The 144,179-nt window shown below is 44.1% G+C and overlaps 1 protein-coding gene and 1 pseudogene across 3 annotated transcripts; both read right to left on the bottom strand.

Moving 5' to 3' along the window:
* Nucleotides 1-26,233: 26,233 nt before the first annotated feature.
* Nucleotides 26,234-87,957, bottom strand: LOC142760408 (protein FAM171A1 pseudogene; annotated as a pseudogene).
* A 3,345-nt stretch (nucleotides 87,958-91,302) lies between these two features.
* RAD51AP2 (RAD51 associated protein 2) lies at nucleotides 91,303-130,577 on the bottom strand. 3 transcript variants are annotated; one of them, XM_075861075.1, is made up of 4 exons: nucleotides 130,526-130,577; nucleotides 109,621-112,257; nucleotides 95,527-95,613; nucleotides 91,303-94,399 (listed from the first exon to the last, which is right to left on the bottom strand). In XM_075861075.1, the coding sequence occupies exons 2-4, from the start codon at nucleotides 112,199-112,201 to the stop codon at nucleotides 94,281-94,283; spliced, it is 2,787 nt and encodes a 928-aa protein (XP_075717190.1). In that variant the 5' UTR covers nucleotides 112,202-112,257; nucleotides 130,526-130,577; the 3' UTR covers nucleotides 91,303-94,280. The 3 variants fall into 3 exon arrangements, with proteins under 3 accessions (XP_075717190.1, XP_075717189.1, XP_075717188.1); XM_075861074.1 differs by lacking the exon at nucleotides 130,526-130,577 and adding an exon at nucleotides 130,344-130,386; XM_075861073.1 differs by lacking the exon at nucleotides 130,526-130,577 and adding an exon at nucleotides 112,667-112,742.
* Nucleotides 130,578-144,179: the final 13,602 nt, after the last annotated feature.

Below are 144,179 nucleotides of genomic sequence, written 5' to 3'. Positions count from 1 at the left end.
GCTGAATTGTTCGCTATCAGCCAATTTCGTCAGTGAGTTGAACTGACAGCTGGGCTGGGTCCTGTGTGTCTCTAAGGCTGAATTCTGACAAATGTGGGGAAATTCTGACATGAAAAACAGCTGTATTTTACATCCGAGTTGTCCCATTTTAATGGATAGACTTGAGTCTATCGAGGGATCCGTGAAAACGGAACAAAATAGGGCATGTTCTAGCTTTCAACAGACCCTTCACATGGTCCGTTGAAACAGCCGTGTGAACGGCCCCATTGAAATACATGCGTCTGTGTGACGGCCGTTGTTTTAACAGCCATGACACTGACGTATACCACGGTCGTTTGAATTCGACATTCAGGATCACCATAATATCATAATAAGTTAATCAAGTTAGATGTGATATATATATTATGGTGATCCTGTATGTTAGAGACACACAGGACCTGCTCTCAGCCCAGCTGTCAGTTCAGTTTACTGACGGCATTGGCTGATAGCAAATGCTGCAGCGTTTATGTATACAGCCAGGGCCGGCCTTAGGACTGTGCGAGCTGGGCGAGCGCACAGGGCACTGCACCCTCCTAGCCTGTATGGGGCGCCACTGGGCTCTGCCTCTACTCTGTCCTCAGCTCCTCGTTTAAGTAGTAAACAGCAGCCGATAAGCAATATAAGAGGAGGAAGCTCAGCCCACAGCCTGTCCTGCAAGAAACCTGTGACCCTGTCAGCATGGAGAGATGGCGAGTGTCTGTATCTCTGTGTGTATGTGTGTATACAGTATGTGTCTCTGTGTGTATATGTGTGTGCAGAGGCGTAGCTAGGTTCTCCAGCAACCGGGCAAAGATTCAGTTTGGCGTCCCCCCCCCCCACAAACCTCTTTCCCGACATATCCTTCCCCCTCGCCATGTTTGTTTTCCCTAACAATCAGTGAGGTGTCATTTTTTTCCACATTTTTTTATGTAACTCGAGCATAAAGCCACTTGTACATTTTACAAGCAATATAGTTCTATATACAGCACCAGAACAAAGCTCATTACATATATACAACACCAGAACAAATCTGATTACATATATACAGCACCAGAACAAAGCTCAGTACATATATACAAAACCAGAACCAAGCTCACTACATATATACAGCTCCAGAAACAGGCTCAGTACATATATACAGTGCCAGAACAAAGCTCAGTAAATATATACAACACCAGAACCAAGCTCAGTACATAAATACAACACTAGCACTAATACAGCACAATTTAGTGCAACCCCTGCAGTATAGGTTTGCACTGTATACAGCTCCCAGCATGGCCCAAAGAATGGTAAGGATATGTTGGGAGTTGCTGTTTCACAAAAAAAATCATACCACCCATCATCTCGCTGCTGATCATACAGTGACTACAGTACTGATTAGAGGCAGAATAAACATTTACATTAAGTGAGTCACCGGTGACGATCTCAGATTCTAGTTGTTCTTTTTCTCTTTTTTTCTCCATCCGGTCAAGACCTCTCTGATGACTTCTCCCGGCCTCAGCCCATTTCTGCAGTTTGCAACTCAGATGTCTTCAGCTTCTCACTGTTCAAACATTTCTGCACCTATAAACAAATATAAAGTTATCATGGTGCCAGACACTTAAATATAATAGCACCATACACTGTACCTCTAATTATAATAGCACCATACACTGTCCCTGATTATAATAGCACCATACAGTGTCACACACACACACACACACACACACACACACACACACAGACACACCGTGTCCCCTGTAGATAGTGCCCCCCATAGAGCCCCATGTAGATAGTGCCCTACATAGATCCCCCTGTAGACAGTGACCCCCATAGAGCCCCTGTAGATAGTGCCCCACAGACAGTGCCCAGTAGATAGTGCCCCACATGTAGCCCCCCTGTAGATAGTACTCCACATATAGCCCATCCCTGTAGATAGTGCCCTACATATATCTCCCCCTAAAAATAACACTCCACATGTAGCCCTCCCCTGTATATAGTGCCTCACATATAGCTCCCGCTATAGTGCTCCATATATAGCCTACTCCTGTATATAGCCCCCTGCATATATAGCCCACCCCTGTATATAGTGTCCAACATATAGCCCACCCCTGTAGATAGTGCCCTACATATATCTCATCCTATAAATAGTGCTGCACATATAGCCCACCCCTGTACATAGTGCCTCATATATAGCTCCCCCTATAGTGCTCCACATATAACTCATCCATGTATATAGTCCCCCTGTAGATAGAGCCGACCTCTGTATATAGCCCCCCTGAAGATAGAGACTGCCCTCTGTAGATAGAGCCCACCCCCGTGTAGATAATGTCACTTACATTTTTATTAGGATAAAAAAAACAAAAACGTTACATACTCGCCTTAATCCCGTTCCCGCGCCATCCGGTGTCAATGCAGACCTGCTCTCTTCTGACATCCTCATGCCGCTTGCATTGTTGAAAAGCGCTGACTTACAGGGCAAGTCATTCTGCCCTGCCAATCTGCGCCTTTCATAGATGCAAGCGGCATGATGCCATTATCGCGCCGCCTGCATCTATGAAAGGCGCTGATTGGCAGGGCACTATGACTTGCCCTGTAAATCAGCGCCTTTCAACTAAGCACGAAATAATCTCGCCGCTTGAGTCATTGAAAGTCGCTGAATGGCCGGGCACGGAACGTACCCGGCCGTTCATCGCCTACAGTGCAGGAGGGGGTGCCTGCGGATGGTTTCAGTGGCTCCACCGCCCCCTCAGAGAGGCAGCAGGCCGCATCATGGACGGTGCGCTCCTGGCGCCCCCCCACCTTCCCTCTTAGTTTCGCCCGGGGGCACATGCCCCGCCTGCCCCCCCCTAGCTACGCCCCTGTGTGTGTATACATAATGTGTCTCTGTGTGTATACAGTATGTGTCTCTGTGTTTGTATGTGTACATGTTACAGTGTGTGTGTGTGTGTGTGTGTGTTTATGTCTCTTTGTAAAAGTGTGTGTACAATATTAAAGTAGAACAGATAAAACAAAGATATCTGTGCTGCCTCCTATATACCCTGCTGCCTCTATATACCTTGCTGCCCCTATATAACCTGCTGCACCCTATATATCCTTCAGCCCCTTATATAACCTGCTGCCTCCTATATACCCTTCTGCCCCTTATATACCCTGCTGCCTCCTATATACCCTGCTGCCCCTTGTATACCCTGCTGCCCCTATATATCCTGCTGCCCCATATATACCCTGCTGCCCCTATATACCTTGCTGCCCCTAATATACTCTGCTGCCCCTTATATACCCTGCTGCTCCTTATAAACCCTGCTGCCCCTTATATACCCTTCTGCCCCTTATATACCCTGCTGCTTTTTATATACTCTGCTGCACCTTATATAACATGCTGCCCCTTATATACGCTGCTGCCCCTTATAAACCCTGCTGCCCTTTATATACTCTGCTGTCCTTTTTTATATATCTATATATATATATATATATATATATATATATATATATTCCCCTGTGTGTGTTATATGTGTCTGTGGGTATAGTTGTAATCTACTACATTAATTGTACTCAGAGAGTTATTACTGTGTTATCAGCGGTGTTACATAGGACTGCAGGTAACACTACTACATTATCTGTACTCAGAGAGTTATCACTGTGTTATCAACGGTGTTATATAGGACTGCAGGTAACACTACTACATTATCTGTACTCAGAGAGTTATCACTGTGTGTTATCTGTGGTGTTACATAGGACTGCATGTGAAATCTACTACATTATCTTTACTGTATATATGTGGGTATGTATGTGAATGTGTCTTTGTGCTTGTATATATGTGCTGTAATGACCGAGGGGTAGGGAAACGGACAAGTGAGCCCTAATCTACCCGCCACTCTGTCCCTGCCTACTTGCAACGACCCGCCCTAGGCGACGGGGTACAACTGGGCGGCGGTCCCTGCACTCAGTAAGTGCACGACAAACACGACAAACATACAAGGGAATACAAGCAAGGGAAAGGGCAGTTGCCCACGGCAACACCGTGAGCAACCAGAGTGGTGAACGAGCCGAGTCAAGCCAGGAGTGTGCGAGGTACCAAACGAAGAGCAGAAGAGTAGTCAGTAAGCCAGGGTCTGTATGGAGCAGGAACAAAATAGAAGGAGCTGTAGCTGGGCCAGGAAACCACACGAAAAAGAATCACAAGCACTGGAGGAACAGGAAAGGCAGGCTTAAATAGACCGAGGGCGGGAGCTAGCTGAGTCTGGCCAGGTTGCGATAGGCTCTCCCACTCCTAAGCCTGCCAGCCTGAGTGGTGGAAGCTGGAGTCAGTCTCAGGAATGTAGATTCAGGTGCTGACTGATTAATTAAGGGAGTTAACCCCGAAGCTGTGCCTGGCAGATCCTTTACAGTACCCCCCCCCCCTTTTATGAGGCGCCACCGGACCCTTTCTAAGTGGACCTGGCTTACTGGGGAAACGCAGGTGGAACCTCCTGACCAATACCCCAGCGTGAACATCCCGGGCGGGTACCCAAGTCCTCTCCTCGGGCCCGTAACCTCTCCAATGGACCAGGTACTGGAGGGAGCCTTGGACCATCTTGCTGTCCACAATCCTGGCCACCTCGAATTCTACCCCTTCAGGGGTGAGAACAGGGACCGGAGGTTTCCTCGAGGGAGCCAAGGACGGGGAGCAGCGTTTAAGGAGGGAGGCTTGAAACACGTCGTGTATACGAAAAGACGGGGGTAACTCCAGCCGGAAGGAGACAGGATTGAGGACCTCAATGACCTTATACGGCCCAATAAACCGGGGAGCAAACTTCTTGGACGGAACCTTGAGACGCAAGTTCCTAGATGACAACCACACCAGATCCCCATAAACAGGGGGTTAGCAGAACGTTTTCTATCAGCCTGAGTTTTTTGTAGGCTCTGGGACGCCTCTAGGTTCTTCTGAACCTGGGCCCAGACTGTGCACAGTTCCCGATGAACGACCTCTACCTCGGGATTGTTGGAACTACCAGGTGAAACGGAGGAGAACCGTGGATTAAACCCAAAATTACAGAAAAAGGGAGAGACCCCTGACGAGTTACTGGCCCGGTTATTGAGGGAAAATTCGGCGAGGGGAATGAATGAGACCCAATCATATTGACAGTCAGAGACAAAACACCTTAAGTATTGTTCTAGAGATGGATTAGTCCTCTCCGTTTGGCCATTGGTTTCAGGATGGAAGGCAGAGGAGAAGGACAGATCAATCCCCAACTTCATACAGAAGGCTCTCCAAAACAATGAAACAAATTGTACCCCTCTGTCCGAAACAATATTGACAGGGACCCCATGGAGACGCAGGATGTGTTTGACAAACAAGGTAGCCAATGTCTTGGCGTTGGGTAGTTTCTTGAGGGGCACAAAGTGGCACATCTTACTGAAGCGGTCTACCACCACCCACACCACCGACTTGCCTTGGGATGGAGGCAAATCGGTGATAAAATCCATGGAGATATGTGTCCAAGGTCTCTGGGGAATGGGCAACGAAAGCAGTAAGCCCGCTGGTCGGGACATGGGAGTCTTGGACCTAGCACAAACCTCACAAGCGGCGACGTAGGCCTTAACGTCTTTAGGCAACCCAGGCCACCAATAATTTCTGGTAATGAGGTGTTTGGTACCCAGGATGCCTGGATGACCAGATAGTGCGGAGTCATGATTTTCCCTAAGTACCCTTAGCCGGAATTGCAGGGGAACAAACAGCTTGTTCTCAGGAAGGTTCCCGGGAGCTGAACCTTGATCAGCAGCAATTTCAGAGACTAAATCAGAATCGATCGAGGAAATGATTATACCTGGAGGCAAAATACAAGCAGGATCTTCCTCCGAAGGAGGGCTGGCCATGAAGCTACGCGACAGTGCATCAGCCTTAATATTTTTAGAGCCAGTCCTATAGGTAACCAAAAAATTAAATCTGGTAAAAAATAACGCCCATCGAGCTTGTCTCGGCTTTAGCCTCCGTGCAAATTCTAGGAAAACCAGATTCTTGTGGTCGGTAAGGACCGTTACCTGGTGTCTAGCCCCCTCCAGGAAGTGGCGCCACTCTTCAAATGCCCATTTAATGGCTAAGAGTTCGCGGTTGCCAATATCATAGTTACTCTCAGTTGGCGAAAACTTCCTGGAGAAGTAGGCACAGGGGCGGAGATGGGTGAGGGACCTGGTACCCTGGGACAGGACAGCCCCCACTCGCACCTCAGATGCGTCAACTTCCACGATAAATGGCTCCATTTGGTTGGGCTGAACCAGCACCGGGGCCGAGATAAAGCACTTCTTAAGGACCTCAAAAGCCTGGACAGCCTCAGGAGGACAGCGGAGGAGATCAGCACCCTTGCGAGTGAGGTCCGTAAGAGGCTTAGCGATGACCGAGAATTTAGCAATAAATCTCCTGTAATAATTAGCGAACCCCAAAAAACACTGTAACGCCTTCAGGGAGGCAGGTTGGACCCATTCCGCCACAGCCTGAACCTTGGCGTGGACCATGCGGAATTCATGAGGAGTGAGGATTTGACCCAAAAATGGTATCTCCTGTACCCTAACCACACATTTTTCGGTTTTGGCAAACAGTTTGTTTTCCCGAAGGACCTGGAGCACCTTCCTGACATGCTCAATGTGGGAGGACCAGTCCTTGGAAAACACCAGTATGTCATCAAGGTACACTACAAGAAATATCCCCAGGTAATTTCTCAAAATCTCATTTATGAAATTCTGGAAGACCGCAGGGGCATTACACAACCCAAAGGGCATGACGAGGTATTCGAAATGGCCTTCGGGCGTGTTAAACGCAGTCTTCCACTCATCCCCCTCTTTGATGCGAATAAGGTTATACGCCCCCCGTAGATCCAATTTAGAGAACCATTGGGCCCCCTGAACCTGATTAAAGAGATCAGGAATCAAAGGAAGGGGATACTGGTTCCTTACCGTGACCTCATTCAGGCTACGGTAGTCAATGCATGGCCTAAGACCACCATCCTTCTTCCCCACGAAGAAGAAGCCAGCACCTATCGGAGAAGAAGAGGGACGAATGTAACCCTTGGCCAGGGATTCCTGGATATACTCTCTCATGGCTTCACGTTCTTGACAAGAAAGATTAAATATCCTACCCTTAGGAAGCTTAGCTCCTGGTACCAATTCGATAGCGCAATCGTATTCTCTATGAGGAGGTAACACTTCGGAGGCCTCCCTAGAGAAAACATCAGCGAAGTCTTGAACAAACTCGGGTAGCGTATTCGCCTCCTCAGGGGGAGAAATAGAATTAACAGAAAAACATGACGTACAACATTCATTACCCCATTTGGTTAGCTCCCCAGTATTCCAGTCAAACGTGGCATTATGCAACTGCAACCAGGGAAGGCCTAGAACCAAATCGTACGATAATCCCTGCATCAACAGTACAGAGCATTGCTCCAAATGCATGGAGCCAACAAGGAGTTAAAAAACAGGGGTATGCTGTGTAAAATAACCATTAGCAAGAGGAGTGGAGTCGATACCCACTACCGGGACAGGTTTAGGCAAATCAATCAGAGGCATAGCAGGAGACATAGCAAATTCCACAGACATAATATTAGTAGAGGACCCTGAATCCACGAAGGCACTGCCGGTAGCAGACCTACCACCAAAAGAGACCTGAAAGGGAAGCAAGATCTTAGTACGTTTCATATTTACTGGAAATACCTGTGCGCCCAAGTGACCTCCCCGATGATCACTTAGGCGCGGAAGTTCTCTGGCTGCATTCTTACGCTTAGGACAGTTGTTCACTTGATGCTTGTCATCCCCACAGTAGAGGCAGAGACCATTCTTCCTGCGGAATTCTCTACGTTGTTGGGGGGACACGGAGGCCCCGAGTTGCATAGGTATCTCTGAGTCTTTCGGGGAGGAACGAAGCAACGGAACTTCGGGAGGCATCATGGGGGAGTCGGAGGAGAAAACACATAAACGTTCATGTTGTCGTTCCCTGAGACGTCGGTCAAGTCGTACCGCTAAAGCCATAGCCTGGTCTAGGGAGTCAGAAGAGGGATAGCTAACTAGCAGGTCTTTCAGGGCATTTGACAGACCCAACCTAAACTGGCACCTTAAGGCAGGGTCATTCCACCGAGAAGCTACGCACCACTTCCTAAAGTCAGAGCAATACTCTTCAACAGGTCTCTTACCCTGACGTAAGGTCACCAGCTGACTCTCGGCAAAGGCAGTCCTGTCAGTCTCGTCATAAATAAGTCCGAGAGCAGAAAAGAAACAATCAACGGAGGAAAGTTCAGGGGCGTCAGGAGCCAAGGAGAAGGCCCACTCTTGGGGCCCTTCCTGGAGCCGGGACATAATTATACCCACCCGCTGGCTCTCAGAACCTGAGGAATGAGGCTTTAAACTAAAGTAAAGCCTACAACTCTCCCGAAAGGAGAGAAAAGCCCTCCGGTCCCCTGAGAACCGGTCGGGCAACTTGAGGTGGGGTTCAAGAGGTGCGGTGGGGGGAACTACCAAGGTAGCATCAGGCTGGTTGACCCTCTGAGCCAGGGCCTGGACCTGTAGGGAGAGACCCTGCATTTGCTGAGCCAGGGTCTCACGGGGGTCCATAGTGGTGTCAGGGACCAGGGTAGACTAGGTATGGGCTTGTGATTATGTAATGACCGGGGGGTAGGGAAACGGACAAGTGAGCCCTAATCTACCCGCCACTCTGTCCCTGCCTACTTGCAATGACCCGCCCTAGGCGACGGGGTACAACTGGGCGGCGGTGCCTGCACTCAGTAAGTGCACGACAAACACGACAAACATACAAGGGAATACAAGCAAGGGAAAGGGCAGTTGCCCACGGCAACACCGTGAGCAACCAGAGTGGTGAACGAGCCGAGTCAAGCCAGGAGTGTGCGAGGTACCAAACGAAGAGCAGAAGAGTAGTCAGTAAGCCAGGGTCTGTATGGAGCAGGAACAAAATAGAAGGAGCTGTAGCTGGGCCAGGATACCACACGAAAAAGAATCACAAGCACTGGAGGAACAGGAAAGGCAGGCTTAAATAGACCGAGGGCGGGAGCTAGCTGAGTCTGGCCAGGTTGCGATAGGCTCTCCCACTCCTAAGCCTGCCAGCCTGAGTGGTGGAAGCTGGAGTCAGTCTCAGGGATGTAGATTCAGGTGCTGACTGATTAATTAAGGGAGTTAACCCCGAAGCTGTGCCTGGCAGATCCTTTACATGTGCCTTTTATGTATTTGTATATGTTCCTGTCTGTGTATTTATCTGCCGGTGTGTGTATATATGTGTTTGTACGTCTATATATTTACCTGTATGTATATATTCCAGATGTGTGCATGTATATTTGCCTGTATGCCTAAATATCTGTCTTTATGTATGTACAGTATATATGTTCCAGTATGTGTGTGTGTCTATATATGTGGTTGATTTTTGGTTTTTGTAGGGGGCGGAAATAGAGAGTCCCGCACAGGGCGCCATCCAAGCTAAGGCTGACCCTATATAGAGGATACATAAAAATGTAAAATTTTTAATAAAAGTAAATTTCAAAAATGTCCTAAAACATACATAAATAACAAAAATTTACCATGTCCTCTTAGGCCCTGTTCACACGGAGTTTTTTGACACGTTTTTTGAAGCGGAAAACGCGTCGGAAAACGCGCCAAAAACGACCCAAAATGACTCCCATTGATTTCAATGGGAGACGGAGGCGTTTTTTTACCGCGAGTTTTTTTATTTTTATTTTTTTAATTTTGTTATGCAGTTGTTCATGTATGTCATCTCTTTTTTTTTTTTTTTTTTAACATTTCAGGAACAGAAATGACGACAGCAGAGGTGTACCACCGAATGGACATTGATGTTGGGAAATTGATTCAAGAAGTAAGTATACTTTTTTTTTTTAATGTGGGCCTGTTCACATCAGCGTGGTTTCCGCTGAGGGGTTCCGTCGGTGCTTTCAGTCAGGGGAACCCCTCAACGGAAAGGCAAGTGTGAAGTGGTGACAGATCCGTTGCTAATGGTTTCTGTTTGTCCCCGTTGTGCAAAGGGTTCTGTCGTTTCGACTGAACCAATACCGCAGTGTAGGGAATCCCATTAGCAACGGATCCATCAGCATTGAAGTCAATGATGATGCAAACAGAAAACAATGTTTTTTTTAATGTGGGCCTGTTCACATCAGCGTGGTTTCTGCTGAGGGGTTCCGTCGGTGCTTTCAGTCAGGGGAACCCCTCAACGGAAAGGCAAGTGTGAAGTAAGTTCATGATTACAGTACGGGACAGTAGTTCCACGCAGAGGCAGGGACTCCTAGCGTCGTACATCACTATGATGCTAGGAGCCCGGCTCCCTGCACTGTCTTCGGTCCGGGTCTTCCGGCCGAAATACGTTTCGTACATTATGTACGTAACATGGTTGTGTGAACCCAGCCTCATGCGTGTGAAAACCTCGGCAAAAACAGCCTGAAAAACCACCTGGAAAACCGCCTCAAAAACCACGTCAAAAACCACGTCAAAAACCACATCAAACATGAAAACCTCCAGGGTCAGTTTTTACAGGAGGAATTTTCCTCCTGCAAAAAACTCCGTGTGAACAGGGCCTTAGACGTCTCTTCACAAGACTTACATAGTTTTATAGGGGTGAACATGTCTGTAATATGGCACCATATGGAGAAAGCATACAGTTGCGCGCAGAGTGCCTACATCTTCATAGTACAAAAGCCTCAGAGTCTCAATGCCTTTGTAGCGTTCATGGCCGCGGACCGTCTGGATTACTCACCCAACGGCGGCCGCAGCCATGGATCTGTGAGCGCTGGCTCGCATTTCCTTCCCAGGAGATGCCAGCGCTCACTTCCGCTCGGGTCCGCTGTGTCCTGCAAGGTGCGCGCCCTCACTCGTGTCCGGCTTTAAAGGGCCAGCGCGCGTACATGGGAATCATCAACATCATCATCATCAATTAGCCCATGATTCGCCTGGATTATAAGAAGGGCCCTGCCCCTTTGCTCATTGCCTGAGCGATGTTACTATTCCAATGTCAATCTTGCAAATGGTCCTTTAGTGTTATCCTGTTACCGTTGTTTCCAGTGCCCTGCTACCTGTATCCTGTATCCCGTGCTGTGTCCTTGTTCCTGAGCCTGTTAGTGTTGGAGTTGTGTCCTACTGTACCTGCTGTCATCTGTCACATCCCATGTCATCTGCCTCGTCCATTGTCATCTGCCACGTCCAGTGTCATCTACTACATCCAGTGTTATCCGCCATGTCGGGCGTAACCTGCTGCACCCACCACCATCCGTGCTAAAGCCTCGGCCACTGTCTGGACTATTCAGGTACCCTAGAGCGGGACTTTGTATTGATTGGGTGCTCTGTTGCTTGGCCAGCTGCCTCCCCGCTACGGCGGTGTGGCCTAGTGGGTCCACATACCCACAGACCGTGACAGCCTTAATCTGACTGTGCTCATTGACAATATTGTGGACTTGTGAGCTTAGAACAACTAGAGGACCAGACCACAGACCTTGATCCACCCACCCTCCCACCTTGCCACACCGCTCAATCAGACATCTTGTATTTCTTATGTATGATTCAAATACTGGATGTTGATATAAATTGCCATTTCTGCTGTAACATTTTTGACCCTGGCTCATCACCTACTTTACAAAAATTGTTCAATTTAGAAAACATCCAGCAGCTGTTTAGTCATTTACAATTTCCCGTAACTGTAATAATCATTTTACCAGCAAACATACAGTGTCCTGGACATCTAATTCACAATTTTAATATAGGTTGTTCTCCTTCATTAGCTGCTTGTTTCACAAATAATTTGTTGTAGCCTCATTTTGCAGAAATGTCAGCACTTAATTGCTTTCATCCGAATTATTTACATTTTCTAGAAACAAAGTTAATGACATCATCTTATTAGCCTCCCATTGTTCAGAGCACCTGTCCTCTAGTAATTGTTATTCTTTATGATGGACATAGGAGGCCATTTACTAAGGCCTCATGCACAGGACTGTGCACAATCCGTGATAATGGCATGGACGCCCCAACGAGTGACATTCGCGGGCCGTCCATAATCACGGACCTTGCACACACAAATTGTGCATAGACTTTAAGGAGCCCCTACCGCAAATGCAGCCTGTAAAATTACTTGTCCTCTTTTTTTGCGGTCCAGGCTCCCGGACAATGCAGGGACCGTGGAAACCTCGGTTGTGTGCAATGGCCCATAGGATAGAATGTGTCCTATACTATCCGCAATTACGGCTCCGCAATTGTGAATAGTATACGGATCGTAATTCACGGTCGTGTGCATGAGGCCTGAATTAAGTTTAAAGCAAATTCAATGTAAATTCCACCTTAAAGGAATTGTCTGGTTTAGAAAACCCATTTTCAAATACCTTATTAGGGAACTTTTAGTTAACCCCTTAAGGACTGGGCCAATTTTGGCCTTGAGGACAGAACAATTTTTTTTATTTTCTTCTCTTTTCATCCCGGCGCTCATAACTGTTTAATTTCTATTCAACTTAGGGCCCATTCACACGAACGGGATTCTCGTCCCTGTGCTGTGCATTGAAACAACGCACAGCACACGGACCCACTGATTTCAATCGGGCTATTCACACACGCATGAGTTTCACACAGCAAGAGTCCGTTGTGTGAAACTCACTGCATGTCCTATATTGGTGCGTTTTCACGCACCTACGAACCCATTAAAGTCAATGCGTGCGTGAAAACCACGCACAGCACACGGATGCGCATCCATGTGTTGTGCGTGATTTGCGCATCAATTCCATTGAAAAAAAAAAGTGCTTTGCGAGTGCGAGAAAAACGCATGCCACTCGTAAGGCACAATTATGCAATGAAGAAACGCACACGGGCAGATTTGCGTGCGTTTTTTACGCGCGGAAATCTGTCACGCTCGTTTGCATGTAGCTTTGGCTGTATGAGACTTTGTTTTTAGCGGGAAGAGTGTACTTTATGTAGGTGCCATTTTTTGGCACATTTACATCATCTTTTAATTTATAAAAAATATAATTTTCCAAAATGCAAAAAAAAGCAGTTTTGCTGCAGTTTTTATTATTTTCTTTTACAGCATACACTAATCATTATAAATGACGCAATAAATTAGTGATGCAGGTTGTTACGGTTCTGACGATATCAAATGTGTGTATTATTTTATGTTTTGCTTATGTTTTTATGCTTTATTATATTTAATAAAGTTTATTTATTGTTAAAAGTGTGCATTTGTGTGTATTTTATTTATTGTTTTTTTTTAATATAACATAATTTTTTTTTCATTTATTAAACTTTTTTTTTTTAATCCCAGATTTTTATTAATTAACTGTACTGGCATATATCTATATGCCAGTACATTAGCCTGTGTATTATTAGTACATAGACAGTTGTTTGGGCATACCTAAGTATGTAGGCAGTTGTAAATTCATTTTACGTGTAAGGGGATTTTAATTTAGATCTTTATGTTTTAACTATAATGAGCTGGCATATATCTAAATGCCAGTACATTAGCCTGTGTATTATTAGTACATAGACAGTAGTTAGGGCATACCTAAGTATGCCCTAACAACAAGAAATATAGTCCAACAGCCCTTGGGACAGTCAATGAACTCTGGGCTGTCTGTTCAAAGAAGGTATGTCAAAGAGGGTTCCCCCTTCTCATTTTCCTTTGCCTTAATCAGCTTTGATTGTGGCATTCAAGGGGTTAACAGATAATATGATTCTCTGATCTACACCATTAGAGTGCGGCTGCGGCTATGTATTGTAGTCATTGCCCCACTCCTGATCGTGCGGGCACACTTGATCAGCATGACGTCTATGCTCGTCGTGATGCGGCAACGTCAAGCCACTCATGACGAGCATAAATGTCAAGCGTCACTAACCAGTTAAAGGGGTTGTCCTGTTTCAGCAAATTAAGGATATTTTTTGTAGAATTAAAAGTTATACAATTTTCCAATATAATTTCTGTATTAATTCCTCACAGTTTTCAAGATCTCCTTGTTGTCATTCAGTAGGAACATTCAATGTTTACTTCCACGGGATAAAATTCTGTACACTGTCATGTGATGATCACACAGGTGCTTGGCTTGTTACAGTTACAGGATGTGTATCAAAGATTGAAGTAAACAATGAATGTTCCTACTGAATAAGAACAAGCAGAGATCTTGAAAATCATGAGGAATTACTGCAGAAAGTATTTTGGAAATTTAAAAATAGAATTATTAAAATTATACAAAAAATAACAATAACAAAATAACATTAATTTGCTAAAACCGGAATACCACTTCAAAAAAAAGGGGGGATATCCCATTGAGGACTCTCATCCAGAGTGGAGTGCATTTCTTACGCTGGAGAACCTGACACATTCAATGTCCCCTATAAGGTGCGCGGCTGCGCGGCCGCGCACCTTCCATGGCCCCCCGCTCACTGAACTTGAAAGCCCCCGCACTGTCAGTGCGGCGGGCGGAAGTTTCTCAATCTCTTCCCTCACTCACCTTCATGGAGCGGTGCACCCAATGAGAACTCCCGGAAGGTGAGAGAGGGAGATAATAGCCCAGAGTATCAGAGATGGCATGTAGGCCGTCCGTTGACAAGTGAAGTCGGTGTCGGGAATGGACTAATCCAGTCATCTGACTCTGTTTGCACTAAGTACATGGGAAGGGGGGAGGCTGTGTTGCGCTACTTACAAGGGAATGGGGGCGCTATCTACATGGGGGGCTGTGTGTGTGGCTATCTACAAGGGGGGCTGTGTGTGGCTATTTACAAGGGGGGGCTGTGTGTGGCTTTCTACAAGGAGGGGCTGTGTGTGGCAGTATATACAAGGGGGGCTGTGTGGCAGTATATACGGGGGTCTGTGTGGCAGTATATACAGGGGTTTGTGTGGCAGTATATACAAGGGGGTCGGTGTGGCAGTATATGCAAGGGGGGCTGTGTGGCAGCATATGCAAGGGGGGCTGTGTGGCAGAATATGTAAGGGGGGCTGTGTGGCAGTATATACAAGGGGGCTGTCTGGCAGTATATACAAGAGGGGCTGTGTGGCAGTATATACGGGGGTCTGTGTGGCAGTATATACAGGGGTCTGTGTGGCAGTATATACAAGGGGGGCTGTGTGGCAATATATACAAGTGGGGGTCTGTCTGGCAGTATATACAGTATCAACATGGGATAGTTTCAACATGGGGCTGTGTGGCACTATCTACAGGGGGGTCTGTGTGGCGCTATCTACATGGGGATCTGTGTGGCGCTATCTACATGGGGATCTGTGTGGCGCTATCTACAGGGGGGTCAGTATTACTTCTAGCAACAGTGACAACCAAGAAACTGCAATGGTTTTAAAAGTCGCTCCTTGTATCGAAACAGTCTCTTTTAATTAAACTGAAGATAATATCAGAATAGTCCAACTGGACTCACAATATAGTTTGGGAGACTGCTCCCTTTACCTCCCTTTGTATTATGCTCTCTGCACACCAGGTGTTCTTTTTGTATGGATGGCTGCCTCCATCCATTCTGCGATGCAAACGCTGTTTTGCTGGAGACCTTACTCTGGCACTGACCCCCCGCTCAGATTCTATGTCTCTGACCCCCTTATCTCTTAAGCTTTTGCTCTGGTTTCACTCTGGGTACTCACTGGCCTGCTCCTCTGCACACAGCTTCTCTGTACACAGCTTTTCTACAGACAGCTCACACAGGCCACCTCTGGAACAGTTCTCCCCTCACTTGCACTGACTGGAAACACTTCACACACCTGACACTTCCTGTCCAGGACGAATCTCCTTCCCTGGAAACAGCCTCCTTATTTACAGTGCCTTGCTCTGTAGGTTACAGATGAACAGTTATTAATTTCCTGCTTGTAGTGACAGTGGGTAACAATAGATGGTGATAAAGTGAAAAAAACAAGAGTTGTACAAGGAAAACCCCAAAACATCGCTCATCAGTCTAGTTTTCTACGACTTTAGCATATCCTCCAACTCCACCTTGTTAGGCAATATGTTGCTATATGGAGTTTCTAATGCAGCCTTCTACTTATTAGTTTTGCAGATAACAACTACTTCGTTTCAATAGGACCTGTGTAAACTGTGGTGGTTCTGCCGTGGAAATAGCCACTTGCTGCTAGGTTATATAGCACCATTATCTTCTATGGCTCTACACAATGTGGTAGAAAACGAGTCCGCAGAAAATAAAGGAATCAAACCAATCATTCAATAAACAATATCTGATGGAACATCAGGAAGAAATCCCTGCTCTTGCACTCAAAAGGTGTGATCTTTATATCTTGGTTTTCATGAACCAAGGAAAAAAGCTTTTAAAACCGGTTCCAAAGGTTGAGATTGTATAAAAAGCAGGCTGCATCATTCAAGATAATAGAGGTGGTAGTGATTGTCGAGAAGGTTATTACTACAGATTATATGTTAACGCCCTTTTACACTGGCCAATTATCGTGCAAACACTCGTTCATAGAATGCTCGTTGCCGATAATTGCCTTGTGTAAACAGGGCAGCGATCAGCAGATGAACTAGCAAACATTCAATCATCTGCTGATCGTATCGTTTTAAAAATGATCAATATTATCGTTGTCGGCAACACATCGCCTGGTGTAAAAAGGGAGACACGCTGCCGACATGATGATAATGTATGGGGACGAGCGATTGGAGTAAGGACTGCTTGTCTCCATACATAGCTCCTTGTGAAAGGAGCAAACGAGTGCCGATCAACGAGCTGTCTCGTTGATCGGCACTCATTTACACGGACCCAGGACGGGCCGTGTAAGAAGAGCTTTAGTCTGAAGACGTGAGCTTTTAGTTTGTGTTTAAAGGTTTGAAGAGTAGGGAACAACCATTTGCATATGGTAAGGAATTTGAGAGAAAGGGAGAGGCACAGGAAAAGCTCTGGAGGATGACATCACCTTTCCATGACCCTCGGGCCAGTTCCCCACCCTCTTGTTTGCTAGCAATGCAGTTTTTTTTGGAGATAGGAGTCCTTAAAATTCTTGCAGAAGCAATGGGGATGGGACCAACCAGGGCTGAGCCACCTCTCTACAAGAGCCCCATGACCTGACTCATACACCCTTGTACCTACTTCCAAGTATGAAATGAAATGGGATTGAACCCTTGGTTCCAGGTTCCACCACAAATTACAGCTGGTCGCTTATGGTCTCAGCAGCAGGATTTCCTGCTCCTAAAGAACAGCTATATGTTTCTACAAATGTTAATAACCAAAGCTGTCTAAAATGTTTACCTAATATGTATTCGCTGCAATTCCAGCCCTTGGTAATGATGACCTCAAAATGACTAAGGGCCAGTCCACACTGAGCTGTTCTACACGTTTCTTGACGCGGAAACCGCGTCGGAAAACGCATTACAAAAACAGCCGAAAATGCCTCCCATTGATTTCAATGAGAGGCGGAGGCGTTTTTTTTCCGCGAGCTGAAAAACCGTCTAGCAGGAAAAAGAAGCGACATGCCCTATTTTCGGGAGTTTACGTCTCTGACCTCCCATTGACATCAATGGGAGGCAGAGAAAGCGTATTTCACAGCGTTTTTTGCCCGCAGCGCTCAATGGTGGAAAACGCCGTGAAAATTGGCGTGCAGGCAGAGCAAAATCTGCTTCAAAATTCCAAATGGAATTTTGAGGCAGATTATTCGCCTGCAAAAAACTCTGTGTGAACCCAGCCTAAGGCAGCAAATCGCTGGCTGCAGCAGTGACATCACTATAGACGACACATAACCATTGTGACCACTAATCAGAGCAATTCTTAACTGTTTATAGGGAACATTTAAATAAAGCATTCTCTACTTGTTCGGTATAGTATAAGAAGCTTTAAGATCCCGTCTTCTTAACATTTCCAAGAAATCATTAAGACTTCTTACTATATAAGTAATATCAGGCAAGACTGTTTTATGACCCATGAAACATGAGTAATGCTGTGGAACTATTGCCACTTTGCAATCTGTCCAAGTTGTCCGGCAGACATCCCAGTGACTTGTTCTGTCGTTGAACAGCTTTGATCTCAAACTTTCGAGCCATCTTACAATTATGTGATAATAGCAGTCACTGCCCACCCCCTCTCCGTGAGCGCTGTACATTTTCATGATGGATAATGTCTTTTTATCATCATTATTATTATTGTTGTTTTTATGTATGTATGTATGTTCATAGAGGGAGTGATTCCGGCATTTACACTGTAAAACATTGCATCTCTACACACTGTATTACTATTAAAAGAATACTCCAGGAAAAAAAAAGTATACACTTTGTTATACCTAGTGCTGGGCCTGAGTGGGCAGTGCATAACTTATATTTTTGAAGTGATCCTGTAAATAAATGATGAGAGAGATCCCTGCTCTATGTCTTATATAGCTACAAAGCCAACCTAAAGAGCAGCGTCGGACTGGCCGACCGAAGTACCGGATGATCCTCCGGTTGGCCAAGGCACTGAGCTGATCCTCTCCGGCCACGGAGGAAAGAGCAATTGGCTCCCTCCTCGCCGCTTACTATTGTAGGCCACAGGCCATTTAAGGCCGTTACTGTGCCGGGCCACGACAGCATGTAGAGGACTCATCCGCTCATCGTGCGTACGGCGTTAGATGAGTTATGGTAATTTTCATTGGCGCAAATGGGAACCTATCTTTATGGGAGCACAAATGGGGCCTAGCTACTATATCGCTGGCACAAAGGGGGCCTAACTACTATAGGGGCGGCACAATGGGGCATTAAGTATTATATGGTGCAAAGGGGGCCTAATTATTATATAGGGATACAAAGGTGGCCTGACTACTGTATGGGGGACCAAAGGGGGACCTTACTACTTTATAGGTGCACAAAGGGTGCCTAATTACGATATAGGGCCACAAAGAGAGACTCACTACTATATGGGAGGCACAAAGGGACCTAACTACTATATAGGAGAAAGAGGTTGCCTAACCACTATATGAGGGCCAAAAGAAGGACCTATCTACTATATACAAGCACAAAGGGTATCTAACTACTATATGGGGGCCCAAAAAGGGACTTATCATAACTATTATATAGGGAGTACAGACTTAGACACAGGGCCCAGCAGACAGTATCGCACATGATAGGCTTAGATACAGGGCACAGAAGACAGGATCACAAATGACAGGCCCAATTAAAAGGTTAATTTGAAACATTTTTATTATGGAAGATTTCAATAAAGGTCACTTAAACTGTTGTAATTTACACATTTAACCAATGAATGGAATCATTCATCTAGATTTTACCGTGCAGCCTAATGTGCCATGCAATGTATTGAGAAATGTTAAAAATAAAATTTTGTGGGATGGAATTGAAAAAAAACAGCAATTCTGCCATTTTTGTTTGGTTTTTACAGTGTTCATCGTGCAGCCTAAATAACATGATAATTTTATTCTGAGAGTCATTACAATTACGGCAATACCAACTTTATAGAGTTTATGTTTTTCTACTTAGTTTTTTTAAATAAAATAATTCGTTTTTTGTACAGCTGCATTCAAAAGCCCATCACATTTTTATTTTTCTTTGGCCGGTCACTGATTCCGGTTGTTACAGCTCTTGCCAAGAGTCCTGTTCACCTGTACTGTGGTCGGGCCGGGAAATCCGACCGACACACGGACCGTTTTTCACGGCTTGATCTCGGTCATGTGCAAGAGCTGTTAGAGTGGGGGTGTTGGCTGTAAAATACCACTCGCACCCCCAAGTAATGGCGCTGTAGCAAACTTAGTTCCCGCAGCGTAATAACATGTCACAGGGCAGGAAGGGGTCAAAACCCATTCTCTGGATCCCTTCTTCAAGATAAATTTCAACAAATCTGGTCCCCATGGCAGGAAAATGCCTGTCCATCTGGCACCTCCAGGAGACTCCTTTTACTCTAGTTTGACTCCCTTTCCCTTTTTATTTTTTTTCTTCTTCTACTTCTTCTGTCTCCACTTTTTTCCTCTTTCCTTACAGGGGCTGTAAAGGATTTAAAAAAAGATGGCTGCTTTCTCCCAAAAACAGTGACACACTTGTCCATTGGTTGTGTCTGCTATTGCAAGTTAGCTCCATTGAATTCAATAGGACTGAGCTGCAATACCATACACGACCTATGGACAGATGTGGTGCTGCTTTTTAGTGAAAGAAGACATGCTCTTTTTATCTTGGACAAACCTTTGTCATTGATTGCTCTTGTGCAGAGATGCCCCCTGCATTATCCATTTTCCTTTATGTCCACTGATATGCTCCACTTAGCATTACTTTGCCTTTCCTATGTATTTACCCTCCTGATCATTTTTTTGTGCATGATATAGTTTTGTTACTTAAGTCATATTGAGGTTTTAATTCCATGTATGCATCTATATTCACACCTCAAAACGTGCACATGCAATCCTTAACGTCTATTTATTAGAGAATCCTATGATATGGGCTCTGTCTGGTCACAAGTGCATTTGAATTGCATCTCTAGTAAGGTACATTGCCAGTCATTATGTCACAATGAATGAGACGTGCAGTGGTCATAAACACCTGTAGTAATGATGGTGAATGTGCTGATGTCATGAATACAAATGTTTATGACCTAAAGAAGATTCCATATTAGAAGGTTTTACTGCCACGTTCAGCGCCATATTGGAAGCGAATGAGGACCTTGAGTTTGACATTCCCACCAATGCCTATGTTGATGCAGATTTGAGGTTCTAGCAGTGAAGTCCCTTCACCCAAGACCGCTTCTTCATCACAGTGATGCCATCCTTTGTATACGGGTTGTCTACTTTAGACAACCCCTTTACATATGATGTTAGATCATATTAATGTAATATAGGGGGGTCTCCAGCACGAGATCCCCCTTTTTTAGAAAGAGCAGAGACAGCTGCTACAAAAAGTAATCTGAGGGATTCCTCTAGAGGACCCGTCTCCTCCATTTATTACGTTGATCGCCCATTAATTATAATGGGTGCCAAGGGAGAAAGATGACATCCAAGTATTTTATATCGTTCTTTGTAATGTCGCTCATTGTAAATCTGGTAAAATGTACAATTTCTATTCATACTATGCTAGTATTAAGTTATATGTTGGCACCTTCTAAGCCCAGAGGAAGGGCAATCCTTCAGCCATGGGTTCCCTAGAGGTTTCCTCCACAGGGGATTTTTCCTCTCCTGAGTGCTGGAGGGTGACCCTTCTGGAGTCGGAGGTTTGCCATTTTTGGTACAGTCATGTAATTTTAAATGAAGCTTTGACCAATTAACGCCAAATTAAAATGATTTGTGCATTTGGGCTGTTTACGTAACTCTCGACCACCTGACCAGGAAGTGGCCGGGAGACAGCGGAGCCGGGTAAGGTAGAACAGGGCTTAGGGGCCCCGTTCTAGAGATAGGTGCGGGTCCCAGAGGTCCTTCATATATTCTTGCTAAAAACTGCGTCTTAGAGTCCGAAAAATACGGTACATCAACACATTACTCTCTGACCTGTAAATTGTCTAGTATTTGCTCCCACAGGATTTGGCAATAGATAAAATTATGGCTAGCTTTCAGAAAGGGTAATAGGTCTTCCTTGAGAGAAGCAATACACAAGGTTACTGGTAGCGATGTAGAATGTAGATCTGGAAATCTCACGATTGGCAGGAGGGGGTAAGGGAGGAATTTTTCCAATATGTGGTCTTTGTCGGGTGGTTTTTGCCTTCCTTTGGATCAATCATTGAATGGAAGTACAAGAGGTTGAACTAGATGGATTAAGGTAGTTTTTCAACCCACCAACTATGTAACTACATAATGTTACAGAACATTGTGGAAGAAGTTGAAGTTAACCATTTTTTTTCTCCGGTTATTTCTTGCAAGATTCTGTTTTAAATTATAATAATTAAACTAGTACAACTAGTCCACATGTGATGCAATAAAGTAGTAGTCTGCATTCTGCGGCTCACTAGTTGTTGTGGCACTAAAAATCACGCAACTGTCTGCACGGCCCCATAGACTAATAAAGGTCCGTGCGACGCGCGTGAAAATCACGCACGTCGCACGGACGTATATCCCGTTCGTCTGAATAAGCCCTAAGGCCTTATTTACACTAGCGTATTTCACGTCCGTGATACGCGCGTGAAAATCACGCACGTCGCACGGACCTATGCAAGTGAATGGGCCATTCAGACATTCCGTGTTTTTCACGCAGTGTGTGTCCGCTGCATGAAACTCACTGCATGTCCTATACTTGACCGTTTTTTGCGCATCACGCACCCATTGAAGTCAATGGGTGCGTGAAAATCACAGACAACACACGGACGCACATCCGTGTGCTGCGTGTGATTCGCGCAACAGTTGCTCAAGAAATGAGGGGAAAAAGAAAACCACCTCCTTCATTTCATTTTGTAAACGTCAAAACTGCGGGACATAAGGATGCCATATGCGCGAAAATAATGCAGACACGCACCAAACCCTGATGACACACGGACCTGTAACGCACGCAAAACGCTGCGCTTTTTACGTGCGCAAAACCTAAATGACTGAAATATCTGAAGCAGAACGCCTGCAAACATCTGCCCATTGATTTCAATGGGGAATACGGCGTTCTGTGCCGAAGGGGCGTTTTTTTTATGCCTCGTTTTCCAAAAACGGCACGTGAAAAGATGCCTGCAAAAAAGAAGTGCATGTCACTTCTTGGAACGTTTTTGGAGCCGATTTTCATTGATTCTAAACGTAAAAAACGCTGTAAAAAACGCAAGTTTCTAAAAAAAACGTCTGACAATCAGCTCCATATTTTCAGATGTTTTTTGTTAAGCGTGTGAATATACCCTTAACCAAAAACTTCTGAAAATACGAAGCTGTTTTCAAGGGAAAACAGCTCCTGATTTTCAGACGTTTTATTAGCAACTAGCGTTTTTTGCAGCGTTTTTTATGGCCATTTTTGGAGCTGGTTTTCTATAGAGTCAATGAAAAACGGCTCCAAAAACGTCCCAAGAAGTGACATGCATTTCTTTTTCGCGTGCGTCTTTTTACGTGCCGTTTTTGGAAAACGAGGCGTAAAAAAGTCCCGTCGGAACAGAACGCCGTATTTCCCATTGAGATCAATGGGCAAATGTTTGTAGGCGTTCTGCATCCGATTTTTCAGAAGTTTTTCGGGCAGTTTACGGCCTGAAAAACGGCCAAAAATAGCCCTGTGAACATACCTTTACCCGAATTGCTCTGACTCATAAAGGGTGTGATTCTGCCATTAGATATATTAGGGAACAGCTCAAAATTGTATTCCCTAGTATTTTAGTTGACTCTAAAGATTGCGCATTACTTAACATTTTGGACAAAGCCTAAAAAAATGTTTAACGATTAGCGTAACCTTAAAATGTACATTATAAATTACTTTCTGTCACTTGTCTGTTATCAGTTATAGTAGTTTGTCCCTATTTCTAGCATTCTTTCGTTTTTGACATATGACCTCTTGACCATTGGATCCTTATGTGGTTTAGTCCTGAGCCTGAAATCATTTTATCCTTTTTGTACACTAAAACCTCTTTAAGCTGACCACCCCAAATTGCACAGAAAAATGGTGTTTCATGGGGGATGCTTTGTTAAAGAAAAAAAGAACACAGAATGCAGGTTAAAGTGTGTAACGTAGTCAGCAAACATGCACAACACACAAATAAACAATTATTTGTCCCCAGAATGGTTCCAATATCATTCCTAGTCCTTAGCATGGCTCCCCTCTTATTACTGGTCCCCAGCATGGGTTCCCTTTCATTGTTAGTCACCAGCATGGCTCCCCTCTTATTCCCGGTCACCATCATGGCTCATTTATCATTCCTAGTCCCCAAGGTTTCCTTCTCATTCTTAGTCCCCAGCATGGTTCCAATATCATTCCTAGTCCTTAGCATGGCTCCCCTCTTATTACTGGTCCCCAGCATGGCTTCCCTTTCATTGTTAGTCCCCAGCATGTCTCGTCTCTTATTCCTGCCCCCCAGTATGGCCATGTGTCATTCCTAGTCCCCAGCATGGTCACTCTCTTATTCCTTGTCCCAAGCATGGCCCCGCTCTCATTACTAGTCCCCATTATGGCACCCCTCTAATTCTGGGTCCCCAGCATGGCACTCCTCTAAATCTTGTTCCTCATCATTGTTCCCCTTTTGGTCTACAGCATGGCTCCACTCTCATTCCTAGTCCCCACAGTACAGTACACCATCATAGCCCCCCTCAATCTTTGACCCCAGTCAGGCTCTGCTCTCCATATACTCCCTTACTGCTAACCTTAACAACTCAGTGGTAGTTTATTGGCTCCCTTGCTCGGCAATCCCTGGCTGTCCAGTGCAGCATGACTCTGTACCCTCCCCTTCTCTGACAGCCTCCCTCCTTTCCTATGTCACGGTCTGGATGGAGGGGGGGTCTTCTCAAAGGGGTGGTCTTTTGGTGAGGATTCACTGTATTTAATTTGACTATTCACTGCCAACTTTTGCCTAGTTTCCTGACTTCGTCCCTACCTCTCTATTCTGTTCCTGCATTGTCGCTGTCACTGACTTCCTGCCCTCTAGTACAACTCCAACTTGGCACCATCAATGACCACCACCATTGATGAATTAGCCTGCACAATTATTTTTCTCCCATAGGAAACCACTTGTTCTGGTGACTGTTCTCCTCATTGGACCACTTTATGCTCCATTCCTGGGACAGGACACAACTCAACCTCAAACTAAATTCAAGGGAATGTGAATCCTATAAATGAATTGTGTGATCTATTTGGGTTTTTATTCTGAGCATCACTTAGGAAATAAAGATTTACAACGGCTGGCATAAGCTTGAAATTCACATTAGATATCTATTGGCAGACCCCATCAATTTTGACAGTATCCGCCAACATGTCTGTGAAGGCTGAAGAGCAGTAGACAATATTGGCTTTTTACCTGTCCAATCCTATTGTCTTATCTGAAAATACGCAACATGAAATGAACAGTATCTAGCATATGGCAATCTCCCCCCTAACGAAAAATGATGCATCTTCTGAAAGCTGCCGGACATCGAATTATTTGGCTAACACAAACTAATGTCTGTGGTCAGCAATAAATAGATAGTGCCAGCCGATGAAGAGGGTTACCCTATCAAATAGAACAAACCCTTCAAATGTCCATATCTGAGAACACCAATCTCTCCCTACATTTTTTTTTTAACAATACATTTTTAAAAGGTTTTATTTCAATAATTCTTGTATAACCAACCAGTTCATTTAAGAGAATGCACAGAAAAGTCATTCCAGCAATTCAGAATGTTAGAGTAATACATACAATCTCTGCCCACCAAGTCAACAGGGAGCAGGTGAATCAACTCTCAAAATTAACAAAAAAACATATTTACATAATTATGTTTGTGACGCTAAGTGGGGTCTAGATGTCTTCTACTTTTCAGCTACGTTGATCTCTACGTTACACAATGCTATACAGAGCATACATCATACTGATATGGAAAGGGTGAGCAGAAAGAGTGAAATCTGGTGTATGCAAGAAAAAAAAAAAAACATAAAATTATCTAATTGAAGCTGGGAAGCTTTTTTTTTTAAAAAAAAAAGGCACTTGGAGAATAGGGATCAAAATTCTATGAACACAAACCGTACAATGCACTTTTTGTTAAGTTTTGTTTAGCAAAAAACCCAAAAGCTTTTAATTCCAAAAAGAGATCAGGCTCACAGCTTTGTGTAGAATTACACAACAAAATGTGGAGTATAAAGAAGATAAAAGCAGGTTAAAATGAAAAACAAAACAGAGGAATATATATATATATATATATATATATATATATATATATATATATATATATATATTTATTTTTTTTACAGCCTCATATTAACAAATTAAAAAAGCATAAAAAAAAAAAAGAAGCGCCTAGCCAAAAATGTCAGTTGGTGTAAAAGCAGCAATGCATAGCCGTTTCCGATAATGTCTACATGGTGACACTGAAGGTCATAGCCTTTGTAGAATGCAGATATACAGTAAACATTGTGATACTATTGGTTTCAAAACTACGACTTGTCATCACATGCTCCCGTCACGGGGAGATTAGTGGTCAGAACCTGGCAAGAAACAGTCAAGTTCTTGGAGTTCAATACAAAAAGAAAGGCTGGGGTAGTGCTACACTTAATTATGCATGTCTTAACTAACTGTAAAAGATTCCATAAAATCCATTCCTTTTCCTTGAAACCATCTGTGAGCATAGTCTTTATCATCGAAGACCAGGTCCAACTTCACAGAGAGACCCCCCATCCTTCTACAAAGTAAGCATTCCTGAAAAAAAGAATATTTGGCAATTTACTACTCCATTTCGTAACGCGACAACTTATTTCATATTGAAGGCCAGAAGAGGTCGCTCTTCTCGTCTTTGCCAAGGGCTTTTTTTATTCTCTCCTTGGTCATCGGAACCATCGTCATGAATGGAGTACTCGTGGTCAGGGCTGTTTAATGGCTCTGGTGAGGAGTCTGCAGTTCTTTTTAAAGTTTCTTCCTGAAGACTGGGTAGTTGGCCACAGCTCTTTTTTGCTGGTGCCTCAGAGAAAGATCTAATATCCTCAGGACTATACACAGCTGTTCCACATTCACTACCACTTTGGTCCATATCATCTAGATAAACAAGCTGTGTGTAAACCGAGTCGTCTGCCATCTTCTGTTCATGCTGCTGGTGCTCCTGTAAGGTTGGGTTTCCCTCGAGGCCAGATGATGCTGCAGCATTGAAAATTTGTCACCTCTTCCTTTTCGACCAGATTTCGGTTCATTCATGTCAACACCAGAGTCTAAACTGGCATCGTTACTGCCATTCTTTCCTGATCTTTGGAGATCAATGTATGAATGTCTAATATGTGCATTCGACCGACCACAAAGACACAAACCAGGCACGGGGATGGGGCATGGGTCTTCCTCCACTGAGCTTCATCAACGCTTTCTCGGTAAGCAACTGCACTTCACCATTAATCTGAGTAAGGGCTGCATAGTTCAAAGAAGCCAGGATCGAAACAGATTCGGACATCACAGTGTTTTGCCCGCTCCATTCCATGCCTTCTCCATCTTGTAAATGTTGCTGTGATATCGCTTGGGAGTTTAATGGTGTGGCCTGTACCTGTTGTGGATCTTGAGCATGAGATTTGGAAAGCTCGGCTTGAAGTCGTTCTAGTTCATACTGTTGTTCAGCAGACATGATGAGATGTTCTCCTGGTACCTTCATGTAGTGAGCAGGAATAACCAGTGTGGGCAAGATATTTCGGTATACGCTGTCATTCACTTGGTTGACAGAATTGTAATATATAAGCTGACCTGGATGTGGGAAAGAGGTTGGTCTTTCGAGGTGGTCTACAGACCTAGACATCATACATTCATTAGACCGTCGGTCTATGACCTGCTCTTGTTCAGGGGCAGAAGGCACGGGATGACTTTGTTCCTGAATGTTTGGCTTACTTCCTGCCGTAACATGGTTTGCAGATTGATCTTTGCTTTCAAATAAAGGCTGACAGATCACTGAGTTATAACTCCGACGATACTCGTCTTTCATGGGTGACACAAAACCATCTGAGATGTCTGCAGACTTTCTTGATTTTAATATGAACTGATCCAATGATTTATTGTACACTTGTCTTAAAGTCCCACTTGGAGTCAAGTTATCCAAAGACATTCGACTCTTCTCGTCTTGAGAAAGCAGTTCTTCTCTTGAGCTGAAGTCCCGTGAGGTATTATATGAAGGCTTTAGCATCAGAGTATGCATATCGACCTGTCCAGGACATCATCTCCATATGGATGGGACTAATTAGATTGATGTTAGACATTGATGTGGCTTGATCTTTCTTGGAAGAATCCAGATCAGACGTGAGATGAAGCTTCCGATGATGACATGGCTTCAAACATTTCCTCCTACAGTAGTACAGCAGGATACAGAGCAGGACCAGGAGAATGAACACAATCCCTCCTAATATTACTAGGAGGAACAATGTGTGGTAGCTTGTGATATCTTGTGTAACCACAGGATCTGGGTTTGAAGGAGACATGGCGGCAACCCAGTATCCCATCTGTGGAGCAATGTATGTCCAGGTCAGCTGATGTCCTTCCTGTTGGATGATTCCGATGCTACTCTTTACCCACGTTCCATGGAACTGGTCAAATCTCCACGCGGGCACATGTGCATGGTTTTTAAGGTTACTATGAGTTGGCAGAGGAACAGTCACATAGATTGGGCCTTGAACCAATATGTCAGTTTTATCACTGCCGAATAAATGGATACTGACAGCAGTGACGGGGTGAGGTCAAACCGGCTGCTGTCCCCTGAGGAGTTTCCATCAGTGCCTTGTAAGTAAGGAAAACTCTCCGGAAAACTCTCCACCTCTAAGGAAGTGCTGGCAGCAGTCAGAAATGCATTGAGATCTTTATAGGTAGAATTTCCCGGAAGTTCGAGGGCGCTTCTTGCAAAGTGGACTCAAGGCTGTAGACGTGACCCTTGAAATCCTGAGACTATCTGCATGACATCATTATAGACCATTAGGGTAACCGACCACTCAGGCAGTAAACCGAGGCTTAGAGAGGAAAACACTGGTAAGCGGACTGGTCTCCAAGGCGCGGAGTTTGGCACATAGGCGTGTTTGGTGGCTGTGACAATCAGTTGTCTTCCCAATTTGTACTGGAGTTTGATCAGCGCTGTCCCATCTGCACAAGTGGTCCCAGTAGCTGCAGAGACTTGGTTGGCAAATATCTCTATGACGGCATTACTGAGTGGCTGGTGCGTACTGACGTCACTAACCTGGACTTTCAACGTCATCTCTTGAGCTGCTGCATTCTGCTCCTGCAGGGTTTTGGTGCCCAATCTCCACACGTTGCAGCCCAGCAGACAGAGCTGGTCATGTCCCTTCCTCTATCCCGTGATGATCCTGTGAGCATCCCTGTGGGTGAGGAGCGCACAAGAGCATGCAACCGCCGCCTGCACCCGCCTGGCAGGGGTGATCACAATGCCGCATCAGGCTCAGGCACAAGCCTCCATGTTGCTTTCTGCTTCTCAGTCTCTCCCTACATTTTGATGCCCATTCAACAAATAATCTTACATTTATCCTTTGAATTTGGGTATTTTATGCAGGAGAACATTAAGTTTGCAGAAACAGAAGCTTTCTGCCAGGGGAGGTAGCCTGGGGTGGCTGGAATGGCATGTGCCCTGGGTGCTGAGTTTTGGAGTGGGGGGGGCACGACACTGTTTGCTGCATCTTTAAGTTCAGACCCAGACGGACTCCTGTGACAATTCTTTTATTTGACAGAAGTATATTTTTACAAAACAACAGTAAATTGGTTTTTGGAAAGCCAAGATTTATTAACAACCTGAATATAACCTTATCAGCACGAGGAAGCCAAAACGAGCTCTCGCCAGAAGGCTCATTGTCAATGTACCATGCAAAATAGTTTACAGAAAAGAAAAGAAAACTGTATAAATTGTGACATCTGGACTTGCAGCTGCCAGTAATATTCATCTGTCATCATTTTGTCCCTCTGCCGCTCTTTTAACACTGATTTATTTTCTTCTAGTTTACAATTTAGGATGTTTTGCATAATGTAATAAATGGCTAAAACAAAATCTAATAAATAGAAAGAAAAATATATTTGTTGTAATGGTTATTTGTAAACAGAATATATTGTTATTAAGAGGGATATATGATATTTTGTTAATCTTGTTAATGGGCTGTGTCTGGTATTGCATCTCAGGACAATTTACTTGAATGGATAATCCACTTGAAAGCCGCTAAATCGGTCAGGGGATCTCCAAAGACAGCAGCAGGAAGACCTCACTTTTGCAGTAGGGGTGGACTTTATTTCATCATGCTTAAAGATGGTTGACAAAGCAATCAAGAAATCTGGGCCAGAATATAGCACTTAACCTCCCCCTATACCAACTTCTTAAAATCATTCATCTTTGCCTTCAGCTGATCACCGCAGATCCACTGATGGAACCCCCAACTTATCACAGGGGATGCTTCGGGCAACTGCACAGAGTATTAGTATTACCTGCCAGTCACTGCAGGGAAATGTAGTGTTACCAGTAGTATTACCTGGCACCTATTCAAATAACTTGGCAACATTTAATACATGATTAAGCTAAGTCCACCAGAGTGGAGGCTACTCTTTATAGTAGCCAGAGGTGTAGATAGAAGGGGCTTGTGGGGCATGTGCCCCTAGGGCTGCATGCCCAGGAAAGTGCCAATAAGCCACTATCTCGGCCAGGGTAGTTAGATACAGGTGCATGGCAGAAAACTGGATCTTGGCAATGGGTGAAGAAAATCCAAGTTACGACTGCAGTGGATCTCTGCTCTAGACTTACTTCTATAATGTCCATATGACCTAATGGAGCATAAGTACACGGCTTGTCCAAATGGGACAATGCTTTAAAGCTGACACAATACTCACAATTTCTTCTTCTGAAATCTATAAAAACAGGAACGGGTGACATTGAGGACACACAAGCGAGCACATTGTACTTAGTGTGAAATTTTACGGAAGGGCCACAAGGTTGGGTTACCCTAGATTGGAAAATGTTACACTATTTCTTTAAATGAATCATTATAGCAGTGTCCTTTGTGTATGTACATGTATTATTTTTATCATTTTTCTTTTTAAGTGATAAACTTTTTTATTTACAATTTATAATTTGATCCTGTCCCATTAAAAAAATTATGGGAAAATGTACAAAACGTGAATTAATGTAGTGTAAAAATAAAGCGGCTCTGGATTTTACATTTAAACATTCTTTTTATTTTGATGTGCATTGGCTAAATTTGGTATGCAGGATGAATGAAAAGAACATTTTCCTAATTATCACTTCTGCTTTGTAGAGATGTATTATTCTCCGTCTTTGAACGACAGATACATTATTTATGGCAGTGAGGCATTCCAGCACTGTCTAGTCTCTCCACAGCTATCACTTTCTACCATACGACTTTTAGCTGACTTATATTTCTGCATTTATCAGATATAAATTGCTATAGGGGTTTCATGTATCCTTTTCTAGCTCTGAAGTTTACTTATACAAAGAAAAAGCTTCTCCAAAAATAATGAGAAAAAGTGGTAAAGAACGTGGGAACATTTTTACTGTAATTTAAAACTCAGGTCATGTTTCTTATGTTATTCATGTTATTTTGACCACTAGGGGCACTATTTGCTTGCAATTATTATTTTTTTACCCAGGTCTTCATTTGCCTGGTCTGCAGCTGACAGATCAGTGGGGGAGGATTCTGCTACAGCAAGCCACCTCCTAAGCAGAGACTTTGCGGTTTAAGTATCTGCCTTTTTCCCAATTGTCTCCCATGCATTAGCACTGAATATGTAGGAGAATGTAGAGGAGTTCTAATGCTTCATAGGATACATAAAGGACTTTTTTTTATGTCTCCTACACGTTTACTAATCTAGGAAGTGGTGATGTGATGTCAGGGGCGTAACTAGGAAAGACTGGGCCCCATAGCAAACTTTTGACTGGGGCCCCCCCTCCACTGGGTATTACACAACCCCCCCTTGTAGATAGTGCCCCCCTATAGATTGCACCACACAGCGCCCCCTATAGATAGCACGATACACAGCCCCCTGTAGATAGCGCCATACACAGCCCCCTGTAGATAGCGCCATACACAGCCCCCTGTAGATAGCGCCATACACAACCCCCTGTTGATAACGCCTTACAGCCCCAAATCCCCCCTGTAGATAACGCCATACAGACCCCCTGTAGATAACGCCATACAGACACCCCCTGTAGATAACGCCATACAGACCCCCCCTGTAGATAATGCCATACAGACCCCCCTGTAGATAATGCCATACAGACCCCCCCTGTGAATAACGCCATACAGACCCCCCCTGTAGATAATGCCATACAGACCCCCCTGTGGATAACGCCATACAGACCCCGCCTAAAGATAACACCATACAGAGTCCCCCTGTAGATAACGCCATACAGACCCCCCCTGTAGATAACGCAATACAGACCCCCCTGTAGATAACGCCATACATACCCCCCTGTAGATAACGCCATATAGCCCACCCCAAAAAAAAGAACGGCCTATAGTTTGTCCTACAAAAGAGATGTGTGATCGCTGGCAGCGATAAGGAGAATGGGGGACCGAAAGTCCCCCTGAAGTTCACTATGACAAACCTCGGACTTCCGGAGTCTGCGCGGTTCAATAAAAATGAAAGGAGCGCTGGTCACGCATGCGCACAAACGCGACTGGTGCTAAAGTCATTTCTATGGAGCTGCAGACAGACACCGTAAGTCCAAGGTTTGTCATGGAGAACTTCTCCTTATCGCTGAGCGTCCCAGCGATCACACATGTATCCCCTATCCTTTGGAGAGAGGATGCATGTCTTTTGTAGGAACAACCCCTTCAGTGGCGTCACGCTGTAGCAGCCATAGCAGCTGCTAGCAGAGCCTCTGGCCATGGGGGGGGGCCCGTGCCGGCGGGTGGCACATGCCCCCTCATGCTACGGCTGCTATAGCGGAAGTTACGCCACTGTGCGGTGTAGATATGGCAGATGTAATTTAACCCACTGATGCATGCTTTTTATTTTAATCTGTGATATTTCTACACGTACGCTTTCATTCAAGGGCATATATACCATAGAAGGCAAACTATGCGGCCCTTATAGAGCCTTGGTTGGTCCCATTCCCATTGTGACTGGGTGGCAAGAACCTGTGCAGAACTCCAATCTCCAGAGAAATTGTGTTGTTAACAAGCAAGATATCGGCCTAATTTACCAAGCCTGAGTGGCAAAACCTTGCACCTTGACGTTCTACGGTATCTATGCAGATCTATGTGTCTAACAGACAACAAATAAACCCTGTGTAGTCTGATCCTGAAATCATACTCACTTTAATTCCTCCTCTACCTATTACTAACATACATTCATCAATAAGGTAAGCAAAAGTAGTGGACAGTCAAAAGGGAATTTGACTGCAGGATCAGACTACACAGGTTTGTTTGTTGTCCGCTACCATGGAGATGAATAGGTCTGCATAGACTCTGTACAAACAAACGAATAGGAAATGCAGTGAAGAGGAAACGGGGTCTCGGGACCCCCAATTTCACAATTGGTGAAACCTGTGGATAGGTGATCATTGCCGATTTTGGCATAACCCTTTAAAGGGATGGAGATACATTTAAAATGAAATAGAGTCTCTTTTCTCGGCACTATATCATTGTAATACATTCTACAAACTACTTTAAAACAAAGCATGAAAAAATAATGAAAATGTTAATTTTTTTCCTATTTCTGAACATGTGTCCTAGAATAAAAAAAAACCTCAAGATTTTGGGGTAGGCTGAAATATTTATTTATTTATTTTTTTTAAAAATCGATTTTTAGAATGGAGAATTCCAAAAGGTACAATTTGGCTTTGGGCATCAAGTTCTAAAAGAACTACGATCATGAAAGAGTTAACTCTTTAGAAATAGAAAGCTGGGGAAAAGGGTTGCCATTATTGAAATATACTTATATTGGGTGTAAATTGCTGTGATGTTAGAAAGAAAGTCAGTACTGGGCTTTTTTTTTTAAATGTATTTGCAGATGATACTAAACTATATGTAGTGCAATTGACACAGAAGAAGACAATTCTTTATTACAGACGGGATACGAGAAATGGGAATATTGAGCAGAGAAATGTCAAATTAGATTCACTATGAAACCATGTGAGGTAATGTAATTAGGCTGTGTATAAAATCTGCTAATTACATATTATGTGGAATCCAGTTGGGTAAAACTGAGATGGATAAAGACTGGTAGACTGTACACTGATTGTGAGCAACCAACGCCAAGGGGCTGCTGCCAAGGCTGATACGATTACGGCATGCACAAAATCTCTTCTGTTCATTACTGTACTGAAAATTAGGCATTGTTTAACCAATGTGCGGGCTTCACAAACCTGCAATAATGTAATCATTTTGTCATAGGGATGAGGTACTTACTCTGATTTGTCTGTAATAAAGCTATATATAAATATGTTACTGAATATATCACTATAAAATATATACAGAAAAGCTTTTTGTTTATTCTGGGATAACACCTGCTATAAGCAGATGTGAGCCTCAGATCTTTTTTATCTCTCGAGATCAGGTACTAAATATTTTTAGAATCATAGAAAATGGGAGACAGAAGTAAAAGAAAAAAAAAAGGACCTCTAAGGACCATTAATCGCTGCCTATGGTCTGCAAAAACGTCTTCCAACAGAATGTCTGTATATATATATATGCAGAAATCCTAAAGAAGTATTTTAGGCTAGGTTCACACTGCATTTTTTGCATATGTTTTTTGGGTTTGGTAGGTAAATTCCCATGTCTCCCATTGGGACTTCATCAACCAATTCAAAGAAAACACATGCTAAAATCTCAACAAAAACACACAGTGTGAACCCAGACTTAATATTTTCAGTGGGTTGAAGATTTTGTGAGCAAGAGTAGGGGATTGTCTGGTTTAGAAAACCTTTTTTCAAAATAGAGGTCAGTCAATTGGGACATAAACCAGTTAATTCTCATTCTCCGGCGAAACCGGCACATCCGTGCATTACACAAATGGCTCATTGAGTTCAAAGAGCACCATGTAATGCATCATTTATCCTGTGGTGGAGCTGTAGTGAAATTCCACAGTTGCTGCCAGGTTCCCCACAGATTACAGCTGAACGATGTGAGTCCCTGCAATCTTAGGCCGTATTCACACCAGCGTGTGCGGTTTCAAAAAACGCTGCGTCTTCCAGCGAATTGCAGTTCCGTGTGTCATCAGTCAATGGTGTGTGGCTGTGTGATTTTCACCCATATGACATCCTTATGACACGCGGTTTTGCTGTTTGAGGAAAAGAAATGTAGGAAGTGCTTTTAATTTTTCCTTCATTTCTTTATCTACTGTTGCGCGAATCATGCGCGACACACGGAAGTGCTTCCGTGTGCCGTGCACAATTTTCACTCACCCATTGACTTCAATGGGTGCGTGATGCATGAAAAACGGCTAAGTATAGGACATGTTGTGAGTTTTACGCAGCGCACATATGCTGCGTGAAAATCACGGACCGTCTGAACGGCCCCATTGACTAACATAGGTCCGTGCGACGGGCGTGATTTTCACGCGCGTATCACGGATGTTAAATACGCTTGTGTAAATAAGGCCTCATGATCAGCTTATTTTCATTGGATTCTTCTAACAAAGAAAGCAATTGTAAAGAGCGGACAACCCCTTTAAAATTTACCTATTGGGAAGGCAGCCGAGCCCCACAGTAATCCTAGGGGCTGCCTCTCTACTAAAACCTCCCTTGGTTAGAATGATTGTTCACAAATTTATATATATAAGTGTAGGCAAACAACAGAAAGTTGGCGTATAAGAAAAAGCATCCTGAATATCTACTATAAAAATACCCAAAAAAGAGAACGTGAAGCAGCACTCAAATAAAGTGAATTTATTCATCCAACATGGTGGATGAATAAATTCACTTTATTTGAGTGCTGCTTCACGTTCTCTTTTTTGGATATCTAACACATAAGGAGAGGTCACTCCTTTATTTTTGAAGCTTTGCACCAGCCTAGTCAGGCATTTGTTCACAGTGCTGCTCCAATCCTCTGCTTTTTTCTACCATAAAAATACTATATTGCAGTCAGAAGGGGGTTAAAGAGACTCTGTCACCACATTATATGTGCCCTATCTTCTACATAATCTGATCGGCGCTGTAATGTAGACTACAGCAGTATTTTTTTATTTAGAAAAACGATCAATTTTGACGGTGTTATGACCTAGCTTTATCCTAATGACTTTCTTAATGCCCAACTGGGCGTGTTTTTACTTTTTGACCAAGTGGGCATTGTGGAGAGAAGTGTATGACACTGACCAATCAGCGTCATACACTTCTCTCCATTCATTTACTCAGCACATAGTGATCTTGCTAGATCATAATGTGCTGTCACTTACTCACACATTAACGTTCCTGAAGTGTCTTGAGAGTGAATAGACATCGCTGCCAGCCAGAACGTGATGTCTATTCACAATCCCGACACTTCGGTAACGTTTGTGTGGGAGTTAATGACAGCAAGCGTGATCTCGCGAGATCACGCTGTAAGCTGTCATTTACAACATGATCAGAGAAGACAGAAGCAGTGAAAGCTGCTTCTATGCTCTCGTCAGGGTCCCCGGCAGTCACTGACAGCCGGAGACCCGACATTCAGCTGCCCGATCGCTAGGGCAGCAAGTTAAAACCCGAGATGTAAAAAGTCTATGGCGCGGGTTTTAAGGACCCTGACCGCTGGCCGTAAAAACACAGCCAGCGGTCGGGAACCAGTTAATGAAAGCCTGATTCAAAGTGCTCTGGACCTCAGACTGGGCCGAAGATTCACCTTCCAACAAGACAATGACCTTAAGCACACAGCCAAGACAACACCAGAGTGGCTTAGGGACAACTCTGTGAATGTCCTTAAGTGTCCCAGGCAGAGCCCTGACTTATCCCGATCGAACATCTCTTTAGAGACCTGAGAATGGCCGTCCACCGACGGTCCTCATCCAACCTAACAGAGCTTGGGAGGATCTGCAGAGAAGAATGGAAGAAAATCCCAAAATACAGGTGTGCAAACCTTGTGGCATCATGCACAATAAGACTGGAGGCCGTTATCAACGCCAAAGGTGCTGCAACTAAGTGCTGAGTAAAGGGTCTGAATACTTATGTCAATGCAATATTTTAGTTTTTCCCTTTCAATAAATTAGCAAAGATTACTAACATTCTGTTTTTGCTCTGTCATTATGGGGTATTGAGTGCAGAATGATGGGGAAAAACTTGAATGTTTATTTTATTTTAGAACAAGGCCTCAACATAACAAAATGTGATAAAATGTAAAGGGCCTGAAGACTTTCTGAATGCATTGTACCTGAGTTGTGTCACACTAATTGGTACTTTATGATTAATACGTATGGACTATATAAACATTATATTTAGTATTTTTTACCCATATATATTTGGGTTATTCCTCAACTCTCGTATAATCATAATTAACCCCTTCCCTCTTTGGCCAATTTTGACCTTCCTGACAGAGCCTCATTTTTCAAATCTGACGTGTTTCACTTCATGTGGTAATAACTGCGGAATGCTTTGACCTATCCAAGCGATTCTGAGATAGTTTTCTCGTGACACATGGGACTTTATGTTACTGTCAAAATTTGCTCGATACATCCGTATTTAATTGTGAAAAACACCAACATTTAGCAAAAAAATTGCAAAACTCGCTAATTAACATCCCCCATATGTCTACTTTAGATTGGCATCATTTTTTTTAATATCCTTTTATTTTTCTAGGTCGTTACAAGGCTTAGAACTTTAGAAGCCATTTCTCACATTTGAAAGAAAATTTCAAAAGGCTAGTTCAGTTCTGAAGTAGCTTTTAGGGCCTTATATATTAGAAACCCCCAAAAAGTCACCCCATTTTAAAAACTTCACCCCTCAAAGTATTCAAAACGGCATTTAGCAAGTTTCTTAACCCTTTAGACGTTTCACAGGAAATTAAACCAAAGTAGAGGGGAAATTTACAAATTTCATGTTTTGTTGTTGCAGAAATTCATTTTTAATCAATTTTTTTTGTAACACAAAGTTTTACCAGAAAAACGCAACTCAATATTTATTGCCCAGGTTCTGCAGATTTAGGAAATATCCCACACATGGCCCTAGCGTGCTTATAGAATGAAGCACCAGCCTCAGAAGCAATGGAGCACCTAGAGGATTTTGGACCTCCTTTTTATTAGAATATATTTTAGGCACCATGTCGGGTTTGAAGAGGTCTTGAGGTGCCAAAACAGTGGAAATCCCCCAAAAGTGACCCCATTTGGGAAGCTACAGCCCTTAAGGAAATTATCTAGGGGTATAGTGAGCATTTTGACCCTACAGGTTTATTGCAGAAATTATTGGAAGTAGGCCGTGAAAATGGAAATCAACATTTTTTCCAAAGAAATGTAGGTTTAGCTAATTTTTTCTCATTTCCACAAGGACTAAAAGAGAAAAAGCACCACAACATTTGTAAAGCAATTTCTCCCAGGTAAAACAATACCCCATATGTGGTAATAAACGGCTGTTTGGACACACGGTAGGGCTTAGAAGGGAAAGAGCTCCATTTTTGCTTTTGGAACTCAAATTTAGCAGGAATGGTTTGCATAGGCCATGTCACATTTGCAAAGCCCCTGAGGGACCAAAACAGTGAAAATGCCCAAAAAGTGACTCCATTTAGAAAACTACACCCCTTGAGGAATTAATCTAGGGATGTAATGAGCATTTTGACCCCACAGGTGTTTCATAGAATTTATTAGAATTGGGCAGTGAAAATAAAAACAATCCTTTTTCTTCAATAAGACGTAGCTTTAGCTCAAAATTTTTCATTTTCTCAACAAATAAAGGAAAAAAAGAACCCAAACATTTGTAAAGCAACTTCTCTGGAGTACGGAAATACCACATACAGTGAAGGAAATAAGTATTTGATCCCTTGCTGATTTTGTAAGTTTGCCCACTGTCAAAGACATGAACAGTCTAGAATTTTTAGGCTAGGTTAATTTTACCAGTGAGAGATAGATTATATTTAAAAAAAAACAGAAAATCATATAGTCAAAATTATATATATTTATTTGCATTGTGCACAGAGAAATAATTATTTGATCCCCTACCAACCATTAAGAGTTCAGCCTCCTCCAGACCAGTTACATGCTCCAAATCAACTTGGTGCCTGCATTAAAGACAGCTGTCTTACATGGTCACCTGTATAAAAGACTCCTGTCCACAGACTCAATTAATCAGTCTGACTCTAACCTCTACAACATAGGAAAGACCAAAGAGCTTTCTAAGGATGTCAGGGACAAGATCATAGACCTGCACAAGGCTGGAATGGGCTACAAAGCCATAAGTAAGACGCTGGGTGAGAAGGAGACAACTGTTCGTGCAATAGTAAGAAAATGGAAGACATACAAAATCACTGTCAATCGACATCGATCTGGGGCTCAATGCAAAATCTCATCTCGTGGGGTATCCTTGATCCTGAGGAAGGTGAGAGCTCAGCCAAAAACTACACGGGGGGAACTTGTTAATGATCTCAAGGCAGCTGGGACCACAGTCACAAAGAAAACCATTGGCAACACATTATGCCGTAATGGATTAAAATCCTGCAGTGCCCGCAAGGTCCCCCTGCTCAAGAAGGTACATGTACAGGCACGTCTGAAGTTTGTAAATGAACATCTGGATGATTCTGAGAGTGATTGGGAGAAGGTGCTGTGGTCAGATGAGACTAAAATTTAGCTCTTTGGCATTAACTCCACTCGCCGTGTTTGGAGGAAGAGAAATGCTGCCTATGACCCAAAGAACATCGTCCCCACTGTCAAGCATGGAGGTGGAAACATTATGTTTTGGGGGTGTTTCTCTGCTAAGGGCACAGGACTACTTCACTGCATCAATGGGAGAATGGATGGAGCCATGTACCGTCAAATCCTGAGTGACAACCTCCTTTCCTCCACCAGGACATTAAAAATGGCTCGTGGCTGGGTCTTCCAGCACGACAATGATCCGAAACATACAGCCAAGGCAACAAAGGAGTGGCTCAAAAAGAAGCACATTAAGGTCATGGAGTGGCCTAGCCAGTCTCCAGACCTTAATCCCATCGAAAACTTATGGAGGGAGCTGAAGATCCGAGTTGCCAAGCGACAGCCTCGAAATCTTAATGATTTACAGATGATCTGCAAAGAGGAGTGGGCCAAAATTCCATCTAACATGTGTGCAAACCTCATCATCAACTACAAAAAACGTCTGACTGCTGTGCTTGCCAACAAGGGCTTTGCCACCAAGTATTAAGTCTTGTTTGCCAAAGGGATCAAATACTTATTTCTCTGTGCACAATGCAAATAAATATATATAATTTTGACAATGTGATTTTATTTTTTTTATTTTATATAATCTATCTCTCACTGGTAAAATTAACCTAGCCTAAAAATTCTAGACTGTTCATGTCTTTGACAGTGTGCAAACTTACAAAATCAGCAAGGGATCAAATACTTATTTCCTTCACTGTATGTGGTCATAAACTGCTGTTTGGGCACACGGCAAGGATCAGAAGAGAAGGAGCGCCATTTGGCTTTTGGAGCACAGATTTTGCTGGATTGGTTTCTTGACACTATGTCGCTTTTGCAAAGCCCCTAAGGTACCAGTACAGTGGAAACTACCTAAAAGGGACTCCATTTAGGATACTACACCCCTTGAGGAATTAATCTAGGGGTGTAGTGAGCATTTTGACCCCACAGGTGTTTCATCGATTTTATTTTAACTGGGCAGTGAAAATAAAAATTATTTTTTTTTTCAAAAAAGATGTAGCTTTTGCGCAAAATTTTTCATTTTCTCAAAAAATAAAGGAGAAAAAGAACCCCAACATTCTCCCAAGTACGGCAATACCCCATATGTGGTCATAAACTAATTTTTGTGCACACATCAGGGCTCAGAAAGGAAGGAGCGCCATTTGGCTTTCGGAGTACAGATTTTGCTGGAATGGTTTCTGGTCACTATGTCGCATTTGCAAAACCCCTGTGGGACCGAAACAGTGGAAAGCCCCCAAAAGTGACCACATTTTGGAAACTACACCCCTCAAGGTATTCACCTAGGGGTGTAATGAGCATGTTAACCCTGAAGGTGTTTTGCATAAATTAGTGTGCACTCGATATTGCAGAGTGAAAACGGTATTTTTCAATAGATATGCCAATATGTGGTGCCCAGCTTGTGCCACCATAACAAGACAGCTCGCTAATTATTATGCTGTTCTTCCCAGTTTTAGAAACACCCTACATGGGGCACTAATCTTTTGCTTGGACATTCGACAGGGCTCAGGAGTGAAAGAGTACCATGAGAAATTGAGACCTAATTTGGCGACATATAAAGTATTGTTTCACAATTGCAGGGCTCTGATGTGATGTAATAAAAGAAACCCCTGAGAAGTGACCCCATTTTAGAAACTACACCCCTCAAGGCATTTATTAAAGGGTGTAGTGAGCATTTTCACCCCACAGGTCTTTTCCATAAATGATTGCGCTGCTGATGGTGCAAAGTAAAAATGTACATTTTTCCCCAGATATGCCAATTCAGTGGAAAATATGTCATGCCTAGCTTATGCCACAGGAAAGACACACCTAAAAAATTGTTAAAAGGGTTCTCCCTGGTATGGCAGTGCCATATATGTGGAAGTAAACTGCTGTTTTGGCACACTGTAGGGTTCTGATGGGTGGGAGCACCATTTGGCTTTTGAAGCGTAGATTTTGCTTGGTAGTAGTTTTGTTTGAGTATTACTGGTATTTTAGTTTATAATGTGGAGGCACATGTAAGCTGTGTGGAGTACATCAGGGGCATAGTCAGGTGGTATAATAATGGGGTAAACACTAAAATAATCCATAGATGTGTGTTACGCTGTGAAGAATCCTTTCTGCACAGTCTGGGGTCGCACTGATGAATGGTGTCTTTACTTATCCCCCTTTTGGTCCACACTCCGCACCTTTGCAGTTTGGGGAATTTTGCTGGGAAGTGTTGTCCTGGTATAATACGGGCACCCTCGCTTCCAGCAGATATGTTTGGGCCCTCCTTTTCCTGGTTCACTAATTTTAGGGCCCTCGATAAATCGCTTCTTGAAACAGACGAAATGTTCCCCTCTGATATGCACAACCGCATATTTTTCTTTCCTGACTTATTGGAGCCTTAACTAATTTTATTTTTTCATAGACGTAGTGGTATGAGGCTGTTTTTTTTTTGCGGGACGCGCAGTAGTTATTATTGGTACCATTTTGGGGTACATGCGATTTTTTTGATCACTTTCTATCCTATTTTTTGAGAGGCAAGGTGACCAAAAAACAGCAATTCTGGCATCGTTTTTTAGGTTTTTTTTTATACAGCGTTCACCGCGCGTTATAAATGACATGTTGACTTTACTCTGCGGGTTAGTATGATTCCGGCAATACCAAATTTATAGAACTTTTTTATGTTTTACAACTTTTGCACAATAAAATGACTTTTGTAAAAAGAATGTATTTTTTTCTGTCGCCATGTTGTGAGAACCATAACTTTTTAATTTTAATTAGTCGACAGAACTGTATGGGGGCTTGTTTTTTGCGAGATGAGCTATAGTTTTTATAGGTACCATTTTTGGATATATGCACATTTTTGGTCACTTTTTATTTCAATTTTTGTAGGGCAAAGTGACCAATAAACAGAAATTCTGGCATTGTTTTTTAGTTTTTTTTTACGCAATTCACTGGGTGGAATAAATAACATAATATTTTTATAGTTTAGGCCGTTACGGTCGCGGCAATACCAAATATGTATGGTTTATTTATTTTTTTCAATAATAAAGGACTTGATAAGGGAAAAAGGGCGATTGTGTTTTATTTTATTACTTGAAACTTAAATTATATTTTTTACAAGTGTTTTTTTCACTTTTTTTTTACACTTTTTTTACACTTGAAGGTCCAACTGTCATGTTTTTTTTTTCTAATACATTGCACTCCTTATGTAGTGCAATGTATTAGATCTGTCAGTCATTCACTGACAGCAAGCCGATAAGGCTTTGCCTCCGGGCGGGGCCTAATCGGCATCCGTAATGGCAGACAGGAGGCCATTGTTAGGTCTCCTGTTGCCATAATAGCAGTCGTGCGATTGCAGGGCACAGCTGCCGATCTGCTAACAACCACAAAGATGCAGCGATCGCATCTGAGGGGTTAATGGCAGCGATCGGAGCTAGCTCCGGTCCTTGCCGTTACAGGTGGATGTCAGCTGTAACATACAGCTGACATCCACCACTGATGACGCTGGCTCCATCTTGCCAGCGGCTACGTAAGCCTTTCAGGCCCCGCCTCCGGGCCCCGTTTTCCGTGCTAGGCAAACCGGGAGGCCGGTATTAGGTCTCCAGCTGCCATTGCAGCCACCGACACCCCGGCGATTTCATTGCTTGGGTTTCGATGAGCTGCAAACACCTTGAACCTTGACGGTTGCATTTAAGGGCTTAATGGCGGGGATCGAAGTTAACTTCGGTCCCCACCATTACAGCAGGATGTCAGCTGTAAGATACAGCTGATATCCGGGGATGATGGCACCGACTCAGCTTCTGAGGCATACAGTCATGGAAGGCCTGGGGGCCTATTTTAGGTCCCAGCTGCAATGACAACCCGTCGGGGGCCGGCGATTGCGTTTTTGGGCCGCAGATGGATGACAATGGGAGCTACCTCCATCTGTCAAACTACTTAAATGCCGCGATCACTATAGACGAGGCTGGACGCAGCCTGCAGGGCTTAGGAGGGAAGCCTCCATGACAGCCCTAGGAGGGAAAGGGTTAACTTTGTAGGGAAAGTTAGAGGTGGAGGAGGGACAGGGAGGAGTTAGGGGGCCGTTACGGAGCTTCCCGCTGTTTTTCGGCAGTGAGCCGGAAGCAGCGGGAGAAGTAACACTCACACAAGTAAGCTCCCGTTGCCCCGCTCTGTACTGCATGTCTGAGGCTGAGATTCTTGCGCGGCTGCGTGCCGCTGCTGTGCACCACGGTCCCGGTTGGTTGGAGGAGACCGTGGCTGCACTTACAATGATCCCCGACGCCGATTCGCCACGTCAGGCACGGCATATGAGGTCTGTTGCAGTGGGGGACAGGCTCCCCTCCCCCGGCCCCCTTCCTGGCAGTAATATGGCGGCGGGGGGGGAGTCTACAACACCCGCTCCTGCTCAGAGGAGGCAGAGAGCGTCGCCGGGGGTGACGGCGACTCAGGCCGGGTCTGCCCGTCGCTCCCGGCGGTCCCGACCTCCAGAACGCCTCAGCCCTGAGGTGGTCCCGCGGACACGGCGTCGCAGGGGGAGCCCTAATATGGACGCTGCAGGCCAGGCAGCTGGGAGGACCGTCCCTTCCCAGGCCCTGCGTCCTGGCAGGAATCCCAGGCCGCGACGGGGTCCGGCGGTTCTCAGGGAGTCGCAGGCCGGGCTCCCTGTCACCCCCCCCCATCAGATGCAAGATCGGGAAGACTGGTTACGGCCGCCCCGCCTGGTGATGCTCCGGCCAGGGGGCAGGCTTCATCAGGATCGTCGAGACGGACGCCTAGACCTGTAGCGACGTCGAGGCAACAGGTCCGGTCGGAAGTTTGGATCCCAGCGGTCGGGCGGCAGGTTGCCGGCCCATCTGCCAGCGCGTCATCATCCCCGGTTCGGAGATGTCGGTGGGATGGCCAGTCGTCGGCGAGAGAGGAGCTGGAAGACGGTGAAATAGACGTGTATCGGCGAGGGCAGGATGGTCCGGCTGACGGGAACACAGCGCCTGTGCAGCCCGGTGAGTGCATAACTCCATCTTTGTCGTATCCAGCGATTTTTATGTCGGGTGTCGGCAGGGGGGCTGCTAGCGTCGCATCGGTGGCCGGTAGTGGCGCGGGCGGGCGCGACGGCGCGGGTCTAGCGGACTTGGTGGGTTGCTTGCGGGAGCTGGTCGGGCGTCTAGATAGGGCGGCGGCGCCAGTAGTTACGGAGGTGTCCCCGGCGGTAGTTTGGGAAGGCCCCAGGGAAGTGGGACTGTTACAGGCGCGTCCCGTAATGGCGGCTACGGAGGCGGTCGCGGTGTCGGTACAGACCGAGGCCCAAAAAGACGGCGATCGGGTGCGTATTGATGATCGTGCTCGCGGGGAGGTGTATGTTTGCTTTGAAGGTCCGTTGGGGGCGCACTTAAAGCAGGAGGTGCGTGAGCGTATTTGGAAGGACGAATACGTTGAGATTTTTTCTCTTCTGCCGCTTGCTAAATTCAATTTGGATAGGAGCAAGCGGGATGAGAGCAAGAAGGACGAGGAGGAGCGTCGGCGGTATAGGCTTATCCCGCAGACGTTCGTTAATTGGTCGCAGGCGTTCGCCATCTTAGCCAGTGTAATAGGAGAAAAGGCGCCGGAAAATTGTTCGGCGTTGTTTTGTTATTTTGACGCCATTGGGGAGGCTCATCGGGTGTACGGGGGGCAGGCTTGGCTCAGATACGATGAGCAATTCCGTCAGCGTAAAGCGGTTCGGCCGGCGATTCAGTGGGACCAGAAGGATATTGCTCTCTGGTTAAGGGTCACGGCTCCGGTTAGGCAGCCCTTTCCCGGGAGCGTTGGCCAAGGGGGCCAGTCCAGTCAGGTCGGACAGGGCGGTGGGGCAAAGTTGGGATTCTGCTGGCAATTCAACGATGGCCAGTGTAAGTTTGGGGCCACGTGCAAGTTCAAGCACGTGTGTTCGGAGTGTAATGGTGCATCCCATGGGGCGGCAAAATGTATGCGAAAAAAGAGGTCAGGGAACCAGTCCTCCTCGGCTGGTCAAGGGGTTGTCACCGGTGAGGGTGGAAAGGATGGCCCCCTATCTAAATGAGTATCCGGATAGGGCTGCGGCGAAGTTGCTTTACGAAGGGTTTAGTGTTGGTTTTATTATTCCTCCGCCTCCTTATGAGGTCCCGGTTACGCGGAGGAACCTTAAATCGGCCTACTTGCATGCTGAGGTCGTGTCAAAAAAGTTGTTTAAAGAAGTTTCGTTAGGCCGCATGGCGGGGCCTTTTATTGATCCGCCCATAAAGGATTTAGTCGTGTCCCCATTGGGTATTGTTCCAAAGCGCGAGCCCCAAAAATTCCGGTTGATTCAGCACTTATCGTTTCCCAAGGGTTTGTCGGTAAATGACGGGATTGATCATGAGTTGTGCTCCGTAGTGTATACCTCATTCGATAAAGCGGTGGGGTTAGTTCGTGCTGCGGGTCCAGGCGCGCTGCTCGCAAAAACCGACATCGAGGCGGCGTTCAGGTTGTTGCCAGTTCATCCAGAAAGCCAACGGCTGTTGGGTTGTTTTTGGAATGGGGCTTTTTACGTGGATCGGTGCCTTCCGATGGGGTGTTCCCTTTCTTGCGCGTACTTCGAGGCTTTTAGTAGCTTCGTGGAGTGGGTGACGAAGGGTGTAGCCGGGGTCGATTCGTTGATACATTACTTAGACGATTTCTTGTGCGTCGGCCCGGGGGGTTTGCCCGTTTGCGGTAATCTGCTTCACGCACTGCAGAAGGTTGCGAGGGATTTTGGGATCCCTTTGGCGCCAGAAAAGACTGAGGGCCCGGTAACGACTATTTGTTTTTTGGGAATTGAGATAGATTCGGTGGCTATGGAGTGTCGTCTTCCGATGGATAAGTTGGGGGCTTTGAGTCAGGAGGTACGTCGGGCTTGCAAGTTAAAGAAAATTACGCTGCGGGAGATTCAGTCGTTGCTGGGGAAGTTGAATTTCGCCTGCCGGATTATGCCAATGGGGAGGGTGTTCGGTAGACGGTTGGCGGCGGCTACGGCGGGAGTGCGTGCGGCACATCACTTCGTACGGCTCAAGGAGGAGCATCGGGCTGATTTGCAGGTATGGGATGACTTCTTGGGCCAGTATAACGGTCGGTCGCTATGGATGGCTCCAGCGCAGGATACGAGTGATTTGAATATTTTTACGGATGCAGCTGGAGCGGGCGGTTTTGGAGCTTATGGGGGGGGTCCGTGGTGCGCGGGTCAATGGCCGGCTAGCTGGGTGTCCAGTGGACTCACGCGGAATCTGGCCCTGCTCGAGCTGTTCCCCATCGTGGTTGCGGCGACCATCTGGGGGGACAGGCTCAGGGATAAGAAGGTTCGTTTTTACTGCGACAACATGGGGGTGGTGCTGGCCATTAACAACATCACGGCGTCCTCTCCTCCGGTAATTCAGTTGTTGCGACATTTAGTGTTGGTGTGCTTGTCATTGAACGCGTGGGTGGTGGCGGTGCACGTGCCGGGGGTACGGAATTGTATCGCTGATGCTCTTTCTCGCTCGCAGTGGGACCGGTTTCGGCAATTGGCACCGGGAGCGGAACGTCTCGGTTTGGTCTGCCCGGAACATCTTTGGGATCTGGTCTCGGTCCCGTAGAACGATTGGTGAAAAGGTCTTTGGCGCGCTCAACGTGGAGTGCTTATTCTGCTTGCTGGAGGCAGTGGGAGGAGTGGGTAAGAGAGTTGGGTGACGTCAACACGGATAGAGACAGGTTGGTGGCACTTTTGTACTGGTTAGGGGACGCCTGGGAGGCGGGGTTTTCATTGGCAAAGGTTAACCGTTTCATGTCGGCGGTGGCGTTTGGTTTCAAGTTACGGGGCTTTAGGGATGTGTCTAAGGAATTCTTAGTGGGGCAGGCTTTGAAGGGTTTGCGCCGAGGTAGGGTCGAGGCGGATCGTAGAAGGCCTGTGTCGTTTTCTCTGCTGAGCTCTTTGGGCGGATCATTAGCATCGGTCTGTCGTTCTTCGGCCGAGATGAGGTTGTTTCGGTTAGCTTTTTCTTTGGCGTTCTTTGGGGCATTTAGAATCGGCGAGTTGGTTTCGCCAAGTACCAAGCAAGCTGGGGGGTTGAGACTGAGAGACGTGAGCCTATATACAGATCGGTTGGAGGTATGGTTGCGTCGGTCAAAAACTGACCAATTAGGAAAGGGGAAGCTGATAGTGTTGTTCGCTCTCCCGGGTTCGGCTATGTGCCCGGTGGCGTGCAGGCAGGGTTTTAAGCCACAAGTGGGGTCTCCGGAGTTGCCATTGCTATGTCACGAGGACGGGTTATTTTTGTCTAGATTTCAATTTAGAGCTGTATTCAAAAAATGCTTGGCGGAGGTCGGTGTTGCGGCGGACGCGTACTCATCTCATTCCTTCAGGATTGGCGCAGCAACGGAAGCAGGGCGCTGGGGGTTGGATGATGAGGGGGTGCAGCGCATCGGTCGTTGGGAGTCCAACAGATTTAGGTCTTATGTCCGCCCCCATCTGTTATGAGTTTTGCCGTTTGCACTTATAAGAATGTTTTGTGTGGTGGTATTTAACTTGCTTTTCCGTTTCAGATCCGCCTCCGTGTTTGGTGTGGTTGCTGGGCCACTCTTACGTGCATTGGGGGGCTTTGAGGGCGGACGTCCGCCCGGACGGTCGCCAGTTGCGCATTCCGCGACAGGATGCGGTTTTGCATTGGCTGGGATTTAGAGGTATGTCGTGGAGTAGGGTGTTAGCGGAATTCCAGACATATGCCCGGCTTGATAGGGTCCCGGAGATCTTGGTCTTGCACGTGGGTGGGAACGATTTGGGTGTCCGCCCTTTTCGTGAGTTGGTGCGGGATATTAAACACGATATGTTGTGTTTGTGGGTTTCTTATCCCAGGTTGGTAATTGTGTGGTCGGACATTGTCCCAAGAAAACATTGGCGGCTGGCTAGGTCAGTGGAAAGAGTCAATAAGGCTCGCATTAAGGTTAATTGCGCGGTGTCCCGATTTGTAGCCAAAAACGGGGGCATTTGTGTTCGGCACAGGGACTTGGAGTCAGGAGTGGGGAACTACTGGAGGAGCGATGGGGTTCATTTGACCGAGGTTGGGATTGATCTGTGGAGCTTGGCAATAGCAGAAGGAATTGAAAGGGCGGTGGTGGTGTGGCGGAACTCACAGGCTTAAGGTGGTCAAGGCCTGTTTCGCTGTGGCGGGGGGAGTCCTTGAGGCCAGTCAGTACAAAATTGGTGGGGGGGTCGCATCGGGGGTATGCGTCCCCCAAAAAAGGTACATGGTTGAAGACTTCATCGGGTGTTATCCCTTTGAAGTGGTCTTCTGGTGGAAGGTATATCACTCGAAGGCTTCATCGGGTGTTATCCCTTTGAAGTGGACTTCTAGTGGTCGGTATAGCACTTGAAGGCTTCATCGGGTGTTATCCCCTTGAAGTGGACTTCTGGTGGTTGGAGCCATCTGCAGAGGTGAGCGGTGCCTCCGAGCTGGTTTACGGCTGGAGGTAATTGGTGGTTTGCAGATGGCTAACTCGAGGTGTGTAAAAAAGGAATATCTAAAATGGCTTCAAGGACTGCCCCTGCTCGGTCTAATGTTAACGTTAAATTGTTATTTATGATTCTGACCCATGTTGGGTCATGTGAATTATTAGGAGGAATTCTCTGGTGGATTCCTAATTAGTTATCCGAATGTTTCGGATTTAATTTGGTTTTAAAACTGTGAAATTAATAAAACGGCTGCTGTGGCCATTTCACATCCAACCTCGGTGTCACGTGTCTTTTTCCTAAAGGTGGGGGTGAAGGGATTGGTAGGGATAAGGGAAGGTGCACTAACACACGACTCTACTTAGGCAGGTCAAGACGAGGCTGGACGCAGCCTGCAGGGCTTAGGAGGGAAGCCTCCATGACAGCCCTAGGAGGGAAAGGGTTAACTTTGTAGGGAAAGTTAGAGGTGGAGGAGGGACAGGGAGGAGTTAGGGGGCCGTTACGGAGCTTCCCGCTGTTTTTCGGCAGTGAGCCGGAAGCAGCGGGAGAAGTAACACTCACACAAGTAAGCTCCCACCCTCCCTCCCATTTGGTGTTATCCCTTGTGGTCTTTATTAAGTCTGTTTATGAGTGTGGCAATTTTATTGTGTGCTTATTTAACATGTTTTTTTTTTTTTTCTTTTCGTTCGGAGTAGGTCCTGGTGTCATGGCAGCTGGCGGGGGGAGTCCTTGAGGCCAGTCAGTACAAAATTGGTGGGGGGGTCGCATCGGGGGTATGCGTCCCCCAAAAAAGGTACATGGTTGAAGACTTCATCGGGTGTTATCCCTTTGAAGTGGTCTTCTGGTGGAAGGTATATCACTCGAAGGCTTCATCGGGTGTTATCCCTTTGAAGTGGACTTCTAGTGGTCGGTATAGCACTTGAAGGCTTCATCGGGTGTTATCCCCTTGAAGTGGACTTCTGGTGGTTGGAGCCATCTGCAGAGGTGAGCGGTGCCTCCGAGCTGGTTTACGGCTGGAGGTAATTGGTGGTTTGCAGATGGCTAACTCGAGGTGTGTAAAAAAGGAATATCTAAAATGGCTTCAAGGACTGCCCCTGCTCGGTCTAATGTTAACGTTAAATTGTTATTTATGATTCTGACCCATGTTGGGTCATGTGAATTATTAGGAGGAATTCTCTGGTGGATTCCTAATTAGTTATCCGAATGTTTCGGATTTAATTTGGTTTTAAAACTGTGAAATTAATAAAACGGCTGCTGTGGCCATTTCACATCCAACCTCGGTGTCACGTGTCTTTTTCCTAAAGGTGGGGGTGAAGGGATTGGTAGGGATAAGGGAAGGTGCACTAACACACGACTCTACTTAGGCAGGTCATGACATACATGCACATCAGAATGCGGGAACGGAAGCCTTTCCATGACATGCATGTACTTGATAATGGTGGAAGGGATATGTTTTAAGGGGTGGTCTTTTCTGTGACAAATATTTAATTTGACTCCATAGCCTGCTGACAGCTGTTTGGTCAGTACTGTGACTCCTGAATCAGATATTCCCTTGGCTATCAGAAGAAGTGTCTTGCTACAGCAGTGCTACCCCTGAACTAACTACCCCTTCATCCCCCAACGTGGCAAACTTGTTGGGGTTTGCCCGATCAGGACTAGACTCCCCGAAACTCATCCCTCTACCCCGCCATCTAACTGTCATTCAGCTTGCTGCCTCATTTTCCAAAACATCTATGCTACGGTCTGTAGCGTTCATGGCCGCAGGCTGTCGGATTTACTCACCTCCTGACGCCCGCAGCCATGTATCAGTGAGCGCTGGCTCGCATCTCCTTCCTAGGAGATGCCAGCGCTCACTTCCGCTCCGGTCCGCTGTGTCCCGTAGGGTGCGCACGCACGCTCGTGCCCGGTCTTAAAGGGCCAGCGCGCGCACATGTGAACAATCATCATCATCAACTATACATGATTTCCTGGACTATAAGAAGGGCCCTGCCCTTCTGATCCTTGCCTGAGTGTTATTAGTGTATTGCATGTCAGTCTGGCAAATTGTCCCTTAGTGTTTTCCCATTCCAGTTGTTACCCATGCCCTGTTACCCGTATCCTGTATCCCGTGCTGTGTTCTCGTTTCTGAGCCTCTTAGTGTTGGAGTTGTGCCCGCCTGCGCCTGCTGTCGTTCACCATGTCCAGCTTGGTTTCCACGTCCAGTGTCTTCTGCCACGTCCAGTGTCTTCTGCCCTGTCCAGTGTCGTCTACCACGTCTAGTACTGTCCGCCACGTCTGGCACAACCTGCTGCACCTACCTCCATCCGTGCTGAAGCCACAGCCACTATCTGGACTAGTTCAGGTACCCATATGTTACGAACAGCTATAGACTTTTTTATAGACTGTGACTAGGCCAGCTGCCTCTCCACTACGTTGGAGTGGGTCCACATACCCTGTGATCGTGACAGTCACATACCCTGTGATCATGACACCATCCTCCCTTGTATCTACCCCAGTGAGTACCTGCCCAGTGAGCAGCAAACTCCTCTCCATGATATCAATGGATCTCGGTGTGGCTGTTCAAGGGCTACAAAATTGCACAGATGTACGCTGGATAACATAGCTAATCACTGAGCGTATTGCTACTAATAGGGATAGCACGGAAACCTTAAAACTGAAACATTTGTACAAGTGAATTCTATCAAATAGGTGTATTAGTACAAGTAAACTCCTCCAATCTCCCTGAATCTTAATCGCTTAATCTCGAATCGCATACTTAATGGGGTTGTCGATGACCGGACAACTGATGACCTGACCACAGGATAGGTCATCAGTATATGATCCCGGAGGCAGCCAGAGTAGCTGATCGGTGCGGGGCCCGGGTGTCGGACTTCCACTGATCATATACTGATGACCTATCCTGTGGATAGGTTATCAGCTGTCCAGTCATGGATAGCCCCTTTAAGAGCAAACACACTTTAGATTAAGACACACTCGCAAAACATATTTTGTACCCCTTAGCTGTAGTCAATGTTGCACGTGATTTCTGGTTGCAAAGCTACTTGTACTTTATTCTTTATTGTTGTCGTAACCATACATTTCTATATTAAGCTGCTACTTCCATTCTTTACATTCAGACACTAAGATTCTTGCAAATTCTCATAGTTTTAATATGAGACTAAGCCTATAGGATTACTATAGAAATGAACTGTTAAAGCCCAATCTGGGCACGAAAAGAGATCAGGACTGGATTATTTGGAGGGGAAAAGGTTTATATGCCTGAGGGTCTTTACCCTCTAGGTCCTTCATAAACCTCCACGGGACAATTCACAGCAGGATCTACTTATAAATCCCTAATTCTTGCCGTTGTATGTTACTGCTATAGTATCTATCTATCTATCTATCTATCTATCTATCTATCTATCTATCTATCTATCTATCTATCTATCTATCTATCTATCTATCTATCTATCTATCTATCTATCTATCTATCTATCATCTATCAATCATCTATCTCATATCTATCTAACTATCCATCAGTGCATGGTGTATATAGGCAGCTCATGATGGTCTTAATATTGCGCTCAATGGCATTAATTTAAGGCGTTTCGGCAATGTGGTGCACTGTATGACAGTTTGATTTGGACATTGCATGGTTCTCTTATTTTGATGTTAATGTGCTATTGTTTGTAATTTTTAAATATATTGAAGCTGAATAGTTATATAGTTACTTATTTTGAAAAAAAAACTGTGAAAAAATTCTCAGATCAATCTTATACATCATTTATTGCTGAATTATTTATAACCCTTAATGTAATTTGCCATTAGATAAGCATCTAGCCCTTTTTTCTAAGCTGTTATAGTATCTGCCATTACTACCACTTGGGTTAGGTCGTTCTTTGGTTTGACTATTCTAACCCTTTCCTAAATTGATGTCTGAATTGTTTTCCTCCTCTGGTCCGTTGTACAGTTCTTGGAATAAGTAAATAATGTGCCAGTTCTTTGTATTGACCACAGATATATTTATTACATAAAAATAACTTCACTTCTCTGGTGTCTTGTTTCCAAGCTGAACAAGCCCGATTTGTCTATGTTCTTTTACTCCCATCTCCCGTTAGCACACTAGCTCCCCGCTGGTGTCCTTGGCTCCAGCCATCGGCCACATCAGTTTGCTAGACGACCTGATTTACCTCTCCTCTGCTCCCACATTTGCTGTCGGTTCTGAGATTCCTAGCCACAACTCTCCACCTTCTTCCTGGCCTCCTGATAACTTGGGCCCTAATGGGCTATTAAAAAGGGACTCCAGCCTCACCACCTTCATGCTGTGTTTCAGCTGTCCCTAAAACTTAAAGGAATTGGCCAGCACCAACATAAGCTTTACAAGTGTTTACATAGGCACAGGGTTACGTTTTAGAAGCGAAATAAGCTGTTTCGTTCCTCACAATTCCGCTCTGTCTACATGTTTACTCACACTGGCGGGATTTTGTAGGCAGGATTTTTAGTTTCAGAAAGCATCCAGTATCTGCAATAAAAAAAACTACAAATCACACCCTGGCATGTCTCTTCACCAAGCGCAAGGCTGATACCTCAGAGTTGCGCTTCTTCGCTGTGACGTAGTGCCAACTGTTATTTGGGTGCAGTGATGGCCTCTGCCGCCTGTGATATCATAAAGCTTGTTTACAGTAGATATTAATGTGCTCCAGTGCTGACCTTTTGTGCTCCTGCCTGGCCTGTGTTGACTTATGTGCTGCTCATTAGAGCAGAAGATGTACCTACGATGTCTTTGACATTGTGGGCACATCTTCTGCCCTAATGAGCATGTGCTGAACTGAAGAACATTGCACTGCTAGAGGGCATCACCTGACATGTTTCTCTATGGACAATGTGGTTACAAGGAGCCCCTGTAGCCTCCATTTTTAACACATTTCATGGACGAAACGTCCTCTTCTGGACTGCTGGTGCCTGTTGGTCATGGGGGGAGTACGGATGTGACGGCTCTCAAAAGAGGCATAAATGGTAATGAATTTATATTGGGAAATCTATTATTTTACCATGTTCAATTTATGTAGCAGGACTTAGGCCCCATGCACATGACAGTAGAATTGATCTGTAATTACGGTCCGTAATTACGTCCCGCAAATTCGGGTGGCTGTCCGCGGCCGGCTCTGCCCGTAATCACGGTCCATGACTACGGGCACTGTTGTGTGCCAGGGGCCTTAGTTAATAGAGGCCACCCCTTTAAAGGATAAATTACTTAGAGCCAACGAGAGCTCTACTATGAAGTTACCATGACAAATGTTTCGTAGGACTTCTAGGAGTTGGGGAAATGGTTTAATAGGTTCAAGACTGCATATCACAACATGTCAAAAAAGGAATTTGTTACTCCCTAACCCCAATGGTTTCAATTAGGCAAGACATAGAGGTCCACATTTATCAAAAGTTTCATCATTTTAGCCAATGTCTAAGTTTAAGTTTAAGCACGTCTATTTTATTGACATATGTTGTGACAAATTTATGACTGCAAGTGCCTTCTTTGATAAATGTGTCACAACATTCATCACTGCCATTAACTTTCACACAGGCTAAAATTACGCCGCTTTTAGTATGCCAGGGTCTGTGTGGAATATAGATTTCTCCTCAGATCGACTTTTTTATTCAGCATAAATGTCTCTAAATCCTGGCCTAGCAAGAAGCTATGACCACTTTTCACTCCACTTTTTAAACTGACGTGCATGACTCAAATAGTCATAGATTCTGGCCCAAATGTTAAAACTATGTTGCCCAACACATAAGATACTATTTGTTAGTAAAATGCAAATACTTTGATAAATATGGGCCAAAATCCCTTAATTTATATTTGTTCCAGAATTTGAAATGTAAGTTTCTCGAAAAAGAATTAAACTTTATTAAAGATTTGTGAACCCTTTTGCTTCTACTATACAAACTTCAAAACCCCATGGCCTCAATAAAGAATATGAGCTACAGGCCTTTTGCAGTAATATTGTTTATTCTTTCTGTCTGAGATATATTGTTTTGATTGATTCTGTCTGGGTTTTCCCTTTTTTCCTCTTTTTCCTTGTAGACACATTGAATCCATCTGTTTCATTCAGTATCAGCAGGGAAAACACTAATCTTCATCCTCACCGGGTAGTCATTTAAGTGTTTGGATGTATTCACTGTGTATATTCTTATGTGTATTATTATTATTATTGCCATCTGTCCATATACCAGCCTCTTTGCATGGTTTTATCAGTATTGATTGGTTTCAGTATAACATTAGTTGACTGCATAATGTGGCAAACACATCACTTGCATGTTCCCAATAGGCTTCAGCATCTTTTCACCAGGTTTCTCTACTTTCTGCTTTGGGTATAGACCATTTCCATATTAGTATCTTGTGATAGTGCCATGCGGCCATGTTATAATGCCGCACGTGATTGTGCTTATGAGGCTGCGACTTTTCCTATATTACAGATTGCATGAATGCTGGCATAATGACACTGAACATGTGACTTCTCTCGCTGTTACACTGCAGCAGCTCGCCAAACCTATGTGACGGAGGTCGGAATTGCTGCCTCTGTATTGATCCTCTTTGTTGTATAATAAAGAGTATGCGCTTATACAGTTCAGAGCACACAGAGCTCTTAATATATTATACAATTTATTAGGCCTCCTTAGTCAGTTTACTAAAACACTTTTGTGTGTACATATTATAGGTGTTTTTTTTTTCTCCTATATCCAACTGGTGTACATAAGGTTTATTCTTTTTTTTTTGTTCTATATGTATACTGATATCAGTGTTACTTTTCTTTTTCTGTACCTAGTTTTTTGAAAAAGGTCTATTATTGGCCGAGACATCCCAAAGTGACAAAAAAAATTAACATGAGTATATGAGTTCTCTATTTTGATTTCTCTTATTCTGCTATTCCCAGTTTTATTCCATTTAATGTATATGCATTAATATTATTACTGTGGCCCAGGTGCACATTTCTCTTGTCGTCTAGTCTATTCTTCCTTCCAAAAAGAGGAGGTCACTCAATGTTTTGCCCAGGGTCCTCAACAAACCATGATCCGGCCCAGCAAGAGATTAAAGATCAAGGTATGTTTTAATGGTAATTGACAGTAATGTCGAAGACTACCCAAATCGATGGGCTAATTTTTCTTTTGCCTTAAGATACTCATACATACATAATACATACATACATACATACATACATACATACATATGCATTGCATCCTATAAAAACGTTTTTGAATCCAAGAAATCAATAGTGTTCAATAAAAAATGACCCTGAAGACAGCAGCCGGGACAGACAAAGGCCATTCTACTGCAGTGAGGCCAGACAGATTGCAGATATAAGAGAAAACTTTGTTGCAAAAGACAAGTAAATACATAGATTTAAAGACGTGTTAGTACATAGAAGGGAGCTGTCCAGTTGCTGATGTCTTAGAACCGAGACTTGAACAATAGCAGCACCGCCCCATGACGGCACTGTACTGAAGGGCTTATTAAATGAGATCTTGTAGGTATTTAGCAGATAATTGACATTGTATTAGAACGTTGGACATCACCTTGGAAATAAGAAATGCATAAAAAGCAGTTCACTGATATGGTCTTATTATCTGAATCGTCGGGGGGTTTCTGAAGTGGGACCAGTGGCTGGCCATACAGTGGAAATGTAGTAATACATGATGGTCTTTCAAATGAATGGCCCACCATGTAATATATATGGTCAAGATTCATCCTCAAAAGTGAGAGATGCTTTTCACTCTGGAGGTCCCAAACAGGGGAACCCAATTTATAATATTGATATGTCCTAATAGGGCACACGTAATGGTGTTGTCTTTATGAGACAACATCTTTAATAATAACTATTTTGTGCAGTGTTTTACGCTAAGGAAAAATAAGAAAACTATCATTTATAAAAGGAAACATTCAAACGGCATTGATTATAACGATTGATTTTAATGAGTATGCAACTATTCAAAAAATCAGTAGACTCTCGAAGTGCAGAGAGGCAGCTGTGCCCATTAGCACTTTTTCATTTCAAAATATTTTATTGGGTTTTTCAATTTAAAAAGAAGATACGATTTTTCCTACAGATTAAAGCGCAATGTGGTTCAAAGTTCCAGAACAGATGAAAGTGGAAGAATATCAATGTAAGATCTATCAGTTCACAAACAGACAGTAATAACTTAGAAGTAATCCAATGTCCATTTTACAGTATGCATTTGGTGGATTTGGTAGCCAATTTCAAAATATTTTAAGTAGATCCAGACATCTTTTGTATTTGCCTAGCAAGTAGTTAATAGAGGAAAGAAAAAAGAGAGGGAAGAAAGGTGGGATCAGAGGAAGAAATAATGAGGGAGCAAAAGTCTTAAAACCTAGTAGGGGAAAATGGGGAACATTCAGTAGAATCAGGTTCGGACTGGCCTACCATTGTACCAGAGGATCCTACGGGGGGACCCATTCCCCGACATAATAATGCGCTCCCAAGGTCCAAACTCATTTGGAGATGACACTGAAACAATTCACTTCCCACTAGGATCTATTTCTTATGGGAAGATTAAAAAATAACCTATTAGACCTCATTTATGATCTGTCCTTGTGTGCTGTATTAAAAACATATGTGACTAAAAGTGGATCTCCATATGTTCTATATAGATGGAGGATGGACCCTCAGAATCATTTCTTATGATGGACTCGAAGAACTTGAGTACAATACCGTTCTCTGCTTATGTATGCCCTATTTTGTTGATGTCGGGGGTATAGACATCAGACTACTTTATACTACTGATGTCCATAATGATACATGTTATTTGTTAATGGATAATTATTTAGATACATTTTACCTGAACTAAAATTAAGTCAACTATACATATATTGACTTAATTTACTTTGATTCTTAGGAAAGTGCCAGGTGATGTGGCTAAACTGCACTTCTTTCAGCTAATTTTATAAAGTTAACCTCTGTAACCATATATGAAAGCGATTCCAGAAGCTTTTCACTTTTGAGACAATTGCACCAGACTTGAACCATGGATACCCCAACTCCATATCCCTTAAAACAGCAATCTGAAGCTTCGAGTATTGCTATAGCTACCCTAGAAGGAACCTAATACCAATATAAAAGAACCTTGAACCCAGCTTCCACCTAGATATTACTGATGTTGTTCTATTATTTAGGTTAACACTTCTTCCACACAAGTTTGAAGGTCTCCATTTCACATTGCCGTTTGTGAGAAGAGAAGTGACAGCTCTGAAGACCATGTGTAGACCTTGTGAAAAACAGAATAGAAACCATTGTCCTCATAGAAAGGAACAAGCTAATGTGGATGGAAAAAGGCCATCATCATGCTTAGAGATGCATGCGAGAACTAGAAGTGTTGAAGCCGCAGCCCCTCAAATTACGGATACAGCAGTAGACAAACCCATTCTTACCCCAATAGAATTTAGTAGGAAAGCAATAGATTAGTACTCTACACAGGTGGTCTGCTCAAGTGAATTTATTAATAGTAGACATCCATATCACACGAGTACCCTTGAGCAAACCACCTATCTGGAATATTGTTCTATAGCTACTAAAGTAGCATGTTGTCATTACACTCAAAGACAAGGGCCCAAAAAATACTGGGAGTAATGAGGAATGTTAGACACAACAAACTAAATAAAATTGCTAAGAATTCACAAGATTCTCATCTTGGTTCTAAGCAAGGGGTATGAACTTTGATGCAAAATAAAATTGCTAAGAATTCACAAGATTCTCATCTTGGTTCTAAGCAAGGGGTATGAACTTTGATGCAAAGGGATTCCAAAGCCACAACGTCTAGAATAGTATCTAGTGGTGGCAGAGGAAGCATAAAACTAAGGAAAAGGACATAGGAACGTGGCACAAAAACAAGAGTGTATAGCACAGGAACCAGTAGTATCAGGAGAAAAGACCAGTGGTTGATGCTACTGATTTGATACAGGACCGGGTAAGAAGTGGAATTATTAACAAAAAGCTCATGAAGCAATGGGAGACAAAGGTAGATCATGTTTACATGTGTGGTCCGAGAGATTGGTCCTGGTAATTGCTTGAGCACTAACCAGAACCCATGACCATTACAAAAGAGGACGAAACTAATTGTGTACATAGAAAAAGTGCTATATAATAGACCTGGCTGTAACGCCTCAAGCCTGAGTAGACTGTCTATTTTAAGAATCTTATTTAATGCTATTTTTTTAACTTAATATAGTAAAGTAAGAAAAAGTAGCACTTACAATACTCATGCAAAAATATCTAATGTAACATAAAATACTGCCCGGAGCTGTAAAGGAAAGGTTCTGCTATGTGAAGATAAGGAAAGTGCTGACACACTGCTAGGAATATTATTGTTCCTAAGGATATCTCTACTATACACTGCTTGAAAATCTATTGGAGAACATGGATGTCCTTGACACGAAGATCAACGTACGGTGTATTTTAAAGTGGCAAAAGCTATAATGGATGCAGATAAATAGCTAAGTACTAACACAGAAACATAGAACATAGAAACAGAAAAATATTAACATAGAAGCAGAATCGTGACAGCAGAACAAAAAAACAAAAGATACACAGATTCTGCCCTTTTATGTGTGTGTTTTTTGTCTTTTTGTGTTTTTATCTGTGTTTTTTGTCAAATTCTTAGTCCTACAATATACAGTAGAGACAACATTCTGTGATGATTAATTTCTGTATATCTTTTTAGCAAATGGAGCTAAATTTTCCTCATAAAAATCTCCAAAATTATAACATTCTAGCACCTACAGCCACCACTAGAGGGAACTTAAGAACTTCCTGCATACAGCTTATACAGTGACCTTATTAATGATAATAATAATAATAATAATAATAATAATAATAATAATAATAAAAAACAGTATACCAAACGCTTCTGAGGGGCCCACTAGTGGTGACTGCAGGCAGTAAGAATTTTATCATTTAAATGGACACTAACTTTTGAAATTTTCAAACAACTTATGCTGATCTAATAGTATTCCTGATATAGATCAACTTTGTAATATACTTACTGTTAAAATTTAGTTATTTTATCCATGCAAATTCTGTGTGAAGTTACTGTCACTAGGTGTCTCCCTTCCTATAATCAGCTTCCCATCCCTTTTGTGAAGCAAAATCAATCCCTAGTTACAGACGGATTGCAGAAAGTGGGGGTATGTCTCTTCACTGCTTGCCAATAGACATCTATGAAGAGGGGAGGGGGAGCAGGAGTATGGAGCAGAGAGAGAAAGAGACACAGAAACGCTTCACATATAAGCCTGTGGAGAAGAGAGGGGGAGCAGGAGCAGAGTAAAAGAGACATAGACACATTCTGCAGCTTCCCGGTAAGTGTTACGTTTCACCCCAGTGCTGGATACTCAGCTACACTGCTCATTACTGCTGTACAATCTGTACAATCTCCTCCATGTTGCTGCTTCTATATATGTGATAGATAAAGATAGAAGAGCAGGATTCTCCTCTTCTATGTGTGCAGTGTATAGAAGATATGATAGCAGATAGGCTCTGCCCACTAGCTCAGAGACAACTGAGAAAAAGAGATAGAGTGTGCTAAGGGGAAACTGCTAAAGAATGTTATATACAAGTCATATAATAGCCAGAAAGAGTGTTATTACTAATTTAAACACATTTGACAGCTTATTCTGAAAATATGTCTATGCAGGAGATTTGGAGCTCTGTATCAGGAAAAATTGAGCTCCGACCGCTTTAAAGGTACATTAAGAAATAAGTCAGTATGGAATATTGGAACTAAAAATGCCAGGGTGGTAAAAGGTGGAGATTCACTTTAAAATCACTTAATATTACAACTGATCTTTCTGCCTTCTCTTTTTAGATTATGCCCCCTCGTTCTTGGGTCCGTGAAACATTTTAGGTGGTCAGTAAGGTTCCATGTGCACAAGATCCTCTTGTTTACCTTTTTCCATTGCCATCCTGATCCTCCCTTTACTTGTAAATCCCTTCCCTGGTGATTCATCCATAATCTAGATAACCAATCAATAATTTCAATTAAACTCCTATTAAAATCCAACAGAATCCTATTTGTTTTTTTTGCCTCTCTCATTTGCAACGTATGCCCTCTACCCACTGAAGTGGTGCATCTCTTACTGTGTGACACTCACTTAGATATGTGACATCACCATAGAAAGATTTTCCTACCTGCTTTGTACTTCTGCACATCATGAATGACCTCCTGCCTGTCTAAATCTATTTTCACCTACACAGCAGACCGCAGCCTCCAGCAGTCAGAGATTTCTGCTGAACCCTTACATAAGAAGAAAGCTTTTGTTATTGTATTTCAGATCACTTTTATGAGCATGGAGAATGACACTGTACATAAATAGAGAGAGGAGGATGTCACAGATGTCGAAGCAGATGACAGTCCTCAAATAAAAGACATGTTTTCTGGGGCTGAGAGAATTCCTAAAAGAATATGAACAGATTCTAAAAACCTGACCCGTACCTTATGACAAATTATACTTCTTGCAGCATTTCAGAATATATTGTGGAAAATAATTATCTGCAATGACAGGAGGTTAAACATTCTAAAAAAATATTTAGATGGAGATTATAACAAAATAAAGGAAATGCCCATTTGGTCGAATACGAGTTCTCATGTAGACTGAGTGCTCTCCCAGGGTGCAGAAAAACATGTAGCTATTAAATGGCAGTTGCCAAGCTCTGACTATTCCTGCCCCCAGTGATTCCTAGTGGGAAAAAAAGCTGAATTTTAGGCTCGATGCACACGACTGTGTGTCCGTAATTACGACCCGTATGGGAGCACGGTCCATATTTTATTCTGCACGTTTCTACGGCCCAAACACATTCCCGTAAATATACGGGAAGGTTTCCGTCGGCCATAGAAACATATGGGCCTGTAATTACGGACCGTAATTACGGGCGATTTTAGAGTCGTGTGCATGAGGCCCGAGGGTATGTTCACATGGCTTATTTTCGGCTGTTTTTCTGGCCGTAAGTGGCATTTTTTGATAAGCGTGTCAACATACCCTTAGTGTGTAAAACTACTGGAACCTGCACAGATAAGTGGTCAATGTATCACCAGAGCTAAAAAAAAAAAAAATATTGACCTGTACCGCACTGTAGGCTAGAAATAAAAATAATGAACTTTCTAGAAACTAAAGATTATCCCACTAAAAAAGGGATATACAGTACTGAAAATAATAACCAGGACACCAGGAATAAATATTATATATCCACTAGGTACCAGGGAGATGATCATAAACGTCCTTGATGCCATAGATAATATTAAAACACAATGGTATTATTAGGGCCTGTTCACATCTGCGTTTAAGCTTACGTTAGGGGCCTCCACCACATATCTGGCAGAGATTACCGGAAATAATAGCGTCGAATGCTGAGCTATTTATTAAGGTAAAACCACGGATACCCCAAAAAAAAGCTGATGGAGCACATTAAGGTCAATTGTTTCCGTCGGCCTCCAGTGGTGTCCATGTTGCAAAAGAACCGTTGCGTTCAGCAGTCCCTTGCTCTGACGGATCAATGTACTACTGCTCTGGCTTGTACAAAGAGTACAGCGGAGTCGATCACGTGACGAAGAGTCATATTGTCATCAAAGAAGACTGTGCAACTAGACTTCCGATCCCCCGGCAGCGCTATAAAATTCAATCAAAATCTCAGAATCAGCACACTGAGTACACTGGTAATAATTTTTCGGCCCCACATAACCCCTTTTACCCCCTAGATATAAGCGTTGTAGTACATTAGTTTCTTGCATAAGAGAGTGATAGCAAATAGGACTAATCATTTTGGCAATAGTGTCCTTTTAACACCTTCCACTAAAATAAGTAATTTCATGTAAAGTCTTTTCCAATCCTGCAGGCTTTTTGAGATTTCTAATACATGTTTAAGATACAGTTATGGGTGAAGCTTGTCAATGCAATGCATAGCAATAACTTCGTCCGCACATACAGATATAGCCGAGTTCATCTTGACTCTGATAACTTGCTGCAGCGTGATATCAAACAACTAAAGCCACTGAAAAGCCATTGAAAAAGTCAAGTTAGGGCCTGTTCACATCAGCGTTGGCTTTCTGTTTAGGGGTTCCGTCGGAGGTTTCCGTCGCGAGAACCCCTCAATGGAATAACAAACGGAAACCTTAGATTCCGCTTGCATCACCATTGATATCAATTGATATCAATTCCGTTTTTTTGACGGAATCAATAGCGCAGTCGACTGCGCTATTGATTTCATTAAAAAAACGGAAACCTGACAGAATGGTGACAAACGGAAATCATTAGCAATGTTTCCGTCACCATTGATATCAATGGTGATGCAAATGGAAGCTAAGGTTTCCATTTGCCTTTCCGTTGAGGAGTTCTCCCAATGGAAACCTCCGATGGAACCCCTCAACTGAAAGCCAACGCTGATGTGAACAGGCCCTTAAAGTTTCTTGCCACTGTGTATTTAATACGTTAAGAGTCAAGCTAAAGATGGTTACATCTGTATGCGAAAGACTGTCACAGCAGCCTGCATATGAGCAGAGGTGCGTGATTATATCACATGATGATTTCAAAACGTCACGCAAAACAGCTTTACCAGCAGCCCTATACCTTACATACTCCCACAGGTACTGTAAATATAATATGAAGCCCTTCTCAACACCCACCATAAATATACGTCAGAGGCCATGATGGAAAGTAAGGAGCGAACTATGGGCTGAGCCCACTCCATAACTGGCGTGTGTCAGTTGTATGAAACAGCCGACACTTAACTGCAACGAGCGGGATAGCGACCACGGCATCTAAGTTTTCAAAAAGTGTGGGGCAGCCCCCCTGATGTCCCATTGCCCCCACCACTATTCAAATGGTTGTCATGGCAGCCTGGGAGCCTAATGAAGGTCCCCAGTTCTGCCATCTTTGTGCTTCTACTAAGCTCTGTCAGATGCAGGGCTTAATAGGAGTCTGTAAAAATCACAATATACTGCAATACATTAGGGGGACTAATTAAAAAAAGTACAGTTAAATAAAGTTTTTTCTATATATATAAAAAATTTCAATATTAGAAGTTTAAAAAAAAAACGTTCTCCCATTATTCCTCAAAAGCAATTTTAAAAAAAAATTAACATTACTGGTATCGCAGCGTCCCTAAAAGTCTGAACTATTACAATATAACCTTATTTAACCCGCATAGAGAACACTGTAAAAAAAAAAATTAAATGCCAAAATCGCTGTTTTATTTTGTTATTTCCCACAAAAAATTGAATATAAAGTGATCAAAAAGTTATGGCTTTCAAAATGTGGCAAAACAAAGCTAATTTTAGTTTTAATAATCAGTAAAAGTTAAAGTTTTTCTACCGCTTGGTGAATGCCATAAAAACAAAATACAAAAACCAATGATAGAAACACAGTTTTTTTTCCCATTCCACCCCACAAAGAATATTTTTCTAGTTTTCCAGTACTTTATATGGTACAATAAATGGTGCCGTGAAAAACTACAACTTGTCCCGCAAAAAACAAGCCCTCATTCGGCTATATCGAAAGAAAAATAAACAAGTTATAACTTCTGGAAAATGGGGAGGAAAAAGCAAAAATGAAAAATTACCGCGGAGGGAAGTGGTTAAAGGGGTTATTCAGGAATAGAAAAAACAATTGTTAGACTCCAAACACAGAGCCATGTGCACGGAGACTACATCTCTCAGTGTGCCGCCATATGTACCATAATTCCATGTCCAATAGGCATGCCCCTATTATTTTCTATCTGATTCATATGGAATTTAAAGGGGCTTTCAAGCTTCTGACAACTGATGACCTATCCACCGAATAGGTCATCAGTACATGATCTGTGGGGGTCTGACACCCGGGCCCCGCACAGATAAGCTGGTCCGGTGCCTCAGTGCAAAAGACATACAAGCCGGAAGTAGTTAGCTCCGGCCACGGAATAGGAGCGGATCTACAGTTCTGCAGCACGGCCGCTATGCTGTGTACGGAGCCATCTGCTTCCGGGCTCCGTACATAGCATTATGTACCACAACATCCAATGCTCGGAGGCCACCGGAGCGGCTTATCGGTGCGGGTTCCAGGTGTCGGACCCGTACCGATGACATACTGATAATCTATCCGGTGGATAGGTCATCAGTTGTCAGAAGGCGGACAACTCCTTTAATAGGAAACGCTTCTTACCTCAATATGACATTCAAGGCATGTAGAGGTACGGTAGGGCTATGCGTGACTTATTATGGCTCCATCCATTAAGGAGGTTGTACTGATCCGTAATACGCCTGTGTGCCTGAGCCCTATCCCTGTTACTGTTTTACAGTCTTCACCTTCAGTCCGGGTAACAATGATGGTAATTCCTTGTGACTGCAAGTTGCTGCTTCTTAGTAACCTTTCCCCACAGAGGAGCTGATCGTATCATTGTGAGTACTACATTGTATAATGATATTCATTGCTTGAGCGTGAAACGTGTTTATTATCCACATGAATAAAAAAAAAAAAAAACATCTTCCTGACCTTTGTGGATTGCAAGAAACAAAAGAAAAAAAATTGAAGTTATTGAATATTTTATTCACAATTAATATAGGCCGGAGGCATCAAGGTAATGCATAATGTCTCTATTGGTATGCATACAAGAGGAGAGTGGCTTAGAGTTGGGAGCTCAGTGTTTTAGCGTCTTGTCAGCAGAAGTGGTGTGCTGCAATCTTCATCAAATCGCTTCATCAATCATAAACCTATTCAAACTGTATTAAATGATAAGTCTGTGAACACGGCAAAGAAGAAAGCGTTGGCCGTCTACCAAAGCGTTATTTACGATGCTGGAGGCTAAAGCAGTCTATACATTTTTTGTTGGAGAAAGCAAGCCAATATCTGTAGTCGAAACTGCATCTAAGACATTGTGTGATGTCACCTTTGCTAAAATTTAGAAGAATAGTAGAAGTCACAAAAGCGATTTTGGGACCGGTGTGGGGGTCTCTGTCCTGCCAACACTTTTATTTAAAGGGTTTTCTAGGGTTTTTAATTAATAGATTATCCTCAGAATAGGCCATCAATGTATGAGCGGTGGGAGTCTGACCACCGGGACTTCCAAAATCAGCAGATCGAAGGGGCCGTGGCAATTACTATTGTTTGTCCAGGCACAGCACTGTATGGCTGTGCGTTGCTTCATTCTACTGATCCTGGGGATGACGGGAGTTGGACTTTCCTCGATTACAGATTGATGTCCACCATTTCAAATTTCTGGAAATCCTCTTTAATGCATAAAGTGTCGAAATATCTTGCTTACCTAAGTTTGCAAATCTGGTGGGATCTGACTCTTGGGAGTCCCTGGGTCTCCAATATGGTCATCAGGTACATCAAGGTGGTGTAGTTAACTCTTTTGCTCAGCTTCAGTAAGAATTTGGCCAACCCCATTCCAACTTCTATACATTTTTATAACTGAGACATGTTGCCACAGTCCAGGCCTGTATGCTTTCTATCCAAATTTTCCCCTCAACCAATGTTTAGCTATAATAAATGACTAATATCTAATGCATCACCATTAGTGCAGTTAAAACAGAAATAGAAATTCGATTTTGGTCTCATAAAATAATGGGGTAAAATCATGAAAACGTCACATACATGCCTATTCACATCACACACCAGATTTACAGCACTCTATAGGGGATACAACTCAATGCATTATGTCCAAAATGTTATTGGGACTCTCACACATTAGCCATATGATGTGGTCCTGCCGTTGATTAACTTAGTATTGGGGGGAGGTTTATACTTTATAAATTCCTTCTTAACCCTGTTATAGCTTTACTAGGTTACGTAATGGTCATCTCCAGTGATGAACATCTTCAAATAGTCATTGTTAGAATCCTTATTTTGGCTAGAAAGCTGATAGCTGCTCCTTGGTTGGACACCACTCCGCCATCATTGAGGGACAATTAAAATGGATAAAGGTCTGCATCCTAAACAGGGTACTCATTAACTGTGTGGAAGACAATGATCTTTATGCTGAGCCGTAACATGAAGCTCCAGGAGCCCAATGCAAAATCTGTACCAGGGTCCTCGTCTACCAAGTGACATTTGTAATACTTGTCTTGTCTTGTCATGTGCTAGAGTGGTCTTTGGGTCACCTTAGGTACCAGATCTGCTACCTCTAAACGCCCTATAACTACAGCACCGTATTTATGACTGGATGTCTAAGATGCAGACCTTGGCAGATTAGGTAATGCTAGGGTTGGTAGACATTGAGATATGTTATGACCCAATGCAGGCAATGCTTCTTTATCTACACTATGACTGGGATGTTGCATGATAGTTGGTGATGATCATATTAATCCAGTACAGAGAACTATATCTCTATTCTATTGGATGACATGTACTTGTATTTTCCCTTTTGGATATGTACATGCTGAGATGTCATACCACATGTTTGTATGATTTCTGCTCAAAATGCCAATTGTATTTTTCTATGGTTGAGGTGGTGGGTGGAATGATCTGTTTTGGATCTGTTGTATAAAAATGTCTCTTAAACAATAAAAAGTTATCTAATTCATAAGCCACCAAGAAGTTCCATATCCCTGCAGCCTTGTGCTAATATACAGGTCGTGGAAGTTTACTTGTAAAATTCTTAAAGAGGCTCTGTCACCAGATTTTGCAACCCCTATCTGCTATTGCAGCAGATAGGCGCTGCAATGTAGATTACAGTAACGTTTTTATTTTTAAAAAACGAGCATTTTTGGCCAAGTTATGACCATTTTTGTAGTTATGCAAATGAGGCTTGCAAAAGTCCAAGTGGGTGTGTTTAAAAGTAAAAGTCCAAATGGGCGTGTATTATGTGCGTACATCGGGGCGTTTTTAATACTTTTACTAGCTGGGCGTTCTGATGAGAAGTATCATCCACTTCTCTTCAGAACGCCCAGCTTCTGGCAGTGCAGATCTGTGACGTCACTCACAGGTCCTGCTTCGTGTCGGCCACATCGGCACCAGAGGCTACAGTTGATTCTGCAGCAGCATCAGCTTTTGCAGGTAAGTAGCTACATCGACTTACCTGCTAACGCCGATGCTGCTGCAGAATCAACTGTAGCCTCTGGTGCCGATGTGTCCTCGCTCGTCTGACACGATGCAGAACCTGTGAGTGACGTCACAGCGTGATCTGGCAGAAGCTGGGCGTTGTGAAGAGAAGTGGATGATACTTCTCATCAGAACGCCCAGCTAGTAAAAGTATTAAAAACGCCCCGATGTACGCACATAATACACGCCCACTTGCACTTTTACTTTTAAACACACTCACTTGGACTTTTGCAAGCCTCATTTGCATAACTACAAAAATGGTCATAACTTGGCCAAAAATGCTCGTTTTTTAAAAATAAAAACGTTACTGTAATCTACATTGCAGCGCCTATCTGCTGCAATAGCAGATAGGGGTTGCAAAATCTGGTGACAGAGCCTCTTTAAAGGGTAACTAAACGTTCAACAAACTTCTGACATGTCATAGTGACATGTCAGAAGTTTTGATCGGTGGGGGTCTGAGCACTGAGACCCCCACCAATCGCTAAAATGAAGCAGCAGAAGCGCTCGTGTGAGTGCTGTTCGGCTTTTCTTGGAAAGCTGATGTAACAGTGTACGGGCTCAATAGAAAGTTTATGAGCCCATCCACCGCTACATTGGCTTTCCGAGTAAAGCCGAACAGAAACTAATCGGCTAAGCACTCACATGAGCGCTTCTGCTTCTTCGTTTTAGAGATCGCTGGGGGTCTCAGCTCACTATGACATGTCAGACGTTTGTTGAACGTATAGTTACCCTTTAAGGAGCCCCTCTAGTTCTCAGCAGAATGCAGTGAAGACACAATGTTATATGGAGGGAAGTCGCACAAGTGTAAAATACTGATGTACAGTCACTCACACACCTACTAATAAGCACAAAAGAAGTAAATTATGTTGCTAAACTAGAAAAAAAGAAAAATGGACAAAACTAGTGACTCATTTATTTGAAAAAGTAGAGATACGAAACCTAGTATTTAAACTATGTGTCCAGGGGAAGGGGAAGAACTAAGAGGAGAGGGAAAAATTATGTATTAGAATAATGACGTGTGTTATACTGTATTTATGTTCTATTACTTTAGTTTTGGTCCATTCAGATCAATGATATCATAGGATGTTTTGTCTATTTTCCAGTAACGGAAATCTCGAAACAGTGTTGAAGGAGTATACCCAAGATCACATTGGTGGCTCAGTGTGTTCTGAACCTAAAATCATAACTCTTTGCAAGTACACTTATTTATCAAAAATGTAACGGTCCTTACTTGTCACCACCCTAAATATGCCACCCCAATTGACTATTTACCTTTGATTGCTACTGGACACGTCCTCCAGTAGTGCTTTGCTCGGCGGACAAGCATGCACAGGTTTTTTTCCATAGTCTCCTATTCAATCGCTGTCTCCCCGTGCAGAGAAAACGGGCATGCACGGTTTCCCTTCTTCGGCACACGGGGTGAGAATGCTTAGAGAAGACTGTGCCTGTGTCTCTCTGCTCTGTATTTAGTAAACGTAGCTCAGCAGCTACAGCTGCAGCGTAGCGTGCGCTAAGAACATCCACCAGAACAACCAATGGAAAAAAACACTACGTGACGATCATTGGACAGAATGTAGTGACTACATTAAATCGGTGTAGCAAACAAAGGGTATCACAGCACCAGATAAATAAAATAGAGTGGGTGCCAGCCTCAACAGGAGCTGATCCAGAGTCCCTTGGTATAATCCAAACATAGACAAGGCAGCACGTCCAAAAATAAAGAGAATGCATTCACCCAAGTATTTATAGCACAAAGAGACAAAAGAGCCTTTAACGCCAATGTATCAATATATAAAAAATTATACATTTTATTTGGACAAACAACATATAAATTAAAAAATGAACCAACAAAGTATGACTCCAGAGAAGTTACGGAGACCGCACTCACAAACTGCTACACACAATGGTATATGGGCAAGCAAATATCCAACACTGTATAGACCACCCCACAGTTGAAATCAAAGACAATGCATAGCATAGGGTTGACTGGTCAAATCAAGGGACTTACCCAAGGCTTGAGGAAGCCTTTCGTGGCGAAACGCGCGTCGGGGTATACAGCGGAGCAGACACTCTCTCACCTTCTGTCTCACACATGGGTAAGTCCCTTGATTTGACCAGTCAACCCTATGCTATGCATTGTCTTTGATTTCAACTGTGGGGTGGTCTATACAGTGTTGGATATTTGCTTGCCCATATACCATTGTGTGTAGCAGTTTGTGAGTGCGGTCTCCGTAACTTCTCTGGAGTCATACTTTGTTGGTTCATTTTTTAATTTATATGTTGTTTGTCCAAATAAAATTTATAATTTTTTATATATTGATACATTGGCGTTAAAGGCTCTTTTGTCTCTTTGTGCGATAACTATCTGTGTATGGAGCTGCCTAGATGATTTTGGGGGGACAGTGGTGCTTTAAGCAGTCTCCAGCCGTTAACACAACTCTGTTTGGAGTCTATATATTTATTCACCCAAGTATGCAACGTTTCCATCCAGCAGGACCTTTCTCAAGGAGGTCCTGCTGGACTGAAACGTTGCATACTTGGGTGAATAAATTCCCTATATTTTAGGACGTGCTGCCTTGTCTCTCTTTGTTTGGATTACATTAAATCGGTCGTCACGTGGAACGCTCATGCGGACCGCCCAGTTTACTAGGTCCATGCATAGAGGTCAACGGAGGAACCGGAGGCTAAAAATATAGAAAGAGACAACAAAGCAGGTCTCTGAGGGCATAATTCTATATGTTCTATATACTTAGAAGAGTAACTGGAGTTCTGGAAATATGGGTAATTCTAAGACAACCATTTTAAAGGGGCTTGAGCTCTCATTTTCATTCTGGAAACCATGTGTGACCCAATATCACAGACTTCACCAATGTGATGTTGACTTATTAACTACAGCATAGCAAAATATCATGTTAACTGTATTTCCCCCTTTCACTTTTTTGTGTCAAGTTGATTCTATTGAACCTTTTCTTAATTATAGCCATTTCTGGTAAAGCTCTAACAGACATTGTCATCCATCTGGCTTTCCTAAACAAATGTTCAGAGCACAGAGTTCACAACTTTTATAGCTTATTTGTCTTTTTTCACAGTTCATAGGAAACTAATAAAAAACAATGTAATGTCTAGCGTCATGTTTTTCTTAATCCCATGATGTCATAAAGGGAATCCTGCCAATAGGAACAAATCTCCAGGGACACTGAGCTTAGTTTTGCTTACCACTTAAATTGGAGAATACAGGTGTAAGACCAGGACACTGGGATATAAACAATGAAAGAACATTCTGTAACAGGCCACGTGACACAGTGTCCAGCATCTAAGTTGTTTTTAGATTTTCCTGTTCATATCCCCTGCTACATACAGTAATAACTAAATATGTACAGACATCAGAGAAATGTAACAAATAAATGTGAATCACTAGAGTTATGCACATTATATGGCCAAAGTTATGTGGATACCTCTCATAATTATTGGGTCGAGGTGTTTCAGCCACATCCATTGCAAACTGGTACATAAAATCATGCATGTAATCTCCATAGACAAACATTGGTAGTAGTGTGGGTCATACTAAAGAGCTCAGTGACTACGGTCAACTGTAAATGCTATTATTGCAGCATTATTGAAGCATGAAAGTGGCTAGAAGTGACAACAGCTCAGCTACGAATCGGTAGACCATGAAAACTCTGTTGTATCACTCACTATAGAGTTTCAAACTGCCTCTGGAAGTGACATCACGGGGAGCTTCATGGTGGAGCAGCTGCATACAAGCCTAAGATCACCATAATGGCAAGCGTCAGCTAGAGTGACATAAAGCACTCCGCCACTAGACTCTGGAGCCCTAGAAATGTGTTTTTAGGAGTGATAAAGCACATTTCACTATCTGGCAGTCTAATGGAGAATTCTGAATTCGGCAAATGCCAGCAGAGCACTACCTACTGGATGCATAGTGCCTTCTGCAAAATATGGTGGTGGAAGGATAATGGTCTGGGACTTTTTTCAGAGTTTGTTGCCTTATTTCTAGTAAAGGGAAATCTTAATACTTCAGCATACAAAAACATTTTAGACAATTGTAGCTTCCAACTTTGCGGAAACAGTTTGGGGTTCGGCCCTTTCCTGTTCCAGCAAGACTGCCCAAGTGCACAAAGCAACGTCCATAAAGATATGGTGTGAGGAGTTTGGTGTAGAGGAACTCGAGTGGCTGCAGAGAGCCCTGACTGTGAGCCCTCTCCTCCAACATCAATGTCTGACCTCACAAATGCTCTTCCTGATGAATTCCCACAGACACACTCCAAAAGCTTCCCAGAAGAGTGGAGGCTGTTATAGCTGCAAAATGGGGCACAACTCAAAACAACTGCCCATGGTTTTGAAATGGGATGTCTAACAAGCTCATATACGTGTGATGGACAGGTTTCCACATACTTATGGCCATATAGTGTATATGCATTCACAGTAAAGGTCCTTAAATTGGCACTTTATGGTCTGGAAATCATAATAACCCAGAATGCAACAAAAATAGTTGACATTTTTGGGACTGCAGAGTTGTTTCATTTACATGATTACTACAGTTCTTCAGCAGCTTCACTGTCGCTGTTTAGGCTTCTGATGACAATGTTGAAGTCCCCTATTGTCCTCGCTGTTCTTAACAGAGACCATTGCAAAGATGATCATAAAGGACCCATCCACATAATAGGTTAAAGAGGCTCTGTCACCACATTATAATTGCTGTAAGCTGTCATTTACAGCGTGATCTCGCGAGATCACGCTTGCTGTCATTAAGTCCCGCACAAACGTTACCGAAGTGTCGGGATTGTGAATAGACATCGCGTCCTGGCTGGAAGCGATGTCTATTCATTCTCAAGACACTTCAGTAATGTTAATGTGTGAGTAAGTGACAGCACATCGTGATCTCACAAGATCACGATGTGCTGAGTACATGAATTTGCGAGAAGTGCATGATGCTGATTGGTCAGCGTCATACACTTCTCTTTACAACGCCCACTTGGTCAAAAGCTAAAAAACACCAAGTTGGGCATTAAGAAAGTCATTAGCATAAATCTAAAATAGGTCATAACTTGGTAGTTTTTCTAAATAAAAAACACTGCTGTAATCTACATTACAGCGTCGATCACATTATGTAGAAGATAGGCCACTTATAATGTGGTGTGGTGACAGAGCCTCTTTAAACTGCATCCGCGTGGTAAACCAGCCCTTCTATACATGCAGAATAGCTCATACAGCAAAACAACTAACTATTGAAACAGCCTACTTGCAACGACCCGCCCTAGGCGATGGGGTACAACTGGGCGGCAGTCCCTACGCTCTGTAAGTGCACGAGACAAACATACAAGGGAATACAAGCAAAGGGAAAGGGGCAGTTGCCCACGGCAACACCGGTGGCAACCAGAGTGGTGAACGAGCCAAGTCAAACCAGGAGAGCACGAGGTACCAAACGCAGAGCAGGAGAGTAGTCAGTAAGCCAGGGTCAGTATGGAGCAGGATCAAATAGTTAGGAGCTGTAGCTGGGCCAGGAAACCACACGAGAAGAATCACAAGCAAAGGAGGAACAGGAAAGGCAGGTATAAATAGACAGAGGGCGGGAGCTAGCTCCGTCTGGCCAGGCTGCGATAGGCTCTCCCACTCCTAAGCCTGCCATCCTGAGTGGTGGAAGATGGAGTCAGTCTCAGAGACGTAGATTCAGGTGCAGACTGATTACCTATGGGAGTTAACCCCGAAGCTGTGCCTGGCAGATCCTTTACACTTTCATGTGAAACTCGACAGTCTATTCTTGTTCTTAGAAATTAAGGCTATTCCATGCGAGAAATTGCCAAGAAACTGAAGATTTCCTACAACGGTGTGTACTACTCCCTTCAGAGGACAGCACAAACAGGCTCTAACCAGAGTAGAAAGAGAAGTGGGAGGCCCCGCTGCACATCTGAGCAACAAGACAAGTACATTAGAGTCTCTAGTTTGAGAAATAGACGTCTCACAGGTCCTCAACTGGCAGCTTCATTAAATAGTACCCGCAAAACGCCAGTGTCAACGTCTACAGTGAAGAGGCGACTCCGGAATGCTGGCCTTCAGGGCAGAGTGGCAAAGAAAAAGCCATATCTGAGACTGGCTAATAAAAGGAAAAGATTAATTTGGGCAAAAGCACACAGACATTGGACAGAGGAAGATTGGAAAAAAGTGTTATGGACAGACGAATCGAAGTTTGAGGTGTTTGGATCACACAGAAGAACATTTGTGAGACGCAGAACAACTGAAAAGATGCTGGAAGAGTGCCTGACGCCATCTGTCAAGCATGGTGGATGTAATGTGATGGTCTGGGGTTGCTTTGGTGCTGGTAAAGTGGGAGATTTGTACAAGGTAAAAGGGATTTTGAATAAGGAAGGCTATCACTCCATTTTGCAACGCCATGCCATACCCTGTGGACAGCGCTTGATTGGAGCCAATTTCATCCTACAACAGGACAATGACCCAAAGCACACCTCCAAATTATGCAAGAACTATTTATGGAAGAAGCAGGCAGCTGGTATTCTATCTGTAATGGAGTGGCCAGCGCAGTCACCAGATCTCAACCCCATAGAGCTGTTGTGGGAGAAGCTTGACCGTATGGTACGCAAGAAGTGCCCATCAAGCCAATCCAACTTGTGGGAGGGGCTTCTGGAAGCATGGGGTGACATTTCTCCCCATTACCTCAGCAAATTAACAACTAGAATGCCAAAGGTCTGCAATGCTGTAATTGCTGCAAATGGAGCATTCTTTGACGAAAGCAAAGTTTGAAGGAGAAAATTATTATTTAAAATAAAAATCATTATTTCTAACCTTGTCAATGTCTTGACTATATTTTCTAGTCATTTTGCAACTCATTTGATAAATATAAGTGTGAGTTTTCATGGAAAACACAAAATTGTCTGGGTAACCCCAAACTTTTGAACGGTAGTGTATATATATATTATTATTATTTCAGTTACTTATATAGCGCCAACATATTATGCAGCGCTGTACAGAGGTCCTCTCTTTTTTACTGTCCCCATTGGGGCTCACAATCTAAATGTATATATATATACTATACTTTGTGTTTTGTTTTGCGTTGTACATTTGGGGGGTTACTGCCTCTAATTTAGTTGGGCACGCCTCCCGTTCCTCCCAAGGCTGTTCTTAATTAAGAATAATCTAGTTCCTGCCAACCCTGAGTTCAAGCTTTAGTCTGTTCCACGGCTGTCCTTAGAGATGTGTGACCACTGCACAAGGCCTGTTAGCTCAAGGGGCCACCACCACCTTTAGAGCCCCCAATGAACTCAAGTGTAGAGCTGTGCAGACTTTCTTTTATTTCATTTCACCTGTCTACTCCTATTCCTACAGTATGTATGATGTGCAGCTTGGCCTCCCCGACTGCTATATTCTCCCTCCTGCGTGGCAGAACTCCCATAATCTCTAACTGTCCATTCACCTTAGAAGTGCTAATCACATTAGAGAGAGATGCTTATAAGGATGTCATGTGTGGCTTATTTTATGACAACACATTGAGGGGTAGAAAGGGTCCAGTTTTGTGAGTAATACTATGACCGAGGTTGAGGAACTAAGCCATCACAATCTGACTGTGCCTGTGACTTTAATTTTTTGCAACAACAAAGGCCATACAGCCCACCAGAGTACTTCAAGGAGAACTCCAACACATTTTTTTATTCTTTGGCCCATATCAGTGGCACATTATGTAAATTGTGGTGAGTGCTTCTTTAACGATCCTCCAGTGGAACCATGTTATTATACAATAATCCGCCACTAATGCAACAGGACACCAAAGTTCCAGCAGTAGACAGCTACATTTGGAAAAGACTTGGAGCCAACCACTTGCCACTAGGGTATAGTTTTTGAGATTTAATTCACAAATAACTTATTTGATCTTATTGATGATTTGTCCTGTGTATGCAATTAATGGCCAATTTAAAGTGGACAAGTTCTTTACAGGGTGTGCCCTCAGAATAATTTTCCTTAGATGGACCCAAGGAAGCTCAGTTTAGCACTGCTCTGCCTTCTCATCCTGGCTTTCTTCCTTAAGTCTCCCCCTTTCTTATCCCCAATAGAGTCTCTCTATCTACCAATGGAATAACACTCAGGAAATCACATCTGTCAAGCTGGGCCTATTCCCCACATTTTGTAGGAGGCCTGTGTGGAAAATCATCACTGTTTTATGCTTACGTGCTTTTGATTAAAGCTTTGAACACTTGACTTTGGTGCCTTGGACTTTGGTGATGCCAAGCATGCCATTCCTTACTCTGGTGCACACGTTACCTTTGCTCAATACATTTCCAAAACTTAATGCAACTGACTACAACCTGTAAAGGATTTGCCAGACACAGCTTCTGTGTCAACGCCCGTGGGCAATCAGTCTGCACCTGCTCCTATGTCTGTGAGACTGACTCCATCTTCCACCACTCAGGATGGCAGGCTTAGGAGTGGGAGAGCCTATCACAGCCTGGCCAGACGGAGCTAGTTCCCGCCCACTGTCTATTTATACCTGCCTTTCCTGTTCCTCCTTTGCCTGTGATTCTTCTATGGTTGTTTCCTGGCTTGCTGCTGCTGCTTGTACTACTCATCCTCTGCTTGTTATTGACCTTGGCTTTCTGACCACTCTCCTGATCAGCGTTTTGTACCTCGCTCTTTCCTGGTTTGACTTGGCTCGTTCACTACTCTTGTTGCTCACGGTGTCTCCGTGGGCAGCTGCCCCGTTTCCCTAGCTTCTGTGTACCCTTGTCTGTTTTGTCTGTCTTGCACTTACTGAGCGTAGGGACCGTCGCCCAGTTGTACCCCGTCGCTTAGGACGGGTCGTTGCAAGTAGGCAGGGACTGAGTGGCGTGTAGATTAGGGCTCATCTGTCTGTCTCCCTACCCTGTCATTACATAAGAGTAGTGAACGAGCCAAGTCAAACCAGGAGAGAGCGAGGTACAAAACGCTGAGCAGGAGAGTGGTCAGAAAGCCAAGGTCAATAACAAGCAGAGGATGAGTAGTACAAGCAGCAGCAGCAAGCCAGGAAACAAGCATAGAAGAATCACAGTCAAAGGAGGAACAGGAAAGGCAGGTATAAATAGACAGTGGGTGGGAACTAGCTCCGTCTGGCCAGGCTGTGATAGGCTCTCCCACTCCTAAGCCTGCCATCCTGAGTGGTGGAAGATGGAGTCAGTCTCACAGACATAGGAGCATGTGCAGACTGATTGCCCACGGGCGTTGACACAGAAGCTGTGTCTGGCAAATCCTTTAGGGTATGTTCACACGGCCAAATTTCAGACGTATACGAGGCGTATTTTGCCTCGTTTTACGTCTGGAAATACGTCTCAAATACGTCGGCAAACATCTGCCCATTCATTTGAATGGGTTTGCCGACGTACTGTGCAGACGACCTGTTATTTACGCGTCGTCGTTTGACAGCTGTCAAACGACGACGCGTAAAAATACAGCCTCGTCAAAAGAAGTGCAGGACACTTCTTTGGACGTTTTTGGAGCTGTTTTCTCATAGACTCCAATGAAAACAGCTCCAAAAACGGACGTAAAAAACGCCGCGAAAACGGCGTGAAAACGCCGCGAAAAATGCGAGTTGGTAAAAAAACTTCTGAAAAGCAGGGTCTGTTTTCCCTTGAAAACAGCTCTGGATTTTCAGACGTTTTTGTTGACTACGTGTGAATATACCCTTACAACCACCTATAAAAGTTCCAGTATGCACACTGAGAATACACAGGGACTTGCAGTCTAAACCCAAGTGCTGAAGCATCTAACCATGCTTTCGACCTTTAACTTATGCATTCAATTATTGTGCCAATGTGCTCCAACCCTCCTAGGTCTCCTCAAGTAGCAGGCAGCAACATCTGCTAAGATATCACTTCAACGAGAACATACTAGCATTATGCTATTGCTGCAGATCTGTTGACTGCTTATTAATTATGCATATCTCCCATTCTACAACATCCCAATGATTCTCTATTGGACATTTGAGGTTTGGTGACTGGGCAGGCTATTGGAGTACATTGCACTCATTGTCATGTTCAGTTTGTTATTGCATAATCTTTGTGACATAAGGTAGGCTGAGTTTACACGTCGCAGATTTACCATGGATTTTGTTACGGATTGGACGAGGATCTCACCCTTTGCGTTGCAAAAGGTAAAACCTGCCTTGAAAATCTGTGGAAAATCCACGACGTGTGTACTCAGCCTTAGGGAACTGAGATTACTTTTTACCTGGTATCTCTAGATTAGGGCATCTAAAAATGGCACCTTACCAAAGGGCCAATTTGAGGGGCCAGAAGCCTTTCTCACCCGAACCCTACTAAAATTAAGGAATTAAGTATGTAAGAAAGAGCTCCTTTTTTATTCCCTTGACTGGCAGATTTGGAGGCTGTTTAGCGTCATTGCACCCTTTAATTCCGATTTATTAGGGTACATTTAGAAGGTATCTCCAATATTGCTCCTGGCCATGTCTCCCTCCAGAAGTTTCAATCTGGCGGCAGAAATTATACCTGGCAGATCGGATGGTACTGTTTCTGAGGCAACAGTATACCCCCTGAAGCATTTCCTTCATAGGAACCTTGCACGAGCAGCTTTAGTCATTCTGCATTTGCCTCAGAACTAGTTCTGCCCCCACTCTTGGACTTCTGTAGGGAGACAAAGCAAAAAGCAACATTAGAGGTGCCCTTTATAATGCTCCATTCTACAGTAAGTGGGGCCTGCCCTGTTAGAAGTTTCCTTTAACCTCTGTTTTTCCATAGTTTGTCTAAAATTGGATCAAGTTTTGTAACATAAGCATAAAATTCCATAGAAAAGCTACAATTTCCTTTTATCTGTAACGTTCCCACTATATATTTACTATGCCATTCTGTGCTCAATTAACCAATCATTGTCTACTTGACTGGTTCACTTTAAACCCTAGGACTCCATATTCACTCCCTGTCTGTTTTAATAAATGCAATTCAGTGAGTGATTCAGCATAGTACTAATTACTAATCGAGAACAAGCAATTATCTTTCTCTTCCATTCTAGCAAGTGACATGTTTTATTTCCCATTTTCATTGTTCGGAATACCTGCTTCTATTTCACTAGTTCTCCTGAAATCTATACTCTTACAGCTGGATTAACCCTCTGACACCTTGTGGGCACATTTCATGGTCTATTGTATGGCATTAGATGTCTTTATGGGATTACAAATGGATGAAATAATTTAATTTGGCAACATTTAAAACAAAGTCCCCCCGGTCACATATTTGACACTTTAAGGTTTGATATTCTGACAATCTAATGTGTATGGGAGGGCTGCAAGACACGCAGGGGTATCCACACTAATGGGGGGGATAGATTTGCCAAGCTTAGGTTTTCGTAGCAGAATGCATAGTTGTTACTATCCTAGCCCCCTCAATAAGTCAAGTCTGGAAAATGCTCAATCCTCTTTTCTCCATAGAGATTAAAGGGTATGGCCGCCTTTGAATCTGATTTTTGTTTTCATTGCATTGCATCTATTATGTGATTTTTTTAATTTATTTTTTAAAAAACATTTCTTTAATTGAATTTAATGAAAAATGTTCAACCAATTACAGAAATAAATTTTTTATATCATATAATAAATGCAATGAAATAAAAAAAAATGATGCAAAGTTGTCCATAAGGGTATGTTCACACGTAGTCAACAAAAACGTCTGAAAATCCAGAGCTGTTTTCAAGGGAAAACAGACCCTGCTTTTCAGACGTTTTTTTACCAACTCGCATTTTTCGCGGCGTTTTCACGCCGTTTTCGCAGCGTTTTTTACGTCCGTTTTTGGAGCTGTTTTCATTGGAGTCTATGAGAAAACAGCTCCAAAAACGTCCAAAGAAGTGTCCTGCACTTCTTTTGCCGAGGCTGTATTTTTACGCGTCGTCGTTTGACAGTTGTCAAACGACGACGCGTAAATAACAGGTCGTCTGCACAGTACGTCGGCAAACCCATTCAAATGAATGGGCAGATGTTTGCCGACGTATTGTAGCCCTATTTTCAGACGTAAAACGAGGCATAATACGCCTCGTTTACGTCTGAAATTTGGCCGCGTGAACATACCCTAAGGCTCTGTACACACAGCCATTGCACGGCTCTATATATGTAGTGTGAAGAGATGGATTGGATCTCATCCTGTAAAATCATAAAAATTATTTCCCAAAGATTGCTGCGTAAAGTGCACCAGATGCAGTTAAGCTCTGTATAACAAAAACACTCGGACTGGCCCATTAAAGAGCTGGTGGATCCCTCAGTGGGCCTCAAACCTCCAGTGGACCTCCCTACTTGGCTGCAGCTTGCAGGCTCCAAGAGTGCTTAGAGGGATTGTCCAATCATGGGAAATTGATGGCCTATCCTCATATTTGATCTGTCGGGATCCGTCCTCCGGCAGCCCTGCCGAACAGGTGTTTTGAAGGAGTTGCAGCGGTCGTACGAGCGCTGCTTCCCCTTCATTCTCTTTACTGCTCGAGCTATGAATCACTGACACACTTGTAGCGGCGGTTCACAGTATTACAGTCATCTCCAATTCAAGTGAATGGAAGAAGTCTGTAATACTGTGAATCGTCATAACAGCTGATCGGCGAGGTTGCCAGGAGTCGAACCCCGACCAATCACATATTGATGGCCTATCATGATGATAGGCCATCAATTTCTTAGAACTGAAAAACCCATTTTTATTCACGTGGCTATATGAGGCCTTGTTTTATGCGGTCTAAATTTTTCTTTTCTGCGTGGTTTGGGGGTCGAAAAAATTACTGTGTAGGTTATATAATTTATTTTTGCGGTGTGAATATAGGAAGAAGCGATTCTCAGCAATTTTTATCCCTTTCACATTTCATGCTAAATAACCATTTAAATAACTTATTTCAGGTTATTATGGTCGTGTAGATACCTAATATGTGTAGTTTTTTTGTTTTTATGTAATGTATGGGCAATAAAATATATTTTATACAAAATAATGCCTTTTTTTTGGGAAAAAAAATTCTTTTTTTGTAACATTTTTTTTAATCCCATGAAGGGATATATTTATTTACAACTTTATTTTTTACTTATAATGTATCAGCGTACCACTGTATACTAATAAATTACACTGTGTCACTATGACACAGGCTTCTGTTAGAGCAGCACATATTGTGCCCTAACAGTAGGCAAACTGAACAGACAGACCTGGGGTCCTTTCGTCCGCATACAATTGGCATCTTGTCGGCAGCACTTTCCCTGTTTAATGCCGCATAAAAGATGTGATCAGTTGGCAAATGAGCATTTGCTCTTTTGTCGGCTGATTGATGGACCCTTTTACACAGACCGATGATCAGGAACGAGCGCTCCGTTCTCCTGATCATTGACTGCTTGAGTATGGTGTATATTGAGATCCAGCAGAGAACCTGGCAAAATATGCAATAACAGGTGATATTTAAATGGGTTAAATATTTATTTACAGTATGTAAGTTTCTTGTATTTCTTTATATTCCCACTGTTCCTTTCTTCTTCAGTTCTTTCTTCCAATATACACAATACTGTTCTCTATACATAATATGTGTTGGATATATTTATGCCATAGGTCTTTCTCTGCTATTTACTTTCATTGATGATCATTAAATCAGTGGGAGCTGCATGATATTATGATGTCCATCTACAAAAAAAAGTCACTGATGCAGAGAGAGATTGATTCCTGCTGCTGAACCCTTAAGTTTAACAGGTTCATTGATGCAAACGTTCATTATGACTAACGTAAAATGTTTTCATCAGACCCCATGGTGACTATACTGTTGAGGTTACTATCTCCTTATCATCAAGGCTATTCTGTGTGTTTAATGGTCCTACTCTTCTGGATGACCATCACATTATATTTGTATAATAAAATCATCAATTTTAGTTTTTTTGTTAAGAAAAATACACAGGTATTCCCAAAAGATCAGACTGAGATATAGACAACCAGAGCAATTTGCTGATTAACCTTTTCCCACATTTTCACGCACAAGAACGTCACTGGAAGCATACCTCCCAACTTTTGAATTCGGAAAAGAGGGACATTTTAAGCCACGCCCTAACCACGCCCAATATCCGGCATAAACACATCAAATCACGGCCAGATCCTTCTGCAGATAACACGCGCGCATTCTCACTGCGGATCTCTAGACTGTCTGGATATCACAGATATTATGGATCCGGTTATGTCGTCTTTATGTTACTTTTCCTATCTTGGGTATAACATTTGCTCACCACGGCGGCAGCAGCTGCAGGATAAACCAAAAGGCTGGGAACAATGAAAGTCAAGCGGGAGACCCTGTGGTGGATGACTTTTCAATTGACAGGTAGCAGAGTTACATGATGGGGATTATTTTTTTTTTTCCAGTTGTGTAACTCTGCTACTGGTCAATGGAAAAATCATCCACCAGAACCCCCCTGTAGATTGCTCCACACACAGCCCCCCTGTACATAGTGCCAGACACAACCCCCCTGTAGATCGCTCCACACACAGCCCCCCTGTAGATAGCGCCAAACACAGCCCCCTTGTACATAGCTCCAGATACAGCCTCCCTGTACATAGCTCCACACACAGACCACCTGTAGATTGCTCCACACACAGCCCTCCTGTACATAGCGCCAGACACAGCCCCCTGTAGATAGCTCCACACACAGCCCCCCTGTAGATAGCTCCACACACATCCCCCTGTAGATAGTGCCAGACACAGCCCCCCTGTAGATAGCTTCATATTCAGCCCCCCTGTAGATAGCTCCACTCACAGCCCCCCTGTAGATAGCATCAGATACAGCCCCCTATAGATAGCGTCAGACACAGCCCCCCTGTAGATAGCGCCACACACAGCCCCCTGTAGATAGCTCCACACACAGCCCCCCTGTACATAGCTCCACACACAGCCCCCCTGTAGATAGTGCCACACACAGCCCCCTGTAGATAGCTCCACACACAGCCCCCCTGTAGATAGCTCCACACAGCCCCCTGTAGATAGCGCCACACACAGCCCCCCTGTAGATAGCTCCACACACAGCCCCCCTGTACATAGCGTCATATACAGCCCCCTGTAGATAGTGCCACACACAGCCCCCCTGTAGATAGCGCCAGACACAGCCCCCCTGTAGATAGTGCCAGATACAGCCCCCTGTACATAGCATCAGATACAGCCCCCTGTAGATAGTGCCACACACAGCCCCCGTGTAGATAGCGCCAGACACAGCCCCCCTGTAGATAGTGCAAGACACAGGCCCCCTGTAGATAGCGTCAGATACAGCCCCCCTGTACATAGCGCCAGATACAGCCCCCCCTAGATAGTGCCACACACAGCCCCCTGTAGATAGCGCCACACACAGCCCCCTGTACATAGTGCCACACAGCCACCTGTAGACAGCTCCACACACAGCACCCCTGTAGATAGCTCCACACACAGTCCCCCTGTAGGTGCCACATTACCGCCAGAGCGGTAGAGGTAGGCTTTATTCACACGACAGGGTCCGAGTGTCTGACTTTTTTGCCGGCCGTTTTGCATCTGTTCCGATTCTGTTCCGAGCCGTGTTGCCATTTTTAACGGATGATTTTGACCCGTTTTGCATCCGGTTTTTTTCCCTGTCCGTTTTAAAATCGGATGAATTTCATTTAAATTTGTTGCCACACACAGCCCTCTGTAGATAATGCCACAGCCCCCCTGGTAGGTAATGCCACACAGCCCCCTGTAGGTAATGCCACCCAGCCCCCTGTAGGTAATGCCACCCAGCCCCCTGCAGGTAATGCCACTCAGTCCCCTGTAGCTAATGCCACACAGCCCCCTGTAGGTAATGCCACACAGCCCCTGTAGGTTGCACCCATCCCCCCCTTCCAGGAGAAGTCACTGACTTTAATGTCCATATATGGACAGTGCAGTCACTGACTTCTCCTGGAGAGGAATCCCCGGCCACAGGGTCGGGGATTGCGCTTCAGAAGTGAGTGACGTCACTGTGTCCATATATGGACAGTGTAGTCACTCACTTCTCCTGTAGCGGAATCTCCAATCCCCGGCCAGGGATTGGGGATTCCGACTCCTACCGGGAGCAAAAAAAGACCCTCCTCCTCCTCACATGCACTCTGCACTGTGAGGAGGAGGAGAGAGAGCGCGAGCGACGGAAGACACGGCCGTCACTCACCGTCAGAAGAAGGCAGGAGTCTTGCAGCGGCATTCTTACTGGTGTCGATGCCGGCCCGGGAGTGAACCAGTCCAGTCACCTGACCGGTGAGGTCAGGTGACATGTCAGGTGACTGGGCTGGTCCACTCACGGTCCGGCATCGATCCCAGTGAGAACACCGCCGCAAGACTCCTGCCTTCTTCTGATGCAGCGCCCAGCGGGACATTTACAGACCGCCCGGGACTGTCCCGCCGGATCCGGGACGGTTGGGAGGTATGCTGGAAGGATTACCTTCCCAGATCCCAATAAGCATGTAAGTGATGGTGATCTTAAAGGCCGCAATCACTATTGACCACGGTATTTCAGGGGTAACCTGGCCATTGCAGCAGGAGCCTGACTGTCATTTACAATCCTGGTCATTTAACCCCTTAAATGCTGCAGCCAATAACGACCGTGACATTTAAGGGGTTTTAGAGAGGTAGAGGGCTCCCTCTGTCACCCATCAGCAGTTCACAATCGCCGGCCATCGATGGGTTCCTATGGCACTTCGGGCCCTAGCAAATGCCCCCAGGCCTGCCATGACTATATGCCTATTATGCCAGGCCAGAGGCATATCTTAATAGACTGACTGTCAGTTTTACACTAGTATGCCAAAGCATTACTGCATATAATTGATCAGAAGATTGCATTGTGAAGTCCCCTAGTGGGACTAAAAAAAATAATTGCAGTACATACAGTTAACCATTTCCCGCCGCATTTTCATTTTCGTTTTATCCTCCCCACGTTCGAAAAGCTATAACTTTTTTATTTTTCCATCGATACTGCCGTATGAGGAATTGTTTTTTGCGGGACAAGTTGTAGATTTTCACGGTACCATTTATTGTACTATATAATGTAGTGGGAAACTGTAAAAAAACACTTGTGGAGGGAAATAGGTAAAAAACAGCAATCTGTTTTGGGGGTTTTGTTTTTTTGGCATTCATCGTAACTTTATTCTGCGGGTCAATACAATTACGGCAATATCAAATTTCTATTGTTTTTTTATATTTTACTACTTTTACAAGGAAAAAACTGATTGTTAAAAATAAGATTAGAGTTTTGTCGCAATATATTCTGAGAGCCAGAACTTTTTTATGTTTCCGTCGATTGAGCGGTATGAGGGCTTATTTTTGTGGGGCGAGCTTTAATTTCTATAAACACTATTCTGTGGTACATAAGACTTTTTGATCACTTTTTTTTCCATTTTTTGTGGGAGATGAAGTGACCAAAAGACAGCGATTCTGGCTGTTACATTTTTATTTTTTACGGCGTTCACCAATAATGATATATTGTAATAGTTCAGACTTTTACAGACGCAGCGATACCAGTTATGTTCATTTTTTTTACATTGTGCTTAAGGGAAAAGGTTGTTTTTTTTAACTTTTAATATTCTTTCTTTTTTTATATATATATATATATATATATATATTTTAAAAAAACGTTATTTTACTGTATTTTACTTGTCCCCCTAGGACTTGAACCAGCGATCATTGGATCACTTGCATGATATACTACAATACTAATGTATTGCAGTATATCGTGATACTGACACTCTCCTATGAAGCCCTGCCTGAGGCAGGGCTTCATAGGAGCACAAAGATAGCAGACCTGGGGGCCTTCATCAGCGATGTCAGACCTGGGGTGGATTATAATGAGGCCAATCTGGGCAAGTGCCCGGGGCCCGAGGCTGGAAGGGTGCCCAGTTCGCCCCGGTTCTTCCGTACCAACTGTTAAAATTACAGCCGGTTCATAGAACTGGAGTGAAGCGGGACCTCTCACCCAATTGTACCCGCATCCTAAGGATGCGGATACAATTGCTTAATTTAGCGCTGGCGAGACAGGGAACTCTCCGTTCCCTTCCTCCCATTTGGCGCTTTACTAGTGACACATTCGGCGCAATGACTTCATCACGCCGACTGCACCATTACGCAGGATGACACCGTCTGGTCTCTGACCAGTCTTGCGTCACTGGAGGAAGGCGCGTGCACATGGACAGGTGAGAATGTTGTTTTTTTCTGGGCAGTTTTGGGCGAATTATCTACAGGGGACATTATTTACAGAGGGCATTGTAACTGGCGCTATCTACAATGGACATTATCTACAGAGGGCATTGTAATTGGCACTATCTATAGGGGGCATTGTGACTGGCGCTATCTACAAGGGGCAATATCTACAGAGGGCATTGTAACTGGCACTATCTACAGGGGGCATTATCTACAGAGGGCATTGTAGCTGGCACAGTGTATGATACTATTATATTTAGGGGCACAGTGTATGGTACTATTATATTTAGAAGAATAGAGTATGGCATCATGAGAATTTTATCTTCATTTATTTCCTAATTATTTTGGTTTAAAAGTGTTTTTAAAAAACAAAACAAAAAACAAACAAACCACATACATATTTGGTATTGCCATAATCATACCAACCTATAGAACAAAGGTAACATCTTATTTACACCGCATGGTGAACAGTGTGAATTAAAAATGCAAAAAACAATGCTGGAATCTCTATTGTTTTTAATCCCCCCGCCCCCAAAAAAAGTTCTTTAAAAGTTTATATATTTTTTGTACCCAGAAACGCTGCCATTGAAAAATACAACTTGTTCAGCAAAAAATAAACCCATATACAAATGAGCCATCTTTATCTTGAATCTTAACCCATTAAATACACAGTGGCAAGAAACTTTAATTTGACTTTTTCAATGACATTTCAATGGCTTTTGTTGTGTGTTATCAAGCAGCAACAAGTTATCAGAGTCAAGATAAACTTGGCTACATCTGTACAGCTATGTTAATGTAAAAATAAAAAAGGTTAGGACTTTTATGAAGTTTGCAACAATGAAGAAACAAAAAAGAATGCTTGGTCACTAAGGGGTTCAGGAAATAATTGTACTAAACAGTTATAAATATTTTTTTTATTATTGCCCTCACTATAAACTCAAAGGGCAATTCCAGCCAGTCAGGAATGATATTCAAATCAAGGATGCATTAGAAACTCCTAAACAATTTTGGCAATAGAGAACCAAATAATTTTTTACAGTTTGCCTTCATGCACTTACAACTTTTTTATTTCCAGTTTAGCGTAGTTTTGTGAGGCATTGCATGTTACAGAACGAGTTCTATCTTTAAGACAGGCCATTAATGTGTGACGACCACCAGAACTACCATGATAGAAGAGGTGTTCGTACATACGTCTGTGCTTGGTACTGCAGCTCATCCTGAGCTTAACCTATATTCACTTGAATGGGGATGCAGGTAAAAAACAAGGCACTCTTTTTACTGAAAATCATCCAAACAGCCTTATTTATTGAGTTACATAGAGCAATAGATGTCAATAGTTGTGGTCAATGTCTGACTCGAATACCTTTGGTCCATGGGTGCAGCTAGAGATTGTGCTGTCTGAGATTAAAAGTAAAATGGCGCCCCCATAGTTACCCAATTGGAGATGGGGAAAAACAGGGATAACTGCTGCCCCTCTATAGTCATAGAAAAGTGCTGCATGAGGAGCAGTTATCACCTTACCTAATGGAAGTGCACTACTGCTTTGGCCCCCTAGAGGAAATAATTATGAGGATTCACTGTCAAAATATACAAAACATGTGCACATCCACTTTTAATTGCATTGTAAACTTTGTTGCTATAATTGTGCACACAAGTCATATAATTGATAAAGTTTAATAGGTTATTAGGTTGTTGTAACAATCGGGCAATCTGCATTACCACTCCTTGCTCCAGCAATGTCCTCCTGTTTGAGGCTGAGCCTCTCTGCTTCCAGCCGTCAGCTGCGTCTGGTTGCACTCAAGGTACTTTCTATTAAGCTATTGTGTTTATTCTTTACTCTAATCCTGACCTTGACCTTAGGCTTGTCTCTGAATTCTGTCTTTGTCTTGCCCTTTCATACGTATTTGTCATCTGGTACCTGTTGTCTAACCTCATGGTTTTGACTCCTGGCAAACTTCTGATAATATCTTTGTTTAGTCCTGTGGATTTTCACATCTTGCATTTTGATGACCTCCAGGTTCCGTACCCGACTTTGCCCCTGCCTTGTCAAAGCCATTCTAGCAACATACCCGCCACTAATTCAAAAAGTAGAAAAAATCAAGCCACTCACCGACCGTAGCAATAAACTCCTTTTATTCAAGATCTTGGTCTGTTGGATGTGGAGCAAGACCACGCGTAGGCTTGCTCCACATCTAACAGGCCAAGATCTTGAATAAAGTTTATTGCTGCAGTCGGTGAGTGCCTCAATTTTTTTCTACTATTTGAATTTTCAAGATACCGTGCTTTGCTATTCGATGAGCACCCCGTGGGCAAGTGTATCATCCGATTCCATACGTGAATATATTGCCTTTAGAAATGCCTCAATTTCATACGTGAATATATTGCCTTTAGAAATGCCTCAATTTTTTTCTACTATTTGAATTTTCAAGATACCGTGCTTTGCTATTCGATGAGCACCCCGTGGGCAAGTGTATCATCCGATTCCATACGTGAATATATTGCCTTTAGAAATGCCATGCAGGTGCAGTACCCTATCTGAATTTGACAGTGCCAGCCCTTTCTTATCTCTCTTTGAATATACCCGCCACTAATCAATGACTACTATGAGAACCACAACCTGCAAATCTTAAAGGTAAAGAACGGGGACCTCAGTTTAGCTAGCGCTAAACCTATTGCGGCTCAAGGATCCACTTCTCCAGTAAGAATCGTAACAATTTGTGAATAAATCCATAAAAATATTCCCTAGTGGGAGCTCCATATATTATTGTGCCCACCAGAGGATCCTCTGGTGGGCCCTACCAACCCTGGCTGTTGGTTCCAAGATAGGTATGATGGTGGGGTACTTTATGGCAGGACAAACTGGTAGAAGTTATCTTTGTCTACTTTGAAAATATTTTAATTCCAATATTGGTTTATTTATAGGTATCCTGGTAGGTTGCCTTCACAATCATTAGGAAGTCCCTGTGAGAACCCGAAAATATTTTGTTCAAATTAATGTTTCATAGGAAGTATAGTACAGTATGTGTCTCTATGATAAAAGCTCTCTGACCGGATTTCCTTCGGGCATAACCTAACAGCTTGATGCTGCTGTATCTAATATTTCCCAGTGTATGGAGTCTCTTTGTACTTACACCTGACATGCTCGGCTTGGCAATCAAACAGGAAGTCCTTATACAATATTGAAGCCTCTAATAAAATTCAATCTCTTGCAAGTCGCTTAAATTTATTTTAAATGTATAACATTTGCATTTTGGAAATTCCAATATTGCCTTATTATTCCAGCGTTAAGAGAAACTACTAATCCATTCCATGAATATACTTTCGTTAATCATAAAAGAAGTTCACCTTTCAAGAGAATCTGAGAATAGGGAGCTTGTGGCCTGGCTTTTATCTTTTATGTAGTCATTACTCAGCTCCATTAAGTAGACAAGCCCCACCGTACTTTTTCAAGAATGAATTTTAAATGAGTCCGTGAGTTAAAATGTTGATAACAGTAATTTCCTTGTAATATAAAAAATCTCTGACAAATTATACACTGCTCTTCTTTTCTTGAGAAATAATTTGGACTTCAATATAGTAGTGTTCTTAGAATAAGAAAAAAAATCACCTGATATTCACCTGATAGTATTCACCATATGTCTTTCATAGTGTCTACTATAAAAACAAAACTGCCAAAATTCTTATTGTACGATGTAGAGTCCATGGCCGCGGGCCGTCGGGTTTACTCACCTCCTGACTCCCGCAGCCATGGATCTGTGTGCGCTCTGGTCCTCTGTGTTCCATAGGGTGCGCACGCACGCTCGTGCCCGCTCTTAAAGGGCCAGCGCGCACATGAAGAAAATCATCATCATCAACACACATGATTTCCTGGACTATAAGAAGGCCCCAGCACATCTGATCCTTGCCTGAGCGTTGTTAGTATATCCCAAGTCTGTCTTGCAAATGGTCCCTTAGTGTTTCCCGTTCCAGTTGTTACCCGTGCCCTGTTACCTGTTCCTGTATCCCGTGCTGTGTTCTTGTTCCTGTGCCTACTAGTTGGAGTAGTTTCTACTGCACCTGTGTCATCCGCCACGTCCTGTGTCATCTGCCACATCCAGAGGGATTCGCCATGTCTGGCGCAACCTGCGGTACCTGCTGTCATCCGCCACCTCTGGCGTTACCTGCTGCACCCACCTCCATCCGTGCCAGAACTTCGGCCACTGTCTGGACTATCCAGGTGCCCTTGTGCCGGACTTTGTATTGCTGGGGTTCCCTGTTGTTTGGCCAGCTGCCTCCCTGCTAGGCGGTGCGGCCTAGTGGGTCCACATACCCACAAACCGTGACATACGAGAGGTTATTGAAGCTTTTCTAAGTGATTTGTGAGGTGGTGAAACATACATATGGCTAAAAATTTGCCATAAATCAGTAGTACATGTGAATACATGAAACTTTGTAATTTTTCCGCTAAAATGTTGCTGCAATTCTTTGCGAATTTACAGCAACATTTTCATATTTGACAGGTAATTCAGACGTGGATATCATAGCAGACTTGCTGAAGATTTCAGCCTTTGCAATGCAAATGCTGAAATCCGCAGTGAAATTCCGCTGCTTCTCCGCAACATAATGAGCATGCTGTGGAGGGAAAATTCTGCAACCGTTTCTGCTTGTGAGCATTGTTTAGGGGTGGCCGAATAATAGCTTTATGCACACTTGCAAACCTCTGGAGGATCCTACACCTTGAGGTTCGCGGGACTCCAGAGGCACCAGCGGCTTCAAATATCTGTTTGCTGCTTTGCAATGGCATTTTAGCAGCTGCCCTCCTAATCCTTTTAATTTGTCTGGCAGAAACCTTCCTCATTATGCCTTTATCTGAACGAACCCGTCTGTGCTCTGAATCAGCCACAAATCTTTTCAGAGTACGATGATGACGCTTAAGTTTTCTTGAAATATCCAATGTTTTCATACCTTGTCCAAGGTATTGCACTATTTCATGCTTTTCGGCAGCAGACAGATCCTTTTTCTTTCCCATATTGCTCGAAACCTGTGGCCTGCTTAATAATGTGGAACGTCCTTCTTAAGTAGTTTTCCTTTGATTGGGCACACCTGGCAAACTAATTATCACAGGTGTCTGAGATTGATTACAAGGATCCAAAGAGCCCTAAGACACAATACCATCCATGAGTTTAATTGAAAAACTAATAATTAAATGTTTATGACACTTAAATCCAATGTTCATAATAATTTGGAACACAGTATATATTGTCAGTGGATCCTGCCAAAATCAGGTAGATTCACCTACAATAATTTAATGTGTGTAGGCTCAATGCATAGTGATGAATTATCAGGAACACTCTGTAGCTTCTTCCGTAAAGCTGCTAACATTGTACTCAGATCTCCAAGAAAAAGTAATAAATGCATAAACACTTTTTAAGAATACTTTATTTTGTTTTTAATTCTGAATATTTGTGCACACAGTTTAGTTCAGAAAAAAACAGGATATATAAGTATAAATGTTATATGTGTGACTAAATGACAACGTAGAACATTAATGTGACCTGGAGGAATACAACCAGTAAGTCAATTGTAGTATGGCACTATACTGTGACACCCACTGCCTGCCGCCACGACGGCAGCATCTACCTGCAGCATAGGAATTATGTGGTGGCCCAAGTCACCCATTGTTTCAGGTTGTCCTATGCTTTCCACACCGTCACTATTGTATCTGTTTACAGATGGATGCATAGGGCTGTAAAGTGATTGCGTGTTTCACAGTGCATGAACTTTGAATGACAGCATTAATCCAATCATATAATCAGTGTAGAGAGCAGCACAGCACGCCACAAGTGTGTTTTTTTGTTATGCAATGTTTTATCATTTTAGAGGATAGTACAGACCAGTTTGCTGATTCCTTTACACTTTATAGCACTGGTTTAGTCCTTTTTAAGGATATATCTATCATCCCTGTGTCCACTGTTATTTGTCCCCTCTGTCTGAGCCTGAGAGAATTATTCTAGCCAGTGACGTTGCTATATGTACAATACCATAAATGTAAAGACATCAGTGTATTGATTTTGTACCATCCTTTTAAAATGGTATTCCGGTTTCAGCAAATAAAGTTTATTTAGTCTATAATAAAAAGTTATACAATCCTACAATATTCTTTCTGTATTGATTTATCACAGTTTTCAATATCTTTGCTTACTGTCATTCAATAAGAACCTTCATGGTTTACTTCCAAGGAATAAAATCTGTCCATGGTCATGTAATAATTACAGAGGTCACAGACCCAGCTCTAATAACTGTACTGTAATTCCAAAGAATGTGCGCCTGTGTCTCCATCACATGACCAGGACTGGATTCTCTGGAAGTAAACAATAGGGGTTCCAACTTAACGACAGCAAGAAGAGATGTTTACGAGCGTGAGTAATTTATAAACATAGTATATGAGAAAATGCCATAACTTTTTATTATTTACAATAAATAGGTTTGAATTGCTGAAACTGGAAAAATCTATTTAAGGGTGTATTCTCATGTACAAGTAGTATTCTGGCAGTGTGCCACATGGTCATAAACCACACAGCAAAATCGTGTACATTTTGACAGTAAATTTTTTTTTGGGGTTCAGTATTCAGGTAGAACACACATTTTTAACATGCTTCACGTGTCAAAAACGTGCAAACATAAAACACATATTAGCCCACTGCTAGAACACTACCTGTACATATAAATACACCCTAAGACACTGCTCCCCAATCAGTGGCTTGGGAACGCAATTTGACTCTTTTGCCCCATGCATGTGACTCCCCACCTGGGGGCAGCACTAAATACTATTGTGCCTTACTGACACCAGGGATATCATAGTATTATAAAAAATTGGCACAAGGGTCAAACCATACTATTGTCAGTTAAATGGGTTGTGCAGTCCCAACAATTTGATAGCCTATTCTCAGGATAGGCCATCAATATCTGATCGGTCAGGGACCGACTCCCGGGACCCCTGCCAATGACCTATTTTGAAGGGGCCACATCGCTCATAGGAGCGCTGCTTCCCTTTCATTTCCATCACTGCTCACACTGTGAATCAGCAACAAACTTGTAATGGCAGTTCACAGTATTACAGCCTTCTCCCATTGAAATGAACAGACTTTAAGGGTATGTTCACACGATGAGAGGCATTTACGTGTGAAAAGACAGACTGTTAACAGCTGCCTCGTTTCACACGTAAATGCTCCTCCTCGCATTTTGCGAGCCGTCTGAGACGCTCGTAAATCTTGAGCTGTGCTTCATTGAGTTCAATGAAGAACAGCTCAAATTACGTGGCAAAGAAGTGCTCTGCACTTCTTTGCCGAGGCAGTCCATTTACGCGTCGTCGTTTGACAGCTGTCAAACGACGACGCGTAAATTACAGGTCGTCTGCACAGTACGTCGGCAAACCCATTCAAATGAATGGGCAGATGTTTGCCGACGTATTGTAGCCCTATTTTCAGGCGTAAAACGAGGCATAATACGCCTCGTTTACGCCTGAAAATAGGTTGTGTGAACGCAGCCTTAAACACTGAACCCCACCGCTACAAGTGTGTCAGTGATTCAGTGTGAGCAGTGAAGGCGAGTGCTGCGGCCCCTTCAAAACATCTGATCGGTGGGGGTGCCGGGAGTCGGACCCCGACCGATCAGCTATTGATGGCCTATCCTGAAGATAGGCCATCAATTTTTTGGGGACTGTAAAACCCATTTAATGCTAGTGTAAGTACCAGACTCGGTCATTTCTTTAATAAGCTTGATTTCTTTTAATACTCAGTGTGGCTCAACACCACGTGTCATATTTGAAGGTGATTTATGAGATAGAAAAGATTAGGGACCTATGCCCTAAGAGAATGGTACAAACGAATTCACTGATGTTTTTGCATTTTATGGCAGCAACCTTTGGGACTAGGAAATTCCTTTATTTTTTATAATCCTTTAGATTAATACGCTTTCATTACAGAAATCGTAACACCTCTTTAAACAATTATTCAAAAATACGAGCATGACAAATATGGAGTGCTGTTCCTCTCTCTCTCTTTAAACTGATTTGTTTCTTAGTACAAAGATAATAAAATATACTAGTTATGTTTTATCTGCATAAACATAAAAAAATAAGACTGCCCGGAGCAATAAAACACAGAGAAAATGAACCCTACTTGGCTTCAGGATTACGTCTAAAATACCTCTAAAATTCAAGAAACAAAAACAAATTCAATTTAGTTAAAACATTCAAACACCCGGGTAATGCCTCAAACATTTAACACGTCTTTATAACAGGATGTATTTCTTTGAACCATCTGAACCTACTTTATAAACTCTCACCAATGGTAATAGAGTAAAACAATCTATTTATGCCATCACTGGAATATGAATCTTCTATTGGAGATAAGGATGAAGCTGTTTAATCTTTGCTTTCTTCGACAGGCCAATCCTAAGAGGACCTGTGCGTGTCTTGAGTGGTGTCACTCTTCCAATCCCATGAGAAAATGTCACTGCTGGAGAAAAGATAAAAAATGTCTTATCGTTACGTGCAGCTCAGTAATGATATTCTCATTTTCATGAAATAATAGATAAACACCAGTGCCGAGTATTGTTCAGAGTGACAGGCTCCATTTGACAGACAGATGACCAGCTGGGAATAAAGATTTACGTTTCATTATTTCATAATAAATCAAATCCATGACTTCAGCTAATTCCGATCTGTTGCTTTTGTTTTGCCGTGCAAAAATCGATTGCTGGCAAAATCATATAAATATTGTGACATAAATTTTTTGTACTTGTACTGAACTGTTGTTGAAATGTACAAACCACACAGCATCTAACTTGTGAATGGTTATGATCCATGCTGGTAACCTATCAGAGGCGCTACATGGTGTGGCACTGCACTGGGACATATGCAAAAAGGGGAAATAAAAATAATGGGACCACCCTCCTGGTCCTGGTTCAATCCCCTAGTACCCCGGTCCTGAGATTCCAAGACACACAGTAAATGAAGTGGTTTAGAAATGAACGTAGAAGTGAATAGAGCCTTCATTTAATAAACTTTTATTTATTTATTCTTGTTCACTATCATAGATGATGAGGAGTGATATTGTGTTGTAAGGATGGAAATAGGATAAATATGAGCATGGCTTCCACATTGGTGTTTCTGGTGGGGTGTAGCATATGTTAAGTAAATGCATAAAATACAATAGATCAGTCAACTGCACTTTTCAATGCAACTGTATGCAAAAAAAACTTGTGTCGCACAGTATACTTTTACATATGTCTGTTTATACGTTGGGCAGGAAAGCAGTATAATGTTAGAGCACAATCATGTATGTTCTTCTGTATATAACTAAAATCAGAAACAATGCGCACATGGTATGAAGCTGAGAAGCAGAATAGGAAAAGCCATGTGTATAAAAAAAAAAATGTGCACCTGCAATTTAGTATGGGAAACATTTCTGGGAACGGTTTCTTTAAAAAAAATCACACACCATCTCAGTGAAAGACGAATGTACAAGTTCTGGAACATTCCAAGAGGCAAAAGAGAAAATATTCCCAAAAAGAGTTCTGAATCATCACTTGTTCATATCCTCGATGTACATTACATAGTTCATACAATCTCATAGATATTTACCTTTCTCAGTGTGTGATGTAATACTCAGTTCTCTGTGACTACTTTCTGGAAAAGCTGGTGTCCATGATAAAGCTTTCGGAATATTTTCTGCAAGAAAAGAAAAATAATAGTAATAATAATAATAATAATAAAAAAAAGAAAACAATAATAATAAAAAAAAGTGTGTATATATATATATATATATATATATATATATATATATATATATATATATATATATATACACACACAATACATTGGTGTAATAAGTACTAGAGTTCCAGTTAATAATAAAGTTGTAATAAATAAATGTCTAATGTTTAAAAAAAACGGTTCCTGCTCTATTGGCATAGAGCACCTAATAAACGTGGCACATTTTACTCCTTGTATACTAATGCTGTTTTTTTATTTTAATCCAGAAATAAGGCAATCCAGAAAAGTAAGGTATATTCAGACGCGGCAGATTTGTTGCAGAAATTTCTGTAACTATCCCATTTATCTAAATAAAGCTTACAAAAATCCATGTGCTTGCCACCGAAACAACCCCATTCAGATGAATGCAAATGATTTTCAATCGAAGAAATTCTTGCAACAAATCAAGCTGCGTGTGAATTTGCTCTGAAAATTTTCAGTCTTAGACCTTCTTCAGAGCATCTAATTATGCTTCTGTATAGAGGGAGATGAAGTATCTAGCACTTGTGACATTGGTGATCTCCCACAAAGTTTTTTGCAGGCGGAAAATCTGCCTCAAAATTCCGTTTGGAAGTTTGAGGCAGATTTTCCTCTGCCTGCACACCGATTTTCGCTGCGTTTTTCGCCTGCAACCATTGACCGCCGCGGGCATAAAACGGTGCGAAATACCCTTTCTCTGCCTCCCATTGATGTCAATGGGAGGTCAGAGGTGTAACCGCGCGAAGATAGGGCATGTCCCTTCTTTCTCCCGCGAGCCGGTTTTACCGCTCACGGGAGAAAACCGCCTCCGCCTCCCACTGAAATCAATGGGAGGCATTTTCGGCTGGTTTTTGGCGAGTTTTGCGGCACAGTTTCCGCGTCAAAAAACTCTGTGTGAACCCAGCCTAAGAGTAATGAGTGCCATTACTGTATTGGTATTTTAAAAACTGCCACGTTCAGCTTAAAATACACGAAAAAAAGGCAGCTGCAAAAAGTTAGGAAGTAAATGACATCCTTTTTCACACAATGCAGTATTTGTGCTGTTTTTGCTTGATAGGCTGCAAAAAAAGTGAAGAAAAGATGATTTGCTGCACAATTATAACTTCCTGTTAGTGAAAAAGGAAATGCAGCATGTTGCATTTTCCTTACATTCGTTTCCACTGTTAAATGTTGTGATATTCTGTTGTTAGAAATTATACTTGTAACTAGTACTAACACACTTTATTTAACAGCATTCAGATATTGTTTACAGTGTCATGCTAGAATGGATTTCCCCATACTTTATGAAATTTAAAATTTACCCTAATATCTAAGAAAAGATAAACTTTCTTTCCTTTGCTGCATACATTTAGGGTATGCCCAGACGTGGCGTATTTCTTCCGCCACTGTCCGCATCAATGCCGCACAGAATCTGCGGCTCTGCCTAAAATGGGCATTAAATTGATGCGGACTAGCCGTTGCGTATTGAGGTGAAAGTACTTCCCTTCTCTCTATCAGTGCAGGATAGAGAGAAGGGACAGCCCTTTCCCTAGTAAAAGAAATTCATACTTACTCGGCCGTTGTCTTGGTGACGCATCCCTCTCTTGACATCCAGTCCGGCCTCCCTGGATGACGCGGCAGACCATGTGACCGCTGCAGCATGTGATTGGCTGCAGCCGTCACTTGGACTGAAACGTCATCCTGGGAAACCGGACTGGAGGAAAAAGCAGGGAGTTCTCGGTAAGTATGAACTTCTATTTTTTTTGACAGGTTGATGTATTTTGTGATCGGAAGTCACTGTCCAGGGGGCAGAAACAGTTACTGCCGATCGTTTAACTCTTTCAGCACCCTGGACAGTAACTATTTACTGACGTCGCCTAGCAACGCTCCCGTAATTACGGCTGCACACACGTAGTCACCCGTAATTATGGGAGCCCCATTGACTTGCTCAGTCTGGCTGTAGACCTAGAGATACATAGGTCCAGCCAGAATGAAGAAATATCATGTTAGTAAAACCAATACGCTCCGCAGCACACATAACATCTGCGGACTTCATTGCGGAATTTTGACTCTCCATTGAAGTCAATGGAGAAATTCCGCAATGAGTCCGCAACAAGTCCGCGACACGTCCGCAACAACCATTGTATGCTGCGGACACCAAATTCCGCACCGCAGCCTATGCTCCGCAGCGGAATTGTCCGCAATGTGTGAACGAACACAACTAAAAAGCTGTGGAAGGCAATGGAGAAACGTGTACGCTGCGGATTTCCGCTGCGGATTTCCGCTGCGGACTGTCCGTAGCGGAATTCCAGAGCAATTCCGCCACATGTGGTCATGCCCTTATGTTGCAGAGAAGCCGCGGAATTTCACTGCGGATTTCAGCCTTTGCAGAAATCTCCAGCAAGTCTGCTGTGATATCCACAACGTCTGAATTACTTGTCGAATATGAAAATGTTGCTGCAAATTTGCAAAGAATCTGCATCAACATTTTCAGCGGAAAAATTCCGCCACGTCTAAACATGGCCTTACAGTAATATCATACATAGAGGCTTCATAATCAAACAAAAAAGGGTCAGAATAGCCTCCAAATGTTACATCTTAGGCTGCGTTCACATCTGCTTCGGGCTTCCATTCATGGGTTCCGTCTGAGCATTTCATCAGGGGAACCCATGAACGGAATGCAAACTGAAACAAACGGAAACCATAGGTTCCTGTTTTCATCACCATTGATTCAACGGTAACGCATCCGTTGCTAATGGTTTCCGTTTGACACGACTCTGTAAGGTTTCCGTTGTTTTGGCGGAATCAATAGCGCAGTCGACTACTGTATTGATTCCGTCAATACAACGGAACCCTTGCACAATTGTGACAAACGGAAACCATTTGCATCGGATCCTTCACCATTGAAACCTACGGTTTCCGTTTGTTTCAGTTTGGATTCCGTTCATGAGTTCCCCTGATGGAAAGCTCAGACAGAACCCATGAACGGAGTCCCGACGCAGATGTGAACGAAGCCTTACTGAGCAGTACCACAAACAACAGCTGTGTTGATACTTTTTCTTATAATTATGAATGATAAATCTGTGGAATTATGAATGATTTGTTGGATATCTTCACTAAGAATATTTATAAAAATACTGCTAAAGAAAAGCAACTTGTGATATTCTTGGCACACACTGAACATATGTAGAGGTATGAATGTAAATCGATTATTTAAGAACCACATTTATATTCATACAGAAAGAAAAAAAGACTTTCAAGTGTCCAAATGAAAATAAATCTCTAACATATATTTAATAAACACTAAATAGTCGAAAACAAAACTATTAACCCATGTTACTATATTAGGCCTCATGAACACTTCCGTCGGCCGTTGAACGGCCGCTAAAGATGGTTTTGCGAATCACGGACCGCACACGGATGGCTTCCGTGTGCAGTCCGTTGTTTCAAGGACCAAATCAATGCAAAGGCCGAGACTGTTCCGTCAAAAACGGACAGGAGTAGGACCCGCCTCATTTTTTGACGGAACGGGTGCACGGTTCAGTTAAAACAACGGAAGTGTGCATGGCCCCATTGAAATGAATGTGTCAGGGTGCTATCTGTTAAAACAACGGATAGCACCCTGACGAAAAATACTGAAGTGGGCATGAGGCCTTATACTGCTGGAACTTCCAATTGGTTTTATAAGTTCTATGACGCGGAAACTGTGTTGGAATCAGCTCCAAAAAACTTCTTAAATCGCCCCCCGCTCTCGGAATGTGGTGAAACAAAACTATTTTTTCTTTAACAAATAGTTTTTACTTTGTATAATTTTGTATCACCGTAATCGTATTGAGTCGCAGAAAAAAGTTGTCGTAAAAACTAAACCCAAAAAGCAATGGAGGAATCGCAGTTTTTTCCAATTTCAGCCAGAAAATAATTTTATTTTCAGTTTCCCAGTACATTATATGGTACTTTACATGGTGTCAATAGAAATTACAATTCCTCCCGCAAGAAATAAGCCCTCACACCAGTCTATTGATGAAAAAATAAAAAAGTTATGGCTCTTGGAAAGCGGGGCGGGAAAAACGAAAGAGAAAATGGATCAGTCCGGAAAGGGTTAATTATTTTCTAATAAAATAAAACATTTATGACCACATGTGGGGTATTGCCGTACTCGGGAGAAATTCTTTTACAAACATTGGGGTGCTTTTTCTCCTTTATCCCTTGTGAAAATGAAAAAGTTCAACATTTTAGTGGAAATAATGTTGATATTCATTTTCATGGCCTAATTCTGATAAATTCTGCAAAAGACCTGTGGGATCTAAATTCTCACTATACCCCTAGATATATTCCCTAAGGGGTGTAGTTTCCCAAATGGGGTCACTTTTGGGGTGTTTCCACTGTTTTGGTCCCTCCAGTGCATTGCAAACATGACATGGCACCGAAAAACATTCCAGCCAAATCCGTGCTCCAAAATCCAAATTAACGCTCCTTCTCTTCTAAGCCCTGCTGTGGGTCCAAATAGCAGTTTATTACCACATATGGGGTATTGCTGTAATCAGGAGAAATTGCTGTATAAATGTTGGGGTGTTTCTCTCCTTTATTACTTGTAACAATTAAACATTTCTATGTTTTTTCAGAAAAAAAAGTCGATTTTCATCTTTACAGACCAATTTTACACAAATTTAGCAAAAAAAACAATGGGGTCATAATGCTAACTATAACCCCAGAAAAATTTATTGAGGGGTGTAGTTTCCAAAATGGAGTCACTTTTGTTTGTTTTTGTTACTGTTTTGGCACCGCAAGACCTCTTCAAACCTGGTGCCTAAAATATATTCTAAAAATAAGGAGGCCCCAAATTTAGGGCGGGTTCACACATGGCGGAATTCCACTTAAATTCCGCTGCGGACACTCCGCAGCGTTAATCCGCAGCGGAGCCGTTTCTCCATTGACTTTCACTTTAAATTAGCAGTGTTCGTTTACACGATGCGTACAATTCCGCTGCGGAGCATAGGCTGCGGAGCGGAATTTGGTGTCCGCAGCATGCTCTGTCTGTTGCGGAGCAGTGGCGGACTCATGGCGGAATTTCTCCATTGACTTCAATGGAGATTCTAAGTTCCGCAATGAAGTCCGCAGCTGTCATGCACATGTCATGTGTGCTGCGGATGCGTCTTGCTTTTTTAACTTGACATTTCTTCATTCTGGCTGGACCTAGGTATTTCTAGGTCTACAGCCAGACTGAGGAAGTCAATGGGGCTCCCGTAATGACGGGAGCGTTGCTAGGAGACGTCTGTAAATAGTCACTGTCCAGGGTGCTGAAAGAGTTAAGCGATCGGCAGTAACTGTTTCTGCACCCGGGACAGTGACTACCGATCCCAATATACATGTATCTGTAAAAAAACATATAAGTTCATACTTACCGAGAACTCCCTTCGTCTGTCTCCAGTCCGGCCTCCCAGGATGACGTTTCAGTGTAAGTGACGGCTGCAGCCAATCACAGGCCAAGCACAGGCTGCAGCGGTCACATGGACTGGCGCGTCATCCAGGGAGGTCGGGCTGGATGCCGAAAGAGGGACGCGTCACCAAGACAACGGCCGGTAAGTATGAAAATCGTTTACTTTCACTAGGGAAAGTGCTGTCCCTTCTCTCTATCCTGCACTGATAGGGAGAAGGGAAGCACTTTTCCCGCAGTCTGCAGCAGCTAGTCCGCATCAATGTACTGCACATTTTGTGCAGATCCGCTGCAGAATCTGCAACGCAGATTCTGTGCGGCATCGATGCGGACAGTTGCGGAGGAATTCCGCCATGTGTGGTCATGCCCTTACTAGGTGCTCCTTTGCTTCTGAGGTCTGGACTTCAGTCCAATACCACATGTGGGATATTTCTAAAAACTGCAGAATCTGGGCAATAAATATTGAGTTGCATTTCTCTGGTAAAACCGTCTGTGTTACAGAGAAGAATGTATTACAAATTAATTTTGGCAAAAAAAATGAAATTTGTACATTTCAGCTCTACTTTGCTTTAAAGGACTTTTCCGGAACCAATTAACTAATTTCTATTTCACTGCACATATAAAAATAATGTAATTTGTAATATACTTACATTTTGTTTTCATTTTCTAACACCCGATTCCAGCACCGGTCACATAATGCGTCTCCAGCAGCAAAATCTTTACTTCCGTTTTCCGGCCTGCTCAATGTACGGGAACGTCATTCCTGACGTCACTGCACACAGAGAGGAGGTGGACCAGATACTCTTTCTCCGGCGTCTTAGCATGCTTGGTTGCTCTTGTAGCGTGTATGACAGGCCTTGCTCCCGGCGCATGGCATGCTGGGAGAAAAGTGATGCATGCTGGGAGCGGACCGGAAGCTGTCATAGGAGGCATGTAAGCAGAGTGCGGAATGTAAAGACAGAACGTTTACAGCACGGAAAGAAACAGCAAACTTCTAAAAGGTATTTAGGTGAGTGTATTTATAGCTTAAAAAAAGGTCCGACTATTAAGAAAAACATTTTTTAGATCTCGGAAAACCCCCTTAATTCCTGTGAAATGCCTAAAGGGTTAAAACACTTTCTGAATACTGTTTTGAATACCTTGAGGGGTGCAGTTTTCAAAATGGGGTGCTTTATTGGACTTTCTAATATATAAGGGCCTCAAAGCCACTTCAGAACTGGACTGCTCCCTGAAAAATAGCCTTTTCTTGAAAATGTGAGAAATTGCTGCGAAAGTTCCAAGCCTTGTAACATCGTAGAAAAATAAAAGGACATTCAAAAAGCTATGCCAACATAAAGTAGACATATGAGATATGTGAAATAGTAACTATTTTGTGTGGTATTATTATCTGTTTTACAAGAAAATACATTTAAATTTAGAAAAATGCAAATGTTCTCTAAATTTTGGTGTTTTTCACAAATAAATATTGAATTTATCGACCAAATTTTTTCACTAACATAAAAGTACAATATGTCACGAAAAAACAATCTCAGAATCACTTGAATAGGTAAATGCATTCCCAAGTTATTACCACATAAAGTGACACATATCAGATTTGAAAAAATCGGCTTCGTCCTCAAGGCTAAAACAGGCTCAGTCCTGAAGGGGTTAATCATTCAGTCCTATTCCCACAGGTGTATAAAATCCAGCACCTAGTCATGCAGCCAAACATTTGTGAAAGAATGGGTCGTTCTATAGAGCTCAAAGAATTTCAGCGTGGTCCTGTAATAGGACGCCACCGTTGTAACAAATCAGTTCCTGAAACTTCTTCCCTCCTAGATATTCTACCATCAACTGTGAGTGATGATCTTATTGTAAGGAAGAGGCGTCTAGGAACCACCTCATCTCAGCCATGAAGTGCAGAGCATGTAAAGTTCCAGAGTGGGGTCACCGAGTGCTGAGGAGCAAAGTGCATAAAAGTCGCCACCACTCTGCTGACTCAATAACTGGGTGTGGGTTTCCATAGCCAAGCAGCTGCATATAAGTGCAATGTCAAGCGTTGGATGGAGTGGTAAATAGCACGCCTTCACTGGACTCTGGAAACATGTTCTGTGGAGTGATGAATCACGCTTCTCTATCTGGCAGTCTGATGGACGAGTCTGGGTTTGGCGAATGCCAGGAGAACGTTACCTGCCTGCCTGCATTGTGCCAACTGTAGAGTTTGGGGGAGAAGGGATAATGCTATGGGGTTGTTTTTCAGGGGTTGGTCTAGGCCCCTTAGTTCCAGTGAAAGGAAATCTTAAAGCTTCAGCATACCAAGACTTTCTGGACAATTGTAGCTTTCAATGGTGTGGGAACAGTTTGGGGTTCGGCCTTTTCTATTCCAGCATGACTGTACCCCAGTGCACAAAGTAAGGTCCATAAAGACATGGTTGGGGGAGTTTGGTGTGGAATAATTTGACTGATCGCACGCACAAAGCCCTCACCTCAACCCCATCCAACATCTTTGGGATAAACGTTTCCCTTCCCTTTTCCCATCCCTTGGTTGAACTTGTTGGATATTTGAGGTCTTTTTTCAACCGTACTATCTATGAAACTAGAACGGAGATTGCGAGCCAGGCCCTCTCCCCAACATCAGTGTCTGACCACACAAATGCTCTTCTGGATGAATGGGCAAAAATTGCCACAGGCACACTTTAAAATCTTCTTTAAAGCCAAAAGAAGAGTGGAATATGTTTTAGCTGAAAAGGGGGGACCAGCTCCATGTTAATACCTATGGATTTAGAATGGGATATCATAAATGCTCTTGTAGGTCTAATATGTAGGTGTCTCAATACTTTTGTCCATATAGTGCACCTTGTCCCTGTGCAGTCTGGCTCAACAAATTATACCAAAACCCTTCTCATTTAATGAGAAATCTGAATGGTCTATGAATCTAGTCATGTAGCCATTTATTATTTATTTGCAACCTGCTGTATAGAGATGATAGCTTGCATTTCAACCTTAACAGTGCTTCAAAGACTAGGTTACATACCGTATGTTCTAATAAACAGTCGTCAATGTTATGGTTATTGAAATCGGATCGCTTAGTTTAAAACTCATAATTAAATATTTAATATTTCATTCATGCGACTGAAATTTTATTATGCATTTTATCAAGTTAGGTTCAAGGTGAAGAATTTTATATTTATATATATATACAGTGAAGGAAATAAGTATTTGATCCCTTGCTGATTTTGTAAGTTTGCCCACTGTCAAAGTCATGAACAGTCTAGAATTTTTAGGCTAGGTTAATTTTACCAGTGAGAGATAGATTATATAAAAAAAAAAACCTGAAAATCACATTGTCAAAATGATATATATTTATTTGCATTGTGCACAGAGAAATAAGTATTTGATCCCCTACCAACCATTAAGAGTTCAGCCTCCTCCAGACCAGTTACACGCTCCAAATCAACTTGGTGCCTGCCAGGGGCGTAACTAGGAAAGACTGGGCCCCATAGCAAACTTTTGACTGGGGCCCCCCTCCCCCGGGTGTCACACACCCCCCACCCTTGTAGATAGTGTCTTTTTTACAAACCCCCCCTTTTGATAACGCCATACAGCCCCCCTGTAGATAACGCCATACAGCCCCCTTTGTAGATATCTACAGAGGGGGCTGTATGGCGCTATCTACAGAGGGGGCTGTATGGCGTTATCTATGGGGGGACTGTATGGCGTTCCCTACAGGGGGGACTGTATGGCGTTCCCTACAGGGGGGGCTGTATGGCGTTCCCTACAGGGGGGGTGTATGGCGTTCCCTACAGGGGGGGACTGTATGGCGTTCCCTACAGGGGGGACTGTATGGCGTTCCCTACAGGGGGGGACTGTATGGCGTTCCCTACAGGGGGGGCTGTATGGCGCTATCTACAGGGGGGGCTGTATGGCGCTATCTACAGGGGGGCTGTATGGCGCTATCTACAGGGGGGCTGTATGGCGCTATATACAGGGGGCTGTATGGCGCAATCTACAGGGGGGCTGTATGGCGCTATCTACAGGGGGCTGTATGGCGCTATCTACAGGGGGGCTGTATGGCGCTATCTACAGGGGGGCTGTATGGCGCTATCTACAGGGGGGCTGTATGGCGCTATCTACAGGGGGCTGTATGGTGCTATCTACAGGGGGGCTGTATGGCGTTATCTAGAGGGGGGACTGTATGGCGTTATCTACGGGGGGCTGTATGGCGTTCCCTACAGAGGGGGCTGTCTGGCGTTATCTACAGGGGGACTATAAGGCATTACCTACAGGGAGTCTGTATGGCGTTCCCTACAGGGGGGGTCTGTAGGGAACGCCATACAGCCCCCCCCCCTGTAGGGAACGCCATACAGCCCCCCCTGTAGGGAACGCCATACAGCCCCCCCCTGTAGGGAACACCATACAGCGTTCCCCCCCTGTAGGGAACGCCATACAGCCCCCCCCCCTGTAGGGAACGCCATACAGCCCCCCTGTAGGGAACGCCATACAGCGTCCCCCCTCCCAAAAAAATGCGACCTACAGTGTGTCCTAATAAAAGACATGTATCCCCTCTCCACAGGACAGGGGATACATGTGTGATCGCTGGCAGTGATAGGGAGAACGGGGGACCGAAAGTCCCCCGAAGTTCTCCATGACTAACCTCGGACTTCCGGCGTCTGCGCAGCTCACTAAAAATGAAAGGAGCGCGGGTCACGCATGCGCACAAGCACGACCGGCGCTCCATTCATTTCTCCGGAGCTGCCGACACAGATCCCGGAAGTCCGAGGTTTGTGATGGAGAACTTCAGGGGACTTTCAGTCCCCCGTTCTCCCTATCACTGCCAGCGATCACACATGTATCCCCTATCCTGTGGATAGGGGATACATGTCTTTTGTTTAATGGCAGAACGGGGAGATACCTCCCTGCTCTGCCGTACTGTTCAGTGGCGTCCCGCTGTAGCAGCCATAGCGGCTGCTAGCGGAGCCTCCGGCCATGGTGGGGGCCCGTGCCGGCGGGTGACACGGGCTCCCTCATGCCGCGGGTCCGTAGCAGCCGCTACTGCTGCTACAGCGGTAGTTATGCCACTGGTGCCTGCATTAAAGACAGCTGTCTTAAATGGTCACCTGTATAAAAGACTCCTGTCCACAGACTCAATGAATCAGTCTGACTCTAACCTCTACAACATGGGCAAGACCAAAGAGCTTTCTAAGGATGTCAGGGACAAGATCACAAGTCCTGCACAAGGCTGGAATGGGCTACAAAACCATAAGTAAGACGCTGGGTGAGAAAGAGACAACTGTTGGTGCAATAGTAAAAAAATGGAAGACATACAAAATGACTGTCAATCGACATCGATCTGGGGCTCCATGCAAAATCTCACCTCGTGGGGTATCCTTGATCCTGAGGAAGGTGAGAGCTCAGCCGAAAACTACACGGGGGGAATTTGTTAATGATCTCAAGGCAGCTGGGACCACAGTCACCAAGAAAACCATTGGTAACACATTACGCCGTAATGGATTAAAATCCTGCAGTGCCCGCAAGGTCCCCCTGCTCAAGAAGGCACATGTACAGGCCCATCTGAAGTTTGCAAATGAACATCTGGATGATTCTGAGAGTGATTGGGAGAAGGTGCTGTGGTCAGATGAGACTAAAATTGAGCTCTTTGGCATTAACTCAACTCGCCGTGTTTGGAGGAAGAGAAATGCTGCCTATGACCCAAAGAACACCGTCCCCACTGTCAAGCATGGAGGTGGAAACATTATGTTTTGGGGGTGTTTCTCTGCTAAGGGCACATGACTACTTCACCGCATCAATGGGTGAATGGATGGAGCCATGTACCGTCAAATCCTGAGTGACAACCTCCTTCCCTCCACCAGGACATTAAAAATGGCTTGTGGCTGGGTCTTCCAGCACAACAATGACCCGAAACATACAGCCAAGGCAACAAAGGAGTGGCTCTAAAAGAAGCACATTAAGGTCATGGAGTGGCCTAGCCAATTCTATCTAACATGTGTGCAAACCTCATCATCAACTACAAAAAACATCTGACTGCTGTGCTTGCCAACAAGGGCTTTGCCACCAAGTATTAAGTCTTGTTTGCCAAAGGGATCAAATACTTATTTCTCTGTGCACAATGCTAAGAAATATATATAATTTTGACAATGTGATTTTCTGTTTTTTTTTTTAATATAATCTATCTCTCACTGGTAAAATTAACCTAGCCTAAAAATTCTAGACTGTTCATGTCTTTGACAGTGGGCAAACTTACAAAATCAGCAAGGGATCAAATACTTATTTCCTTCACTGTATATATATATATTTATATATATATATATTCCGCACAGTTATTTTCTGCAACGTCTGAACTAAGTTTCCTAACAATGTATAGAAACAAATGTAAAAAACGGCTGCTGCAGAATTCCACTGCGGACTGTCAATTCAACAGCAATTCCGCCAAGTCTCAATGTGGCCTAATACCGTAGTTTGCAGTTCATTGACAGTCTGCCATAAAAATCAACCTGCAGTCTGATAAAGGGTTTGGTCAGAATCAATTAATCCTCGGCAGAATATCACTTTAGTGTCTTGTGTATTTATAGACAAGGGGTTTAAGTGTAAAACAGGTAATTTGAAAAATACTGCAGATTTTTAAAGATAAGTTGATGCTGTAATATTTTCTATCAAGTTTGTGGCAAATATTTTTTTTCTTTCTCTCTTGAGTCACTAAGGATGGATTCACACACGACAGGTTATGTTGCAGACATTTTTTCAACTGTCCCTTTCATCTGAATGGAACTTGCAGATATCCATGTGCTTGCCGCCAAAACAACACTATTCGGATGAGTTGATCTTGTAGAAATTTCTGCAACAAAATCTGCAGCGTGTAATTCCACATTAAAGAGGTAAAATGTGCTGATCTTAGAATTTGTGATTGGTGCAGATCCAACCTCTCGGCCCTTCATTCTAGTGCTCAATCGGACCTGGACAATCACACATTCTATGTATAAGTATTCTACTGTATGTTTAAGTGCATTAAACCCCTGTAAAGTTCTCCACCTAAATTAGATTTTAGAAAATCTGATTAATAGCACAGATTGAGATGAGGAATGGCATGTTTTGACGGCTGCCAATTTGCATTTTTCCTTCTCGGCTGTCACCAGCTCATCACCTAAGGCATGTGAAACAGCTTGGCATACAGTGTCTAATACCTGCAGAATTATTAAATGAAGCTGTCAGGGCAGTGACTCCCTCACAGACAGTCTGTCACATGCCGAACTGGCAGTGTGCTGAGTATTAGCAGTCCTCATACGATGTCTTTTACTGCAGTATGAAACTCTGTTCACACTATTCAAAAAATGACTGTTCCATCAGGTTTCCATTGTTTTTTGACACGCAGAATTACAATGTCTCCTGCCCTATTTTTTCCTGTTAGAAAAATGGAAGACATATGGACCAACGGATCTGTCATAACTTTCATGGTTCCTGTAATAAAGGAAGCCATGACCCTACGGTGATCAGAGACTTGGTTAGTTTTGGAAAAAAAAATAATTTAGGTGGAGATTAAACTACTCGAAAGCTTTGATATTGTTAAATACAGGGTGGGCCATTTATATGGATACACCTAAATAAAATGGGAATGGTTGGTGATATTAACTTCCTGTTTGTGGCACATTAGTATATGGGAGGGGGGAAACTTTTCAAGCTGGGTGTTGACCATGGCGGCCATTTTGAAGTTGGCCATTTTGTATCCAACTTTAGTTTTTTCAATGGGAAGAGGGTCATGTGACACATCAAACTTATCGAGAATTTCACAAGAAAAACAATGGTGTGCTTGGTTTTAACGTTACTTTATTCTTTCATGAGTTATTTACAAGTTTCTGACCACTTATAAAATGTGTTCAAAGTGCTGCCCATTGTGTTGGATTGTCAATGCAACCCTCTTCTCCCACTCTTCACACACTGATAGCAACACCACAGAAGAAATGCTAGCCCAGGCTTCCAGTATCCGTAGTTTCAGTTGCTGCACATCTCGTATCTTCACAGCATAGACAATTGCCTTCAGATGACCCCAAAGATAAAAGTCTAAGGGGGTCAGATCGGGAGACCTAGCGGGCTATTCAACTGGCCCACGACGACCAATCCACTTTCCAGGAAACTGTTCATCTAGGAATGCTCGGACCTGACACTCATAATGACATAAATAACTCATGAAAGAATAAAGTAACGTTAAAACCAAGCACACCATTGTTTTTCTTGTTAAATTCTTGATAAGTTTGATGTGTCACATGACCCTCTTTGCATTGAAAAAACGAAAGTTGGATACAAAATGGCCGACTTCAAAATGGCCGCCATGGTCAACACCCAGCTTGAAAAGTTTCCCCCCTCCCATATACTAATGTGCCACAAACAGGAAGTTAATATCACCAACCATTCCCATTTTATTTAGGTGTATCCATATAAATGGCCCACCCTGTAGATTGTTATTCCAATTCTTACCAAGTCGAATACTGAATTGGTGCTCCATTCCTACAGTAATAGGCTATACTATCCACTCTACTTACCTACAATATCCACAGAATGCAAGGATTCCCCATTAAGTGGATAGGGAGACATATTTTGTTGAGGCACCTCCTGCTCCCTGACTACAGTTGTAATCTTCCTATCACATATATTTTCCTTTTTCGTCACTATAACCTCACTCTCGCCACCAACTATTTCTATATTCCTGGGAAATTTTTCGTTGATTATATCCTGTAGCTCTTCGGTATTGCTACAAGTATGTTCTTGACTGTTTCCCTGTTCTCTCTTCAAATGTTCTACTTTTTCTTCTTCAATCATATGAAACATCTTCAATTCTTCAAGAACCAAGTCAAACTGAGCTTTCATCTCGAAATCTGTCGTTTTTAGCAGCACATTACTGCCTACACTAGAATCATCAGTGTTTTCTTTTGTATCTGCTACATATGTTTCTGTTTTAATTCCCTTTATTGGATCACATCCTTGCTTACTCTTTCCATGTACTGCGGTTTCTACAAACACAGAGGACACTGGGCTACTGTTTAAAAGTTCATCCACAACATATAATTTCACAGATTCTTCGTCCATACCATCCAAATGATTAAAAGTCATATCAACTTCTTCAACATCTTCCAAAATCTTTTCACACACAGAGGAATCCACTATATTGTGGTGGATATTTCCGCTCAGTAGTTCTTCATTGCGCTCTTGTTTGTACTGTTGTTTTATGTTTTGGCACTTTGATTTATACTCTGAGGGTTTATATTCCATTGTAGTCGAGTTGTAATGTGTGGATCTGCTTTTGTATAACAAGATCTCATCGCGGAAGGAACAAGATGTCTCCTTGGAATTGCTACTTTCTGATTCCATCAAACAATTCTCTAAACAGATTTTTTGAAAACATTCGGTATAAGAAACCTGTTTCGAACACGCAGACTTCATATAAAAGTCTACATTTTTTCCAGATGTCTCTTTTTTAGAACTTTCAGTGTCAACTTCATTCTGAAAGTGTGAAGGAAAACAGAAGTCTTGTTTGTTAAGTGCAGCTTTATAATCCAAATGAGCTCTTCCAGTGCTGTTATTTATATTTTCGGTGCCAAGAGAAACCTCCACTTCAGCTTGTTCATATTTTATGCCTTCGTGTTCCAATGGGAATGATTTGTCAGTCATTTCATGAGAAGTCTCTGTTTGAGAAGTACTTTGTAAGCCATTGCTATGAAAAGCTGAAAACTCATTTCCTAATGTTCCCTGTAATGAAGCTGCAATTATTGAAAAGTTGACGTGCTGTTTTTCAAGTTTTCGGGGGTAATTGCGTTGTATTGAAAATGTTTTTCCTCTCAGTAAAAAAGATTCATCGTTATTGCCAAAATGTAGATTTTTCTTATCAATACTAGGCAATGACAATTTGTTTTTTTGTCCCATGTTCCAGTTTGGAGAACTTGTTAATGTGTTGGCAGCAATGACCATTTCATCCTGAATTCTTCTCCTTTTACTAGCCACCCATTCTAAACAATTTTGTCCTTGTCGCTCACCTGGTTCGGAGCAGTTAACATCACTAAGAATAACATTTGAAGTTAGTATACAAGGATGCGCTGACAGCAGGACATGCAGATTAATATTATTGTCCGTGTTACTTGTCAAACAAAGGCATTCATCAGACTCAGCCGGAACTTTACAATGTCCTTTAGTATAATCAACAGAACTGTCAGTTTGAGCAATGAAAGTGCTACTAAAAACCTCTGCTGTAACACCAAGTGAAGAAGATGTTATAACCAATGACTTTAGCACTGACCCAAAGTAACATTCATCATCACATATTTTCGAGCCAGGTCTGACATTGCAGCATGTTTCTTGAGCATTTCTTAACATAGGCATAAATTTATTTATCTCCGAGGAGGCTTCTATTTTTTGACAAGGTTTTACAAACCTGTCTTGATCCTTAGTTTCTATTTTGGCATAAGGAATAAAATCTACATTTGTTTTCTCATTAAGATTTATACAATAACAAGGCAAATCACTACTTTTGTTTCTGTTCAATGACCTTTTTGTTCTCTTTTCTGCCCCATCCAACTGGGCTCCTAGCTTTCTCTTGCAACATAGATTCTTTATTTTAACATCTCCATGTCCATAGCTGTTCCAAATGATGTCCTTGACCTGACGCTGCTTTTGAGCTGTGAAAATACCATGACAAGTGCTACTAAAACCTACAACATCAACAGATGTCTTGGAGCATTCTATACTGCGCTCATATAGTGTGTGCGGGCCTATAGCTTTTTGTGTAACATTTGAGTTTTCTCTTGGAATAAATGTACAGTTATTAATAATGGTTATATCAGAAAAAGGCCGTAAATCATCTGAATAATCAGAATTGTATGCTGGTATAATATAATTCTCCCAGATTAGGTCTGTTTGAGAAAGTATCATGTCCTCCATGGATAAATGCATTACTAAGTGGGGGAAATGTGTGCTTTTCAGGCTGTACACTTCATTTTCCGCTGTAATTCCCACCAGAGAGTCTTCTTGTGTGGGCAGCTGCGATTGCTGGGACTGCAATGTTCCCCTGTATTTCATTTTTTCATGCCATATGCCATCCACTTCTGTGTTAGACTGCTGTCTTCTGTACATTTTACTGACTTCCCAAATCTTGTCGTTTCTGATGTTTCTCAAACTGTAAAAGTAGGCTGTGAACATAAAAATTAGACATAACATCAAACAACTCAGTTTAGATGAGAACAAGATTTGTATTAAATCAAAGACCATTAAACGTGTATTCTTTGTGATGATGTTAGCATTTATAGGAAGAGAATAATAATTTAAAGCCTGATTTCGCTGCAGTAAATGCACACACATAAGGTGGAGATGTCAGCTGACATGGTCATCTCTACCAGGGTAGAAGGCGTACCAGCTGCCATGAGGCCCAACAACAGAGGTAAGCTGCAGGTAATGAATGGATGGATGATGGAAGGGGAGGCAGGGATTAAGTTTTGCTGTGGAGCCCCATGGATACTTGTTCGTAACCCTGCTGTGTACATTATCCTTCTTTTGTACTATTATTTCTGTACTGTGACATCATTGTGTGATTATACCCACCTGGTGATATCATTAGGTTGTTTTTTCCCTGTGCTGTGATGGCACCATGTGCATTTTTGTGCATTATTCCTTTGCTATCATATCATGTGCATTGTGCCTGTACTGCGGTGACATCACTGTGTACATTATTCTGGCACTGTGACATCACTGTGTACATTATTCATGTGCTTTATCATCATTGTTTGCATTATCCCAGTAATGTGACATCGCTGTACCTGTATACAGAACCCCTTACAGTGTGATTTTATCCTGTACTATGACATCACTGAGTGCATTATTCTTGTGCTGTAACAACTGAGTGCATTATTCTTTCGCTGTGATATCACTTTGTGCACTATCACCGTGTAGTGACATCACTGTTTGTATAATTCTTGCACTGTAACGTCACTGAACAGGTTATCTTTGCAATGCGACTTCCTGAGAATTTATTTTCTAAAGATGTCATGGTGAACTGGGGCACCATTCCAAGTTTTGCTATTACTAATACCACTGTAGAGTAGCAGATATTAATGTTCTAGTAAAACAGTGCTTTGTTATGTAAAATTGTATTTCCTATCTTAATTTGCGCTTAAACACACACACACACACACACACACACACACACACACACACACAACATACAAATAAACCCTTAACGGGTCTGATGGGCGTACCAGCGAGACTCATGGTTCAGACTATGTTAATTTCTCCCTAAAGTCTTCTCTTACCCCATGTGATTGGCATGTGGTTTGGTACTGGAATATTCAAATACTCTGATTGCCCTAAGGGGAAGAGCGGTACTGGTAACAGAAATATCTGCCTACTGTCTACTTGCCCTCCTCCTGCTCCCCCTAGGTATATATCCAGATGGTAACATGGCAAGTTGTCTAGAAAACGTATCAACCTGTCTTAGTGACCACCATTTGAATACATGAAGGTACATGTGCTGAAGTGGTCACAGGAAGCTTTATTAGTTATATGCTACGTGTGTCTGTCACCAGATTATAAGTGCCCTATCTCCTACACAATCTGATCGGCGCTGTAATGTAGATAACAACAGTGGTTTTTATTTAGAAAAACTATCATTTTTGAGCTAGTTTAGATTTATGCTAATGAGTTTTTCAATGGACAACTGGGCGTGTTATTACTTTTTACCAACTGGGTGTTGTACAGAGGAGTGTATGACGCTGACCAATCAGTGACCAATCAGCCTCATACACTTCTCATTGTTCCAGCCCAGCTTCTTTCACCGCCCAATCACACTGTGCTGTGGATCATGCTGGGCTGGAACAATGAGAAGTGTATGAGGCTGATTGGTCACTGATTGGTCAGCCTCATACACTCCTCTGTACAACGCCCAGTTGGTAAAAAGTAAAAACACGCCCAGTTGTCCATTGAAAAACTCATTAGCATAAATCTAAACTAGCTCATAACTTGCTCAAAAATGATCGTCTTTCTAAATAAAAACCACTGCTGTTATCTACATTACAGCGCCGATCAGATTGTGTAGGAGATAGAGCATTTATAATCTGGTGACAGAGCCTCTTTAACTAAGGTACGTGTTAACTATCCACTGTGATGAGGCCTGATGAAAACATTGAGTCTCATGTATAAAAACAAATGCAGAGTGGAGCTGTGGCTGATAGCACCCAATCAGATTCCAGCTTTGAATTTATGTGATGCAAAATAGAAAATGAAATGTGAATTGATGGGTTGCTATTTGATATTTACAATATTCCACAAGTAAAATCGACACAATTTTTTGAGTTTGTAAATATTCCTGTCCAAAGCTAATTCAGAATTCTGCCGGCTTCCTGTTACTAAAGAGCAGTGCATCTTGGGTGCTCCAGTTAAACAGTTTAGCCTGTTCCCGCACCACGACGTACTAAGGCGTCGTGGTGGGGGAGGTGATGTTTGGAGGAATCACAGTTTTTTTTCTTATTCCACCCCACAAATATTTTTTTTCCAGGTTCCCAATACATTATATGGTACAATAAATGGTGCAGTGAAAAACTACAACTCGTCCCGCAAAAAAAACAAGCCCTCATATGGCTTTATCAACGGAAAAATAAAGAAGTTATGGCTTTTTGAAGTGTGGAGGAAAAAATTAAAATGAAAATCCAGAAAATATCTGTGACAGGAAGGGGTTAAGTCTGACACTGGGGCAGAGATAATTGTTGTCGGTTTCCCAGGACAACCATCAGACTTCTGAGAGCAGCTGTGCATAAGAATTGCAAAACATGAAATCACCTGGTACAAAAACAATAAAGTAAAGAATTACACTTGAAATTACACATATGATTTGAAGGGTTTACAATGTGCTACTGAGTGTTAAAAACATACATGGCTCCAAACTTTACATTAGGGTGAGACAACCTGCTTTACTATTTCTAAGGAATCAGCACTGCTCTTTCCTCCACTGTGATTTGCTGTTATGACAAAACCTCACATTGCACTGCATCTACCTGTATGTGAAATTAGGAAATGCACCCCCTATTTCGCATTCTTGCTCTGTCTACATAATTACTTTAGTTCATTGAAGAACTATGTGGTGAGATATTCACTCTATAATTTTGACACTCCAGAGTATCCGCGGCTGCTGTCTAACTCCTCGGCACATGGTCTTTATACTATGTACTCCAGTTCACAATCTAGCTATACAAAGGGTTGTCATTAGGGGTATGTTTCTATGAACCACTGTCTATAACCAGCTTTCATACATTTACATACCAACAAGAACTGAGACTATTAAAAACCTATATAGCTATGACAGACTGAGCATGAATCATCTGAATTAATTTTTTAATTGTCTTTTTAATTAACTTTTCATTGTCCCACTTTTCCCTTGTCTTCTGAACTTCTGAGGACTATGGTGAAAATGGGGCCTTTAAATGGGTGTAAAGGGCCTTTTTTCACACCGGCCGACCATTGGCCGGTGCAGCGAACCTTGCCGACAACGATAATATTTCTCTTTCTTAAAACAATACGATCAGAAGATGATCGATCGTTTGCTCGTTCATCTGCTGATCGCTGCCCTGTTTACACAGGGTATTATCGGCAACGAGCGTTATATGTACGCTCGTCTGCACGATAATCGGCCAGTGTAAAACCCCCTCAAGTCCACCAAATAGTTCAATGATAGGACAGTAAGGATATGTGCACACGATAGCTGCTGTTAAGGATCTGCCAGGCACAGCTTCTGTATCTACGCCCATAGGTAATCAGTCTGCACCTGCTTCTATGTCTGGAGTTGCCCCCATCTTTTCGAGTACACGACGTGTTTCATGCCTCCCTCCTTAAACGCTGCTCCCCATCCTTGGCTCCCTCGAGGAAACCTCCTGTCCCCGTTCTCACCCCTGAGGGGGTAGAATTCGAGGTGGCCAAGATTGTGGACAGCAAGATGGTCCAAGGCTCCCTCCAGTACCTGGTCCATTGGAGAGGATACGGGCCTGAGGAGAGGACTTGGGTACCCGCCCGGGATGTTCACGCTGGGGTATTGGTCAGGAGGTTCCACCTTCGTTTCCCCAATAAACCAGGTCCATCTAGAAAGGGTCCGGTGGCCCCTCATAAAAGGGGGGGTACTGTTAAGGATCTGCCAGGCACAGCTTCTGTATCTACGCCCATAGGTAATCAGTCTGCACCTGCTTCTATGTCTGTGAGACTGACTCCATCTTACACCACTCAGGATGGCAGGCTTAGGAGTGGGAGAGCCTATGACAGCCTGGCCAGACGTAGCTAGCTCCCGCCCTATGTCTATTTATACCTGCCTTTCCTGTTCCTCGTTTGGTTTCCTGGCCCTGCTGCAGCTTCTTGAACTATTTGACCCTGCTTCATATTGACCCTGGCTTTGTAATGGCAGGAAGGAGGTGAAGGGAAAGTGAGCCCTAATCTACCCACCGCCCTGTCCCTGCCTACTTGCAACGACCCGCCCTAGGCGACGGGGTACAACTGGGCGGCGGTCCCTACGCTGTCTAAGTGCACAGGAGAACAAACAGGGAACACGCAAGGGAAGGGGCAGTAGCCCACGGAACGCCGCGAGGAAACGGAGCGGTGAATGAGTAGTCAGGACCAGGATGAAGTGGAGTATACCAAAGTGAGCACGGAGAAGGAAGCAAGCCAGGGGCAAAGAGAAGCAGGTTAAGCGGAACTGCAGCAAGGCAGAAGCACGGCAGAAGCAGGCTGGAGCACGCAGCAGTGGGGCCAGGAATCCAGAAGAATTACAAGCACTGAGGAAGAGAACACGGCAGGTAATAAAGGACAGGGGGCGGAGCTAACTCCGACTGACCAGGCCGCGATAGGCTCTCCCACTCCTGAGCCTGCCACCCTGGTTGGTGGGAGATGGTGTCAGTCGAACAGGTCTGGCCTCAGGTGTGGATTGATTAATCCCAGGAGTATACCTAGACGTAGTACCTGGCAGATCCCTAACAGTACTCCCCCTTTTATGAGGGGCCACCGGACCCTTACTAAGAGGACCCGGTTTAGTAGGGAAGAGAAGGTCGAACCTCCTGATCAATACCCCAGCGTAAACATCACGGGCAGGTACCCAAGTCCTCTCCTCCGGCCCGTATCCTCTCCAATGGACCAGGTACTGGAGGGAGCCCTGGACCATCCTACTGTCCATAATCTTGGCCACCTCGAATTCCACCCCCTCAGGGGTGAGAACGGGAACAGGAGGTTTCCTCGAGGGGGACCAGGACGGGGAGCAGCGTTTAAGGAGGGAGGCATGGAAGACGTCATGTATGCGAAAGGATGGGGGCAGCTCCAGACGGAAGGATACAGCGTTGAGGACTTCAATGATCTTATAAGGTCCAATAAATAGGGGAGCAAACTTCCTGGACGGGACCTTAAGGCGCAAGTTCCTGGACGACAACCAGACCAAATACCCGACGACAAACCGGGGGTTAGCAGAACGTCTACTATCCGCCTGAATCTTTTGTGCGCTCTGGGACGCCTAGGTTCTTCTGATCCTGGGCCCAGACAGTGCACAGTTCCCGATGAACATCCTCTACCTCAGGATTATTGGAACAACCAGGGGAAACCGAGGAGAACCTTGGGTTAAACCCGAAATTACAGAAAAACGGGGAGACCCCTGACGAGTTACTGACCCGGTTATTCAGGGAAAATTCAGCAAGGGGAATGAGACCCAATCGAATTGACAGTCAGAGATGAAACACCTTAAATATTGTTCCAGGGATTGGTTAGTCCTTTCCGTTTGGCCATTAGTTTCGGGATGGAAGGCGGAGGAGAAGGACAGATCAATCTCCAACTTTTTACAAAAAGCTCTCCAAAATAAGGAAACAAATTGTACCCCTCTGTCAGAAACGATATTGACTGGGGCCCCATGGAGACGCAGGATGTGTTTCACAAACAAAGAAGCTAACGTCTTGGCGTTAGGTAGCCTCTTAAGGGGCACAAAGTGGCACATCTTGCTGAAGCGGTCTACTACCACCCACATCACCGACTTGCCCTGAGATGGAGGCAAATCGGTGATAAAATCCATGGAGATATGGGTCCAAGGTCTCTGGGGAATGGGCAAGGAACGTAGTAGGCCCGCAGGTCGGGACCTAGGGGTTTTGGACCTAGCGCAAACCTCACAAGCGGCGACGTAAGCACTAACGTCTTCAGGCAACCCAGGCCACCAATAGTTTCTGGTAATGAGGTGTTTGGTGCCCAAGATGCCAGGATGACCAGATAGAGCAGAGTCATGGTTTTCCCTGAGTACCCTTAGCCCGTATTGCAAGGGAACAAACAGTCTGTCCCCAGGGACGTTCCCGGGAGCTGAACCCTGATCAGCCGCGATATCAGAAGCTAAATCAGAATCCGTGGCAGAAACGATTATACCAGGGGGTAAAATACAAGCAGGATCCTTCTCGGAAGGAGGATTGGCCATGAAACTACGTGGCATCAGCCTTAATATTCTTGGACCCAGCCCTATAGGTAACCAAGAAATTAAATCTGGTAAAGAATAGTGCCCACCGAGCTTGTCTAGGATTAAGCCTCCGGGCCGATTCTAGGAAAACAAGATTCTTGTGATCCGTAAGGACCGTTACCTGGTGTCTGGCCCCCTCCAGGAAGTGCCGCCACTCTTCAAAAGCCCATTTAATGGCTAGAAGTTCGCGGTTGCCAATATCATAGTTACTCTCCGTGGGCGAAAACTTCCTAGAGAAGTAAGCACAGGGGCGGAGATGGGTGAGGGAGCTGGAACCCTGGGACAAGACGGCCACCACTCCCACCTCGGATGCGTCAACCTCCACAATAAATGGCTCCTCTTGGTTGGGCTGAATCAGCACGGGGGCCGAGATAAAGCACTTCTTGAGGGTCTCAAAGGCCTGGACGGCCTCAGGGGGCCAATGGAGGACATCAGCACCCTTGCGAGTAAGGTCCGTAAGAGGCTTAGCGACGACCGAGAAGTTGGCAATAAATCTCCTGTAATAGTTGGCGAACCCTAAAAAACACTGTAACACCTTAAGGGAGGCAGGTTGGACCCATTCCGCCACAGCCTGAACCTTGGCAGGGTCCATGCGGAATTCATGAGGAGTGAGGATTTGCCCTAAAAATGGTATCTCCTGTACCCCAAAGACACATTTTTCAGTCTTAGCAAACAGATTATTCTCCCGAAGGACCTGGAGCACCTTCCTGACATGCTCCACGTGGGAGGACCAGTCCTTGGAAAACACCAGTATGTCATCAAGGTACACAAAAAGAAAATTACCCAGGTAATCTCTCAGGATTTCATTAATAAAATTCTGGAAGACAGCAGGGGCATTACACAACCCAAAGGGCATGACCAGGTATTCGAAATGACCCTCGGGTGTGTTGAACGCAGTTTTCCACTCATCCCCCTCTTTGATGCGGATAAGGTTATATGCCCCCCGTAGATCGAACTTAGAAAACCATTGGGTTCCCTGAACCTGATTAAAAAGATCCGGAATCAAAGGAAGTGGGTACTGGTTCCTTACGGTGACCTTATTCAGGTTACGATAATCAATGCACGGCCTAAGACCACCATCCTTCTTCCCCACGAAGAAAAAGCCAGCACCTACAGGAGAAGTCGAGGGGCGAATGAAACCCTTGGCCAGGCATTCTTGGATATACACCCTCATAGCTTCACGTTCAGGACATGAAAGATTAAATATCCTACCCTTAGGAAGCTTGGCACCAGGCACCAAATCGATGGCGCAATCGTAATCTCTATGGGGGGGCAACACCTCGGAGGCCTCCTTAGAAAACACATCGGCGAAGTCCTGAACAAACTCAGGAAGCGTGTTTACCTCCTCCCGGGGAGAAATAGAGTTAACAGAAAGACATTACATAAGACATTCACTACCCCATTTGGTGAGATCCCCAGTATTCCAATCAAACGTGGGATTATGCAACTGCAACCAGGGAAGACCTAATACCAGATCAGATGATAATCCCTACATCACCAGAACAGAGCACTGCTCCAAATGCATGGAGCCAACCAGGAGTTCAAAAACAGGAGTATGCTGAGTAAAATAACCATTAGCAAGGGGAGTTGAGTCGATACCTACTACAGGGATAGGATAAGGTAAATCAATAAAAGGCATCTTTAGAGACATAGCAAATTCCACAGACATGATATTAGCAGATGAGCCAGAATCCACGAAAGCACTGCCCGTGGCAGACCGGCCAGCAAAAGAAACCTGAAAGGGAAGCCAAATTTTATTGCGTTTCACATTAACGGGAAATACCTGTGCGCCCAAGTGACCTCCCCGATGATCACTTAGGCGCGGAAGTTTTCCGGCTTTTTATTCTTGCGCCTGGGACAGGTGTTCAGTAGATGCTTGTCGTCCCCACAGTAGAAGCAGAGACCATTCATTCTGCGAAACTCCCTACGTTGTCGAGGGGACATGGAGGCCCCGAGTTGCATAGGTACCTCCGAGTCCTCCGTGGAGGGGCGAGGAGACGGGACCTCGGGGGGGGATCGCAGAAAAGTCAGAGGGGAGCACATTGAAGCGTTCAAGCTGACGTTCCCTGAAACGTCGGTCAAGTCGTACTGCTAGGGCCATAACCTGGTCAAGGGAGTCAGAAGAGGGGTAGCTAACCAGCAGATCCTTCAGGGCGTCAGATAATCCTAACCTAAACTGGCACCTTAGGGCCGGATCGTTCCACCGAGAAGCTACGCACCACTTTCTAAAATCAGAACAGTATTCCTCAATCGGTCTCCTACCCTGACGTAAGGTCACCAGCTGACTCTCGGCTAAAGCAGTCCTGTCAGTCTCGTCGTAAATGAGTCCGAGGGCAGAGAAAAAACGATCAACAGAGGAAAGTTCAGGGGCGTCAGGAGCCAGGGAGAAGGCCCACTCTTGGGGCCCTTCCTGGAGTCGGGATATGATGATACCCACCCGCTGGTTCTCGGAACCTGAGGAGTGGGGTTTTAGGCAGAAATACAGTCTGCAACTCTCCCGGAAGGAGAGAAACGTCTTACGGTCCCCTGAGAACCGGTCAGGTAACTTGAGGTCGGGTTCTAGAGGTGAGGTGAGAGGTACTACTAAGGCAGCATCACCCTGGTTGAACCTCTGGGCCAGGGCCTGGACCTGTAGGGAGAGGCCCTGCATCTGCTGGGTCAGGGTCACAAGGGGGTCCATGATAGCGTCAGCGTAGGAGAAATGGTAGACTAGGTAAGGGCTTGTAATTATGTAATGGCAGGAAGGAGGTGAAGGGAAAGTGAGCCCTAATCTACCCACCGCCCTGTCCCTGCCTACTTGCAACGACCCGCCCTAGGCGACGGGGTACAACTGGGCGGCGGTCCCTACGCTGTCTAAGTGCACGGGAGAACAAACAGGGAACACGCAAGGGAAGGGGCAGTAGCCCATGGAACGCCGCGAGGAAACGGAGCGGTGAATGAGTAGTCAGGACCAGGATGAAGTGGAGTATACCAAAGTGAGCACGGAGAAGGAAGCAAGCCAGGGGCAAAGAGAAGCAGGTTAAGCGGAACTGCAGCAAGGCAGAAGCACGGCAGAAGCAGGCTGGAGCACGCAGCAGTGGGGCCAGGAATCCAGAAGAATTACAAGCACTGAGGAAGAGAACACGGCAGGTAATACAGGACAGGGGGCGGAGCTAACTCCGACTGACCAGGCCGCGATAGGCTCTCCCACTCCTGAGCCTGCCACCCTGGTTGGTGGGAGATGGTGTCAGTCGAACAGGTCTGGCCTCAGGTGTGGATTGATTAATCCCAGGAGTATACCTAGACGTAGTACCTGGCAGATCCCTAACAGGCTTACTGACTACTCTCCTGCTCTGCGTTTGGTACCTCGTACTCTCCTGGTTTGACTCGACTTGTTCACTACTCTCCTGCTCTGCGTTTGGTACCTCGTACACTCCTGGTTTGACTCGGCTCGTTCACCACTCTTGTTGCTCACGGTGTTGCCGTGGGCAACTGCCCCTTTTCCCTTGCTTCTGTGTACCCTTGTCTGTTTGTCTGTCGTGCACTTATTGAGCGTAGGGACCGTCGCCCAGTTGTACCCCGTCGCCTAGGGCGGGTCGTTGCAAGTAGGCAGGGACTGAGTGGCGGGTAGATTAGGGCTCACTTGTCTGTTTCCTTTCCCCCCATCGTTACAGCTGCCTTTTACGTCTGAAATTACAGACTGTTTTCAGGAGAAAACAGCTCCGTCGATTCAGACGTAATTGCTCCTCCTCGCATTTTGCAAGGCGTCTTTGACGGCCATAAATTTGAGCTGTGCTTCATTGAATTCAATGAAAAACGGCTCAAATTACGTCCAAAGAAGTGTCCTGCACTTCTTTGACGAGGCAGTTATTTTACGCGTCGTCGTTTGACAGATGTCAAACGACGACGCGTAAATTACAGGTCGTCGGCACAGTACGTCGGCAAACCCATTCAAATGAATGGGCAGATGTTTGCCGACGTATTGGAGCAGTATTTTCAGGCGTAAATCGAGGCATAATACGCCTCGTTTACGCCTGAAAATAGGTCGAGTGAACCCAGCCTAAAATGTACATATGCCGTAATCTAATGGGAAGCTGTCACGTGACAAGCTCTCAAACCTCACTATCACCTTATCCAAATGATTGCTAGCAAATGATTAGTTTATTTTAGAAACTAACATTAGGTTTAGAAGCTCTAAATGTTTTTTTTTTACAAATGATTCAGCGACTTAGATCTGTAAGCCAAGTTTATATTTTATGTACAAGATTAATTATGCTTTGAAATTACAGAAGAGGTTTGCACAAATATAACTATGGAACCGTACTGTAAACATGTAACTCAAGCTTGGCAAATTTGTATATATTAAGAGCCACTCCTTTATCTAACACTGGCAGGAGATAAGAGTTTAGTTTCTATCTTCTGCCCAGTAACAACTCACTCATCCATTACATGGTTAAAAGTCTTTTAGGCTGGATTCACACAGTGCTGTTTTGGTGCAATTTTAGTATATTTGTTTCTTCTTTTATTTAAACCAGGATTGGATCCACAACTATTAACTTATAATTTTCTTCTATTTAGGATCCACTTCTGATTATGCTGCCCCCAAACAATATAATGTCCCATACACTATAATGTCCCATTGCTTCCCCAAGACAGTGTAATGCCCCCAAAGCTGCCCCATACAGTATAATGCCCCTATAGCTGCCCCCTGTACAGTATAATGCTCCAATAGCTGCACCCATCAAGTATAATGCCCCCTTATCAGCTAGCATGCAGTATAATGTCTCCTTAGCTGCCACCATACAGTATAATGTCTCCTTAGCTGCCCCATACAGTATAATTCCCCATAGCTGCACGCATACAGTATAATGGCCCCTTAGCTGCCCCTAGTGGCAGTGCCCACATGGTGCTATAGTGCCCATGTAGGTAGTGCCACACACAGTGCCCATGTAGGTAGCGCAACAGTGTCCCCTGTAGATAGTGTCCATATAGTGCCACATGTATATAGTGCCACACCCCCTTGAAGATAGCACCATAAGGATTCTGCTCCTGGAGAGAGCCCCTGACGTCACTGTCAATATATGGACATTGATGTTAGGGCCTTTGAGATGCTAGAATCCCTGGCCAGAGCGTCAGCGACGCTCTGGCCTGAGATTCCACTTCTGGAGGAGCCACTGACATCAGTGTCCATACAGGGCTTTCCCAAGTCAGGGGTCCCCGGCCAGAGATCTTGCTCTGGCCGGGGACTCCATAGTTGAAAGCTATATATATATATATATATATATATATATATATATATATATATGGACAGTGATGTCAAGGACTTCCCCGGGATCAGCGCCTAAAGTAGCATTGGGCACGTGTAGTCCTCGATGAGTGGACAGTGAATGCTGAAGCAGGAGCAGAACAATGGAAAACAGATCGCAGATGTGAACATAGATTGTCTTTTTGTCCACTTATCCATCTAAAATAAGAAAATGAAGCTAATTGCCATTGAAAATTGTCTTGGTTAAAAAAAAATCTACCATATTGAGTATACAACTACTATGCAGACATATGTATCTCTGTGGGTACAGAATACAAATCAACCCTGTAGTAGTCTGATCCTGCAGTTATGTGTTGCAGTCATGAGCTGTATACACAAAACGATAGTTTTAGATCAAGATTATTTGCAAAGTTGCTTAATTTTTTTTGGGTGAAGTAGAGCAATAGAAATTAATAGTTACAAAAAACTTTCAATAGCTTATTAATGTGGTTTATAACAATGTCTTCATTAGTGTAGTGTTGTACAGATTATTAAAACATGAATAATTACTCTTAGTACAGTAAATAGTACCACAATCATTTCAAATTGAAAACATTTTAGTAACTACTTTTTTTGTTTCTCTATGTGGGACCCTTATCACTAAGCTACAATGCAACAATTGCAGGACTTTTTATATTATTTAGAAGGTTTTCTTTGGGGCTGTTTTTCTGCAGCTGGAACTGTGGCTTTAGTCAAGGTGGAGGGAATTATGAACAGTTCCAAATATTAGTCAATATTGGCACAAAACCTGCAGACCTCTGCTAAAAAGCTGAAGATGAAGAGGAATTTCACCTTTCAGCACGACAATGACCCAAAGCAAAGCCTCCAAATCAGGGGCGTAGCCTTAGGCTCATGGGCCCAGGTGCAAGAATTCAGCTTGGGCCCCCCTACACCACCATAATCAGACCCCTGTGCGCGCCTATGCCCAGACGCCTTGCCCAACAGCCCCATAGTATAATACCCCCACACAGTATAATGCTCCCATAGCTGCCCCCACATAGTATAATGCCTCATAACGTATAATGCCCCCCATAACAACCCCATACCGTATAATGCTCCCCATATCAGCCCCCACAGTATAATGGCCCACATAGCTGCCCCCATACATTATAGTGTCCCCCATATCAGCCCCCATACAGTATAATGCCCCCATATTAGCTCCCCATACAGTATACTGCACCCATACAGTAAAATGCCCCCATATCAGCTCCCCATATAGTACAATGCCCCCCATATGAGCTCCCCATACAGTATAATGCCCCCCATATCAGCTCCCCATACAGTATAATGCCCCCATCTGAGCTCCCCATACAGTATAATGCCCCCATCTGAGCTCCCCATACAGTAAAATGCCCCCATATGAGCTCCCCATACAGTATAATGCCCCCCTATATCAACCCCCCATACAGTATAATGCCCCCATATCAGCTCCCCATACAGTAAAATGCCCCCCATATGAGCTCCCATACAGTAAAATGCCCCCATATGAGCTTCCCTTACAATATAATGCCCACCATATGAGCTACCCATACAGTATAACCCCCCATATCAGCCCCCCATACGGTAAAATGCCCCCATATGAGCTCCCAATACAGTATAATCCCCCCATATCAACCCCTATACAGTATAATGCCTCCATATCAGCCCCCATGCAGTATAATGCCCCCCATATCAGCCCCCCATACAGTAAAATGCCCCCATATGTGCTCCCCATACAATATAATGGCCCCATATGAGCTACCCATACAGTATAATGCCCCCCATACCAGCTCCCCATACAGTAAAATGCCCCCATATGTGCTCCCCATACAATATAATGGCCCCATATGAGCTACCCATACAGTATAATGCCCCCCATACCAGCTCCCCATACAGTAAAATGCCCCCCATATGAGCTCCCCATACAATATAATGGCCCCATATGAGCTACCCATACAGTATAATGCCCCCCATACCAGCTCCCCATACAGTACAATTCCCCCCATATGAGCTCCCCATACAGTATAATTCCCCCATATCAGCCCCCATGCAGTATAATGCCCCCCATATCAGCCCCCCATAAAGTATAATTCCCCCATATCAGCCCCCATGCAGTATAATGCACCCCCCATCTTATCAACCCCCATGCCATGTCAGCCCCCCATGCAGTAGGATGCCCCCCCCAGCAATATCAGCCCCCCATACAGTATAATGCCCCCATATGTGAATAATAGAAAAATAGCATAATTACTTACATATCCTCGTTCCCACGCCGGATGGAGGATCCTTCGCCTCCTCCGATGTGTGCTATGAGTGACTCGGCACAGACAGGTTGCGATAATGTTGCTACATCCCGCCAGCCTGTGTCGAGCCGCTCAGGGCACAGTGAATGTTGGATCAAGGAGACGTCAGCTCCTTGCTCCAGCATTGAATGGAACCAGGACCTCAGTGAGTGACCCGCGACCCCCCGGAGGTCTTCACACGAATCCCCAGGGGGACGCGACCCACAGTGTGTAATGTACTGTGTTGTACTGTGCAGTTTGTGGTGGAGAGAGGAGGGGGGGCTGTGATTTAGGGCCCCCCCCCCTCTCCACTGCAAACAGCACAATACAACACAATACATTATAAGCCAACACAACACAATACATTACATTACAATACATTACAAGCCAACACAATACAGCACAACACAATACATTACAATACAGACTCTGCAGCTCACCTGGAGTCCTCCGCACCGGCTCTTCCACTGCACTGGCTGAAAGACGTGTCACGTGACAACACGGTCACATGGTACACTAAGTGTACCATGTGACCGTAACCAGGAAGTGCCGGCTTCACGGCACAGAAAATGTATTTAACAAGCATGTGGTATAGCAACGGGGGCCCGTGGGCCCCCAGGCTTAGGGACCCGGTCGCAACTGCGACCCCTATAGCTATGTCACTGCTCCAAATCAACAAAAGAATGGCTTCACCAGAAGAAGATCAAAGTTTTGGAATGGCCCAGCCAGAGCCCAGACCTGAATCCCATTGAAAATCTGTGGGGTGACCTGAAGAGGGCTGTACACAGGAGATGCCCACGCAATCTGACAGATTTGTAGCATTCTTGCAAGGAAGAGTGGGTAACAATTGCCGAGTCAAGATGTGCCATGCTGATAGACTTCTACCCAAAAAGACTGAATTCTGTCATAATGTCAAGGGGTAATTCAACAAAGTATTAGTTTAAGGGTGTGCAGATTTATGCAACCATATTATTTTTGTTCTTTCTTTTTCTTTTTCCACCCAAAGGGTATGGTCACACTGAATTTTTTTACACATTTTTTGATGCGGAAACTGCGCCGCAAAACTCGCCAAAAACCAGCCAAAAATGCCTCCCATTGATTTCAATGGGAGGCGGAGACGGTTTTCTCCCACGAGCGGTAAAACCGGCAAGCGGGCGAAAGAAGGGACATGCCTTATATTCGCGCAGTTACCCCTCTGACCTCCCATCAACATCAATGGGAGGCAGAGAAAGCGTATTTCGCTGCGTTTTATGTCCGTGGCGCTCAATGGCCGCAGGCGAAAAACGCAGTGAAAATCGTCGTGCAGGGAGAGGAAAATCTGCCTCAAACTTCCAAACGGAATTTTGAGGCAGATTTTCCGCCTGCAAAAAACTCTGTGGGAACCCAGCCTAAAGAGTTTAGTTTGTTTTTCAATACAATTTTACAGATTATAGGTGACATTAAGGCCTCATTTACACGAGCGTATTATACGCGCGTGCGACGCGCGTGCTTTTCACGCGTGTCGTACGCACCTATAATAGTCTATGGGGCTGTTTAGACGATGCGTGAATTTTGCGCAGCGTGAGTGCGTTGCGTAAAACTCACGACATGTTCTATATTCTTGCGTTTTTCACGCAACACGCACCCATTGACTTCAATGGGTGCGTGAAAACAACGCATGCCACACTGACGGTCCTGCGTTGCATGCGCGAAAATCACGCAAGAGCTGTCAAAAGGATGAATGTAAACAGAAAAGCACCACGTGCTTTTCTGGTTACAAACATCCAAACGGAGTGTCAAATTAGAGATGAGCGCACCGAACTTCACCGGGTTCGGCCGAACTCGTTTTAACCGAACCCGGCAAAAAATGTTCGGGTACGCGACGTCAGGAGACAGTCACTGCCCACGGTGCTGAAAGACTTAAACTGTTTCAGCACCATGGACAGTGACTTTCGATCACAATATACATATACGTGTAAAAAAAAAAAGAAGTTCTGACTTACCGATAACTCCCGGCTTCTTCCTCCAGTCCGACCTCCCGGGATGACAATTCAGGCCAAGTGACAGCTGCAGCCAATCACAGGCCAAGCACAGGCTGCAGCCAATCACAGGCTGCAGCGGTCTCATGGCCTGCCGCGTCATCCTGGGAGGTGGGGCCGGATGACAAGAGAGGGACGCGTCACCAAGGCAACGGCCGGGAGACCGGACTGGAGGAAGCAGGCAGTTCATGGTAAGTGTGAACGTCTTTTTTTATTCACAGGTTGGTGTAGATTGTGATCGGCATTCACTGTCGAGGGTGCTGAAAGAGTTACTGCCGATCAGTTAGCTCTTTCAGCACCTTGGACAGTGACGGGCGTCGACTACCTCATCTCTATGATGGCGGCTGCGCGAAAATCACGCAGCCGCGCATCATACACGGATGACACACGGAGCTGTCAATTGCCTTTTGCGCACGCAAAACGCAGCGTTTTTTTGCGTGCGCAAAACGCACACGCTCGTGTAAATGAGGCCTAAAGGTGGAAAAAGTTCAGAAATTATTGCTCTGGTACTGATTTTGTAACATGACAAAAACCTGTCATTTTAACAGGGGTGTGTAGACTTATTATATCCACTGTATATACACACAACTGTGCATAATATGATTGTGAATAACTTTTAAATCGTTTTTTATTTAAAAACAAATTCCGGTACTATTTAAGATACAGCTTCCATGTATCCTGTATAAATAGATGCTGTATCTTACCATGTAAGCCAAATCCATCAGGTCAGCGGGACTGACGGCTTCAGTGAGCGCTGGGCCTGCATGTCTCTGACACATAAGATTCAGCTGTTATCAATCAAATCTAAGTTCATGATATCACGAAAAAAGGTGGTACCGGGTCTTTACGCTTTTTCTTGTGCAATGTCACTGTCAAACTGCATTAAATGATGTGTATATTACTTTATATTTTTGATGACGGGTTTGCACTCGGCCACTCATATACATATAAGGGTATGTGCACACACACTAATTACGTCCGTAATTGACGGACGTATTTCGGCCGCAAGTTCCGGACCGAAGACAGTGCAGGGAGCCGGGCTCCTAGCATCATAGTTATGTACGTCGCTAGGAGTCCCTGCCTCTCCGTGGAACTACTGTCCCGTACTGAAAACATGATTACAGTACGGGACAGTTGTCCTGCAGAGAGGTAGGGACTCCTAGTATCGTACATAACTATGATGCTAGGAGCCCGGCTCCCTGCACTGTGTTCGTTCCGGGACTTGCGGCCGAAATACGTCCGTCAATTACGGACGTAATTAGTGTGTGTGCACATACCCAAAAAGTCTTGACTCATCTACTTGTATTTATGCTACATATGACTAAGATTTAAACGCCTAATGAGGCGTTAGGGGATGTTCACACGGAACTGACGTTTAAATGTTTTAGAAAAGCTCGCGTTTTAGATGCGCTTTTTAAAATAGATATTTTTTATGTGTTTTCGCCGTGCTTTGCGATATGTTTTGTGTGCGCTTTTTGCGCGTAATTTGGACTCCCATTGACTTTATCTAAATATTTGGTGCATTTTTGGTGCACTTTACGTGCCAAGAATTGACATTTTTTTTTTATGTGACAGTGTAACTTAAATGCACAGCACGTTGTATTCACGCACAGCGTGCTTTCCTATTGATCTCAGTATGACGCTTAAATCAAGCGTTTTTTAAAGCCTATTGCGGTGCGTAAAACTCGCCATAATATGCTGCAAAAACACCCCGTGTAAACAGGGCCTTAAAGGGTCTAAACGACACAATAAATTTGGCGCATTTCATGTACGCCAGTTTTTTGGGGTAATTTGAGGCAAATTCTATCGCATTTTTCTTTGTAAAGCTCCCCAGTGTCTAACACGTATACCGAGTTGCGCCAAAATGTTCACACAGTGCGCGCCATTTTGAAAAAGTTGGTGAAATTCACCAATTTTACGTCATATGAATCATTTTACGACAATATTCCCCAATGTGTGACTGAGTAGGAGAAGCCGCATACAAGATGAGAATCTCCTCATCTCCGTGTTCTAGAAGCCTCCATCTTTCCTCATCTTCCTCAGTTGATAATAATCCCTATAATAATGTCTCAGAACCTCTATACATTATACTGAGTGTTCCCTCTCCTCCTCTATATACCAGTGTGAGGAGTGGTCTGTACTGGTGATGACTGGTCTGTACTGGTTATCACTGGATGTCTCCACCCCCTCACGTCACTCTTCTCACCTCAGGCTGCGCTCACATTCTCCTCAGGTAGAAGAATGTGTACAAACTTTATTAACAAAGAACATCCAGTGACAAAAATGGATGTGTGCTGTATATGTATCATGTCTCACCCTAGATATGTACTGTATATATATTATATGAGATCATTTACATTAGGGGATATAGACTTCCTTATTATATACCTCGGTTGCCTCAGAACCTCTTTTTTAAGGGGTGAATTTGTGTCAATCACTTATATGAACTGCTTGAAAACAAGGTCTTCAGTAGCTGAGTTGTGTATTTTAGTACCAGCCATCATCGTTTGTCCCTCCATACCAGGCCAGACACAGTGGGGTAATATATTAGGACTGGCGTTTTAAACAACAGTCTGAAAAGTAATTTACATTGGCGGTTTATCCACCGAATGAGTTGTGATAAATCTGTTGTGTCGGTGAAGCCCCCACCCCCTTTGGCTAAGCCCCACCTATTTTTTCTCACCACTATTGGAAAGTGGCGAAAAGTAAAAAGTCGCAAATTTTAGCGCAACTATAGTGTGCGCCAAAATTAGCAATTTTATTAAGCTAGAAAACTGGCATAAACCTGTTGATATATTTCTCCCAGTGTGCCCTAGTTTGCCAGACATAATATGAACCAATATAGTGCCAGCCACAGTGTGCCCCCTATACAGTGCTAGCCACAGTCTACTCCCCATACAGTACCAACCACATTGTCCCCCTCCATACACTGCCAGCAGTAGTGTGCCCCCATACAGTGCCAGCCACATTGTCCCCCTCTATACACTGCCAGCAGTAGTGTGCCCCCATACAGTGCCAGCCACATTGTCCCCCTCCATACACTGCCAGCGGTAATGTGCCCCCATACAGTGCCAGCCACATTGTGCCACCCACAGAGTACCAGCCGCAGTGTGTCCTCTACGTAAGTCACATATGAAAACCACAAAAAAGGCCATACTCACTAGGTAGGTGGGTGGGTGAAAACCCGTTCCCATCAGGACGCAGACGGGTCAAAGAATGCTGCAGAAGGAGTGTGCATTAAATAGTGATAGCCCTATGGGCTATCACTATTTAATGCACACTCCTTCTGCAGCATTCTTTGACCCGTCTGCGTCCTGATGGGAACGGGTTTTCACCCACCCACCTACCTAGTGAGTATGGCCTTTTTTGTGGTTTTGATATTTATGTCCCATTTTTTCTGTTTGTAAGTCACATATGCCCCAGTGCCATTCCCAATGTTAGGCTATGTTCACACTGTCAGTATTTTCACTAGACAAATCCGCCTAAATTTTAGCATAATCCACAGCTAGCCAAGCAACCTTCCCATATATTGCCAGCTACACTGCGCCCTCCATACAGTGACAGCCTGTGTATAGCGGTCTATCTCCTTATAGTATTATAGAACTATAGTTGCAGATTATAACAGAAGTATTTACAGACACATCAATGAAAGTTTCCTGTGACGTATTATAGTTCAACTACTATAAGGTCATACAACATAAACTATTAGAGACCTACACACCTCGCAACTATATATATATATATATATATATATATATATATATATATATATATATATATATATACATACACGCACACATATATGTGTATATATATATTTATTTTTTTGCTAATTAAAACCAGGTAGTGAAACATAATCTAATTCCCCTAATCTGTTTTTACTTTTTTATTGCAGATTTTTTTATTCTATTTTCTGTACATGATTATGGGGATGGCCATCTTGCCTGAGCTGCTATTAACAGCATTTAGAGATCTGCTTTACAGCAGCCATATGGACCATAGGAACCTTTCATCATGGGGAGACCCATTGACTTCTATGGGAGCGTTTTCTAGGCATGCTCTGTGACCTGTGCAGAGGTCATTGTGCAGGGAGGGGGAGGGGAGCTGTGTCCATCGCCTATTGTCAATGGTAGGTCCTGTGTTATTTATATATAGGTGTTATATGTCATCCGGCATGTGATGATAATAAGATGACTGCTGGGAAGTGATCTCTACAGAACAGGAAGGGTCAGTGAGGCTCAGTGGCCAGTGTGAAAACTGGATGATTTTAGGCTTATTTTTAATATAGATAATGACATAGAAAACTAAACTGAACATCAAAAATCTTAAAAAATATGTTTAACATAAAAGCGTGATTTAAACAATAGGTTAATTTTCTGATGAAATATCCTTTAAAGCTGTCACTGTGGAGCTTTAGGGTATGTGCACACACACTAATTACGTCCGTAATTGACGGACGTATTTCGGCCGCAAGTCCCGGACCGAACACAGTGCAGGGAGCCGGGCTCCTAGCATCATACTTATGTACGATGCTAGGAGTCCCTGCCTCGCTGCAGGACAACTGTCCCGTACTGAAAACATGATTACAGTACGGGACAGTTGTCCTGCAGCGAGGCAGAGACTCCTAGCATCGTACATAAGTATGATGCTAGGAGCCCGGCTCCCTGCACTGTGTTCGGTCCGGGACTTGCGGCCGAAATACGTCCGTCAATTACGGACGTAATTAGTGTGTGTGCACATACCCTTAGACAAGAGCACCCAACATACCGTCCCTGAAGCCAGAGTTCGGAGGTGCTGAGCACCGTGTATCAGTCCTTCTGAAAAGCAGCTTCCTCCAATCACTGTTTTTCAGTGATCTTGCAGCTAAACTAACTGGAGGAGAGCTGTCCTCCTGAAATGTCGTCCATATGTTGTTTTCAGAAGGACTGAAGAATTGGTGTCCAGCACCCCAAAATTCCAGCATGTTTGACGGTTTTAACCCTGTAATAGCATCTTGGAGATGAAAGTGGTGCAAGTGTATCTTTAGAAACAATGAGGTTAGTAATAATGACTCCCAAACCAAGTAGTATGACAAGTCTGTCATTGTACCCCCATATTTGCATCCATCACAGTGCCCTCATAAAAACATACCTTTCCCACTTGTAAATTGAAAATCATTGCAACTTTTCTTCCACGCTATAGAAGAGGGGGTTATTTAGCGGTGCACCGCATTTGAACTTCTTCCAAAATGCTGTATAAGGATTTCTCTCTAAAATTAAAAAAAAGATCAACTCTAACTCCAACTGATTAAGTCTACTATCACATCATTAAAAATAAGCGGAGCATGGTCTCTGAACGAGATAGCCGCGCCTTGCTGAGCTCCCGCTACCACAAGGGTTACCAGCGGCTCATATTTTCTCAAACAGCCCACATATAACTACAAAACTTGCCCACATAGCGAGTGAAAATTTCCTTAATCGCTAGACATGGCGAAGAGGAAAACAAAGCCGGTGGCTCCGTGGAAACTGACTGAGTTCTTTGGTCTGGGCTTGTCACAAGATGGCGCCAAGCAGCTCATCCACGCTGAAGCGCCTTCCTCCTCTGCAGCTTCTCAGAGAGTTGGACGACGCAGTAGTGAACAGCAGGTTTCTGCCCCGCCCCGTTTCTACTAGCGGCAGCTCTACAGATCTGGGTAAGAGAGGCGCCCCTAACTCTCCCCTGCCTTCTCCTCAGGGAATGGGCCCAGAACATCGGGCGCGATGGCTTAGCGGATTTAGTGGGTTGTTTGCGCGAGTTAGTCGAGCGCTTAGATAGGGCAGCGGCGCCTGTAGTTCCGGCGGAGTCCCCGGTCATGGTCTGGGAAGGTCCTCGTGATGTACAGTCGCGGTCCATGGTTGTTGATGTCCCGGGGTGGCAAAAGAAGCTGTAGCAGTGTCTGTCCAAACCGAGGCGCAGAAGGATGGGGATAGGATTTGGCTCGACGATCGTGCTCGGGGCGAGGTTTACGTCTGTTTTGATGGCCCTTTAGGGGCTCACCTTAAGCAGGAGGTCCGTGAACGGATTTGGAAGGATGAGTACGTGGAAATATTTTCTCTTCTGCCGCTTGCAAAATGCAATTTGGATAAGGGCAAGCGGGATGAGAGTAAGAAAGAGGAACGTCGGCGGTATAGGCTTATCCCGCAGACGTTCGTCAATTGGTCGTAAGCTTTCGCTATTTTGGCGAGTGTGATCGGGGAAAATGCGCCGGAAGATTGCTCGGCGTTGTTTTGTTATTTGTTATTTTGATGCCATCGGGGAGGCCTATCGGGCGTACGGGGGTCAGGCGTGGTTGCGGTACGATGAGCAATTTCGCCAGCGGAAGGCGGTCCGGCCGGCGTTCCGGTGGGATCAAAAGAATATTGCACTGTGGTTACGGGTTACGGCACCGGTTAAGCAGTCCTTTCCCGGGAGCGTTGGCCAAGGTGGTCAGTCTAGTCAGTCCGGACAGGGCTCTGGGTCAAAGCTTGGGTTCTGCTGGCAATTCAATGATGGCCAATGTAAGTTCGGTGACACGTGTTAATTTAAGCATGTCTGTTCGGAGTGCAACGGGTCCTCGCATGGGGCCGCAAAATGTATGCGGAAAGGTAAGCGGTCAGGCCCTCAGTCCTCTTCCGGTGGTCAAGGGGCAGTCGCCGGTGAGGGTGGAAAGGATGGCCCCGTATCGAAGTGAATATCCGGATAGAGTTGTGGCCAAGTTAATTTATGAGGGGTTTTTGTTTGGTTTTGTTATCCCCCCCCCTCCATATGAGGTTCCGGTTACACGACGCAACCTTAAGTCGGCTTATCTGCACTCGGCGGTCGTTTCGGAAAAGCTTTTGAAAGAAGTGTCTTTGGGCCGGATGGCCGGGCCTTTTGCCGTGCCGCCGATTGAGAATCTAGTGGTATCCCCCTTGGGAGTTGTGCCGAAGCGGGAGCCTCATAAATTCCGTTTGATTCAGCATTTGTCTTTTCCCAGGGGAGCATCGGTGAATGATGGGATAGATCACGACTTATGCTCGGTTGTTTACACGTCATTTGACAAAGCGGTGGCGTTAGTGCGGGAGGCTTGGCCCGGGGCGTTGTTGGCAAAGACTGACATTGAGGCGGCTTTTCGCTTGCTGCCGGTACACCCAGAGAGCCAACGGCTGTTGGGTTGCTTCTGGAACGGGGGTTTTATGTCGATAGGTGTCTTCCAATGGGGTGCTCTCTTTCTTGCGCATACTTCGAGGCGTTTAGTAGTTTCGTGGAATGGGTGATGAAGGGTGTAGCGGGGGTGGACTCATTAATACATTATCTTGATGATTTTTTGTGCGTCGGCCCTAGCGGTTCCCCGGTTTGCGGTAACTTATTGTATTCCTTGCAGAAGGTTGCGACGGATTTTGGAATCCCTCTGGCGCCTGGAAAAACGGATGGCCCGGTCTCTACCATCTGTTTTTTAGGGATCCAAATTGATTCAGTTGCAATGGAGTGCAGACTTCCTGAGGATAAATTATTGCCATTGCGGCAGGAGGTGAGGCGGGCTTGCCAATTGAAGAAGATCACTTTGCGTGATCTCCAGTCGCTGCTGGGAAAGTTGAACTTTGCCTGTAGAATTATGCCAATGGGTAGAATTTTTAGTAGGAGATTGGCGTCAGCGACGGCGGGTATCCAAGCGTCCCATCATTTTGTGAGGATTGGTTTCGATCACAGGGCGGATCTGCAGGTCTGGGATGCGTTCCTCGGGCAATATAATGGTAGATCGTTGTGGATGTCACAGGTACAGGATATGGGCGAGTTGGAGCTGTTTACTGACGTGGCAGGGTCTGGTGGTTTTGGCGCGTATGCAGGAGGTCAATGGTGTGCGGGGAACTGGCCGGATAGCTGGGTGACCAGTGGTCTTACTCGAAATCTGGCCCTGCTCGAGCTGTTCCCCATCGTGCTTGCGGTGACCATTTGGGGGGACAGGCTCAGGGATAAAAAGGTTAGTGTCCACTGCGATAACATGGGGGTGGTGTTGGCAATTAACAACATATCAGCATCTTCTCCACCTGTGGTTCAGTTGTTGCGTCACCTAATTTTGGTGTGCTTGTCTTTAAACACGTGGGTGGTTGTGGTGCATGTACCAGGGGTTTCCAATTGTATTACTGATGCTCTTTCTTGCTCGCAGTGGGATCGTTTTCGTCAATTGGCACCGGGAGCGGAGCTGTTCGGTTTGGCTTGCCCGGAACATCACTTGGATCTGATTTCAGTCCCGTGGAACGGTTGATTGAACGGTCGTTGGCTAGTGCGACTTGGATCGCTTATTCGGCTTGTTGGCAGCAGTGGGAGGAGTGGGTAAGAGTGTTGGGTAACGTCAGCACGGAGCAAGACAGGTTGGTGGCATTGTTGTACTGGTTGGGAGATGCTTGGGAGGCGGGGTTTTCCCTGGCTAAAGTGAATCGTTTTGTTGCTGGTTTGGCATATGGATTTAAATTACGGGGTTTCCAGGATGTGTCCAAGCATTTTTTAGTAAGACAAGCTTTGAAAGGTTTGCGTCGTGGCAGGCTGAAGAAGATCAGAGGCGACCCGTTTCATTTTCCCTCCATGGGTCGTTGGGCGCATCGCTGGGGGCTGTTTGTAATTCGCCTTATGAGGTAGTGTTGTTTCGGTTGGCCTTTTCCCTCACGTTTTTTGGAGCACTCAGAACTAGGGAGTTGGTTTCTCCTAGTGCGGCGAGGGCTGGGGGATTACGGCAGGCGGATGTGGGTCTATATGGGGATAGACTCGAGTTGTTTTTGCGGCGGTCCAAGACTGATCAAGTGGGTCAGGGTAAGCGGATAGTATTGTTTGCCCTCCCGGGGTCGGCGATGTGTCCAGTTGCTTGTATGGTGGCTTTTAAGCCACGGGATGGGGTGCCTGAGTCGCCATTGCTCCATCATGAGAATGGCTCGTTTTTGTCCAGGTATCAATTTGGGGCGGTATTTAAAAAATGCTTGGCTGCGGTTGGTGTGCTGCAGGGGTATTACTCGTCTCACTCGTTCAGGATCGGCGCTGCTACTGAAGCTCGGCGTTTGGGGTTGGATGATGAGGGTGTGCGTCGCATCGGCCGGTGGGAGTCCAACAGGTTTTGGACTTATGTGCGCCCTCATTTGTTGTGAGTGGGTAATTTGGCTTTGACTGTTTGACATGTGAGGTGTTTGTTCTTTCTTTTTCAGATCATCGCCCTTGCTTAGTGTGGATTTTAGGACATTCTTTTGTGCACTGGGGGGCATTGCGGGCGGACGTTCGCCCAGATGGCCGCCAGCTTCGCATTCCGCGGCACGATGCGGTTTTACACTGGCTGGAATTCCGAGGTATGTTGTGGAGCCGGGTACTGGCCGAGTTTCAAACATACACTACCGTTCAAAAGTTTGGGGTCACCCAGACAATTTTGTGTTTTTCATGAAAACTCACACTTATATTTATCAAATGAGTTGCAAAATTACTAGAAAATATAGTCAAGATATTAACAAGGTTAGAAATAATGATTTTTATTTCAAATAATAATTTTCTCCTTCAAACTTTGCTTTTGTCAAAGAATGCTCCATTTGCAGCAATTACAGCATTGCAGACCTTTAGCATTCTAGCTGTTAATTTGCTGAGGTAATCGGGAGAAATTTCACCCCATGCTTCCAGAAGCCCCTCCCACAAGTTGGATTGGCTTGATGGGCACTTCTTGCGTACCATACGGTCAAGCTGCTCCCACAACAGCTCTATGGGGTTGAGATCTGGTGACTGCGCTGGCCACTCCATTACAGATAGAATACCAGCTGCCTGCTTCTTCCCTAAATAGTTCTTGCATAATTTGGAGGTGTGCTTTGGCTCATTGTCCTCATGTAGGATGAAATTGGCTCCAATCAAGCGCTGTCCACAGGGTATGGCATGGCGTTGCAAAATGGAGTGATAGCCTTCCTTATTCAAAATCCCTTTTACCTTGTACAAATCTCCCACTTTACCAGCACCAAAGCAACCCCAGACCATCACATTACCTCCACCATGCTTGACAGATGGCGTCAGGCACTCTTCCTGCATCTTTTCAGTTGTTCTGCGTCTCACAAATGTTCTTCTGTGTGATCCAAATACCTCAAACTTCGATTCGTCTGTCCAGAACACTTTTTTCCAATCTTCCTCTGTCCAATGTCTATGTGCTTTTGCCCATATTAATCTTTTCCTCTTATTAGCCAGTCTCAGATATGGCTTTTTCTTTGCCACTCTGCCCTGAAGGCCAGCATCCCGGAGTCGCCTCCTCACTGTATACGTTGATACTGGTGTTTTGCTGGTACTATTTAATGAAGCTGCCAGTTGAGGACCTGTGAGGCGTCTATTTCTCAAACTAGAGACTCTAATGTACTTGTCCTGTTGCTCAGTTGTGCAGCGGGGCCTCCCACTTCTCTTTCTACTCTGGTTAGAGCCTGTTTGTGCTGTCATCTGAAGGGAGTAGTACACACCATTGTAGGAAATCGAACCCACAAATGTAATGCTCCAGATTCTCAACTAGCTGAAAGGAAGGTCAGTTTTATAGCTCCTCTAAACAGCAAAACTGTTTACAGCGGTGCTAACATAATTGCACAAGGGTTTTCAAGTGTTTTCTAATCATCCATTAGCCTTCTAACACAGTTAGCAAACACAATGTACCATTAGAACACTGGAGTGATGGTTGCTGGAAATGGGCCTCTATACACCTATGTAGATATTGCATTAAAAACCAGATGTTTGCAGCTAGCATGGTCATTTAGCACATTAACAATGTATAGAGTGTATTTCTGATTAATTTAATGTTATCTTCATTGAAAAAAACTGTGCTTTTCTTGCAAACATAAGGAAATTTCTAAGTGACCCTAAACTTTTGAACGGTAGTGTACTCTCGGTTAGATAGGGTTCCGGAGGTTCTGGTGTTACATGTGGGCGGGAATGATCTGGGGGTGCACCCGTTTAGTGAGTTAGTGCGTGATATTAAACACGATCTATTGTGTTTATGGGCATTTTATTCACGCTTAGTTATTGTGTGGTCGGACATAGTTCAGAGGAAGTTTTGGCGTTTAGCAAGATCAGTCGAGAGGGTTAACAAAGCCCGCATTAAGGTAAATCGGGCGGTGTCACGTTTCGTTGCCAGGAACGGGGGCATTTGTGTTCGACACAGCGATTTGGAGTCAGGAGTCGGTAATTATTGGAGGAGTGATGGAGTACATTTGACCGAGGTTGGAATTGATTTGTGGAGCCCGGCTTTAGCAGAAAGAATTGAGAGGGCGGTGGTGGTTTGGAGGGACTCACAGGCTTAAGGTGGTCAAGGCCTGTTTCGCTGTGGCGGGGGGAGTCCTTGAGGTTGGTCAGTACAAAATGAGGGGGAGGTCACATCGGGGGTATGCGTCCCCCAAAAATGGTAGATCATTTGAAGACTTCATAGGGTGTTATCCCTTTGAAGTGGTCTTCTGGTGGTTGGAGCCATCTGCAGGGGTGAGCGGTGCCTCCGAGCTGGTTTACGGCTGGAGGTAAATAGTTGGTGGTGGTTTGCAGATGGCTAATTTAAAGGAAATCGGAAAAATGGCTTCTAGGATTTCCCCTGCTCTGTTTAGTGTTAACTGACCCATGTTGGGTCATGTGAATTATAGTAGGAATTCTCTGGTCGAATTCCAAAAAAAGAGTTATCCGAATGTTTCGGATTAAATTGCATTTAATTAATGTTAATTAATAAACGGCTGCTGTGGCCATTTCACATCCAACCTCGGTTGTCACGTGTCTTTATTGGGAAGGGGTGAAAGAAGGGGAATAAAGGTTAAATGGTTAATCAGCACATGACTCTACTTAGGCCAGTCAAGAGGAGGCTGGACGGCAGCACGGAGGGCTTAACGGTAAGCCTCCATGACCGCCATAGGAGGGAGGGTCAGCCAATAGGGGAAGAAGAGGGTTAGTGGAGGCAGGGAGAGGGAAGAGAGAGAGAGGGGAGGAGCCGGGGTGTGGTATCTGTTCCTCCCGCTGTTTTCGCCATTCAGCCGGAAGCAGCGGGAGGAACAACAAGTGAGATAAGTTAGCTCTCACCCACCCGCCCTGAATTAGGTTGTAGTTTTGGGATCCGGGTTGGTTTGTAGGTTTATCTATTTCATTGTGCTTTTGTAATGATGGGGGTAAGGAAACAGACAAGTGAGCCCTAATCTACCCGCCACTCAGTCCCTGCCTACTTGCAACGACCCGCCCTAGGCGACGGGGTAAAACTGGGCGACGGTCCCTACGCTCAATAAGTGCACGACAGACAAACAGACAAGGATACACAGAAGCAAACGCAGAGCAGGAGAGTAGTCAGTAAGCCAGGGTCAATATGAAGCAGGGTCAAATGGTACAAGAAGCTGCAGCAGGGCCAGGAAACAAAACGAGAAGAATCACATGCAAGGAAGAACAGGAAAGGCAGGTATAAATAGACAGAGGGCGGGAGCTAGCTCCGTCTGGCCAGGCTGTGATAGGCTCTCCCACTCCTAAGCCTGCCATCCTGAGTGGTGGAAGATGGAGTCAGTCTCACAGACATAGAAGCAGGTGCAGACTGATTACCTATGGGCATGGATACAGAAGCTGTGCCTGGCAGAGTCTTAACAGTACCCCCCCCTTTTATGAGGGGCCACCGGACCCTTTCTAGATGGACCTGGTTTATTGGGGAAACGAAGGTGGAACCTCCTGACCAATACCCCAGCGTGAACATCCCGGGCGGGTACCCAAGTCCTCTCCTCAGGCCCGTATCCTCTCCAATGGACCAGGTACTGGAGGGAGCCTTGGACGATCTTGCTGTCCACAATCTTGGCCACCTCGAATTCTACCCCCTCAGGGGTGAGAACGGGGACAGGAGGTTTCCTCGAGGGAGCCAAGGACGGGGAGCAGCATTTAAGGAGGGAGGCATGAAACACGTTGTGTACTCGAAAAGATGGGGGCAACTCCAGTCGGAAGGAGACAGGATTGAGGACTTCAATGACCTTGTACGGCCCTATAAACCGGGGAGCAAACTTCTTGGACGGGACTTTAAGGCGCAAGTTCTTTGACGATAGCCACACCAGATCCCCGACCATAAACAAGGGGTTATCAGAACGTCTTCTATCTGCCTGAGTTTTTTGTATGCTCTGGGACGCCTCTAGGTTCTTCTGAACCTGGGCCCAGACTGTGCACAGTTCCCGATGAACGACCTCTACCTCGGGATTGTTGGAACTACCAGGTGAAACGGAGGAGAACCGTGGATTAAACCCAAAATTACAGAAAAAGGGGGAGACCCTTGATGAGTTACTGACCCGGTTATTAATGGAAAATTCGGTGAGGGGAATGAATGAGACCCAATCATATTGACAGTCAGAGATAAAACACCTTAAATATTGTTCTAGAGACTGATTAGTCCTCTCAGTTTGGCCATTAGTTTCAGGATGGAAGGCAGAGGAGAAGGACAGATCAATCTCCAACTTTTTACAGAAGGCTCTCCAAAACAAAGAAACAAATTGTACCCCTCTGTCAGAAACAATATTGACAGGGACCCCATGGAGACGCAGGATGTGTTTGACAAACAAGGTAGCTAACGTCTTAGCATTGGGTAGTTTTTTGAGGGGCACAAAGTGGCACATCTTACTGAAGCGGTCTACTACAACCCACACCACCGACTTGCCTTGAGATGGAGGCAAACCGGTGATAAAATCCATTGAGATATGGGTCCAAGGTCTCTGGGGAATGGGCAAAGAACGTAGTAAGCCCGCTGGTTTGGACCTGGGAGTCTTGGACCTAGCACAAACCTCACAAGCGGCGACGTAGGCCTTAACGTCTTTAGGCAACCCAGGCCACCAATAGTTTCTGGCAATGATGTGCTTGGTACCCAGGATGCCTGGATGACCAGATAGTGCGGAGTCATGATTTTCCCTAAGTACCCTTAGCCGGAATTGCAGGGGAACAAACAGCTTGTTTTCAGGAAGGTTCCCGGGAGCTGAACCTTGATCAGCAGCAATTTCAGAGACTAAATCAGAATCAATAGAGGAAATGATTATACCTGGAGGCAAAATACAAGCAGGATCTTCCTTCGAAGGAGGTCTGGCCATGAAGCTACGCGACAGTGCATCAGCCTTAATATTTTTAGACCCGGCCCTATAGGTAACCAAAAAAATTGAATCTGGTAAAAAATAACGCCCAACGAGCTTGTCTCGGGTTTAGCCTCCGGGCAGATTCTAGGAAAACCAGATTCTTGTGGTCGGTAAGGACCGTAACCTGGTGCCTAGCCCCCTCCAAGAAGTGGCGCCACTCTTCAAATGCCCATTTAATGGCTAAGAGTTCGCGGTTGCCAATATCATAGTTACTCTCATTGGGCGAAAACTTCCTGGAGAAGTAGGCACAGGGACGGAGATGGGTGAGGGACCTGGTACCCTGGGACAAGACAGCCCCCACTCCCACCTCGGACGCGTCAACCTCCACGGTAAATGGCTCCCTTTGGTTGGGCTGAACCAGCAACGGGGCCGAGATAAAGCACTTCTTAAGGACCTCAAAAGCCTGGACAGCCTCAGGAGGCCAGCGGAGGAGATCAGCACCCTTGCGAGTGAGGTCTGTAAGAGGCTTAGCGATGACCGAGAAGTTAGCAATAAATCTCCTGTAATAATTAGCGAACCCCAAGAAACACTGTAACGCCTTCAGGGAAGCAGGTTGGACCCATTCCGCCACAGCCTGGACCTTGGCGGGGTCCATGCCGAATTCATGAGGAGTGAGGATTTGGCCCAAAAATGGTATCTCCTGCACCCCAAACACACATTTTTCGGTCTTCGCAAACAGTTTGTTTTCCCAAAGGACCTGGAGCACCTTCCTGATATGCTCAATGTGGGAGGACCAGTCCTTGGAAAACACAAGTATGTAATCAAAGTACACTACAAGAAAAACCCCCAGGTAATCTCTTCAAATCTCATTTATGAAATTCTGGAAGACCGCGGGAGCATTACACAACCCAAAGGGCATGACGAGGTATTCGAAATGACCTTCGGGCGTGTTAAACGCAGTCTTCCACTCATCCCCCTCTTTGATGCGGATAAGGTTATACGCCCCCCGTAGATCAAACTTAGAGATCCATTGGGCCCCCTGAACCTGATTAAAGAGATCAGGAATCAAAGGAAGGGGATACTGGTTCCTTACAGTGACCTTATTCAAGTTACGGTAGTCAATGCATGGCCTAAGACCACCATCCTTCTTCCCTACGAAGAAGAAGCCAGCACCTACCGGAGAAGTAGAGGGGCGAATGTAACCCTTGGCCAGGCATTCCTGGATATACTCTCTCATGGCTTCACGTTCGGGACAAGAGAGATTAAATATCCTACCCTTAGGGAGCTTAGCTCCTGGTACCAACTCCATAGTGCAATCGTATTCTCTATGAGGAGGTAACACTTCGGAGGCCTCCTTAGAGAAAACATCAGCGAAGTCCTGAACAAACTCAGGTAGCGTGTTCACCTCCTCAGGGGGAGAAATAGAATTAACAGAAAAACATGACGTCAAGCATTCATTACCCCATTTGGTAAGATCCCCAGTATTCCAGTCAAACGTGGGATTATGCAACTGCAACCAGGGAAGGCCTAAAACCAAATCGGACGATAATCCCTGCATCAACAGTACAGAGCACTGCTCAAAATGCATGGAGCCAACAAGGAGTTCAAAAACAGGGGTATGCTGTGTAAAATAACCATTAGCAAGAGGAGTGGAGTCGATACCCACTACCGGGACAGGTTTAGGCAAATCAATCAAAGGCATAGCTAGAGACATAGCAAATTCCACAGACATGATATTAGCAGACGACCCTGAATCCACGAAGGCACTGCCGGTAGCAGACCTACCACCAAAAGAGACCTGAAAGGGAAGCAAGATTTTATTACGTTTCATATTTACGGGAAATACCTGTGCGCCCAAGTGACCTCCCCGATGATCACTTAGGTTGTGGAAGTTTTCCGGCTGCTTATTCTTACGCCTAGGACAGGTGTTCACTTGATGCTTGTCATCCCCACAATAGAAGCAGAGACCATTCTTCCTGCGGAACTCTCTACGTTGTCTGGGGGACACGGAG

This window comes from Rhinoderma darwinii, chromosome 4 (genome assembly GCF_050947455.1).
Source record: "Rhinoderma darwinii isolate aRhiDar2 chromosome 4, aRhiDar2.hap1, whole genome shotgun sequence".
Classification (NCBI taxonomy): Eukaryota; Metazoa; Chordata; class Amphibia; order Anura; family Rhinodermatidae; genus Rhinoderma; species Rhinoderma darwinii.
This window is presented reverse-complemented; position numbering and strand designations above follow the sequence as displayed.

What these genes read in the sequence shown, in the direction of transcription:
- RAD51AP2 (XM_075861073.1), bottom strand. Translation starts at nt 112,730, where the DNA reads ATGCACAAAAATGCACATGGTGCCATCACAGCACAGGGAAAAAACAAC. An exon ending in CAACCTAATGATATCACCAG is followed by an intron (nt 112,258 to 112,666) that starts GTGGGTATAATC and finishes TTATGTTCACAG; the next exon opens with CCTACTTTTACAGTTTGAGA. An exon ending in TACATCACACACTGAGAAAG is followed by an intron (nt 94,400 to 95,526) that starts GTAAATATCTAT and finishes TCTTTTCTCCAG; the next exon opens with CAGTGACATTTTCTCATGGG.